At 39.2% G+C, this 133,478-nt stretch overlaps 9 protein-coding genes, 1 long non-coding RNA gene and 1 other non-coding gene across 16 annotated transcripts; 3 read left to right on the top strand and 8 right to left on the bottom strand.

Moving 5' to 3' along the window:
• The first annotated feature begins 9,035 nt into the window (after positions 1–9,035).
• On the top strand, positions 9,036–13,177 carry LOC104424694. 2 transcript variants are annotated; one of them, XM_010037183.3, is made up of 9 exons: positions 9,038–9,444; positions 10,072–10,131; positions 10,444–10,518; positions 10,637–10,722; positions 10,855–11,020; positions 11,227–11,283; positions 11,398–11,466; positions 12,089–12,189; positions 12,932–13,177. In XM_010037183.3, the coding sequence occupies exons 1-9, from the start codon at positions 9,145–9,147 to the stop codon at positions 13,005–13,007; spliced, it is 990 nt and encodes a 329-aa protein (XP_010035485.2). In that variant the 5' UTR covers positions 9,038–9,144; the 3' UTR covers positions 13,008–13,177. The 2 variants fall into 2 exon arrangements, with proteins under 2 accessions (XP_039160484.1, XP_010035485.2); XM_039304550.1 differs by lacking the exon at positions 10,444–10,518 and having other exon boundaries at positions 9,036–9,444.
• Positions 13,178–15,569: 2,392 nt separating this feature from the next.
• On the top strand, positions 15,570–22,891 carry LOC104424687 (transcription initiation factor TFIID subunit 6). Its single transcript, XM_010037176.3, has 12 exons — positions 15,570–15,887; positions 17,067–17,153; positions 17,590–17,691; positions 17,779–17,887; positions 18,183–18,286; positions 18,560–18,697; positions 18,770–18,865; positions 20,309–20,433; positions 21,109–21,241; positions 21,403–21,528; positions 21,616–21,727; positions 22,215–22,891. The coding sequence occupies exons 1-12, from the start codon at positions 15,762–15,764 to the stop codon at positions 22,592–22,594; spliced, it is 1,638 nt and encodes a 545-aa protein (XP_010035478.1). The 5' UTR covers positions 15,570–15,761; the 3' UTR covers positions 22,595–22,891.
• A 1,366-nt stretch (positions 22,892–24,257) lies between these two features.
• LOC104424686 lies at positions 24,258–24,975 on the bottom strand. Its single transcript, XM_010037175.3, has one exon. It carries the CDS (start codon positions 24,842–24,844, stop codon positions 24,431–24,433), a length of 414 nt encoding a protein of 137 aa, XP_010035477.1. The 5' UTR covers positions 24,845–24,975; the 3' UTR covers positions 24,258–24,430.
• Positions 24,976–27,445: 2,470 nt separating this feature from the next.
• On the bottom strand, positions 27,446–28,056 carry LOC104424692. Its single transcript, XR_005547380.1, has one exon. It is a non-coding gene; the product is annotated as an uncharacterized LOC104424692 (transcript).
• Positions 28,057–33,669: 5,613 nt separating this feature from the next.
• Positions 33,670–34,366, bottom strand: LOC104424693. The gene has a single exon (XM_039304151.1). The coding sequence runs from the start codon at positions 34,256–34,258 to the stop codon at positions 33,845–33,847; it is 414 nt and encodes a 137-aa protein (XP_039160085.1). The 5' UTR covers positions 34,259–34,366; the 3' UTR covers positions 33,670–33,844.
• Positions 34,367–50,652: 16,286 nt separating this feature from the next.
• Positions 50,653–55,090, top strand: LOC104424684 (BTB/POZ domain-containing protein At2g04740). Its single transcript, XM_010037173.3, is given in 6 exon segments — positions 50,653–51,410; positions 52,023–52,782; positions 53,040–53,076; positions 53,152–53,285; positions 54,545–54,654; positions 54,657–55,090. Coding segments are annotated over 6 exon segments (1,752 nt in total). The 5' UTR covers positions 50,653–50,938; the 3' UTR covers positions 54,896–55,090.
• Positions 55,091–55,619: 529 nt separating this feature from the next.
• LOC104424683 (fimbrin-5) lies at positions 55,620–62,951 on the bottom strand. Of its 2 annotated transcripts, none has more exons than XM_010037170.3 (15): positions 62,627–62,951; positions 62,017–62,135; positions 61,713–61,883; positions 61,255–61,493; positions 61,000–61,171; positions 60,865–60,903; positions 60,687–60,755; positions 60,477–60,593; positions 59,898–60,109; positions 58,560–58,715; positions 58,288–58,487; positions 57,393–57,550; positions 57,208–57,304; positions 56,909–57,000; positions 55,620–56,315 (listed from the first exon to the last, which is right to left on the bottom strand). In XM_010037170.3, the coding sequence occupies exons 2-15, from the start codon at positions 62,101–62,103 to the stop codon at positions 55,959–55,961; spliced, it is 2,166 nt and encodes a 721-aa protein (XP_010035472.2). In that variant the 5' UTR covers positions 62,104–62,135; positions 62,627–62,951; the 3' UTR covers positions 55,620–55,958. The 2 variants fall into 2 exon arrangements, with proteins under 2 accessions (XP_010035472.2, XP_010035473.2); XM_010037171.3 differs by having other exon boundaries at positions 62,017–62,129.
• Positions 62,952–64,263: 1,312 nt separating this feature from the next.
• LOC104424682 (fasciclin-like arabinogalactan protein 7) lies at positions 64,264–66,437 on the bottom strand. The gene is made up of 2 exons (XM_010037169.3): positions 66,198–66,437; positions 64,264–65,276 (listed from the first exon to the last, which is right to left on the bottom strand). Exon 2 carries the CDS (start codon positions 65,249–65,251, stop codon positions 64,466–64,468), a length of 786 nt encoding a protein of 261 aa, XP_010035471.2. The 5' UTR covers positions 65,252–65,276; positions 66,198–66,437; the 3' UTR covers positions 64,264–64,465.
• Positions 66,438–74,252: 7,815 nt separating this feature from the next.
• LOC104431062 (protein ACCELERATED CELL DEATH 6-like) lies at positions 74,253–83,106 on the bottom strand. Of its 2 annotated transcripts, none has more exons than XM_039304541.1 (4): positions 82,912–83,106; positions 79,804–80,623; positions 75,878–76,398; positions 74,253–75,259 (listed from the first exon to the last, which is right to left on the bottom strand). In XM_039304541.1, exons 2-4 carry the CDS (start codon positions 80,600–80,602, stop codon positions 74,450–74,452), a joined length of 2,130 nt encoding a protein of 709 aa, XP_039160475.1. In that variant the 5' UTR covers positions 80,603–80,623; positions 82,912–83,106; the 3' UTR covers positions 74,253–74,449. The 2 variants fall into 2 exon arrangements, with proteins under 2 accessions (XP_039160475.1, XP_039160476.1); XM_039304542.1 differs by having other exon boundaries at positions 79,804–80,612.
• A 23,042-nt stretch (positions 83,107–106,148) lies between these two features.
• On the bottom strand, positions 106,149–107,666 carry LOC108955899. Its single transcript, XR_001982061.2, has 3 exons — positions 107,467–107,666; positions 106,707–106,857; positions 106,149–106,477 (listed from the first exon to the last, which is right to left on the bottom strand). It is a non-coding gene; the product is annotated as an uncharacterized LOC108955899 (long non-coding RNA).
• A 2,606-nt stretch (positions 107,667–110,272) lies between these two features.
• Positions 110,273–119,710, bottom strand: LOC104427142 (protein ACCELERATED CELL DEATH 6-like). Of its 3 annotated transcripts, none has more exons than XM_039305578.1 (4): positions 119,654–119,710; positions 116,274–117,089; positions 111,694–112,213; positions 110,273–111,186 (listed from the first exon to the last, which is right to left on the bottom strand). In XM_039305578.1, the coding sequence occupies exons 3-4, from the start codon at positions 112,021–112,023 to the stop codon at positions 110,392–110,394; spliced, it is 1,125 nt and encodes a 374-aa protein (XP_039161512.1). In that variant the 5' UTR covers positions 112,024–112,213; positions 116,274–117,089; positions 119,654–119,710; the 3' UTR covers positions 110,273–110,391. The 3 variants fall into 2 exon arrangements, with proteins under 3 accessions (XP_039161514.1, XP_039161512.1, XP_039161513.1); XM_039305580.1 differs by having other exon boundaries at positions 111,690–112,213.
• Between the last annotated feature and the right edge of the window lie 13,768 nt (positions 119,711–133,478).

Here is a 133,478-nt window from a genome sequence, read left to right as displayed (position 1 = left end):
CTCACTTATGTTGTTGATCGACTTCTATGGACATTGTGAATCTTCATAGATGATTACCATATTTGACTTCGATCCAGATTACCATTAAGTTGCGATCTTGAATTGTAGTTTCTTAGATGCTCTGTATATACAAAGCATTATTTATCGGTTTACTTTAGTTGGTGCTTTTTAAATTCCATTGCTTCCCTCTTCTATAGCATGACTTCGCTCTTCGACTGCTACAGGTTAGCTTGCAAGGACATGGGCAATGCGGGAAAAGTCTAAGTTAATTGTTGCATCACTTTTGCATGCAAAGGTAAGAATTAGTGTTAGATCTCATTGAAAAATATTGCGAGTGCTTCTTGCATGTGGTAAAGTGGACCCTATTACGTGGCACCTATCCGTTAGTTTGAATTACGGATGGTTTATAAATGCTTAATCATGTCATTATCTTTTCTTTTTCTGCATCTGATGTTTATGATATAACTTGTTTTGTTGCTTTTGTTAGGGAGTGGTCATCTGGAAGTTCCTTTGAAAAAACTGGCCGTTTCTATTGTTAGAACGCTTTCCTCTTTGTCTTTGGGTGTCGTGGTTGCTTGGGTGGCCATCCCTACTTTGGATGGAAGAAATGAAACGTTAAACAATTCTATCGGATAATCTTCGTGACGACGTAATTTACATGGATGCAGCACCATGGAAATTGCATATAATCAATCTTATTTAGTGACTTTTATCCGTGGCATGTAATTTTCGTAACAAGTTGTAAAGCTTCTGGTATTCAAGGTAGATTGTTACATGTCACACCCAAAAGCGTGGATATATTCTCATAAGTTGGTTCGCAGTACTTGTTTTCTGATCTGGAATTGGGAGGTTGTGCTCCTGGATTCGATGCTTGTGCTGCTGTGGAACTGATTGAATGAGATGGGAAAAGATTAGGAAGGTAGAAATTAATGGGAGAATTCTCGTCGAAGTTTAAAATTAGAACAAGTGGTATTCAAAGGAGGATTGCCAAGATTAGGGACAGTGACTAGACTTGCTTAATGGATGGGCAAGGTAGGCATAATGAGGAATGCAAGACGATGTGTAGTGGTGGGTGTCCGTTGCGGCATGGTGGATCAATACTAGGGAATCGATTGTGGCCTGTCGGCTTGTTAGGACCGCTTGAGCTCATCGGGTCTGAAGCTAAGCAAGCAATTTCATTCTGGGGTCGCTCATCCTTAGAGCTCATCCTTAAACCTATATTCTGAGAAAAGTACTCTCTTTCATTGAGGGGCAGGCCTGTAAAATGGGTTTATTGGACTGCACAGCTTGTTCGTCAATTGCATCTCTCACGAAATCCAACTTCTAGTTAGGTTTGCTTCTAATTTAGAACAGCCCACTTCAAATGCGTGACTTTTTTAAGAAATGTGAATCAAAACACCCTAACATCAAATCCAAAATTTAAATTAAGTTTGATGAACATCAAGATACCATGTCAATCTGATTTAGTACCCATAGTATTTCTTGTTTTAATTGCCATTCCTATTTTAAACTTGTAATGTGATCTATCCTCATCTGCTTAAAACATGCCATGGTAATCTACCTATATAATTTGCCTAGATGAGATTAAGTCATTTTTCGCGAAATAAATGGTATGCTTTACTTCTCTCATAAATGCGGCTAGAATGTCCAAGGATTACAACTTCTTACTCCTCATATACAATTAAATTGCACATGAAACCTCCTCTCGGTCGTAAGGCATGGACGAGCACTTTGGCTAGAGTGCTCTCAAGCCCTTTCAGTACATTTCACCATTTTTTTAAGGCAAAAAAAAAAAAAAAAAAAAGATAAGCTTGCGACTTCGATTGTGCCATGTCAAGTGATCAATGAATTTCTTTTTATGAAATTGCTTCAACTATGGCTTCTCTCAAATGGGAACTTCTGCTTGTAATCGTAGCTTGTCACCATCTCTGGGGCAGTATAATAGAACCACTTTGTTCCAAATCATGGCAAAATACTCAACAAGGAGCAAGACTCGAAACCAAATAAAATAAAAACTATAGATACTTGAAACAAGATTTGTGAGCAAACTATTCCAACCTACACTACGCAGCAAGAATGTCTCTTGGCCTTTCAGGATAAAGAGCATAGGAAAAGACAATAAGATTTTCTTTTCTCTTTCTTTCTTTTTTTCAGTCAAAGAAAGGTCAATGAAATTGAACGATCTGTAATTTAAATTCCACAAGAGTGGCAAAATTCCACAATGTTAGATCTAGTGCCCAAAACCTCTTATCTTATCTTTTTCGTATCAAATCTTCAAACCCAATAACTGAACTCAAAATAGGAGGAAAAAGGGACAGAGGGATTATATTTATCATGTTGCTTAATGGAAGGAGAAATCGTTTATTGAAAGGATGGGCTCATGGCATGGGCTCCCCATCAACACCCCGGCTAGTGCCTTCACCTCATCACCGCATCTCTATCCCACCCAAAAGAAAAGAAAGATAAAACTTTGAAGAAATCACTGTTGAAAAATTGATAATTCAAAAATACTAGGCCTTCGGTATGTGTAACAATCATCATTGATGATAAGTCTTGCTGAGATGTGCCAAGGTAATATTGATTTAACATCATGAGCCCATGTAAGCACCAGAAGCAAAATCACAACAAAAGACGACTTATGCCAAAATTACTTCATTGGAATGGCCTAAGTTGACAAGAGGAGCAGAGTTTTCAAGAACATTTTCTTCCTCTCTTTTTTTTTCGGTGTTTTGAATGATAAAAAGAGGTTAAATGCTCCCTCCTAACTCAACAATTCAGCATTATCATCTTCTGTTCATATTAACCTCCATGTCAAAACAACCGAAAAGAAAATAACATTCTCCTCAAATCCTTGACAACTTGATAGTAATCATCAAAACAAATTTTCTAATCGTAACAATTTGATTGTAAGCAGTTATTAAAGCTATGAAACACAAAAGAAAAGGAGCAGCATAGAAATATGTATTTTTGTATGTATGTAACGTTATGGTCTTTCAGAAGAAGACGACGGATAAAAAGGGGATTAGAGGAAGACGATCTCCACTAAAAACAGAAAATGAAAAGACAATTACATCAGTATGGAAAGCGAAACCACCGAAAGTCATCAAAAGGTACCCTCACGGCCCTCAGTAGAATCAATGGAGACGATCATGTTAATATGAAAAGCAAAAACTTTCGAAAAATTGACAGCCAATGGCACGCCTTCACCTCGCCTTAACCCGGTTCGTGAATCGCCTGGCTTGGCCTGGCCACTCGTCCAACTCCACGCGGCTCACTCTCTTCTCTCTCCACTCTCTTCTTTTACTGCAAGAACCTCCTACCCACGCCTCACTTTGGTTTTAACCCCCCAAGCTACCACTTTGCCTCTCTCTACCAGCTCTGTCGCCGCCGGGCCCTCTTCCACCGCCGCGTACTACTCCTATGCTCTCGAGCCCCGTAATACCACAAAGCAAAACTATGCTTATCAGCACCTCAATTTTGTTCTCTAAAAGGATAGTTGTCGGTAACATTGCCTCTATCAACTGGAATAACATTTCTAATGAGTCAAAAGAGTACTCACCTGAGTAATGGCACCAAAACTTCCAAGAGTGATGTCGGGAACAAAGTGAGGAATGCTCAACTTAACTTTCTTTAGTAAGGCAGCAAGAAAATGCCCGACTTCCTACTCATAAACATCTCTTTCATGTATGAACAGAGCCAAGGTATGTAGTCCTGAAGTAACTATTGATCAGTTAATGACATGTCCATGATTTGATGCCTAAAACATGAAAACTGGATCCAATGAGTTTACAAATCCATAATGATGTGCATACTTTAAAAAAAATTGCTATAAAACTCCCTAATAGTCCGTAGGCTATTTTGCCCCGTCCCTCCCCCGGCCAAAAAAAAAAAAAAAAAAAGGACTTCTAATAAGAAAAGGTTGCCCTTGCCAACACTCCAAACCGACCCTGCAAACTCTGTCTACTTTCCATTATTACTTCATCTACAAAACCACATGCTCATTCCAACGCTAAACGGCACGTAAAGAGAATCAAAAATCTCCAAAGTTTTGAGTACATACGAGACAGGACATCTCCGTCGGTGGCAAAAGTGAGGAAAAACATGCAAAATATATGAGTGGGAGGGGAAGAGGGGTCCACACTCCACAGACCTTTCTTTCTCTGAGATAATTGATTCGTGATTCTTGGTTTTGGTTTTCCTTAGTTTGCACTTGGCATGTGAACTTTGGGATACTATTGATGGTACGGCTTCTCCTCCTTCTGAATGGCATTGCTGGCTAGGGTGGCATCATCGTTGTGATTGAGGACATAATCGAGTTCGGAGCGGAAAAACGATGGGCTTTTGGTGGCGATTACTTGGTTTTCGCGGCTTTGTATATGTAGCAGTGGCTTTGAGAGCGCGATTTTCTGATGGTTGACTCGCGTAGTGGAATGTGTTCATTGTCTATGTTGTTAGCAGCAGTAGGTGTTGACGGAAGACAATATCTTTTAAACTTCCTAGCCTTCAGAATTGATCAATTCGATCAATTCGGACTTGCTTTTACTGAAATGTATGCACTTATTTGATAAACTCCGCATCTTAGTCAAGTCATGTTCATAATTTTCTGTTCAGCCATAGCCATGGACTTGTGCTCCTGGTTCCGTATGGCTTTTTTCGTAGGCATATAATTCTATCAAGCGGTGTCCTGTTTTTGTGTATTTCCGAGTAACATATACCTCCATCATGCCATATCCGACATTTTAAAATGCGCTGGGTGCTCCTAGGCCACATACACTCCCTAATGCCTGAGGCGCTAGCCACCAAACCAGGCACTAGTACGTTGGCTGGCCTTCATCGAAGGCTTCTTGTTATGTTTGCATTTCAAATTTCTTTGTCAGCTCGGTTCACCAGCTTGGTATTTTGAGTTGAAACAGGTTTAAATATCCGTGTGAGGAGAGATTTCATGGTTGCATTTTCTTCTCGCCAGACTTATGCAATTATTTAGTTGAACGGGATAGGCTAGCAATTCATAGATAATTTTAGTCGATCAACATGCGAAGAACTTTAATCTCGGATTCTACGCATGTCCCCGAATGGTCCTATGTAAACAATATGAAGACATGTCGATGGTTAATGCTGGCTAGAGTTTGTATCTTTGGGGGAAGCAGATTAGTAATGTAACGGCCCAAGTGGCGGTGCGCGGGGAGGAGGGATGGCGGTGCGTCTGCGCCTCGGTCCCCGGACGTGCGTAGGGAAGGGGTCCCTCTCTTGTCCCACATCGCTTAAGGGGGAGTCCTGAGCTAGTTTATAAGACTTTGGTCCCTCTAATTTGTGTAACGCGTTTTAAAGCCATGAGAATTCAGTGTGGGCCGCTGTGCTCCCAAGACCTAAGTACACAACGCACATGGCTGACTAGCTAATTAAAGATATTGCCAGAAAACATGCTGTGTTCTTCTTTAATGATATGCAATAACGTTTTGTCTATCTAATTGTATGCTTTAATTACAGGTAGCAACTTGGAGCGGGCATGCTGCTAAGGTTTGTTTGCTGCTGTTATTTGGAGAGCACTTATTAAGTGTTGCTGTTGATGGTAATGTGTGCAAATGGGTATTCAAATAATAATCGAGAACTTTTCGCCCTTGGGACGCATCTCGTTCGATGGCAATTTTACTCCTGATTGTGTAATGCATCCCGACACTTTCTTAAATAATGTGACTATCCTCTTTACCTCGTCAACTTTCAGTTCATATTCGCTAGCGATGTTTTTTTCTTGTCCTTTTTCTCTCTCATGCACCTCTAATTAATTTGCAAAGTTTTCTCAGTTTGTTTCGGTAGTAAAGATTTGAGAAAAGTAACAGATAAGCTGGAAAAAAAGCAACCTGAGAAATTGCTTGCCGTTTGCTTTGTTTTATACCCATCTTGAAATTATCCACCATGAAAATGAAAATGAGTAGATTTCTTAATAGAGTACAATCCTTTTATCATTTACCTTTTCTATATTTTTAAAAGCTGGACATATTGTTTACTTGAGAATGTAATACTATACTGTATTTAAAGATAATATATCTGTGCATCTTTAATTAGCTCTTCATAGCAACATCCAGCCAAAGGTCACTAACTTTGGAATGTGTTATTTGAAAAAATTAAGCTGTCGAGGGAAGAAGTATCCAGGGGGCCCAGCCCTGAAGGACTATGGAGTATTCCGGTCAAAAAAATTTAACACATTTTACCCTTAGCTTCTCTAATATAGATTGATAAGAGGAGTTTGTGATGTTGAAAGCAGCTTGGTCCTCATGTAAGCAGCTCGACTTCTTGGACATGACTAGTATGTCGAGAGGTGGGAATGCGAATGCGAAATTGACGAGGACCTTTCCCTATATTCGTTCAACCTCAAAGAACTTAAGAACTTTGATGTGGATTTCATGCTATTAAAATTGTCTTGTCACGAGGTGACCTCCATGAGAGTTGAATTTAATTTTAAATTTTGAGTGTTATTTCTTGCTATGAAATGTAACACAGGCAAAACGAGAGTCCCATTTGTTTTATTACGTGAGTTCGCCCTTACTTTTGGGATTTGCTCTATTAAAACACATCCTCCTTCTTTGCTCTTGACAACCTTTTACTACATTGAATCGGCTTTATTAACCCTTATTGCCTCACTCCTGATTTAAGATTATTAGTTTCACCCTTTATTATTGGCTCACGGCACCCTTCTATTATCCCTTGCAATCCCGCTCTTAGTTTAATATTATTTCTTAAGTTTTCTTCTTCTTCTTCTTTTCATTTTTACTAAAAGAAAAGCTTATTCTTCCACACTCATTACATTTCACAGTTTTCTTCTTATTTGTCTTCTTCGGAACTTATTCTAACACTAACCATATATTAGAGTAAGGAAATATTAATTTTTCTGCAAATTGTTTACTTTTACTTTTGTATATTATCCTCACGGTCGTGAATTTGTTTACTTCGAATTTTGGCACAAATTTACGAGAATTTACTCAAAGATTGAATATTGTGGTTCATGTATGCATTATACACAATTTACTCAAAGATTATCCTCTTACTTGAGCTCAAATTACTTTTTGAATAATTGTTTCCTAATACAGACCCAAAAGAATTTAAATGTTTCCTAATATAAAAAGAAATATAAAATCATGAACAAAATAACTTTTTTTGGATTCTTGTATTTCGCATTATATCACAATCTCCATCCTATATAAGCCACATGTTGGTTTTGAATTTCACTAACTAGAATTTGACCGTGCAGTCTCGATCTCTCTATCTATTGTATCAATCGTGAAAAGCTTTATCCCATTTAAAAAAAGAAAAAGAAAAAAAGCAACCAGAGTCGCTGAGCCATGGTCATAGACTCATAGCTTGAGGTTTCAAGCTGCTCCTGCAGCTGCTCAAGCCTCGCGTGGGTGGAGCCGGTCCGGCACAGCGGGAGGCGCGCAGAAAGCGCTTTACGAGAGAGCAATAAAGCATTGTCGGTTCAAAAATCGGTTTGGTCTCTGCCGAGCACCCGTCTGTTTTTCCCAAGAGCGACGGTGCAGAGGGAGGCTATCCTCGTAAAATCTCATCAACTTCCTTGAAAGTCTCGACGGTTGCTTATTGAGAATCTTTTCTGGCTCGTTTGATCGGAGTGATTTTTGATTGATTGATGGGATCATGCTTACCGTATCGACAAGATATCACTTAAGCATCACTATGTTAAAAATTCAACATGTACTAGCCCCTTTAAGATGTCATTTGACATGTTCCTATGGTCCGTAGATTACTGTATGTCCAATACAGCATCACGACTCATCAAGAGTTACTTGTAAATAATAATATTAGCATTGGGGTTAATTTATACTTGAGGCACAAATTTTCACAATATGGATCGGCAAAAGTATTATCCCGAAAATAACTTGGAGAATTCACTAATGACATCTTGCGCTCCAATTCCTTCATATTAGCCCAAAGTATGATTTCAAAATAAATAAGCGCCATTGCAAGGAATTAATTTTTTCCGATCGAGCTATGGGGACTATTTTCCCGTATACAATTGAGGAACTTTCCGGTAGTCTTCAGTTATTGATAGAGTTGACTATTTCAATATCGTACCATTGACGAGTACCCATCCCATTTGGTTTATATCTTTCGGAATCAGGGTGAAGATACTTAATTAGAAAAATTTTGCATTCCAATGACCACACGAGAATTTATATCATTTATAAAAGCTCAAATATTGTAAACACTAATGTTGATGACGTTAAATGTGATGATGCCGAGTTTTTATTTTTATTTTTTTGCTTTGTTGAAAATGAAAAGAAAAGCAAAACGAAAAGTGCCTTATCTAAAACTCACTGCACTCTATTATAGTAACATTCATATCATTTATAATACCTCGGATATTGCTAGCACTAATGTTGGAAATATATAATGTGGTAATGCATAGTGCTATTTTTTTCCTTTATTGAAAATGAAAAGAACTTGTACCATTTGGGTTCCAATCTGAATCCATCATCACTACAATCCATCACAACACACGAACTAATTAGTTCAATTAATTCCAAATTAAGTTCGAATAGTGTATTTTAATCGGTTACATAAATTTCAAGATCATCGACCCCAATAGTAAATTCATATCTTGTATATAAAATGGAAAGAAAAGGAAAATTAGAAAATGTATGTGCCATTTGAGTTGAGATCTGAGGTCATGTCGCATGAACTAATCAGTTCTATCAATCCAATATTAGAGTTTCGATTCTTGTATATTTTCAGTTGGTTAGATAAGTACAAGTTTTATGAAACACATTAGAAAAACAGTACCTTTCTAGGGCCTAAAATTCATATTATTTATAATTGCTCCGGTGATTATGCAAGGAGTTTTCTTTTTCCTTTATAGAAAAAGTGATTGAGCCGGAGCACGCTGACGTGGAGGGGCTGGCCCACCTTATATTTCCCCCGGAGATGAATCCTCCCGCTCCGTAATCTAACGGAAGAAGGAAAGCTTGCGCTCCACGTCAAATCGTATCACCAATTGAATCCGTTAGGATTCTGTTTGTGTCCGCTGATATCGGAGCTCTCCTCCCTCCTTCCTCTCTCTCCATAAGAATCTGCTCTCATCCTCTTCACGAGTCGTCGTCGAGCTGGTCCTCGCTTCGCTAATTCATCATCGCAATGTTGCGGAAACCTTTCCATGGATGGAGGATCAAGCAAGGAATCCAGAAACTGACCGTGATTCGCGCGCCTTCACCTCGCCTTTATCCGGTTCCTGAATGGGCCGGCTCGGCCAGTCGCCCCACCCCCACCCCCACCCCACGCACCTCGCTCTCTCCTCTCCCCCCTCTCTTCTTCTCCTTCGCGATCCGGCCCCCCTCCACCGTCGCGTACTACTCTCGTGCACCCGAGCCCAACGCTGATTCCGCAGAGGACCAGCTCGACGAGCCGAACCCCAACGCGCAGAGCCAGGTCGATGAGGTGAGTGTTGTGAAGGTTGTGAGCTCTAAATTTTGGATTTGGAATGAATTCTGGGGATTGTTTGGGAGAGGAAGTGAATGTCTTCAGTGTACATTAAATGCTCTTTTGATCAGTATCATTTAGTACAAATCTAAAGGATCAATTTTGATTACATCTCCATCTGTGGGTGGTTTTTAATGGTCCATCCAACGGGTATCCTTTACGTCATGTGCACTGTGCAGGCATGTTTTTCTGCAACCTGTTTCCAATTTTGATCGCTATAACTTATGAGGTGTCTGGTTTATACCAAATCTTATGTGTAGCATTTGCTACATCCTTTTGCATCTCTTTTAACTTTTAACTTTTAACTGGACTCAACATATATCCATATATGGATCTCACTTCAGTTGTTTATTAGGATGCTAATGTGCCTGACCACTCTCCCCAACAAGAGTATTTTCATGGTCGTTTGTTCCATTGTTCTGATGGAACAAACGGCTTTATGGCTTTATCGGCTTCCATGAAAATCAATGTGAGGTGATTATCATGTAATAATTAGGAGGCCTAATCCATGCCAAGGAAATGCAGAATAATATCCTTTTAGGCTCTACATATATCCCTATGGATCTCACTTGAGTTGTTTATTAGGTTGCTAATATGCGCGAGGAAGAACAAGAACAAGAGTATGTTGGTCGTTTCCCAGTAAAGGTATTGCCTTATTTTCCCTTCCATGCATCTATTCCGTTGTTGAGTTTATGGGCTTCAACGAAATCCTCCACGCATTTATTGCCAAGGAAATGCAGAACAATATACTTTTGAGCAGCAGAGACCACTTCATCAACTCACTTACGTTGTTGCATTTTTAGTTAGGAGTATTTTTAGGAGTTGATGACTTTTATGGAGTTGCCCTAGTCGCCATCTTGAATTGCAGTTTTTGGATGGTCTAGATATACAAAGCATTATTTCTCTACTTTACTTTAGTTTGCCCTCTTTAAATTCCATTACTTCTCTCTTCTCTAGTGTTTTCCCCTGATAATGCGTTGGAAAGAGCGTTCATCTGAGGAAATTAGAGAGAGATGCAGGGTAGTAGCATTGGTAAGATTTATTGCTTTGGATCTCATTGAAAATATCTCGAGTGCTTCTTGCATGTGGTATAGTGGACCATCAGAGAGAAGTCATTACACTTCGCGAAATTCCTGGTTTTCTGCATTAGGAGATGAAATATGCTGAGGAGACATTGGACCATTTTTACCGAGAAATGAGCAAGGAAGTCGAGACAATTCTTCACGAGGGAGACCCGTGAGTATTCTCTCTATTTTGGAGGTTGCGTGGAATTGATCTGTCCTCTGTGGAGGATGACACCAGAGTCAAGACCTAGTTGCTTTCAATTTTTCATTCTGCAGTTTTGATTACTTTAACATCCGGTTGTAGGAGGCTACCCGAGGAACTCTCCAGGAGAGTGGTGGTCACATGCGTGTCCGAGGACCCTCCCTGGAGGTACTACGACCCCAGGGAGAACTGGACATACGTGTACGTGCTCCGGAGGAAACAGAGGAAACAGGGGTCTGGAGCGAGTGCTGCAAAGAGTGCTGCAAAGGTTCCAGTTCTAAAATTTGGAATTAGGAGAAGGAAAATGAAGGGAAAAGGAAATGAGACTTGGAAAATTGAGTTACTTGCATTTGGGCTTGATGATCTGTTTGGTTGCCCACAAAATGTGGCAGTGAAAGAGAATCGACCATAGTTTATTGTCAGATTATTTTTAATGTTGGTGCCCTAAATGTAATAAGATGGCTTTGGTTGCAGGAATCATGTAGAGAACTAGAAGTAGAGCTTTATATGACTTACTCGCCGGAACTGGAGGTGTTTCTCTCTTCATGCTAATTTAAGATGGATCATTTTGAGGGGTTTCGCTTGCACTGTGCATTGTTCTATGCTTCAGAACGACCTTGATTGCGGTTCCTGTTTTGAGTGCAGGTGGCATCTGCTCTTTGGCCTACTGATGACTTTCCGTTTGGAAAGGACAGGATGCTACATAAATGGAAGGTGTGTCTTATATGAATGTTGGTCTTGTTTCTTTACAAAAATTTATCTCACAAGCATTGAGTGGACCATGATGGTTTTCAATAGGTCATGTGGTGCTTGTTTTGTTTCTTGTTTTGTTTGGTCTTCACAATATCCTACCTTTTTATCCCATAGATTTTCTAGCTTAACACTCTAATTCTAATTCACATCTTGTGGGTTTTCCTGCTGAAGAAGCACCAAAATCGAGTAGAGTACTCGGGGAGAAGAGTATTTTGACATATTTTGTGGCAAATTTTTTTCATGGGAGAGGATGTCTTCAGTGTACATCACATGCTCTTTTGATCGGTATCATTTGATACAAATCTAAAGGATCAATTTTATTTCATCTCCATCCCTGGGTGATTTCTAATGGTCAATCCAACGGAGCTTGGCATGTTGTTCTGCAATCTGTTTCCAACTTTGATCGCTACAACCCATGAGGTGTCCTGTTTAAGACCAAATTTTATGTCAGCATTAGTCCCTCTGCTAGATCCTTTTGTATCCCCTTTCTTTTGTATCTCCTTTAACTGGACTGTCATTTATTAGGTTGTTAATTTGTATCTCAAGATATATCCTTTTGGATCTCACTTCTGTTATTTATTAGGTTGTTAATAAGTTTGTGCTCTCTAGCCAAGATGAAGATATATATGCTATAGCGGAAGAAGAAGCAAGGAAGTGGGCTGGCTGGTTGATTGCCCAGAACAAGTATTGCCTTCTTTTCCCTTCCTCCTTTTAAGGTGTTATGTTGCTGTTTTAAGTGATAGCTGTAGAGACCGTCTGGACCATCGGCATCAATGATTGATACTCATAAATCAATGTGAGAGATGCTTATTATTAATAGTTAGGGGTAATTCATTCTCCATACATTCATTTCCAAAGAAATGTAGAACAATGCCCCTTTTGAGCAGCACAGCATGAGCGCTTCATTTTGGTGGCCAACTACGTCGATTTCCCACACTAGAGGAAGGCCAAGAATCCGAAAGTCAATTTAACTCACACATATCTTTCTCGCTTCTGTTAATACTGTTTTTTTTCTCCTTTTTTGGGGTACTGGCTGATTGTCCCCTGCAAGTGTTGCCTTCTTTTCCCTTCCTTCCCTAAGGTGTTCTTATCTTCTAAGTGATGGCTGTTGAGAGCCTCTAAGAAATCAGTGTGAGAGGTGCTTATTATGTAATAGTTATGGGTGATTCATTCTCCATGCATATTTCTGAAGAAATCAAGGCGAAGGATGTTGATTTCCTAGGCTAGAGGAGCTAGAGGATGGCTGAGAGTCCAAAAGTCAATGTTGTTGATAGACTTCTATGGACATTGTGAATCTTCATAGATGATTACCATATTTGACTTGAATTGCAGTTTCTTAGATGCTCCGTATATACAAAGCATTATTTATAGGTTTACTTTAAATTCCATTGCTTCCCTCTATGACTTTGCTCTTCCACTGCCACAGGTTAGCCGACAAGGACATGTGCAAGGACACGGACATGGGCAAGGACACGAGCAATGCAACTCTGGGAAAAGTCTAAGTTAATTGTTGGTAAGAATTATTGCATTAGATCTCATTGAAAAATATTGCGAGTGCTTCTTGCATGTGGTATGGTAAAAAATATTCCTTTTTTTTCCGGTGTTTTGAATGATAAAGGAGGTTAAATGCTCTCTCCTAACTCAACAATTCAGCATTATCATCTTCCGTTCATATTAACCTCCATGTCAAAACATCCGAAAAAGAAAATAACATTCTCCTCAAATCCTTGACAACTTGATAGTAATCATCAGAATAAATTTTCTAATCGTAACAACTTGATTGTAAGCGGTTATTAAAGCTATGAAACACATAAGAAAAGGAGCAGCATAGAAATATGTATTTTGGTATGTATGTACCGTTATGGTCTTTCAGAAGAAGACGACGAATAAAAAGGGGATTATAGGAAGACGATCTCCACTAAAAACAGAAAATGAAAAGACAATTACATCAGTATGGAAAGCGAAACCACCGAAATTCATCAAAAGGTACCCTCACGGCCCTCAATAGAATCAATGGAGACGATCATGTTAATATGAAAAGCAAAAACTTTCGAAAAGTTGACAGCCAATGGCACGCCTTCACCTCGCCTTAACCCGGTTCGTGAATTGCCTGGCTTGGCCTGGCCACTTGTCCAACTCCACGCGGCTCACTCTCTTCACCCATGTTAAGAATCCGAACCCCAATGTGGAGAGCCCGAGAGAGAGCTCTGTTGGAGTCGATGGCGGGGAGCGAGGACGAGGGCGAGAGATTCGGTTGCAAGAGGACGCTAGCCAGAACGAGTCATGGGTGTCGGGTGAGTGTTTAGGAAAATGCTCAAAGCCCAATGGTAGTTGGGACTTGCGGGATGTGTTTGGAAAAACTTTTCCTCTAAATTTTTTTGGAGAATTTGTGACGATGCAATTGTATTTCCAAAGGCTTTTTAAGGGTTTATTTGATTTGGCTTTTAGGGAAAATCTTTGGATACGTGCGAAAGTAAATGGAGTTTTTGAAATTGATCAATTATAATTTAAAATTCATTGGAAACAATTTTGAGTTAAATAGTGTTTAGAAAAATCACAATGTAACAAACTTTTGTTAATTTTCTTTTTAAAAAAAAAATCTTAAAACTAGTGAAGGGCTTAGTAGTTGGCAACCTTGCAAACAAGACTAGTGGGTGCTAAACTACCTCGCTCCTAGCTAGATTTGGCTTTCTGAGCCGGCCTCATGCAACTATTAAGGAAGGTTCATTAGTGAAGATGTATAGTTCCTTCTATGACGCCAAAATAGAAAAACAAAAAAATTTTTTGATAAGGATGGTTTTGGGTAAAAAAATTTAATTGAAGGGGCTTTGGTCCAAAACCGCATAGAGAAGTGGTTCCAAAGAAAGTTCAAACTCATTCATAGCTAGATTGGGCTTTGATGACCAGCCTCATGCAACTGTTGAGGAAGGTTCACTAGTCAAGATGAATGGTTCCTTCTATTAGGCCAAAATAGAAAAATTTTTAAAAAAAAAAAAAATTGATGAGGATGGTTTTGGGTGAAAAATTTTAATTGAAGGGGCTTTGGCCCAAAGCCCCATAGAGAAGTGGTTCCAAATAAAGTTCTAAGGCTCAACAAGGTTGAGCATTTTCGGAATGTTAATGCATTTTTTCTTCTTTCAATTTTCCCTCGTTATTTTGGAAATTTCCTTATCTTGCCAAAAGCCAGATTTTGCTAGATTTGGCTAGATTTGGCATCAATGACCCTCACCTAGGGGTTGCTATTTGTTGATGTTAAATCTCGTTTGTCGATAGCCCAATTTGTTGTTTTGAGTTTATTTTTATTTATAAAAAGAAAAATTCCTTTAGAAAGTGTGATTTTTCCAAACACCATTTGAATCGAAGTTACATTTTACTACATTTTTTAATTACAATTTACTAAATACTTTTTGTATTTCAACAAACTTCTTTATCCTAAAATCCCTTACCTTTTCCTAAGGACTTTTCTGGAGGCCCAACTCAACATAGGCACTTAGCCTTTGATATCGTATTGGCAAACATCTCATCTTTGGCACAACACGAAAGTCTTTTTATGAATAGCGAACCAAATGCATTCTAATAAGTTTTGGTAGGTCCATGTTCAACTTACTAAAATAATTATTATTGCGATATCGCCTCTTTCCGTTTTTGGAAATGCAAAGTACTAGACATCGACCCTACTCAACACGTAATAAAAGCCAAGTCTTTATTTGGTCATGGAATAAAACCACCTATCATATTGATGAATCTCGAACAACACGCGAATGATGTCGAAAAATTGATGAACAAGTCTAATTTACTCGTGTAAGTTGTGTTGGACTTATGAACTAGAACTCGACTCAAACATTATTTTTTTAAATAAATGAATTAGAGATCGTGAAAATCACACATGACGGATTATTCCTATATTTTTGATTTTTTTTTCTTTCGAATAGGAAAAATCCCAATTAATAAAACTTGACCAGAAACTTTTTTTTTTTTTTATAGATAAATTGAGCTAGAGGGGCAAAAAGGTAATTGCGTCTTCCCCTGAACTGAAATTTGAGCTATAACCGTGCTCTGCTGCGGCTGTCTATGAAATCCGCTCCAATTCCGGAGACAGTGGACGGTGCGTACTCCGTCGCTTTCTCCGAGCTCCGTCCGTCGGGGGTTCTCGCCGCTCGATCGGGCCGAAGGATCGCCGGAATTTCCTCGCCTTCGCGTTCCTCGGTTCGCGAGAGTGTAGCATACGTACCGGTGGAGATATCGTCTTCGCGAGGATGAGCATCGTGTCGAAGGAATCGATCGAGGTGATAGCGCAGAGCATCGGCATCAGCAACCTGTCGCCCGACGCCGCGCTCGCCCTCGCGCCGGATGTCGAGTACCGCCTGCGCGAGGTCATGCAGGTACGGTTTCGGACTGACCGGTTGGGCCGCCGCGCTTCTGTGCATCGTAGTTCGGGCGGATGAGGTTGCGGGGCTGTTGAGTTCTTCGTGTATGCGTAATCTTTGATTGAATATCAATGCCCATATTTTATCCTTGTTTACGCGTCGTCGAGTAATCGCGGCGTTTCTTCGTGTAGAAATCTCGGTAAGGCATTTCCTTCGAACGATTTGTGTGGAATCCGTGTGCAGTTGCCCTAACCGTATGCGCCTTCTCTTAATTAATTATGATGTGGTGTTTGATTAACTCGGAACCGATGGATTGTCGTTTTTCTTGCGGGAACTTATCTTCGTGCGGATTGTGGCAGGCTGTAGGCATTCGAGCATAATGAATGAGTAGCTGCTATAAGTCCGAGGAATGCCTATTTTCTGTAATTTCCCTTTTCCCTCAGAGATATTCTAAAAGTGGGAGAATCGGCGCCTGTCACTTTGTTGTCTTGTTAGCAAAAGATCTGTGATTTACAATATGGCTAGAAATTTATGGACTAGAGATCTCTCTACATAAATTCATGGATAGGGTTATTGATTTCGTCTCGTATTTTATAGGTTAGCACATTCATTCCAGTTAAAATCTTTCTGGAGCGACAATCATTTCTGCAATGTTTTGCCTTAAAATTAGAGAAATGTAACGGCAGTAGAACTTTCGACAAGGAGTTGTTCCACTAAAATGATCTCCTTTTCTTTCTTCTTAGGTGATTGCTGGATTTATTTGGTACTACTAGTACAGGCATTCATATAATTAGTCTACATACTGGAGAGATTGTCTTAAGACATCTTAAGTATGGCCGGGGTCATTTTTTGCATATTTGAATGAGCTTTGCCTTTCACTCTTGGTGTTTTTCTCGGTTTTTTTTTTTTTTTTGGGGGGGGGGTTGATTCTATTTTCATTCTCTTGTTTGGAGTGACAAAATTTTGCTAGGTATACCTTTTGCAGAATCTGGCTCGAATTAGGTGAATATTTGCTTACTTGATTTTGAGTTCTTGAAGGCAATGCGTTTTTGTGCTGCACTGAAGAACCTGTGTTTTTTTCCATTCACTATGAACTTCGTTTTGGAGGTTGACTAGTCAATTTTGAAGTAATTGAAAAGCATAGAAAGGTTGGCATGTTTTGACGTGATTTGAGAAGCATCTGATGGAATGCAGGAAGCTGTCAAATGCATGCGCCACTCCAGGAGAACGGTCCTAACAGTTGATGATGTGGAGGGTGCTTTGAACTTGAAAAATGTTGAGGTACTTTTCATCAAGTTCTTGCATAAATAGTCATTACAATCAGTTCCGAATTGGTGGAACTGATATCGAGTAGTTTCTAGGGCATAAACCAGATCAATAAAGACTGCACCATCAGCTAGATTAGAACATGAACAACAATTCAAGCACTTGTGCGCAGCCCCTGGGTATAGCTTTCATGAGCCCATTTAATGTATTTCTGTCTCTGGTGTTCTTCCGGGGTACTTTATTTTATTTGTCATCTTTTAATCTGCAAAGTAGGAGAAGGTGAATCATTTTGTCATCTGTACCTTACGTACTGGCAACTACACCATGTGTTCAATGAGTATGGAGATGGTGATGCGTCAGATTTGATTATTGAAATTCCATTTGCGACAACTTTCTTATATATGCATAATCTTTTCTGAAACTTGTAACTTTGTGTCTTTATGTGCACCAGCCAATTTATGGGTCTGCCTCTGGTGGAGCTATGCAGTTCAAAAGAGCTATTGGACATAAAGATTTGTTTTACCTTGATGACAAAGATGTAGACATTAAAGATGTAAGGACTCAGGAGCAGCTATCATTTTGAATTATATTGTCAGGTAGCGTATTGGAGTTTTTGACTTAATCACCATTGGTGCTGCAGGTTATTGAAGCTCCTTTACCCAAAGCTCCTCTTGATACTGCTGTCCTTTGTCACTGGCTGGCAATTGAAGGTGTACAACCTGCTATTCCTGAGAATGCTCCCGTAGAAGGTCTGTCTTAACTTGGACTCTAAAGTGCCTTCTCTTGATAATCGCATCTATCGATTTAAATTTTCACTCAAGAAAAATCTTGGTACAAAGTTAGTGGACGAATTCATAGAACTAACATTAACATTGTGCTACCTTTAGTAGAATATATAGTTAGATGAGGGTTGCATAAGCCGCCTTCTTTTTTTTTTTCGTTTATTGGTTAGAATATAACAGTTGAGAATGCAATCAGGGATTTCTTATTCTGAATATTATGCAAGGAACTCTAATGCTAACCACTATTCATCATTTCCTTCAGTAATTACAGCTCCTTCTCGTGTCAAAAGTCAAGAACAAAAGGAGGACGCACTTCCTGTAGACATTAGGCTTCCTATCAGGCATGTGCTGTCAAGAGAGCTTCAGGTATATGATACACAGACTGCAGATTGACAATAATATAATGTTTGCTTAAGCAAAAAAAAGGAATTTATATAATTTTTGAGCATTTTCTTGTATGTACAGAAAATTTTGTGTCCAAGAGATGTGTGTTATGGTGGAATATCATCTGTGTGACAATTTTGTAGTTTCAGACTTAATGAGAATGTTTTGATTCATGTGTTTATTGGCCTCACTGTTTTTCTGCACATCAGTTTTTCTGTCTTGCTTATGCTACTAGTTATCCTTGTATCTTTGCAGATATATTTTGAAAAGATCACCGAGCTAACTATGAGAAGCCCCGATTCAGTCCTTTTCAAAGAAGCATTAGCGAGTTTGGCTACAGACTCAGGACTGCATCCACTCGTCCCGTACTTCACATGCTTTATAGCTGATGAGGTATGAATTAGATACACAGTAAGTTAGCCTAGTTTTGATGCTTTTCTAACCTATGCCTCCTTATGTTGCTAGGTATCTCGTGGCTTAAATGATTTGTCCCTTCTTTTGGCCTTGTTGCGTGTTGTTCGCAGTCTCCTTCATAATCCTCACATCAATATGGAACCTTATGTAAGTTGAACCTTTGCATACTTGTTTTTGCATGATTTTGAAGTATAGATTCCTAATCTAGCTTGATTTTTTCTATCAGTATTTATGTTTTCAGTGTGAATGCAGACTCTTTGTCAGACTTGTCAGCCCATATATTTTTTTCCCTTTCTAAAGATCTTTCCCACACAGTAGAGCCTTCTTGTATCAATTTCAGCTGTTGGTTTCTGCATGCCCATCATGTTCCTCTTTTATTGTTTAGTGATTCTCATCCAAAATAGTCATCTTTGCAGCAGAAACAAGCTAGCCGAGTATTGATTTGGGGGTGGGTGGGGTATGTATTGAAGTAACCGGCCATCTACTTTCTTGAGGCAGGGAGGATGAGGCTTGGGCTCAGCGCCTTCTCCATTTGGATGACATTTGTCTTCTTAGTAACTGGACTTGCATCCTGACTTCTTGAATTATTTTGGTATTGGGGCTTTCTGTCTGGAAATTAGAGTTTCCTTCAGAATATATTTGGGAGGCTATAGAGGAACCGGATGCCTACAAAGTCAATAAGCCCTATTCTATTGCGTTATGAATTTCCAACTTCTTTAACCAGATGATATATAGGTGGAGAGGCAAAAACCTGGTCTTGGCTCTTGTGGTAATCAAAGATTGGAGACAAGTTATCTTGTGACCTGATTTTCTCAAATGGTCCTTTATTCTCTTTTTAGAGAGCTCCTATTCTCGAAGAGAGGAACTTAGCATTATGAATTTCCAACCTCTTTAACCAGATGATATATAGGTGGAGGGGGCAAAAACCTGTTCTTGGCTGTTGTGGTAATCAAATATCAGAGACAAGTTGTCTCGTGATCTGATTTTCTCAAATGGTCCTTTATTCTCTTTTTAGAGAGCTCCTATTCTGGAAGACAGGAACTTAACATTCTCTTTACAATGGTTTGGAGCTTTGAGCTGGAAATCTCTACATGTCTGTTTCAACTTTTGTGATCGTTGTGTCCAAAACTGATTTTTGTTATTTTTGCGATTGGAAATTTCAGAAGGAAGTCAATTAAACAAGTGACCAGATAGGCAAACTTGTATGTCTGGAAAGAAACATTAGATAGGTATGCTTTTTGTATACATCTAGAGTTGCATGTGTGTTCTGATGCTAACAATGATTTAACATATTGAGTTGGTCACTGTGTTTTTGGTCTATTTGTTTCTCATCAAGGATGCTTGTCTTTAATGGGATCCCCGTGCATCTTGACTTTATATCATATATATGCTTGGGCAAATCTTGAATGATCTTTCTGTAACTGTCAAAAGCTTTATAAGTTTTCGCTTAAGTTCTTGGTTCAAGTAGTCTTTTCGCCCAGAAGTCACCATAGGAGATGGTGCAACTTAGTAGTACACATAAATTTTCAGGTCTTATAAATCATATTCCTCCCAGAAGCCTGAGAAGAACATCTTTTTTCTTATTGCCAGTTACATCAGTTGATGCCAGCTGTTGTCACATGTCTTGTAGCAAAGAGGTTGGGTAAAAGGCTTTCAGACAATCACTGGGAGCTTAGAGATTTTGCGGCAAACCTGGTTTCCTCTATATGCAAAAGGTGATACTTCTATCTGTGCCAGCAAAGGAAATCATCAAGGACTATATCTGACCCTGACCCATTGTAGTCAATTGTCTTGTTTCATTTTCCTTTTCATTTCTCCCCGTATTCTTAGTACGTGCGAAGACTATTCATTGAGATATTGCTGGATGAGCATGCAACATTGGTTTCATTCTCATGTTTTGGATAAAGGGATCGATTGACCAATTTTTAAGCCAGTTTGGACCTTAGATGAGCTTTATAAGATGTAGTATAAAAACTTCAGAACTGAGGATTTCAATCTTGAATTTTCCTTTTGCTCTTCTGTATTTTTTACATAGCTTTAGGAGGACTACTGCTATTGAAAATCCAAATTGTAAACTTTAGATATGTGTCATTGAACAAGTTCTCACTGGAAAAATAGATGAATGTGATGGCATCATCCTTCTAATAGTGTTGAATATGTTATGCTTGGTGCCATGAGCTTAATAGGAGGATGGAAAATTAGTAGACATCAATGCACTTTTTAATATAATGCTTGGTTTCTATGGCTGTTGTCTACTTCAGACTGAAAGTGCGCCGTGTTTTACTGGTATAAACCTTATATTTTTTATGATTATGGTTCTGGAGCTGTTACTTTCAGTGTCCTACAAATTTCAGCTTTTATGGAGGAGTAAAGCTTGCAGTCTCTTGTAGGTACGGCCTAGTTTATAATACTCTGCAATCGCGTCTTACGAAGCAACTGATCAATGCGTTTTTGAACCCAAAACACACATTGGCGACACACTATGGTGCAGTTCAAGGTTTAGCAGCTTTGGGACCTAATGTGGTATTTTCTTTGTCTATCCTCACTCGAACTAAGAACCGCTGCATAACTTAATGCATGCTGTAAAATGTTCCCCGATATCTATGTTACAACCCTTAAAGATAAACTCGTTTGCATTCTTTTTTCCTCTTTTGCTCATTATCTGCCTTTTTTCATGCTGATAGGTTCGCCTTCTCATACTGCCGAATCTGGAGCCATATCTGCAACTCCTTGAACCAGAGATGCTTCTTGAGACGCAGAAAAATAAAATAAAGAGGCATGAAGCTTGGCGTGTTTATGGGGCCTTGCTGGTGAGTCTATAGTGCTAACATTTGTATTTTGTGAATTGTGACAGTTTGATCCATGCTTAGCATGTCATGATGCAAAATGTTTTCCAGCATGCGTCCGGTCAAAGTCTGTATGACCGCTTCAAGATCCTCCCACCACTGCCATCCCTTCAACCAGGAGCTGTCTGGAAGACTAATGCAAGAGTTATTACTTCACTCTCGAGTAAGTTGTACTCTTGCATTTGTTTTTTACTGCTTTAACTCTATTTTCTCATACAATAATATGGCCACAGGTCATTGGACAAAGTTTTAGATGGACTTCTTGAATGAAGTACCATTGCTTTCAAGGATGGGAGACAATTCTGCTTTATTTTTTGGCTATCATTTCTTTCACGTGCTTGGCTACCTTGTTCTGCAAATAAAAAGACAGTCTAGGTTTTAACTTTTTGTCCAGTTGATAGGAGAGTGTTCTTTAGGTTGTCATTTGCTGATTATATAACGAACTAACCTTTGAAGGAGTAGGGATCCAGCTTCCAGAAATTGACTTGAGTAGGGAGAAATTAACTGATAGTCTTGATTCACAGCACTGAATTTTACAAATGAGCTTTGTGACTTGGGAGATACATTTATCTGCAACCGAAACGTGATCCATGCTATAAGTATGCGAGTCAGAGTATATTTAACGCCTTAAGCTTCTTTGGGAACATCAGAGAAACGCGGAGCAAGCACAGAGCACTTGGAGCAGCAGTCACCCCTCAAGAAAATGGCTGTTGATGGGCCAATAAATGCAATGTCCACCAACCCAACACCCACTAATGGGCAAGAAGAAGCTGCTGCCGTGACTCCTTCCAATGATTCCGATGCAGATGCCACTCCATCCGCAGCAGGGAAGGAGCCTAATGATAATGACGTGGGCACTGGAAGTGGAAGAGTCAACGGGAGCAGTCGGTCTGTGAACATGTCAGCTATGCTAAAACAAATTTGGAAGGACGACTTGAACTCGGGGCGTCTCCTAGTCTCTTTGTTTGAGCAGTATGGCGAGAGCCTCATTCCCTTCCTCCCGTCCCCTGAATTGTCAGTCTTTTTGTAATGTTAGCCCCAGCCCATTAACATTGTAATACATGGGCGTTTACAATAAGATTAGGCTTAGTTGAGCAAAAAGTGAAAAACACTCTGGCTGTCTGGCTTCTGGTCCTGTACATTCTATGCGGTCATGGGAGTCTATATCTGGTCCATCCCGAGGGGGACTGAATTCACCGGAATCGCGAATTTCTGATTCGTTATTGATAACTGTTAATAAGGGATGGTGATTTTCTAAGGTGTTGGTCATTTTCCTATGTAAGTTAGCTATCTCGTTAGTATTTTGGGATCCTGAAGTCATGGTAAATTACAAATCTTCAGAGTCTTCCTGGTACAGTTCATGTGGACTATTTAATCACCAAGAAACACGACTTCTAGCATGAGCATTACTACGCTGTAGCTTTCTGTAGCTTTACTTTCGGTGGACCATGGGAATCGGTGGGCCTCAGCTGCTGTGTTGAAACTGCGAGTGCAGTCGTTGTTTCCTGAGGTTTTTGACACCGACCATCAACAAACGGTGGAAAGTGTCAACGACTTTGATACCTTTTCTTGCCGGATTTCTCCGAAGAAACGACCGACAGCTGCTGTGTTGAAACTGCGAGTGCATTCGTTGTTTCCTGAGGTTTTTGACACCGACCATCAACAAACGAACGGTGGAAAGTGTCAACGACTTTGATACCTTTTTTTGCCGGATTTCTCCGAAGAAACAACCGACTGCGACGATACCGCGGTTCGATTAACTTAAACTAGTCAATACTCCTTGCCACTTGCAAAATAATTTGATAATGAATTTTATGAACTAGGCTTAAATGTTTAAATACATATGTCCTGATTAAGATTATTCAGCTTGCAAATACACGTTCTGTGGGAGCTCTATGTTGGTTTACCGTGGAAGAAGAAAGACTTGCGTGGATTGGGTGGATGGAAGACCGCCGTGATAATTCCCCGTGCATGTCCATAGTGAATTGAATCTAGACAAATTATTTACTTTTGACTTGAGAAATTGAATGAGAGAGCTCAAGAAATGCATAGAAATCAATGTGTCATGTAAAATTTAGGAAATCTTTATCAATGCATTCGGTTCATGTGAGTTCCTCGTATTAATATACACGAAAATATAGTGCAAAATACGACTCGCCACATGCCAAATACGTAGACAATGTCCTTTTCCGTTTACTTCGTGTAAAGTACGTCACCGACTCATAGGGCTGCCTGTTCTCGCCCAACGAGAAGGTTACGAAATTGGTGCACAGGTCAAATCGCTTTCTCCTTTCGTTCAAAAACAAGGGTCTTAGCTTTTTGACCGTATTTTGTTGTTTTCTATTCCTTCGCTAGCAGATTTCTTGCAAAGAAGTTACTAGCCATTCAAATTATTTTATTTTATTCGCAAGATGACCTCAAAATTCCAAAGCCCACAATTTACCTTGTGTGGTTCAATCCAAATGCTAAACGTGCAATTCTTTTCTAGTTCTTACCATGATCCCTCACAAAATAGAAGAAAGCAAACAACATAATTTCATCTTAAGCTTTGTCTCATTTCTTTTCAATTCTTTACATTTTCCCAGTTTTATAGACTGTTGTGGTCGAAAATGGCCCTAATAATAAACCCAATATGTCATACACTTAAATCAAGTCTGATTGAAAGCATGACGACCTTATTATCTTGACACAAATTGATAACAAATGCTAAATCCTTCATTTCCCTCTATAAATCATTCTTGGGGTACATAATTTAGTTTAGAAAACAAGGGGAGTGTAAATAAAAAGACCATAAAAATGACGAAATCTCAAATACAACCACATCTTCCCACTATGATTAATCCCTCGTAAGATAAAATCCTCCAAATTAAGCAGCCGCTTTGGTGAGCTCGCGCTCCACTGCTTTCTTCAGGAAGCTGTCCTCTTCCAACACCATCTGGACCGGCAAGAACCCCAAGTCGTCGGCCATGGCGAGCATCATCCTCCTCGTCTCCGCCTTGAACTCCTCCAGGTCCACCGACCCATTGGCGTCGTGGTCAAACTGCATGAACAGAGAGCCGTACACGCGGGCCAGCTCGTCTGGGTCCGGCCTCACGTCGACCCCGAAGTGGGTCTCGAGCACCCGCAGGCCCTGCAGATCCCGCAGCATCTCCGCATAGGAGAGGCAGCCGTCGCGGTCGATGTCGAGGCGAGAGAAGCGGTCGCCTATGAAGGCATTGAAGGCCTCCTCGTCCTCTACAAAGCCGATGATGGTGGCCGAATCCAACACTTCCACGCTCATGTTTTTTTCTGTCTTGAGGTGTCTGGTGAAAAATGAATGAATGAAATGAGTAAAGGGTCGGTGCAAGAGAGAGAGAGAGAGAGAGATGAGAAGGTTGCTTTCGGTTCTTTATGTGATGTTCGTTGTTGGTCTGTACATGTTGAAGAGGCTATTTATAAGCTCGCCGAACAGTTAAAAGAAGTGACATTTGGTTCAGCTGAGTTCGAAACGTATGCCTTCGAAGCGCCAATGGAATGTTTCGGCCCGTTGTATCACGGCCTCGGTTTGTACTTTCTTTTGAGCGGACCTTTTTAGGTCGTCCTAGAAAGAGCTCTTTGATTGTTCCCAGACGCGTGCTCACATGCACATAGCCTAACGGTAGGATTTTCCTTTTGAATTTCTCCAATTTTGTTTTGACTTTTGTATGTTACATTTGAATTTGTGATGTTGTGGGGCAAAAATAATGGACATTTCAATAGTTTCTCGAAATAAGAAATTATGTTGCATGGTCTATGAATCATGTAAACCTAACCCATCTCATCCATTGATTATACGGAGTTCAAAATAGAGAGCATTAATGGTCAAGATAATAATTGGTCTTGCAATAATATTTTTAATTGTTGTCCCTCAGTGTGTGCTGAGCAATAAAGAAGTCCCACCTTTTGAATTTCCTAGTTCTAACTGGCAACCTATGACCGGGCCTAAAACATTGTACAACTGACGCATCAAGAAAATAATACAGCATAGCTATGAGACACGGCTAAGGCCCAGCCAGGTCAAGCCAGTCTTATGTCCATGCCTTTGTTCATGCGCACCCCAAAGCGTTTTTAGGCCTTTGTGGGGTACATCGATATAAGCAAGCACACAATAGTTTTGTTGTAGATAGTTTACTTTTGATTGAATCGAAAAGATAGACTTAATCTGTTGCATGAAAACTAGACACCACAGGGAAGAGAAATGGTGTGCTAATATTATAACAACATGCCAATGGAATCTTTTAGTTTCCACGATCCATTTCATTGCTTGTCAGTAGATGCACAATAAATAATTAAAATCTCTTAAAACGGTGTGTAAATATCTATTGGGGTTGTCCAGTTTTCCCTAATTAAAGTCAAACATGCATCGCCGAGAGGCATAGACCGATCATCATGAAGTAAATAATGAGGTGTCGGTCACCAATTGTCGTTGTTGATGAATTGATGGTTTTTTGACAAGAGGGTAATTGAAATTTCTTTAATTGGTATGTAAATGAAAATAGTGAAATTGACTCGTATAGTAACAGACGAGCCGCCTTCCCACCGACATCTCATTGGCTTTGGTATGTGAACGCATTTTATTGAACGAAAATGTCACCTTATTGGCCGGAATTACTAATCTTGTGACATGTTTTCTTTATAATTACAAAAATTTATTCCGTTTGAAGAATGCACTTTTCAAAAGATATAAGAGATCATTTGTTTAAATAATAAAGCTTGACGCTCCAACAATCTCCACAGTGAGTTGTTTACTGCTTCACATGACTTTCATTATGATTTAACTACTAATCTTACAAGATGTTAATTCTTCATAACTACAATAAACTCAGGCGAGATTAATGGGCAGGGCGACCGTCTATTTGGCGTTGGAACAAGAAAGAGTTGCATAAAACGGCATGGAAGTCTGCCGTTACAACTGCACTTACGGCTGTGAGTTTTTTTTTTTTTTTGGCCTATTATGTTTTTATTCCAACTCTCGCTCTTAAATTTTTGATCTCCTTGCACAAAATAAAACTAATTTGTCCCCACCTCCTCCTTCCAACGTGACAAAGTTGATTCTTAGTCTACAAATGTTAACTCGAGGACTTGAATAAGAGCTGAAGAAATTTATAGAAATCAAGGTGAAACTTTGGGCAATCTTGTCAAATGCGTCCGTTTTGTGTGAGCTCTGTGCTCATTGGTACATGAAAGAAAAATGCGAAATACGACTTCCCACGTGTCGAATATTTAGACATAATGTCCCTTCTGGTTTACTTTGTCTGAAAAAGTCAGAAACAATTGACAAGGCACCTAGAGAAGGAATAAGACAACGTGGCTGCACAGGTCAAATCGCGTTTCTTCCTATGTTAAAAAACGCGGGTCTGGGCTTTTTGACCTTATTTTCCATTCCTTCGGTGGCAGATCTCTCACACTGAAGTAACTTGGCATTTACGTTAACTTTATTTAATTCGAAAGATGATGACCTCAAAATTTCGAATATCGCAATTTTTGGTATGTTTATATTTAGGAATCATTCAATTAATCTTTTAGCCATAATTTAATATTGATGGATCTCATCGCATAGTTTGATTTGCTATATCGAAACAGAAATAGTGCCAAGTATGAGTTGAAATAAAATCAACATCCTTTCCAAACGTGCAATTATTTTTTCTAGTTCTTACCATGATTTCTCAGCAAATGAAAGAAATTGAACAAAATAATTTCATTTCAAGAGAGAATTTGTCTCGTTTTTTTTTTTTTTAATTCTTTACATTTTCCCAGTTGACTACATTGTGATGTTTGAGAATTGCCCTAATAATAAATGAAAGTAAATATTGTACACGTAAATCAGGTCCGATTGTAAGCACGACGATCCGACAATCTTGACATGAATCAATAACAAGTGCTAAATCCATTAATTTCATCCGCAACATCATTCTCGGGTACATAACTCAGTTTAGAAAATAAGGGGTGCGTAAAATAAAAACACCATAAAAATGACAAAATCTCAAATGCAACCACATTCTTCCCACCATGACGAATCACTCTTAAGATAAAATCCTCCAAATTAAGCAGCGACTTTGGTAAGCTCACGCTCCACGGCTTTCTTCAAGAAGCTGTCCTCTTCCAACACCATCTGGACCGGCAAGAACCCCAAGTCGTCCGCCACGGCGAGCATCATCCTCCTCGTCTCCGCCTTGAACTCCTCCAGGTCCACCGACCCGTTGGCATCGTGGTCGAACTGCCCGAACAGTGAGCCATACACATGGGCCACCTCGTCGGGGTCTGGCTTCACGTCGACCCCAAAGTGGGTCTCGAGCACTCGAAGACCCTGCAGATCCCGCAGCATCTCCGCATAGGAGAGGCAGCCGTCGCGTCAACGTCGAGGGATGAGAAGCGGTCACCGATGAAGGCATTGAAGGCCTCCTCGTCCTCCACGAAGCCGACGATGGTCGCCGAATCCAACACTTCCACGCTCATTTTTTCTTTTTTTTTTTTTTTTTGGGTGGGGGAGGGGCAGGGTTTGAAGGCTTCTGGTGAATAACGAATGAGTGTAGTGAGCAAAAAGCTGGGGTGTGAGAGAAAGATGGTATCTTATGTGAAGGTGGTTTGTGGTTTGTTCATGTTGAAGAGGCTATTTATAAGCTCGATGAACAGTTAAAGAAGCGACGTTTTGTTTAGTTAATTTTGAAAATGTGCGTTTTGAAGCGCCAATAGAATGTTTTGGCCCGTTGTATTATGCCCTCGGGTTGTTCTTTCTTTTGAACCGACTTTTCCTAGAAGTATTCCCAGACGTGTGCTCACATGTAGCTGAACAGTAAGATTTTCAATTTGATTTATTTTGATACATGTTTTTGAAGATTTGCAACCTTATCGCATGACAATAAGACTTTTTGGCCGTTCCTCGAAGTAGGAAAATATATTGCATGGTCTTACATTAAAATTATTCTCATCTGGACTCGCATAATGAATATTTGAAATGATATTTGATCTTGAAATATATTTTTGGTTGTTTGTAGGTGTAGCAACAATAAAAGTAACATATATATTGTAAATTTCCTAGTCCTAATTGGCGACTCACGATGGGGCCTAAGACATTATCAGGGCCATTAGGGTTGACGCAAAAATATGATGTGTCCCAACTTGAATAATGACTAGAAATCTATATTAACGTACTTAACATGGCTTGGTGTATAGTTTCCATAACCTCTTACTGTTGGCAACTGGGAATTCTTACATTGACAAGAGTCCTAATAGTATCATTAATTATATTTGGCCATATTTCAGTAATTAATTGGAGAACAAGAATCTTGACAAAATGACAAAAATCCCATCGTGAGCAATCCTAGGCATGCTCATTCACACGTTGATCGAGAAGGTTAATGCATCCATTCATTAATCGAAAATAGATTTGGCTAAACACCTAAAGATATATATATATATATATATATAAATACATTCTCAGTTCTTACCTGCATACTTCCTATCTTATTATGTCAATCAAAATGAAAATGCACCCATTCTTCAACTCAGAGTGGAAGGGAACTGCCTGCACCGATCTGCTTGTGAGCAGCCTCTGCTAGGAGGGTTTAATGGCGGTGGCTACATCGAGCAGCGATGGCACGTTCTTGCCAACTCCATCGCGTGGCTCCTTGCTAGGAAGAGAGTCGTTTCTACAATGATTTATCTTCGAGTATGCTCTCGCCATTGGCAACAGGAAATTCTTACATTAACAAGAGTCCTCGTAATATCATTAATTATTTTTGGGCATATTTCAATGTAATTAATTGGAGAATCTAAAGTCTTGATAAAGGGTGCGTTTGGTTTGATTTGAGAGAATGTTTTTGAGAAAATGTAAAGACTTTTGAGTTAAAGGGATTTTTCAAAATACAAATAGTATTTGTTAAAGTGTATTTTGAACACACATTGGAAAGCAACTTTGACATAAATGCCGTTTTATAAAAACTATATTTTGTAAAAGATTTTTACTAATTTTTTTTTAATAAAAAAATCTCAAATTATTTGATGGTAAAATTCAGCTGGCTCACCAATGGCACATTGGCTGCACGTCAACCGCTCATTGGTTACTCACTAGAGGTTAAGGCAAAGTAAGGATTTTTGTGAACATTCATGGAATTATGAAAGTTGAGCAATGCAAAGTTGGAAGAAAAGAAATTCTAGTTGCATTTTGGAAATGCAGCATCCCAAAGTGCCTTTGGATCAATCTTGAGGTAAAGACCTTTAGAGAGTTTTGGAGATGCAATTACATTTCTCCAAAGTAATTGAAAAATTTCACCAAACAGCATTTGCATTTGCCAAAGAGCCTTAGGGCTCTAAAGGATTTTCCTACTTTTAGAATATTTCTGGGGGAATAAGGAAGTTTCGGAGAACCAATAGTTCTCTCACTTATGGCAGCTGTATTATGCTTGAATGTTGTATTACCTTCCATTTTCTAATGCTTGAATGCTAACAGACTCACAATCTTTAGGAACCGCACGATGATAAGTTCCCATAGGAAAACAACAATCTATCGGTTCCGAGTTAATCAAAACGAGAAGGCCCTTATGGTTATGGTTACTCCACGCAGAATCCTCACCATTGTTTGAAGAAAATACCTTATCAAAATTTCTACATGAAAAAATACTGCAATTACTTGATGACGCGTAAACAAGGAAAATGGGTATGGATATTCAACTAAACATTACACATACACGAATACTTAAACAGTTCCCAGCTTCTTTCGAAACCATCAAATCAACAAGGGAAAAAGCCACCAAAAACCCCAAACTTTGTTTCGAGTGACAGATTTACTCCCAAACTTTGTTTTGTGACGTGAAAAACCCCGGCTTTGCTAATCGTGACACATTTACCCCATTAAGGGTATTTCCGTCTTATTATTTCTATTTTTCTTTTCTTTTTCTTTTTTTCTTCTTCTCTTCCCTTCGCCGGCCAGCCGGCAGAGGGAAGCCGGCGTCCGCGAGGGCTGCCCTCGCCGGCGTCGGGCGAGGGAGGCCTCGATTGGATCGAACGAGGGCCTCCTCGCCCGGCAAGGGCACCCCTCGGCAGATCTAGCGAGGGGTGCCCTTGCCGGCATCGGGCAAGGGTTTCCTCGGGCGATCTGGCGAGGGAGGCCCTCGCCCGACGCTGATGAGGGCCCCGCCCGCGTCGGGCGAGGGGTGCCCCGCCGGCGTCGGGCGAGGGTGCCCTTGCCGATCCGGCAAGGGAGGCCGTTGCCGGACGCCGGCTTCCTCCGCCGACTTCGCCATGACCGGCGGAGGGAAGGAAGAAGAAGAAGAAGAAAAAAAGGAAAAAGTTTTTAAAAGTAAAAGTTTAGGGTAAATATGTCACATAAATAAAAGTTCGGGGTTTTTTGTGTCACAAATAAAAGTTTTGGGTAAATGTGTCACAGTTAGCAAACTTCGGGTTTTTCACTTCACAAAACAAAGTTCGCAAAATCTGTCTCTCGAGGCAAAGTTGAGGATTTTGGTGGCTTTTTCCCAATCAACAATGACAAAAGGCAATAGCTTCATCATCGTCTTCACGGCTGCCCTCTGCCTCGTGATTTGCAGTGCTCGAGCGAGAATAATACCAACAATTGCAAGAGCACGTGCTTATGACAGAGGGTGCTTGAAGATAAGCCATCGCGAAATGACTTTCCTCCTCCGCTCACAAGCCCTGGCAATGGGGTTGCTCCCGCCCAAAATGCCCCGCCGCTTCCTCCGTCATGGGCGAAAGTGTGCTCAAAGGTAAATCATTGCAGAAACGGCTCTCCTCCTAGGAGGGAGCCACGCGATGGAGTTAGCAAGAACGTGTCAATGCCTCGACCGACCGGAAGCTTAGTGTTGCCATCGCCGTGGAACCCTTCTAGCAGAGGCAGCTCAAAAGTAGATCCGTGCAGGCAGTTCCCTTAAACTTTGAGTTGAAGAATCGGTGCATTTTTTTTTTTTTTTATGACTTAGGGAATCCGTACAATAAACCCTGGGGTGACGCCAAGGAAACCACCACCTTGACGCCACGGGTAAGTCCACAAATGACGTCAAACTTGTCCCCGTCGTGAGGAGGACAAAGCCCGAGCCATCGCCGCCGCTACATGGGGTAGTGGTGCATTTTCATTTTGGTTCATGTAATAAGTTAGAAAGTAGTGGAGGTAAGGACTAAGGATGTATTTTTTTGTTTAATCTTTATGTCTTAGCCAAATCTGTCTTAGATTAATGCATTGATGCATTAACCTTCTTATCAACATGCGTATGAATATATCTTGGATTGCTCACAATGGGACTTTTGCGTGCCATTTTGTTAAGACTCTAGTCCTCCAATTATTTATATTGACGTATGGCAAAAAACAATTAATGATATTACTAGGACTCTTGTTAATGTAAGAATTCCCAGTTGCCAATGGTAAGAGGTAATGGAAATTATACACCAAGACAGATTAAATACGTTAATATAGATCTTTGGTCATTAATCAAATCAGGACACATTATGCTTTTGTGTCAACCCTGCTGGCCTTGATAATATTTTAGGCCCCATCGTAAGTCGCCAACTAGGACTATGACATTTACAAGAATTTTGTTACTTTTATTATTGCTACACCAACAAACAACCGAAAAGATATTTCAAGATCAATATCATCTCAAGCATTGATTATGTGAATCCCAGAGTCTCACATGATCAAAGGATGAGAAGGCATTTGGTCTACGACTATGCAATATATTTTCCTATTTTGAGGAACAACCAAAAAGTCTTATGAACTTTGTAAAGTTACAATGATGTTTTCTGGTGATTAACTAGTCCTCATAAATAGTATCAAGAAGATTCTACACAATTGTCAAAGTCAATCTTGGCTGTATCACATAGGATTACTGGCATTCATGTTAGCGATTTCCAGCAAAAATTGACCAAATTAACTTAATTGATAAAATTTGAAAATGTTTAGGACTCAATTAGCAAAATTAACCCTACCTACACCAACACCCTTGGGAGCCAAAAAGTCTTCTCTCTCCCTCTCTCTTTTCTCTCCATTGCCATCTTCAACCTTCAGCCTTGGAGAAGAATTTGAGTTAATCTCGTCCTCCCCTCCCCTTTTTTGTCAATTTTGTTTGTATTTTATAGTTCTTTTATTGCTTTTTTCTCTCTTGATTTAGATTTGGGAGCTTTCTTCTCTTGATTTAGTTTTTGACTTGAGAGTTTGAACTCTCCCAGTCTAGTTCTAGATCTAGGTGTTGTCCTCTCCCAATCTAGATTTGGGAGTTCAATGAATATACTATTGAAGATTCGATATCCCTTTGTTCTATTTGTGTGTGGGTTTTCTGCCTCCAACTCCAGTGATAATCGCAAAAGTTTATAGAAATCAAGGTGAAACTTAGGGTAATCTTATCAAATGCGTCCGTTTTGTGTGAGCTCTGTGCACATTGGTACATGAAAGAATAATGTGAAATACGACTTCCCACGCGTCGAATATGTAGACATAATGTCCCTTTTGGTTTACTTTGTCTGAAAAAGTCAGAAACAATTGACAAGGCACCTAGAAAAGGAATAACACAACATCGTTGCACAGGTCAAATCGCGTTTCTTCCTATGTTAAAAAACGCGGGTCTCGGCTTTTTGACCTTATTTTCCATTCCTTCGGTGGCAGGTCCTTGGCACTGAAGTAACTTGGCATTTAGGTTAACTTTATTTTATTCGAACGATGATGACCTCAAAATATTTGAATATCACAATTTTTGGTATGTTCATCATCTTTAGGAATCATTGAATTAATCTTTCCGACATAATTCAATATTGGTGGATCTTATCGCACGGTTTGATTTTCCTTATCGAAATGGAAATATTCCTAGTACAAGTTGAGATAAAATCAGCATCTTTCCAAATGCCAAACGTGCAATTATTTTTTCTAGTTCTTACCATGATCCCTCACAAAATAAAAGAAACTGAACAAAATAATTTCATTTCGAGAGAGAATTTGTCTCGTTTCTTTTCAATTCTTTACATTTTCTCAGTTTTTGTACATTGTGATGCTTGAGAATTGCCCTAATAATAAATGAAAGTAAATATCGTACACGTAAATCAGGTCCGATTGTAAGCACGACGATCTGACAATCTCGACATGAATCAATAACAAGTGCTAAATCCATTAATTTCATCCGCAACATCATTCTCGGGTACAAAACTCGGTTTAGAAAATAAGGGGTGCGTAAAATAAAAACACCATAAAAATGACAAAATCTCAAATGCAACCACATTCTTCCCACCATGACGAATCCCTCTTAAGATAAAATCCTCCAAATTAAGCAGCGACTTTGGTAAGCTCACGCTCCACGGCTTTCTTCAAGAAGCTGTCCTCTTCCAACACCATCTGGACCGGCAAGAACCCCAAGTCGTCCGCCACGGCGAGCATCATCCTCCTCGTCTCCGCCTTGAACTCCTCCAGGTCCACCGACCCGTTGGCATCGTGGTCGAACTGCCCGAACAGTGAGCCATACACATGGGCCACCTCGTCGGGGTCTGGCTTCACGTCGACCCCAAAGTGGGTCTCGAGCACTCGAAGACCCTGCAGATCCCGCAGCATCTCCGCATAGGAGAGGCAGCCGTCGCGGTCAACGTCGAGGGATGAGAAGCGGTCACCTATGAAGGCATTGAAAGCCTCCTCGTCCTCCACGAAGCCGACGATGGTCGCCGAATCCAACACTTCCACGCTCATTTTTTTTCTTTTTTTTTTTGGGTGGGGGGAGGGGCAGGGTTTGAAGGCTTCTGGTGAATAACGAATGAGTGTAGTGAGCAAAAAGCTGGGGTGTGAGAGAAAGATGGTATCTTATGTGAAGGTGGTTTGTGATTTGTTCATGTTGAAGAGGCTATTTATAAGCTCGATGAACAGTTAAAGAAGCGGTGTTTGGTTTAGTTAATTTTGAAAATGTGCGTTTGAAGCGCCAATAGAATGTTTTGGCCCGTTGTATTATGCCCTCGGGTTGTTCTTTCTTTTGAACCGACTTTTCCTAGAAGTTGTTCCCAGACGTGTTCTCACATGTAGCTGAACAGTAAGAATTTCAATTTGATTTATTTTGATACATGTTTTTGAAGATTTGCAACCTTATCGCACGACAATAAGACTTTTTGGCCGTTCCTCGAAGTAGGAAAATATATTGCGTGGTCTTACATTAAAAATCTTCTCATCTAAACTCGCAAAATTATATTTGAAATGATATTTGATCTTTAAATATCTTTTCGGTTGTTTGTAGGTGTAGCAACAATAAAAGTAACATATATCTTGTAAATTTCCTAGTCCTAAGGCAACTCGCAATGGGGCCTAAAACATTATCAGGCCAATAGGGTTGACGCAAAAATATGATGTGTCCCAACTTGAATAATGACTAGAGATCTACATTAATGTATTTAACATGGCTTGGTGTATAGTTTCCATAACCTCTTACCGTTGGCAACTGGGAATTCTTACATTGACAAGAGTCCTGATAGTATCATTAATTATATTTGGCCATATTTTAGTGTAATTAATTGGAGAACTAGAATCTTGACAAAAATGCTCATACACACGTTGATCGGGAAGGTTAATGCATCCATTCATTAATCGAAATTAGATTTGGCTAAGACCTATATATATATAAATACATTATCAGTTCTTACTTCCATACTTCCTAACTTATTGTCACACCCCAAAACTACAAGGAATGGGGATGACATGGCCAACCTTCCATGAATTATGTATATCTCAAGCTATATATATACACATATCAAATAACTTAACAAGTTTGTCGCAACATTAGAGTTTCTATAATCCACCAAAAAGAAATATACATTTAAAACTTAACCAATCCAACCACTAGCAAAGATTATATACACCACTTTCTTAAACCATACCCAAAATAGAACTCCCAAAAGTTTTCCAAAAGCGCTCTCGTCTTACTAGTTGCTAACCTGGGAAGATAAATGGAAACATGGAAGAGTAATGGAATAAGCTTCCAATTACTCATTTAAAACTCAGGCACGACTCATTATATCGCCAAACAAAATATGATAACTTGCAAGAACAAAATGTGTTAAATGTTACCTCAACCTAGCTATATCAAATAGCCAAATTTTCCATTCATCCATAATAACAAAACCAGCATGAACTCATCCTATCTCATATCAATGGTTCATTTCACACTCAATATCCAAAGCCCTAGAGATGACTCTCACGAAATTAAGGTGTAGCCTTAGCCAGACCACATGAAGGCCCTCCTCCCACGAAATTACGTTATCGTGTAGCACTTAGTCCTTTACTATGCATGTCAGTAGTACAAGGCCCTAGAGGTGACTCCCATGTGACTCAAGTCGCCATGTAGCACTTAGCCCTTGACTACAATGCTCTAAAGGTGACTCACACGAAATTTCGTTGTCGTGTAACACTTAGTCATTTACTACCACACATTTGATTTCCTCAACACAACACATATCATGTTTCAATAGTCATCACATAACCACATAAATCGATTATATCCAAAACAGCATACATAACCCTTCAAGAGAGATTTGTCAAATCATCTCACAATAACTCAAAATTACTGAGTACTATATCCATCAATATATAACAAATAGGTCCTCATTTCCTCACAAGTATATATTGGTTAATCTTACCTTAGTACATGAGTTACACAAAACCAAAGATGACATTAGTACTACTCCCCCCAAAATCAAATAACGTGTGTGTTATTTGATCCTTCGATCTCGCAATCCTACCAAATGAAAGAGAATCAACATTAAGTTTTGGTAGCACGCCACATCAACCACGAAATGGCTATATTATATCTAAATATTAACAAAACGATTCCTATGCGCTAATAAATCGCATACCGGGAGAATTACCAAAAAAGTCCTAAACGTATTGCAATTGTGCCAATTCAGTTCTAAACTTTTTTTTTTTGCCAATTTAGTCCTAAACCTTTATATAATTGTGCCAATTCAGTCCTTCCGGCCAAAATTGGCCGGCTGGAGCCGACGTGGACACCGGCCGAGACAGTTGGCCGGTGAACAATTTTTTAATAATTTTTTAATTTTTTTTTCGATTTTTTTAAATTTTTTCAATTTTTTTTTTCGATTTTTTTTTTTTTTACCTTCTTCTTCTTCCTCCGCCGGCCGGCGTCGGCAGGCGAGGGCCGGCGAGGCCGACCTCGCCGGCCACCGGTGAGGCTCGCCCCGCTTGCCACCGGCGAAGGCGAGCCTCGCCTGCCATGGCGAGGTCGAGCCTCGCCGGTGGCAAAAGGGGGCGAGCCGCCCGGACGGCGAGGCCGCCGTCGCCCCGCCTGGGCGAGGCTCGGCCTCGCCCAGCCATGGCGAGGTCGAGTCTCGCCGATTCCGCGACGGTGAGGCCACCGTCGCCCAGCCAAGGCGAGGCTCGCCTCGCCGGATCCGGCGACGGCGGCCTTGCCGGCCACTAGCGAGGCCGGTACCCGATCCGCGAGGCTCGCCGCGCTGGCCGGCGGGGCAAGCCTCACCAGATGTGGCGACGGCGGCCTCGCCGGCCACTAGCGAGGCCATAACCAGATCCGGCGAGGCTCGCCGCCATGGCCGGGCGAGGCTAAGCCTCGCCTTAGCCGGGCGACGGCGGCCGCCGCCGCTAGTGGCCGGTGGGGCGAGCCTCGCTAGTGGCTGCGCCGGCCGGCTGGGAAGAAGAAGAAGGTAAAAAATTTTAAAAAAAAATCTAAAAATCTAAAAATCGAAAAAAATTAAAAATTATTAAAAAATTGTTCACCGGCAACTGCCTCCTACCGGCATCCACGTCGCTCCCGGCCGGCCAATTTTGGTCGGAATGACCGAATTGGCACAATTATAAAAGGTTTTGGACTAAATTGGCAAAAAAAAAAAGTTTAGGATTGAATTGGCACAATTGCAATAAGTTTAGGACTTTTTGGTAATTCTCCCCCAAAATAACTATTCAAGCCGTTTGTAACACGACTCTTGAGTGTAAAACTTAGTTACACTATAACTTTCTCTATCGAACCCCGTTATTAACATACTTATAGTCCATAGAGAACCCTTCCATCATACTACAATAATCCCAACTTGACCATCCCAAAATCAAACCGAAAATTAACAAAATAAGGGCTCGAAACTGCTGGACGCACACTGTTCACTGTGCGCGGGAAACTTCAAAATCTTGCTTCGAGCAAACCGTAAGTTCAAATCACGATCTGTAAAACCCCACGGCTCCACAACACCCTAAAATATCATTTCTACAAAAATACGTGGCTCAACGACTCCAAAATTGGACTTCGCTGCTCTATTTTCCAAATATTTCGAATGGGAGCCCTAAACCCGCAAATTACTTCGATTGGACGAATAATGGGCCTACTCTTACCGGGTGCTGCGTTATAAAGATGAGCCAGCTTGGCGAGGTATCCATAGTATGCACGTGCCAAAAACCCTTTCTTCTTTTCCCCCTTCTTCTTCTTCTTCTTCTCTCCTTTTTGGTCGAGGGAGCTCTCTGCTGTCCTTTTTAACCGAGCCCTCCCCTCCCTTCCTTTTTACTTTTTTGACTTTTCAACTTATCTTTCTTTTTCTTCTTTTGGCCCCACCAACCAAATATTACACTTATTATGTCAATCAAAATGAAAATGCACCGATTCTTCAACTCAGAGTGGAAGGGAACTGCCTGCACCGATCTGCTTGTGAGCAGCCTCTGCTAGGAGGGTTTAATGGCTGTGGCTACATCGAGCGGCGGTGGCACGTTCTTGTCAACTCCATCGCGTGGGTCCTTGCTAGGAAGAGAGTCGTTTCTATAATGATTTATCTTCGAGTATGCTCTCGCCATTGGCAACAGGGAATTCTTACATTAACAAGAGTCCTCGTAATATCATTAATTATTTTTGGCCATAGTTCAATGTAATTAATTGGAGAACTAGAGCCTTGACAAAGGGTGTGTTTGGTTTGATTTGAGGGAATATTTTTGAGAAAATGTACAGACTTTTGAGCTAAAGGAATTTTCTAAAATATAAATAGTATTTGTTAAAGTGTAATTTGAACACACATTGGAAAGCAACTTTGACGTAAATGTGGTTTGATAAAAAAAATATTTTGTAAAAGATTTTTACTAATTTTTTTAATAAAAAATCTCAAATTATCTAATGGTAAAATTCAGCTGGCTTGCCAATGGCACATTGGCTGCATGCCAACCGCTTGTTGGTTACTCGCTAGAGGTTGAGGCAAAGTAAGGGTTTTTGTGAACATTCATGGAATTATGAAAGTTGAGCAATGCAAAGTTGGAAGAAAAGAAATTGTAATTGCATCTCAGAAATACAGCATTCCAAAGTACCTCCGCATTTATCTTGGGCTAAAGACCGTTAGAGAGTTTTGGAGATGTAATTGCATTTCTCCAAAGTACTTGAAAAATTTCACCAAACAGCATTTGCATTTGCCAATGAGCTTTAGGGCTCCAAAGGATTTCGCAAATGCTAAAACAAAGACACCCTTATGGCACAAACTTTAAATGTATATAGATTATATCCTCACAAAATAAAATTTAAAGCTTGAAGTTTCATAACGCTCACTTTAGTCCTATGTATGATCCAAGTACGTAAACTTGGCAAGTGTGGCTTCCGAACACAGACTTGCCGGCAGAAGTACAGCCCAAGTGCTATAACTTGGCACCAGGGGACACTTAAGTGCCATAACTTTAAAATGGTACACTAGAGTGCCAGTTTTGAAGTTAAATGGGATACTTAAGTGCCACTCCGGTGAAGATCCGGCCAAATGGCTTACGTGGCGACTTTCCAGTGAGTTTGGTCCAAAACGGCATCGTTTTGCACGTTAACGTGGCGGAGAAAATGCAAAAAGACACCGTTTCGTGTCTATGTGTAAATAATAATATAAAAATTAATTTTATTTAAAATATTCAAAAAAATTAAAAAATTTTAAAAATTTTTTAAAATTTTTTAAAAATTAAGAAAAAATGGGGGGAGGTCGAACGAGGCGGCCGAGGGCCGAGCCCTCGCCGCCTCCACCTCCCCGCCGTCGCCGGGAAGGGTCGGCAAAGGAGGGGGAGGGTCGGTCGGGGTCGCCGGCCCCCGGCCGATCGACGGCGAGGGCTGCGAGCCCTCACCGGACTCTTGCCCCTCGCCGGACCGCCTGCCCCTCGCCGGCAGTAACCAGCCAACTCTTTTTTTTTTTACTTTTTTTAATAACAAAAGTCTTTTGCACAGTTAATTTGTCCAAACACTATTTTGTTCAAAGATACTTCACAATTGACTTTCATAAATACAATTTACCAAACACAATTTGCATTTTGAAAAACTCCTTTAGCTCAAGAATCTTTACATTTTCTCAAGGACTTTCTCCAAAAGTCTTCCCAAACGCACCCAAAGAGGGACTAATTTTTTTTACTTGGACGTGCAACAATAAATCAGAGAAAATAATTTCCTTCTTCCCATAAGGGAAAACTATAAGAAGGAAAATTTGTTTTTTCCAATCTAAGTTTGGTGTTTTCAATCCCTGAACAACACTTTCCGTCAATCAAGTAGTTCTTTTATCATCCAAAACTGACCCATAGTTGCTAATACATTGCTTGTAGGCACATTGTTCTTAATCTCGCAGCGGTGAGCAGCGGTTTAGGGTCGACCCTGCACCGGCCCAACCCTGCTGGTCCTGATCCGGTCCCCAAGGGGACTGGGTCGGTCCTTGGTCCTGAAATTCCAAAAACCAACATGTTAACTAATCGATTACAACACTGTACGGGTTGGTCCTCGGTCCTAAGAGTTTTGGGTCAGTCCAACCCTGGACCAACCCTATATATTATATTATATTGTATTATATTATATTATTTATAATTCTTTTATATATTCAAACATAAGTAAAATGTATGTTATATTATATTATATTGAGATGTTCTATTAATAGCATTAATAGTAATTTCAATTTAAAAATTTTGTTGAGTATTAATTATATGTAGTTTGTTTTGTTTTCATGTGTTTAGAAGTTCAAGTAAATTAACAAGATGTGAAGTTATATATTCATGGTTTATATTAAGTATTTTGACTTTTTATGGTTTAATTGTACTAATGAATTTCAGTTGCACTTTGCTTTTCAATTTGTATCAAATGATAGAAGTTTTTGAAGAGTAGAGTAGTACTGCAGTAGATATAGTGATTTGCTAGTCAAGTGGTGTGAAGCTCATTTGATTATGAATATTAAAGATAGATGATTACAAGAACTTTCCATCTTGTCACATATCTCGATGAGCGATTAGTAGGTACGAATTTTTTATTATTGTGTCATCTTAGATTTGCTAAATATGTATTGATATTTATAATTTAATTGCACAATGTCGTATTATCAATGGATGTGTAATTTGAATTTGTAGGTTTGTCTTTTTAGGAAGTATAAAAAATAAGATGAAAAAAATTATCGATCGGTCCCGGGTTGACCCTGGAACCGGACCGAACCCATTGGGTCGGTCCGATCCTTGGTCCCAGACTCAATAGGGTCGGTCCTCGGTCATAAAATTTGAGGACCAACACTGTACGGGTTGGTCCTAGGGTTAGGGAGTGGCCTAGACTAACCCGGACCATGCTCACCCCCGCTCACAGCTAAGTGCCCTAACGAGATGAATACCATCATCTAGATACCCAGGCAGCGGATGCGGCAGATACCTCGTCGGTGGATATGGAGGATACCCGGGCAGTGATGGTTATCGTAGTTACGAGGGCTGTGGCGGCTATGGAGGCTATCGGGGCCGAGGCAGTCATCCGGACGTGGCGGCTGCGGAGGAGGAGGGTTACTGCCGTTTCGATGCTGCGGCTGTGGATACTACGGATGATGCGGGGCGCTGTTCCTTTGCCGGTGAGGCAATCGACAAGATGCCCGAAGCCAAGCCTCGGAACAAGTTAACAACCTCGCATCTGCGCGGATTATGGAATTAGCAACAAAAAAGATTCGGGGAGAGTTATTTATTCGCTAAAGCGTTTTGAATTTGAAAATCATGGAATTACGTGTGATGATAACTTTACTGTTTCTCTCTTTTTTCTTCTCTTTCGATTTGGTCAAATAGTGAATTAGGAATTTAGGAGAAACGAAGAGCGAGATATCGGGGACGAGGACAAGACAAATTAGGACAAAGGCAATTAGGCGACGAAACCCGAGAAAATAATTGAAGAGATTTGGTGGCGCTAATGACGTCTTGGGCATTACCTCGAAGGAGGTGTCCGCGTCTCGCCTCCTTGCGTTCCGGTCCAGCTGGGGCAATCACCTAACCTAACCCTCTCTCTCTCTCTCTCTCTCTCTAAAAAGAGCCACGATACTGTTTTGACTACGGTCCGATTCTCAAGTCAACGCTTGTTATGCAAGCATGATCGCCCCATGACGGACAAAATCAGGAAGAGCCCAAGACTCGTTTCGGCGATTGATTGGAAATTGCCCCCCACCTAATTAGTCTGACAACTTTTTGAGTCATACATTTTTACTAAATCCATCTGACTCTATTTAGGAGAATGAATTTGAATAATCCAACTAAATCGAGAAAAAAAATAACATATAATGTGAGATACATCAGTCTCTGTCATGGACATCAAAATAAATTTATAGATCTAGCGTAGGGACGCGATACACTCTTACCTAACTTGTTTAATTTTTACTCATTCTTTTTCCTTAAGAAAATTTCAATATAAACAATATTGTTTCCTTTCGCTATTCCTTTTCAAATTTGCCAATTCCATCATCTTATTAATTCATTGAGAATGTGATTCTCATATGTCGAGTTATGTTTCATGTGGAAGCACATGAAAGGTTTTCTCAATCTTTTCTCATTTACCAATCGCGATTTTCTCTTCGATAAAAATGTTTCCATCATACTTAGTAGGCATTGATTCAAATTCAAATATTCAATTTTTTGACATTATTATGTCATTATCGCCCGTCAACGAGTCTCATTCTTATAATTTCAACGTTGATTAATTGCTCATATTATTTCTAATAAGCACGTCCCAAAAAAGCACGGATGAATTGGTAATTTATTTCTAATCAAGATATGATTCGTTCCCTCATATCGAGGCATCTAGAAATGTTGCGAAAAGGTTAAACTAGTCGCAAGAAAAAAAGGGTCATTAGGGACACCGAAGGGCCCTGAAATCATGGACTCTTAGACACAGAACGACCCCAACGTGCGAAACAAGAACGGCCTGTTCTATTCTTGGCCCACACTTAGACAAAATATAATTAAATAATTTCCCTTTTGATTTAGGCTAAGAAAACAAAGATTAAATTACTCAAGACACCCTCGTGAAAGCAACATTAACAGGAAACCCTCGTCATCTTCTTGGGAACAGTCCCTCTCTCTCCCTTTATATATACCCTTTATATATACATCTTTTGTTTCTCGCTTTGATTCTCACTCTCTCCTTAGGGTGTCTTTTCGCGTGTTCTGGCTGGAAGAAGAAGAACAAGAAGAAGAAGCAGCAGCAGCAGCAGCAGCAGCGCCGAAGCTATGAAGAAGAGAAAGAAGATGTATTGCCTCGTCATCAACGCATGCTCACTTTGTACAGTATCATCACCATATGAAGTTTGATTGAGCTTGTTGTCGCTGGCTGAAAGAAGTTCAGCGTGGGATCGATTGTTTGCAGAGAAGGGACTTTGATTTTTCCGTGAAAAATTCAATGTGTTCGCAACGGCGTACATGGAAAGGCCAGGCAATTTTTCTTTTATTTTTCTCTTTTCTCTCTGCCGAATTCTCTTGAGAAACCTTGTTTCCTTTTCTCTGTATTTTTCCTTTTCCTTTTTTTTTTTGTTTGTTCCTTCCTTTACATGTTTCTTTTTGACTATCGAATAGAAGTGACGGGATTGGTGCCAACATTTGTATACAGTAAAACTACTGTTGAATAAGCTTTTAGTTAGATCTTCAAGTCATTTTGGTGGCAATGAAATAACGTTTCAATTCTCTCTCTCTCTCTCTCTCTCTCTCTCTCTCTCTCTCTCTCTCTCTCTCTCTCTCTCTCTCTCTCTCTCTCTCTCCGTATGATGATGGAAACGGAAAACCTAATTTTGTTTTGTGATAAATAAGCACAGCATGGTGATTTTTATTTTATTTTATTAATATGCCTAATCAAAAGAGTTGTTAACAAAGAGTGTTGCTAACGAGTGTTGGAGAGCCACCGATCAATTACTCTTTCTTGTCATTCGGACAGTGCTTATATTTTTGAAAGAAATTGTGCTAACATTAATTAGGCATATCTTCATTTTCGTTCCAAGAAAGAGAAATATAGATAATTTCGAGTATTTTGTGCATTTATAGGTTTCAATACCATATCAAACAAAATGCAAAAACCATGCCAACATATCGATAGCTGTCTTCAATCTTCATTTTTAGTCATATTTTTTGGGATTGTTCTAAACTTCTATGTTAGTTTGGTCTTATACAGTGCATACATGTCCTACACTGTTGGTTGGTATAGAAGCAGACAGGCTGATGAGATAAACACATAAGGAGCATTACAAAAGCAGGGGCCACTTTCATGTTCTAACCTATTTGTTGTGATTAACCACCATCACAATCAAATAACTAAACATCCACACCTACATGGAAATGAAATAACCTATATATTAATTTGGACAACACGAATAATGCAATACACTGTTTTTCTGCGCTTTTTTGTTCTTTTATTGTCCTAGTTGGTAAGCAGCACGACCCGTGAATGTATGAAAACAATGGGGAATCATAGTACAAAGCCAATAATCAAAAAAAGCCATTAATAAAATGGGTAAGCAACTTGTGTTTTTGCAATATAAATATGTTGTTCGTACCAGAACCCACATTTTATCAGTATTTTAGAAAGAAGAAAAGGAAAACGAGTGCTTTGTCATCTCATGGAGAAGAGAAAGGGGAGAAGGGAAGGCGGGTGGGGGGAGAGAGAGATACATCCAACCCTAATATTTTGAGAAAATCCCACTTTTACTATTATTATTTTTTTTTTTTTCTTTTTTCTTTTTTTTTTTTGCATGGACCCATTCAGTAAATGGCTTCAAAGTAAGTGATAGCTGTATCGAGATGAATAGTGTTTATCGCCAACTAAACGCTTATAAACGTTCACAAAAGATAGGAAAACCTCACATAAAGCAGAAAAGAGAACAAACTAGACCTAACCCTAGCCGTGTCGTGCTTCAAAGTCAATATGTTTGACTTCATGGAGCAAGGGTGACATATTTCTTGCGTTTACGGCAGTGTTTAACCTTAATTTCTTTGCCCTTTAACAAGGTTTAGGGGGTCAGTTCGCAACAACTGTAAACTATTTAACGTGATTGAATTTGTGGGTATTATTAATTTATGGAATTAGACAGAATGGAGTGAACGGATGGAGAGAGAGAGAGAAAGATAAGGATGGTGGGGTTTTGGGGAAATGTTGTTCTTTGTAGACCGTGTCCGAGAGTGAAAGCGATTTGGTTTCAAAATTACAAGGCTTGCATTGCGCTCGAGAGCAAGTTGTTCTTTGACTTTCGTTTTTCCGATTTCCTTTTTCTCTTAATCATCAATGTAGGATTGTAATATTTTGTTCCTCCTCCAACGCCGATCAAGGCTTTTATATATAGATGTTAAATCAGATTCCAGCATCTCCGCTTTGAATTCCTACTCTTTATTGTTATATAAAATAAAGAGTAACTCATACTTTAAGGAGATATCAATCTTTGTTTTTTTTTTTTTTTTTTCTAAGCATTATTACTTATTTTACATATGTTGTGTACATGGGCAAATGTGAATACACAATTATTGGAAAAAATTATTCAAAAAATTATAAACCTATTCCACTTTTGCCAATATAATCATAAACCTTTTAATTATATCAATTAAATCTTAAGCATTTTTATGTTTTACCTATTAAGTGTGTTTGGCCAATTTCAGCTGGAATTCCCTAAAATAAACGCCGACCGGCCTACGTGGCACGGTTGTTGCTTTTAATAGTATTTTAATATTTATTTATTGCTTTTTTTTTTCCTTTTTTTCCTTTTGTGGGTCTCAGCGACCATCGACAAGGCCCGATGGAGGGGGCAAAAAGAAAGAAAGTAAATAAGAAAAATAAAAGTAAAAAAAATTAAAAGAAATATTATAAATTGTTTACGTCAATGTTAGCTATGCCATATAGGATGATTGATATTTATGTTAGTAATTTCTGACAAAAATTGACCGAAGGAAATCAATTGGTAAAACATGAAAAGATATAAAATTTAATTGGCACAATTAAAAGGTTTAGGATAGAATTAGCAAAAATAGAATACTATATGATCACTCACATCTTTTACCATTAAAATTTGGATCGTACTATAAATTTCCTAAAAGGATTTCACATCTTGAAATGTTCTCTTTACCATATATGTTGATACAATTTTGTTCTTTATTGTGTATTCATATCACTAGTGAGGATATTAACAATTGTCCCCGCAGCACGAGTTGGATTAACTAAAAGTTGAAATACTTTTCAAGATATATTAAAAATGGAAGAATTATAGATTTGAATGAAACCATTTACTTCAAATAGGTAATACTTCTCGAAAGCACATTTAATTATTTTTCTTTCTTTCTGTTCTCTCCATCTAATTTTTCCAATGAGTTTCACTATTATGTTAAAAGTCACGATGGGATGCAATGCAATGACGGGAAGAAAGCTCAGATAGAGAGATATTGGGCGTAGAATTATAAATCTCATGGTCCTTGTTTCTGGACTATGGGTTCAAAACTTTAAACAATCGAGCGATATGTGAACATTTTCCTCATGAATAATACAGCAGTTCAATCGCACTACAAATTATTTCAGCGTTATCCAATACTTTCAGACTAAAAAATGAACGATGCCCCATTCTTTTTCTCCCTTTTTCGACAATTTCATCTTACTCAATGTAAAAATGTCACACAAGCGACAAATCAAATTCTAGGTTTGTTAGAAATCCGGCACCGGAGCATGATTATGGATTGTGTCGACTAGGGGTGTGCATGGTCCGGGCGGGCGGTTCCCGACCTAGAACCGGGAATCGCCGCTAAGGACCGGTTCCAAAATTAGAACCGGATCCACCCGTTTGTTACATGGATCCACTCGGGAATCGGACCGCCGGTCCGGTCCGGTTCCCGGGTGGATCCATGGAACCGATCTTGACGCGAAACAATTTTGATTTTCAACATAAAACGACTACGTGACATCAAAGCAAGCCAAAAAAAGAAAAACCAAATTTAAGTACGTGGAACAAAAATTCATTTGTTGCAACTATAAATGCAACCAATGAAGGAATGGATGTACGTAAGTTGATATAGAGGTAGAGAGATTAGTAAGTGTTTAAGAAAAATAGGTCTCTCTTAAAGCTATGAACTGGACATATCTCTCATTAGGTTCGGCAAAATATCACAAGTCTCACAAACAAATGAAAGGAGGTGAAATGAGGCACTATCCAAATATAGGAAAACAAAGGAAGTGCAACTAAACAAGACTTTATTGAATACATCACCCTCATCATTATATTAATAAATAAACTAAACAACGAAAAGCATAAGAATTCCCCAATATTTAGCTTTGTATTCATCCTGCAGCAAAAACAATTGCCACAAAACAATTGCTTTGTATTCAATTTTAGTATTTTTTTTTTTTAATATTAAAAGGGAACCGTCCGTCCGGGGTGGGCGGATCCGCCCATGGAACCGGGAACCGGACCGGTTCCCACCGGTTCCTGTGGGCAACCGGGAACCGGACTGTTCCCTCAAGAACCGCCGGTTCCGGGCGGTTCCGGTCCGGTTCCGGGCGGTCCGGGCAGTTCCCGGGTATTTTGCACACCCCTAGTGTCGACGTTCCCGAGGCCTGCCCCAAGAGCATAAAATAAGCACGATCCTTGTCTTTATTAGCGATGACGTACATCAGTGGACCAAAGCGCATCAATCTTTTCTTTTGAGAATCCCACAAACAAGCATACGCAAGTAATGTGGAAATTGAGGTATAAGCTAAAAACAACGCGCGCATCAACGTACGTATAAAATCTTAGTCTTTTGCTATTACTAAAACACATCATGCCGAGAGCAAGTAGGGGTGAGTAAAAGGAGTCACTCGGGCCGACCTGGACCTTAGGATGGCTATCATCTATACTCTCATCATCCTCATTGGACGTAAGGAGGAGTATGCCGCTCACGAAGGAGTTGCCATCAACGTACGTATAAAATCTTAGTCTTTTGCTATTACTAAAACACATCATGCCGAGAGCAAGTAGGAGTGAGTAAAAGGAATCACTCGGGCCGAACTGGACCTTAAGATGGCTATAATTTGTACTCTCATCATCCTCAAGATTAGGGTTGGACGTAAGGAGGAGTATGCCGCTCACGAAGGAGTTGCCACTATGGAAATCACGCATTGAGCCTGAGTGTGTAAAAATTCGAGCTTTAAATTTGTTAAGGTATAATCTGTGCACATTTAATATTTGTGCCATAAATGAAATGTGGTTGTAGCAAGCACGGAAAAGAGTGAAAGAAAAAAAATCAATTCATGGAAATCATCACTTTCGCTTGCATTGTGCATTTTTTTAAAGATTCATGTTCCTTCAGGAAGTTTAATAACTGTTTGAGTGCAGATAGTATTCGTGCAAAGACCGAATACATATGCTTAAAAATCCGAAAAGTGAGTTTTGTGTTGCTCGTGAGCAATCGGCAGCGAGTTACTGCTACACGATTTACCAATTCAAGTTTTTGCCTTATTTTGCCTTCCTTCCTTCTTTCCCTAAGGTGATATGTGGCTTGCTGTTCTAAGTGATGTTTGCAAGAGGTGCTTATTATGTAATGGTTAGGGTGTAATTCATTCTCCATGTATTTATTTCCAAGTAAATGCAGCACGACTTTGCTCTATAATTACCACAATTAACCAGGGAAAGGGTGCTCAGAAATTTGATGCCCCTCGGAAAGTTCAAGTTCCTTGTTTTATCACATGATAGAAATGTAAGATTTACTGGTTAGATTTCGTTCTTTTTACCTGTGGTGTTGGCCATCGGTTGATGATATTTCTGTTTTTTGCATTAGGTGGACTTTTGGGAGATGACAAAAGAAATTTCCAATCGCAAGAAAAACAATAATGCACCAAAGAGATTTGTGAGTATCCTTTCTTTTTCTTTTTATTTTTTTCAAGATTTTTTTGTGGAAAAAATCTACTGAGCATGAATCATAAATTGTTTTCAAGTACATGGCGTTTGAAACTGCAAGAAGCTGCTGATGATCGTACTTCCAGTGTTGCCATAGTAGGTAGAACGGATTAAGGCAATCTGGAGGAAGATGGACAATGATTTTGGGTAGGAAGTTGAAAATGAGATGGATCTTGTTCTTTGAGGTTTGATGTATACTCCCCGAGGACGTGGTCACTATCATTTATACTCTCATCATCCTTAGATTAGGATCGAGTGCACGGAGGAGTACGCGGTGGTGGAGAGGGGCCTAGTGGCGAAGGAACTGTCGAGACTCCTAGAAAGAGGAATGTGGGTGGCTAGTGTAAAAGGAGTGTGAGACCTGGGTGGGAACTTGTGGCAATAGAAGAAGAGAGGGCGAGATGAGAGAATGGGCTATGTGGAATGGGAAGTGAAGGCATGCGGACCGCTGTCAATTTTCGGATGATCCTTCTTCACAGCATTGTTTGATGAGAGAGCCTTTCAACTCGGGCTAATCGGCTCCGAATCAGCTCCGGCAACGAGAAATAGTGCAAAGGTAAGGTAGAGTGCTCTACATAGTCCGGCCAGAGGGGAATGGAGACCGTCTCTTATCCGTTCGTCGTAAAAAGCCCCGCTTCTTTTTTGACGACCATTTTCAACAATGCGGAATGGAGATATCTTTAGTATTAAGAGCTCATATCGTGGGTTTTCGTGCTTTTAAGAAATAGGGTTTTTGTATAGTGCCATATTGCCTAATTACATGGGATGTTATTGCTGTCGATCGTTTGCCTCTATACAGTTCACCCTTAATGTCAATACAAAAGATTTCTTTTCTTGATATGGTTGTTGCATGCGAGAGTGAGATGCAAGTGTCATGCGCCGATCATTTGGAATCGAGATTGTGCGGTGGCTCTCGACCTAGCCTTTCTTGAGACCGATAGTTCACTCGTTCACCCGAATCGTAGAAAGACAGAGTTCTAGAGAGCAAAACTGGTTGGTGGGATACAACGAGAGGAAAGGCATCCGTTCTTATATTAGTGACTTGATTACCATAATTGATCATATTTTGATTTGATGGATGGGATTGCATCTTCTAACCTACCAAATACCGCCATTTATGCTAAGAAAATTGGGTTATTACCCTAAAAAATCCAAAATTGGTATACTTGTGATAAATTTACCCCAAACTATTTTTTTTACCATGAAAAACCCCAAACTAGTATACTCGTGACAAATTTATCCCGACTGACCATAAAAATCCTAAGTCGATACATTTATAACAAATTTACCGCCAAACTAATTTATTCGACCGTCCTAAACAAATTTGTGACATATATACACTCTGCTAAATTGGATTAATACCACAAAAAAATCACAACAATTATAAATTGTGACAAACGGAGCGTAAAATTGCAAATTGATATACTAGTTAACTATCACATATTATTTAACTTAGTCAAAATTTAACGAAAATTAATAAAGAGGAAATTTGCCACAAATATACTAGTTTGGGGTAAATTTGTCAAAGATATACCAATTTGGAGTTTTTTATGGTAAAAAAAATGAAAATTTTTGTACTTTTTAAGGTATTAACTCAAGAAAATTTTACAACCTAGGGCAATTACTATATTGTCCATCCTCGAGAACAAATCCTAACACTTTTGTACTTCACCTCTCAATATGACCTAACACTTAACCCTCTGTTAAGTGGTGAATATTACCAAAATAAAAAGAAAAAGAACACACCAGCATTTTCATTAGCCCACTTGAGAACAAAATCGGACTGGTCTGATCTGGTCCCCATTCTAATCGGTCTCGAATCTAGTTCCTATCAGACACACTGCTCAGGAACCGATCACTTCTAAAAGCAAGGACCAAAACTCACCTTGAAGAAAATAGATGGGGAAAGAAGGCTCCAAATCTTACTAAAACAAGAGAAAACGACATGCCGTTGCCTCAAGTGGCTATGGCAGTTACACACCGGAACTTCACATCCCTCTTATAACCCTACCTATATAACCCCAAAAGACCAAATTCTCCCTCCCCTATCTTCTTCCTCCGCCTCCGCCGCCGCCGCCTCCTCGTACCCAAACACCGCCATTGAAATCCACCCAAGAAAAAATGAACACCTCCTCCCTCACTCCACCATGTTCGCACCACTCGATTCTCCCTGTAACTCCATAATTGAAGCCACCCCATTTCCCTCCATCATCGCTGAATTGTTGGGTCGCCTGAGTGCAAGGGAAGAATGCCTTCAAAGCGCCCTTCTTGGACGCTCGACCCCGACATGGAGGGCATCGACCTCGACCCGTCCGACTTCGGCTGCTCCGTCGCCCTCAAGAGGGTCCCCAACGGCGACATCTTCTCGGCCTCCCGCGCCGGCGACGTCGACCGCCTCCGGTACCTCATCGAGACAGGCGTCAACGTCAACGCCCGCGACCAGTGGGACTCCGTGGCCCTTTACTACGCGTGCCTGGCGGGCCACCTGGACGCCGCGAGGATGCTGCTCGAGAGCGGCGCGATTTGCTTCGAGCACACGTTCGACGGCGACCGGTGCCACTACGCGGCGCTCAACCTGAAGGTGAGGAAGCTGCTGAAGGCTTTTGAGGCCAGGCCGCCGCCGCTCGGGCCGCTGCAGGGGGAATTGAGGGAGACGTTCTTGAATTGCGAGGCGAATCGAGCGTTCTTGGAGCAATCGGGGAATCTTTTTACGGGATCAGGTACTTTGTTTAAGTGTTTGTAGTGTAATTGATATATAATTTTGGTGTAAAATAGTTGGGTCGGTGAGTTGAGATGTTCACTTGATCATCGAACTCGACTCAATTCTTATTGACTATGAATTGAGTTTTAGTGGATTCATTACCTATGTTGAAGTCTTGTCCGAGCTTAATGACGCTCGACTTGGCAATTGAAGGTTTTTAGAGTAATCTCAGGTTCTGGTCGAAGTAGCAGGCACTGTCAAGTACTTTTATTTCATTGGAACAGTAGGAATTTGGAGTTGGTCTGTTATTGGAATTTTGCAAGTAGTGGAGTTTGATGAATCGGTCATCTGTGATGTCTGTGTGCTGAAAGTGTCCTGTATAGATAGAGGTGTTGGGCTTTACTGGTGAATTTACCTAGAAAATTCCTCATTGCACAGAGAAAGTGCCATTTAATGTATTTGTACTTTATAGACTCATGGTGTAGAACCTATATGAAATCACGTTAGTTAACTATTTGAGCATGGTGGTTCTAGTTGCTCTGTACTTTAGCTGGATAATTATCAGTTTATCGTGGCTCTTAGTACCCTACAAGGAAGTAACCATCTAATGCCTGATATGGTTGTTGATTAGGTATTGGTTCTTCTGAGGCTTCAAATTATGACCATTTTCCTCCGGATGTAGTATTTTTCATACATGGTAGACCTATTGAAGCACACAGAGTCATCTTAAGTGCTCGGTCACCCTTCTTCAAGAAAAAGTTTGAATCAGATTGGAAAGATCGCAGAGAAGTCAGATTTTCCAGGGAAAAGTTGTCATATCCTGCGCTTCACAGCCTTATTCACTTTTTCTATTCAGACAGACTAGAGATCTCTGTAGAGGACATGGAAGATCTTGTTAGGATCTGCAAGGTCTGCAAATGTGCATCACTGGAAATAACTCTCGAGAAGGAATTGATCCACCAAAAGTTTGCAGAGTACAAGTCGTTGAGGGATGCAGATAACTCTCAAAAGCGATTCATCTTACAGGGTTTGTCCCTTCCTGAGGAGGATCGCCTTCCTGCTGCCATGAATCGGATTCTTAAGATTTGTCTCGCCAATTCTTTGTTGGAGCACAACATGCAGAATGGTGTCCATAACTTAGTTGCTTCTATTGGTGCATTGAAGATAAATGATTTTGTAGACGATCTTGCAGATGTTTGTGTTAGAGTTGATAAAAAGATTTTTCGTTGCCATCAGGTGGTTTTAGCATCGAGGTCAGAATATTTTAGAGCAAGATTATCCCATATGAGGGATTTACAAGATGAGAAAGATATGTCGTCTGCAGCTACACTTCCATGTCTTGAAGAACATGACTTAAGCATGGAAATTTTTAAGAAAATGATTGAATATATGTAAGTGTTGGGCAACACGTTTCAGTGGTCTCTGTTTGCATCCAGTCTGTTTTTAGATTGGGTTTATGGTAGTGGTCTCAATAGTTCTCCAAATTTTAGTCACAGTCCAATTCGGTGCACTGATAAGAGTTAGGACCCCATATTGTCTTTAGGAGTACTATGCATGAAATCTTAACTTCAACGATTTTATTCTCTCATTGATTTTCGGCTTCAAGTTTCACCATAGTGAAACTTATACATGCTCGTTGATGGTTCAGGTACACTGATAGTTTAAAGGAAGTAGATCCAGATGAGGTAATCTATGTACTAGATGATTGAAGGTACATGGTCCTATTTTGTGGTGCTGCAACTCACTGAACTAATTTGCAGGCAGAGGAAATGTTTGATGCTGCTTCTAGATACCTATTGTTCCCTCTGAGGCGTGCTGTGGCTGATGTATTGCTGCCGCACTTGGAAATGGCCTCGCCAGCTGAATTGTGCCATTGGTTGTTACTATCAGACATGTAAGTATAGCATGGATATACCTCCAGATTCTATTATTTTCTTGATCGCTTGCTCTCTATGATTTCATATATGCCAAGGCACAATTTTCTTTTGGCTGTGCTCAAGGCACAGATACTGAAGTGTACTAGTGTCAGGCATAGTGACTAAATCAATTAGTTAGTTAGATCCCTGAATATTGCTAATAAATTTGAAATTCATTAGAGTTGGGCATTTTTTTCTATTTAAACAGTGAAGTTGCTGAATAAATCTCTTTCTGGTTTTCATTGTCTGTCTAATGAAAGAGGATGTTTAGTTGTGGTCAGTTTAAACTAAACAAGAAAAGAAATGTGTCTGATGCTGGAATAGGTGGCTGAAACTATGTAGTCAGTCCTGTTTAATATGTTGAATAAGTGTTGAAAATTTATACATTCAGCACTTCAATAAAATTAAGCACATTTAACAACCATAATTGGTCTTGATTTAAAGGATTCAATTAAGTAAAAATATCACTTAATTTGCTAAGTAAGGTTGGTGTTACTTAATTACTTAGATTAAAATACACATTTTAAGGAATTAAAATCTTGCTTATGACATTGCTAAAAGTCTAAAGAGTTAATACCATGAAAAACCCTATAGTACACTTATTACAAATTTACTCTAAACTAATTTTTTGATCACCAAAAAAACTAAACCGGTACATTTATGATAAATTTACCCTTTATTAGTTTCCATTAAATTTATTGCTAAATTGCTGAATTGAATGACATGAGACAGTTGATGGGTTTGCCAATTTGGAGTTTTACTCTCCGTTTGTCATATGCGTATTAATTTGTGGTTTTCTATGGTATTAATTAAATTTTATGGCTTTTATGAAAATAAATAAATAAATTTTATGGAAATCAGCGAAGAGTAAATTTATCACAAATTAATCAATTTAGGTTTTTGGTGGTGAAAAAAATTAGTTTATGGTGAATTTTTACTTGTTTGGGGTTTTTCATGATATAAAAATTAATTTGGAATAAATTTATTACAAGTATATCGGTTTAGGGTTTTTCGTGGTATTAACCCAAGTCTAAGACCTAGCAATAATATTCATCATTCCATATGTGGTTACATAGTATTCAATACTCTGTATTAAGCTATTATCAAATAATATTCTGATTCATTTTCTGCACTTAAAATTTAATATTTAAATTTTCAGTACTTGGTTTTCAGTTTTATCAAATAGGCTTGAGTCTTGGATGAGAGTTCTCGTTTGACATTTATGCTGCACATGTAGGTACGGAGTTTTGAAGATGCGAGAGTATTGTCTAGATACAATGGCTTGTAACTTTGAGACATTTGCGGACACTCGCGAGTTCCGTGCAATGTTATTGACTTTGCCACCCCCTCTGGGGATTCTTCGCTTCGAACCACGGTTCCAAGTGCCCCTGGAGCTGTGGCAAATACTGATCAAGCCAATCTTCTAGATGACCTACGTGAGAAGTGGCTTGAAGCTGAAGCTGCTGAACTAGACAAGAGAGATGAGAGTGCATTGCTCTTTGATAAGCGCCTTGAGATACTCATGCTTGTGGCTGAACAGGAAAAGTCTGAAACTTTAAGCGACGATGATCATGGTTGTCTTGCATAATGAAGTCCTTTCTCCTCAAACATCAAACAAATAGAAAACCAAAATGTAGATTGTAATCATTTTTTTCTACAATATAAATAAAAGACATTGGGTAGAGTGGAAATTTTGTAACTGGAGTGATATTTTAGTTCACGTTTTTAATACATCTTTGACTCTTCTTAGACTACAATGTGAGAACTGCATTTCCCTTCTGAATTTCCTGAGCGAGGATTTCTTCGGACGAATTTTGACGACAAATTTGTGTATTGATTATTCCAAATAGGAACCTATTGTGCATGTAAGTGCTGGAACAGCTTTGCATGTCTCCAAATGCATAAGCATGCAAAGAGAATTGTTAAAACAATTGAATTGAGCGTGCATGCAGAGACTGAAGGAGGCATAGGCCTCTGAATTTCGAATGGTTTGTATTTCAAGTTACCAATTTACCAGTTTGGTTTTTGTGAACATCAACGTTTGTTAGTTATTTTGCTGATAAATGCGTTCACGGACGGATTTGTCCACACCACGTGGGCAAATCGGACTTCCTTGTATCGCCCTTTAATGTGTCCAATTACCTGCGTTGCTTGAAACTGCAAACTGTTGAAAGCTGTTGGAGACTTGCTTGAAAATGGAAACTGTGGAAAGCTGCAAGAATGTTTCTCCCAATCATGTTAAGTACGCCATGAAACCAGAGCAGCGTTCCATAAAGAGATAAGCTGAGCACGGATGCATCCCCAGACAGGTGGAAAGGAACTGTCAAACTGTCATATTGAGATACACAGAGAAAGCAGGAACAAATTACATTCAATTTTCTAACTGATCCGGAAGCATCAAATATGGCTTCAGTGCGATCAGAGAAGTCATGCAAAGAAAATCGTCACATGAGCAGGATACAAGCAGGACCCCTTCACCTTCTGCATTTTACAAGTATGAATGAATGAGCAATTCCTATTGTGTAAATTAAAACTCAACTGTAAATTGATTTTCTCTTTTGAAAAAAAAAAAACCAAGAAGAAGAAGAAGAAGAAGAAGAAGAAGAAGAAGAAGAAGAAGAAGAAGAAGAAAATAACAGTCACAGCTATCATCATTCTGTATCACGTCCTCCCCCTTCCACATGAGTCGAGGCCTTTTCATTTTCAGTTGAAGGGGATCCCTCAATGGTAATCCCATTTTCGCTATTTGATGATGGTCCTGTGTTTTCAACCTCTTGAGAAGATTCATCTTTTCCAAGTTGTTGGGAAGGTGTGCCATCTGAAGCAGCATCATTGATGGACAAATCTGAGATCTCACTGGCCAGAACCTTGTCATTCTCACCATTTGCAGAACCCACTGGTGATGCATCTAGATCAGTGGATTCACCGGTCTCTGAGTCACCTGCCTGTTGCTGCAGGCTCCAATACATGATGCTCGCTGTTAAAGTGAGGATCATCTTCTGGTTTACCTGTCCTCATGGAAAAGTGAAAATAACATCAAGAAATGCTAACCAGCAGTTTTTTCAACATGCAAGTCCAAAGCAGCCGTATCATATATGATGTGGGGGAAACTTAGGAAGATCAGCTGACAATTTTCAGTTTTCAGGCAAAGTGAGATCAGCCACTTTGTCTAAATGATGAAGCGAAAAACAAAGAAGCCCTTCTGTTTAATCAAAGCTCAACTAATAACAAATTGTAAACAAGCATTTTAAATGGTATCATCATGTGCCGTGGAACTTCCAAGAGTTCTAAGCACACTGTAAGAATATAAACGAGGTATTTAAAACCAGTTGCCACCAGAGACATACAAACTAACCTAATGAAGAACTAAAAGGCAAGGGGAGACAAATGATTCACCTTCACGGTAGTGTCATGTCATATGATCAACAAATCGTTTTCCAGCACAATTAAATAAAGAACCATAGCATAGCATATCAGGAGACACAGCTAAGGAGAAGAAGCAAAATTAGCACTGAACCATAACTAGTACTGAAACTGAAAAACTTTTTTCCTGGACAAGTATTGTGAGCTGCATATCTAAAGTATATCAAAGTGAAAGTACCTCTATAATGTCCTCAGGTAACAAGAAGATGGAACATCCAAGCTTTCTAGCAACACTGATTATATACGTGGCATTTAACTTCTTATCCTCATCTGCAGATAAAGTGTGAAATATCATTACCATGGTCCACAGGAAACACACTAGTGCGGTTGATGAAGGAGGATAATGTAACTCTCAAGTAATCCATTCCATTATTTTTATCACCAAGAAAATAGCAGCTTCAACCTTCAAGTTGGCAAAATACAATGTGCAAATGTAACTATATAATATCTAATTGAATGAGAATAAGAATGACCGACCAGTTTCCCCCTTCGTGACAAGACTCCAGTTGACCACCCTTGGCTCCACAGAACTAAGAAGCTCGAGAAAGAAAATCCCAGTCGAAAGGTTCTTGTCCTAATAAAGACAAAAGAGATAAGAGAATTTCAAACTTTGAGTTATGATTATTTCGATTCTAATGTGAGGTGTTGTCTGGTTTTATTACCTTAAAGCTCTCCATTTGGGATGATCTACCTGCCTTCTTAACTTTTCTGTTTGCCCAATTCAAAATGTCGGCGTCAGTTATTTCCTTACCTTGTGCGTGATATCTAAGGTTCTTCAGAAGCTGGAGCATAGTAAACCTCATCAATTGCCATAAGTATGCTGCAGATACCAAGAACAAGGAGTTGTCAATGCCTCCTAGTTTATAGGTCAAGAAACACTTCCTTTTTGAAGAAAAGATGAGAGCACTCATTAAAACTTAAGTATTCTGGTGAAGGAATACAGCTGCTTCTGCAACATAATGGGAGCATCTAGATTCAACGCAAAAAACAAGGACAAAATTTGCAAATTGGATAACAAGAACACCTGTAAAGCAATCAGGATAAAAGACATTTCCGAGAAAGTATTTTTTCCCCCTGAGGAAGAACAAATTGACTAAATAAGCCAGTTTAGCTAGGGCCAATTAGAAAAGGAAGATTCTATTTTAACTCCCGAAGAAGTTCAAAAAGGATGAAGAAATAATAAGAGTCTTCACCCACGTGATTTTATAAGTCTGATATGCTGAAGTAGTGAGGGAAGAATATTTACAAACAGAAAAATGAAGAAATATTGAAAGATGCTCCCCCTTATCCAAAATTTCACTAAGAATCTTCCTTAGGTTCACCTCGTGTTTTGTGGCTGAAAGAATTCACGAAAACAATGCATGGCCCATATATATTTCTCTCCGCTCCACCAACAACCAATCTATGTACTACTAAGGGTTATTTTACAAACACCAACCAGCAGAACATCATGTGAACTACAACCTAAAGACCAAAATGTGCCTGAAAAATACAAATGGTTATGTTGAAAAGATAATTCAGTTGATAAGAAAAAGAAAATCAAAAGTTGGAAATAACCTAGTATGAGCTTCTTATTTCCTTGCACGATATCATTGCCAGCTACATTCACTAGGGAGAAATTCAACTGCTTTCCAATCTTGATAACTTGGTTGCAGTTCTCAACTTTTCTAAAGGGCATCTTTATAGGAGGCTTGCTGGCATGCTTCCAATTAACCGATCCTGGCGAAATCTTGTCGAGCACCTCCAACAGAACCCATCTAAATGAAATTTTAGACATTACTGAAGGTTCCACATGCAGATAACTTGGAGAAGAAAATATGAAATCTCACCCATTCCTAAGGTCCTCAAAAACATTATTGACGTATGTGGCAGTACCAAGACTATTAATCCACAAGCGGAAGCATCTCTCTTCACGAGAAGTTTGAGTGTCGTCAGTCATCATCTCAGCAAAGGAAATCTTCTTGGTATCAGTAGACAAGCCATTCCTGCAAAGTTAAAAATTAATTTTGTTGTGTAGTACCATCTCAAAAGGTGAATATTCCTCTCAGTCTTAATATCAATTTTGAACTTACACACTCTCACCTATTCATATAGAATTGGCAAAATGACAAAATAAATCCCAACCTTTTAGGGATTTATAGTTTTATCCTAACCTTTAAATCCTGTATCAAAAATACTAAAGCTTTCACATTCATTTCAAATCTATCCCAGGTCTACAAGCACCACTTGTGATGGGAAATATTAAGATTATTCCTTCCCAAATTCCGATTTTGCCCCCAAAGGAAGAAGAAAGATCTAGTTTTATTATTCAAGGGAGAATATCTTACACAGAATAATTCAAATTATGAACAATTCCAGAAAGAATATTTATCAGGCTTGATATCAACCATAATCTAAATATTTCTGAAAAAATTTTATGAAAAAAAAAAGAGAAGAAAAATTAGATTTCTCTACAATAATATAGTCGTAATTGCAATGCAATAAATACTTAAGGCAGAAGAGGGCAAAAAGGTATTGACAGACAATTTTTGGATGGAGTCTAGTCTTGAGATAGAATTGATATGATTTCAAATAGTGAGGATTTATTGCAATTTGATTCGTAAGATTAACACATGGTAGAGCTGGGAAATACAAGTTTAATAATCTTTCCATAGGCAGATAAAATTCAAAGTTGGTATTTTTTTACACTCGCTATATAACCATAGTAACTCAAACTACCACAAGGCTCAGTAAGTGACACAGCAAAATCTTGGAGAAATTGGAATAGAAGATCCAGCACAGGTGGAAGTGGAGAGGGAAATGTAAACATCTAGTTGTGTTGACCACAGGGAAGCAAAGAAAGCACACGTTTACACAATGGAATCTTGGAGAAATGGAATAGAAGATCTAGTGGCAAAAAAAGCAGAAAGATAAGTAAACATTTCATTATGTTAACTAAGGGGTAGCAAAGAAAGCACAATTTTCACTTATCAAAAGGCCTCTCGTAAACCACAATCACAATATTATGTTATTCCCCAAACACTGCTTAAGACCCAATCCAATCAATTATCAAAACCTTGTCATCCCCACCAATTCCTACTCCATTATTCATAGGTTTGTGCAATCTCACCGTTTCTAAATAATTGAAAAAGAGCACAATGTATACAAGAAAGTGACATATAAGGCACCTGTGTTGGAATATTTGTGCCACAAATGCAAGATTAAGATTTGGTGAACCCTCCACAATATCAGAGGGTGTGAGATATCTTTTGCAATCCAATTTCTCCGCTTGCTCAAGTACCATGTTTGCTCTTTCCTTGGGATCCTTTGCATCCAAGGTGGAGGGGCTAGCATGTTCTGGAGCAAGAGCATTGAGCAGGTAAGCATAAGCCTCACCATCCTGAAATATTAGGGGTTCAAAGTGTCAGACAAGCATATAAACAAGACCAACTTTAAAACATGCTTTGTGAGAACCAGAAAATACAAATATGAGCCATAGCTCATTTCTGGCGGTGATCTTTTCTTGTTACCAGGTCTGCAGTCTACTTACCAGTTGTGCCAACATGAGCAGAAGAAAAAAGCTCTGAAAAGAACACTATAAGCAACTCATGGGACCTCTACTGTAGCAATTTCTAGTAAAGATGCAGAAATCCAAGATCATTTGTAATTTTAAGCTGATGAAATAATAACGTTTGTGATGATGCTCCAATCCTAGGGTTACCAGTTTCTATTCTACGCATAAAAAGTACTAGTAAACTCCTGCTTACCTTCACATCTGAGGAAAAGTTTGTAACCTGCTTATCATACCCAGCTTTCTTTAGATGAAAATTCATCCATTTCAATAAAACTTTCTCAGGTGGTAAACCCAATAGCTCCTCTACATCCTGCAACAATTTGAATGCCCCAACAAAATGATAATTTCAGAACACTGAGCTTCCTGATCGATATATTTAAAAGAAATCTTGAACTTCAATCACCTGGCTGTCATCCACCAATTCCACAAGTTGAGGAGTTTTCTTCAGGTTGAGATCAGCCAACAATTGGATCTGATATAGCCACGGAGAAAATGACCAACTTGAGAATCAATTACTTGGACTATTGATAATATATAAATTCACTTTGTGATAAATAAACAAATAACATCCAGTTAATTACCTTTATAATTTGAGAAATTAAACCAAGAACCAGATGGGGCTGGAAAATCCAGACAGAAAAAGAAGAATAAGATTTCAAAAGTAAAACAGATCTACACTACAAACAAAATTAGAATCTTCTCTAAGTTCAACTTACTCTTGCTTCAACCAGGTCCTGTGTACCAATATTTACAACTGTGCAGCCAATGGCCTTTGCCGAATTGAGACAAAGAGTATGGTTCTCATTCCTCTCCCATGGATTGAGGACACTTTTGGTGTTAATAGCTCTCTCGTCTATGGTTCCAGGGACAGCTACATTTATGAGCTTACTGCATCATGAAACTTTAGGCATCAATGAAAAGTAGATCTTCTATGTATGAATACACAGTTGGAAGGTCAAAAAAGCGTGTACCAGAGAAGAACTCCATCTTTTGCTAGATCAAACAAAGCGTTTGTCCCTGGATCCATAGGAAGATACTTCTTTAAGAACGGATCTTCTCCCAGATAGCTGTTGATATGTGCCACATAAGAAGACTTTTCTGATACATTTATTGTGTGCTGGAAAGTGGTCGTGGCTGCCTTTAGAAAAGAAGATGCATGTTTCGAACTGCCAGATTTAGCTGTTGCTCGAGCTTGCAAATTCAAAAATGCCTGCCCAAAGGATGGGAATTCCACTATCATTCGTTTGACACGACTAAAATTAATTTCTAAACAGTATGAATTTCAGATGTATGTGCTCTACTCTGCTACGCCAGTGAACTTTATAATCCCACCTTTAAGAGTGCTATAACAATCGTACTTTCAGTGTCTGCACAACTACTTACCATCACCAAAAACTATAACAGAATGTTGTGCTCTTTTCAAACTCACCCGAAGGAAAGACTCAAAATCAATCTCTTCCTCCATGTTTGTACATGATTCCCCAAGAATAACCCTAATCTCATCCACGTTGAGCATTTCACTGAAAGCTTTCAGCTTTGCAAACATGGGCGGCAAATCTCCGACAGTGACCCGGCCAGATTCATTTTTGATTGAGATATACTGAAACCAACAAAGACCATTCGATTAGCCACCAGAATGCAGCCAATTATAAAGCAAATCAAAGATAACAAACGACATAGCCAACCCAACAGGAGGAGGAAAATGTGCCCAACGGAAAAAAGAAAATGCTCACTCTGGATTTGAGGGTCCGAAGCTCGACTTGGGTGAATTGGCCCTGCAGCCATGGATCAGATACCAGAACGCCAACAAAACCAGCCATCTTAATGCCTTCCTCTGCTTCAAATCCTGAAACTAAACAACAACAATAATCGCCAGCGGAACACAAAAGCGCCAACACATCGCACCAAGGCAGTCGCGTGATAATTAACAACAAAAAGAGGAATTCTCAGATCAACATAGGATTGCGCAAAGCATGAAACCAAGCTGAGACGGCGAAAAACGTTTGCACGCCACGCAACGCGTGAATAAAACAGTGCCCTTTCTTTTTGCCCATTTCGAAAGATCAAATCAACCAAGAAATCCAAACGACCCACCCCCAAGAGCACCTCGATCGACGGCAACGCAATCTAAGCACTACCCATTACCCTCCGCGCCCCGAAAAGTTTCCACGCCACGCAGCGCGTGAATAAAACAGTGCTCTTTTCTTCGTCTCGAAGGATCAAATCAACCAAGTAATGCAAACGAGCCATCCCCAAGAGCACCTCGATCGATGGCAACGCAATCTAAGCACTACCCATTAACGTCCGCGCCCCGGAACACCAGATTCAGATTCGACAACGAACCTGGGAACGTCAAAAACAGGTGGGAAACGAGGCGCCCATGAGAGTTTCTGCGTCAAGTTCGAATCTTTCGGGCGTTGGTGGCGTCGTCCGAATGAATCACTGATCGGATTGAAGGAACGAACGAAGGAACGTGCGAATTGCGTAGGGAGACAGGGAGAGAGAGAGAGAGAGAGAGAGAGAGAGAAAAGCGTGTGGCCTTTGAGGAGCCGGGAAGAGAGACAGGAATCATCAAAACAAGGATGTCGGAATGCCTAATATTAAGCACATCATTCTGCCCTTCTTTCTTCCTTCTGTTTCGTGGGGGGAACGTTGAGATTCGATTAAAAGTTCAGCTCATGATTCCATCCAATCGACGCCATAAAATGCCATTGCTACGTAATTATGTCTGTTATTGGGGTTATTATTATCATGTGGGATTTCTTACTTGATAAAATTAAGCCTATTTAATTATTACCATAATAATTGGATTTGGGAATTTATTTTATTTTTAATTAAAAGATGGGATCTAGAGTCTGGAAGTGGAGTTTTCCTACGGCTATTCCATTTGCCCAAGTTTCCTATAGGTTTTGTATTTAAATACTCTGTTGCAAATTTATGTCTCTAAGCGTGCGCATCCAATGCGATAGTAATTTTAGAATTATAACCATGAAAATAATCACGAAGCATAACAAAACAATATTTATGAGTCAAATGCAAGCCCTGTGTCTTGCCATGTGGCAGTCGCAGGGTTAATGGAGGGCCACTTGGCGATCGCAAGAATGGCCACTATCTCGATTCCGGTTTTAATTATTTGTAATAGATAATACATATGGGGTGAATTGGATTTGGTCCCATGTTAAAGCTCAAAATTGCTTATGAATAGAGGAAGATAGATGGTCGAAATCATTCAATCTTAGGACAACTTACTTTGATTCCGAATGAATTTTGAGGTCATTAATAAAGTCATATTCAAACATCATGATGTCTCGAATCATCAATCAATTAGGCAGCTTGTCATGAGACGAATTCAAGCCCGCAAACAATCATGACATGATCATAGTCGGTACGAAGTAATTGCAGTGGCAAGAAGTGACCATCGCCATGCATTACTGCATGGGAAAATCTCCTCGACGAATCAGTGATTTCTGCGCAAGGAGTCGGTCGTTCTTGTTGGTGACAGATAACCAAACTCGTGAATAATTTATTGCGGCTCAGTGAATGGCTCATGTAAACTCCATGTCCCTTCGGAGCGTCGCAAAGCAGAACAATTTCAAAGTTTTCCCAGATTTGCTAATCTGATAGCTTCTCACTAGAGTATCCCAATCAAAAACATGCCGATCGAGGTTAACGAGTTCTTTCATGACAACCTATTTCGGCTCAATTACAAGCACGGTGCAGAGCGAAATCGACAATTTGGATTCACTGATGATTGAACCAGAAATTCTACTTCTGCTGGAGTAAAGGAGTTAGAATGACCAATTTCCCCACAAGCGGTTGACTTCTGCAGTTCTCCAAGCTTTGAAGACTCGTGAAAACATCTCTGACATTTTCCGAAACTGAGCTCAACGTTTATTCGCACTGGCCTCGCCGAAGAAGCACAGAATGGAACCCTGGTTTCTTGTGTAATCAAGAATGGAAAAGCTTTGTTGCACTTTACATCATCAAGAACAAACTAACTGAATCAACAATATGGCATTGAAAAAACGTACTGATAGAATAGCACTAGCCAAATTCACTTTCTCCTACACAACGTCAATAACATAAAATCCCCAAAAAAAATGGTTTCAAATCAAGCAATTCAATCACATCCAATTCTACTGTCTTAATCTAAACCAAGAGCTCATTAATCAAACTCCATTATCAACCCGACATCATAATCATCACGCTCGAAACAGCAACGAACAAATGGCTCCAAATTCCCAAACTGATAAGCTGCGGAGACGAATTCTGATTTTGTTCTGACGAAGATGGTGAAGATGTAGTAACATTTACTCCACTCGGAGTATCAGCAGCCGGGGGAGTGTCAGCTACAGGACTCGGTGCTGGAGCTGGCATTGGTGGTATATCAGTACCAAAGATCGCCTCTGGGAGAAGTACGTGATCCACTTGGTACACTGCTACGGGGTTGGTGGAAAGCACACTGCTACTGATCTTTGTATTGGTCCACCCGGAATTGACGTGCACATCTCCAGACAAATCAGTGAAATTCAAAGTGTATTGGCCACCAGCATATGTGCTGACGGGGCTCGATTGGCTCAGGTTCTTGAAATCGGCAAGACTGTAGTAATGCGACAGGGCGTGGAACAGGCAGAGTGACTTGAGCTGGTCTTGGGTGAGGTTGGAGAGGGATGGCTCCTTAAGCGATGAGAAGGCCTTGTCGGTTGGTGCAAATATGGTGATGCCATCCTTGGAGTTGTTGGCCTGTTCTTGGAAGGTGTCGATGACTTTGGTGGACTGGAGATATCCAAGGAAGGTGTGGTACGAGCCCGCTACGGTGAGCAGGTGAGTGAGGTTCACATAGTCAGGTGTCGGGGCTGGTGCTGGAGCCAGGCTTGGAGGGGGAGATTTGGTGGTCTGAGCTTTTGCTTCTGGAGAAGAGAGCAGCAGAATAGCTGTGGTAATCAAGAACACCGTTGTTGACTTCATTTCTTCAGAGAATTCGAGTTACTCTCTGCAGATTATAACTTCCAAAAGTCAAAGTTCACTCTTATTCTCATATATAATGGGAATGTTGACAATATGACCACTGCTGTCGATTTGTCAAAAGCAATAAAACATTTTTGTGTCTAGATTCTAGAAAGTTGCAGCTGAAATAATGAAATTTACAAACATGAAATTCCCAACTTATTTGGCAAATAAAGCCCGTTTTCAGTTTACAGATTCTTAGGATTTTCACTTTGAACATGTAGGGTTTTCTCCTTTGGGTGGACTGAAAATTGAAATTAAGGTTGCAACAAAATCCAGATGACCTGCTTTTTCGGGGCAATCAAGAATGTGGCAAGGCAGAAAAACCAGTTACAAAATGCAGGCCCAATTAGCTAATCCAACGAATTAGAAGTTCACAAAAAGAATGTTTATCAAGCAAATTGCAATTGTAAAAAGAGCATGCAATTGTGAGCAGGCAATTTGAATATTTGAAGGATCCACGAAACAGCAAATTCATAATGTTGTTTAGTAAGCAGCAAAGTCATAATGTTGGAGGACCCTCAAAACAGATCAATCCCAGAAGACGAGAAAACCATGGCCAAAACCCAGATCTGACACCTAACTTTGGGTGCTCCGAGCATCTTCTTTTCTTCCTATTAATTTTGTCTTTTCCCCCTGTTCCTGCTCAAATCAGGTACTTCCCAGCAAAAACCAGCAGAGACCGAAGTCAACACTCTCTCACACGTCCCCCAAAATGCACATAAACTAACAAAGAAGCAGATCTAGATCAGTTTATTCAAAAGTTACCCACAACGTCCAAACGACAGAACTCAAAGAAGAGCTGTGGAAGCAGCATTGTCAAACCTCAGATTTCAGATGAACCATGGTAACACACGAAGAGCATTAAAGAACAGAAGCAATGAGCCAAGAGATCGAAGAACGAAACCTGAAGGAAAAAGGAGGGCAGGACTTGAAAAGCGAAATGTGGCGTTGGGACTGGGGTGTGATGCTGCTGATGCTGATGCTCTGGAGTGGAAAGTCTGATAGTTAAGGACTTAAAAGTGGGTTTACTTGTTTCGGGGACACTGAGTGAAGTGAACACAGATGGGGTGGCTCTTTATTATCGAACTGTAAGACAGGGGAAGCTTACTCGAGGTGGGGCATAGCTGGTGAAACTCACGGTACTTTTTGACCCTTGCACAGCTGGTGAAGAAAGAGCAGGAGAGAGAGAGAGAGAGAGAGCAGGTACATAAAAATGTCACTTTGATATATAAAATATATATATTTATTATATATTATATAGATATATGTTTATATATCGACAGCCCACGATTGGTGGGCCCAAATCTCACAGTGCTGTACGGCCGAAGGCCCAAACAATTTGCCCCGAACATGCACATCATAAACCATCCAGAACACATTGACTAACGGGTCACTATTTATTAAAATATATAAACAAATTCTGATTCATCATATATAGATTTTTTTTTCAAACTTATATATTCAAGTCGACCATTACGACTCTTCAATAAGGGGTGCATGGCAGAGAAAACAAGGCCTCTGAAAAAATTTTATTAAAGGTAGAGCATGTGATGTTCGCGGAAAATCGGGCACCAATTGAGGCTAGCATCTTAAATTAACCATAATCTCAGCTTTGACTTTTTCCAGACAATTTCTGTCTTGTTATGGGAGAAGGTGCAACTCACCCTTGTCTCTCCTTTTTCTTTTTCTATTTTTTTTAAGCTCTTACCGTGGGGGATTTGTATTTTCTCGCATGGAAATTGGTTTTAATTTCATGAGGCATGCCGCAACTTGATAAGCATAGCGCTAGTCATTCATAGATTCATTCATCACATGCAAGCATTTGCTCTTACGAAAGATGATAGACTTTTTTCTATGTGTGGAAAATGTAGGTTATCAAAACCATGTGTGCTCCTAAATACTAATGTGTGGTTCTTGTCCATCATGGAACATTGTGAAAGGGGTTGAGGTTTTTTCTTGTCAAAAGGACTAAAAGTTCAAGCCCAACTCATTTCAGCTCCCCTTGGCTCAATTGTTCATCCATATAATTTAATGTGGAACTAAGCATCAAGACGTTGATAGATGATCAATATTGTATTTGTTGTACTTGTATCGCCAACTTTATAGTTGTAACATTATTAATTGGGAGATCTACTAAGTAGCATCACTTTTCATCTTAGGCCTGGGCTAGGATAAAAGGGTGAGGATGAGGGCTTGAGGTCGGCTATTGATGAGGCTTGCGATGCCTGGTAGAGGGAAAAAGGAAAAAAGGAACAAGAAAAAAAGAAGAAGAAAAAAAGTGGGAAAAAAGAAAAAGAGAAGAAGCGGAAGAAAAAAAAAAAAGGAAAAATGAAAATAAAAAATTTGGAAAAAAATTAAAATATCATTAAAAATTATCTACATTAGCGTCTGCCATATTATGTAGGATATAGAATGTCTATATTAGCAATTTATGCCAAAATTGACCATATTGATTTAATTGGTAGATCGTAAAAAGATTTAGAATTCAATTGACAAAATTAAAAAAATTACAACCGAATTGATAAAGTGCAATTGGTTTAAGATTTTTTAGCCAATTTTTTTCACTCCTATTATCATTTCCCTTATATTTATTTGACAAAGAAGGAGCTGGAATACTTTCGCTAAAAAAAAAAAATAAGAAACGAAACGAAAGAAAGAGAGCACGGGTACCGCCATAGCTTAGGGATTCCCCACATCCTGGTGCCTTAGAACCACGCATCAAACCCCAACCACTAGGATAATGATGATGCATTTTCTTTGAAACTATGCTGCGTGGATTAATCTGTAACTTAGAGGGTCTAGATGACCAATGAAACATTGACACGCGGCGTTCTCCGGTGGGCTAACCCTTTCCCTAGAATCCAGCTCGCTCATCTCCATCGCCAAGGTGCTGAGCCCTCTCTCGTAGCTTCCACTGTCCGGCGCCATCGTGCCTGGCGACGACGCCGATGAGTTCCCTCCCTCAACCTTTGTCCCCACAGCCTCCCTCTCTTTTTGTAAAGCCCTTTTGTTGTCTTTGTTTGAGCACGACATCGCCATCGAACTCGATGCATGCAGTGGAACTCGATGCGGCGTTGAGCTCCACCTCGAACTGCAACATCCATGGTCACGGAGGGCATCGAGGTTCCAAATCTAGCGCCATACTTTAGGTATGATCGTGCAGCTGGTCCATCGCCAAGAGCCTCAATGGGGAGGCCAATATTCTAGCCGCCATGGATGAGCCAACAAGATGGGCACTCACTCGACTACGTTTGTCGTCTAAATTTCTAATTAGGATATAACTAGATAAGAAATAATATGAAATCCTGCAATTTTGCCATATCTTATCCGCTGCTTGATAAATTGCAGTAATAAAGTTTGATATGTTCATATCGTATCACATATATTTTTTTTGCATAAATCAGTGTAAATAAATCTAAAAGTTCACATACAAAGATACTATAAATCTCTCATGACACTATTCCCTAATTCATTTTTATTTGCTTTTGTATTTTATTTTTCCTCTCTTTTTTAATTATTTTCTTATTTCCCCTTTCATCAATCTCTAATAAAATTTTATGAAATAGTAAACTATACTAATATACCTAAAATACAAAGATACCTAAAATATGTAATGAATATAAATATATATTTATATTTATAAATTGAATATATATTATGAGATAGAATTAAAGTCCACTATATAGATAAAATTTTGAATTTCTTTTATTAGAATTCAAATATTATTTTATTGAAATATAATTTCAATTTTGTTAATTTAATAATTTTATTATTCGAGAAAAATTGGAATAGATATCTGCTAACAATTGGAATAGATATGAGCAGCTCCATTCATTGATTCTCACAACTCTACAATCACAATATTCTAGCCAAAATGGTCATCGGCGAGCACCAGTTATGCATAAGAGAACTCTCTTCAAACCCTACTTTAGATATTTACATTAATACTTCTTGCATTTTGACTACAAACCCCAATCCAAACAGGAAGTAAATCCTACATATGCACCAAAAAGCTTCCTTCAAACCATACTAGAGGCAGGTGGTTACCTAGGGGATTGTTATGCTAGTACGTATAAAGATCTTCCAGTTATGTTCAGGAGAAAGAATAATGCTTCAAGTCATTGGTTAATCTATTTTGGGACGAGGAAAGGAAAAAATCTCAGGACTAATCTATATCAATTTCCAAAAGCTTCTGCTAAAATGCTAATTCTTAAAATGATGAACCTTATGGAGAATGACCAGAAGCCAAACATATGTGATTTGTAACATACATTCACAAATATCATGTTGCTCATAAAAGAATGTGCAGTTATGCATGATATTTTTTAGTTACACTTATCTTAAGATGTACTATTCGCTACCATAGGTACAACCCATCCTGACATTTGAGTTGCACGTTTAGCAATATCATAAGAAGAAAAAAATTCAATCTATGTTGAAGTGTTTAATTCAAAAGGTACTTTAAAATACAGTTTGCTAAACCACTTTTAGGCATTCTTAAAGATCTGATTTGAAGGTCTGCCCTTACAGCTTATCACCTATGTGCAACTTTCCAATTTCCTCAATTTGATGGGAATGCAAGAGATGCAACTAAATATCTTACAACACTTAGCAACACCAAAGTGATTGCAATTATCTAAAATAAAAATACCAATAAAAAAAAAACCCAAAAATGTCCATCACCTACACATTGAAAAAATGCACATCACAAAAGAAAATGATTGTAATAGAGTTCCAACGAGTTGGCTAACATTCCCTAATAGCAAGTTATGTCCATTTAAATAGCAACAAGGCATTGGAAACCATTTAAAAGGTTCCACTAAGGGAATTCCCACGAGATGCTTGCATAACTCTAAGGTATGGCGAATTCAAAGGACGGATTTGCTCAAATCAGAAAGTAAACTCATATTTATGGTTGGAAAATGCTACAAATCTCCCATATAGTAAAAATCTAGAGTTACCTCCTCCAAGCTTGTGGACCATAGCAACCTCTTTTTCAAAAAATTTTACTCGCTTCCTTTGGCTCTTAAGTTCTCCTCTCAAAATAGAGAGGCCATTATCTACCATTGAAAAAATGCGCATCACAAAAGAAAATGATTATAATAGGCCGTGGAAAGAAAACTCTACCATGAAGCAATGCCAAAATGGAGATGCGTATAATTTGCAAATTTCCAAAACAATAAAATTAGAGATACTGTTCAAGGAGCCCATATAAAGGCAAAACCAAAGAGGTTATCCCAGTTCCTATTGGCATCCACTTGGAGCTCATGGCCATTCGGCTCATGCAAGCTCCGACCGCCATCCATCTCTTGTTATATTGTTTTGTGTGTCCTGATTTGTCTGTCGAGAGTCTTGACTCGAGTCCCAATCCCGTTCGGGCTGGGAATTTCTTGTTTTGATAGTGCACTCTACTTATTCAGTAACATGTTTGAATGAGATCCAATTTTGTTTCATTGTTTTGAGCCAGAATCAAGTCGTTCGGGCACTATCTCGCCTAGTCGAGGCTTGACTTTTCAACATCCGAGGCATAACTAACACCACTCGACCTGCGGCCACCCTCATGGTGATCCATAGAGGCTGCGGGTCCGTTTTGTTCCAGGGCACATGCGGTGGCCCTCGTGGCCATCAAGGAGTCGCCACCAGTCGGAGAACGGTTGAGCATTAGGCTCGGCTCGGTTGAGGCGGCGCCGTTGTGCCTCGGCTGGATTGAGAAGCGTGCCACCTTGTTGCTACATCACCTCCGTCACGGCAAGTTTGTCACTAGGTAGTAGGTCGTGAGGAGGGTCGGTCATCTCTAATCCGAGGCGGGCTGATCCATGGGTCTGGCCGACCCGGGCTTGTTTGCTCTTCAAGCTGGTTGTGTCTGGGCTGAACCAAGGCCATTGGGCCGGTCTAATATTAGTTTAGGTTTTATTTTAGGTAGGCTTGTCATGGGCTTTAAGAATTGGGCTGAGTTTCAATTATAGGACCAGCAAGTGTTGGGCTTAAGTTTTAGTTGGATAAGCTAGGCTTATTTAGGTTACACAAGTGTGGGCTTAGTTTTGTGTGGGTTGGGTTTATTTTAGTGAATGGTGTAGAGAATTTGAGAGGGCCAGATGCAAGAGGCCCAATTGGTATCCAAGAGCCCAGATTTGTGTGACCAGCGATAGCCCATGATTGGACCGGGCCTTGAGGCCCGCTCGGTCCCTATTTTTGGATTAATTTTTTTAATTAAATTAAAAAAATTCAAGAAAAAAATATTTTTTTCTAAAATTAGGAAAAAGCTTAAATTTTAGTTTTTGAGTAGTTTTCATCTTAAAATGTGTGAAAATCCTTCATAAAAATTATGCTCAAAATTAAACAAGCTCTCAACGATTTACCATAGGATTTGAATATTTTTAGAGACAAATGCTAGGTTGTTATTTGCATATTTCCATTCCCTTGCTTACCTAATTGCACACTTTTAAAATGTTGATTGTTGTACCCCTTTACCTTAGTTAGGGATGGCATTTTTCTTATTTCTTAGCATTTGATTCTCACTTATCCTTGCAATTTATTTAATGCTTTTCTTGGTTATTGATTTTTTTTTAATAATTGTGTACCTAGATAATCACCTCATATGTTAGTTGATAGGTTTGAAATCAATTTAGACTATTTGAAAAAATATTTTTCTAAAATGTGTAAGATTAGGTATCAAAAGGACACTAGTTAGATAATTAGTGTAATCAAGTCTCTCACCTTGGACTTTTTTTGTTGTGTAGGAAGTAAGGTACGCACTCATACCTCACTTAGTTTCTAGTCGGTTCCAATAGTCTAGTAGTGACTCCCCATAAAAAAAGTCCTTATAGTGTCAATTTAAAGCTAAAACTGAATATTCCAACATTGCACGGGGTATGGGTTTGAAAGAGCCTATTCTTAATCGGGTGCTTTAGGTGTGCCTCTAGGCAATACCCTTAAACCTATATGTTTTTTCCCTCTGGACGAAAAAGGTAGGCCGCAAGCCATGGTTTTTCTAAAAAAGTTATCAAAAAAAGTCTTAAACCTATTGTTAAAAAATTAATTCAAATTTAAAATTTTCAATTTTATCAATTTAATCCTACAACTTTTGACAATATATCAATATAGTCCTTCTAACCATTTTTGTTAGCAATCGTTGATGTAGATGCCAAGCATCCTACATGGCTTTGTAATTTTTTCCAAACTTTTTTGAAATTTTTCCTTCTTTTTCCTTTTTCTTTCCTTTTTTTTTTTTTTTTTTTATGTATGTCCCTCTGCTGGTTTGTGGCCTTGGCGAAGGCCCACAGAGGTTGTCAGCCATAGCCGAGGGTTGTGAAGTTGTCACCATATCTAGGCCAATCCTAGCCCTTGATGATGGCTAGTGAAGGGAAATAAGAAAAAGTAAAAAGGAAATTGAAAAAGAAAAGAAAAGATAAAAATGAAAAAAAAATCAGAAAATTTAAAAGATTACAAAAATTATCTACCTCGTATTGACCGTGTCATGTAGAGTGACCAATGTCTACGTCAACAAGAAAGTGTTCATTTTTTTTTTTTTTTTTTGGGATATAAGTAGTCATTTTTAGGAAAATAATTATCATTTATTTTTGTAACGATGCAAATTATCATTTTTAAGAAAATGTTTTCTAAATTATTTATTTTTCGTGAAATAATCACGTGCCTATTCTATATGTCAACAATAACCAGCATTGAAATAAAAGAGATCAGATGAAAAAAAGTCATATATCTAGTTACTTCTCAATTTTCCCTCTTTTTGAGTTAGTTATTGCAATGCCTTTTTATCTCGCCCCTTGACTACATATCTGCGTGTCCGCTGCTCACTAAATTATATCTTGACATGAATTGAACACCGGACTCATTTGCATGAATAGAAATTGGGTGCCTATTGCCAATGTCAATTCCATGGAACACATAAAACGACCACTCTCATCACAAAATGGTAACGCAAACAAAAATCATGTTTATGCTATTCGATTTAGTGTTTCAATAGACTGCAACCAGAATCCTTTCACATCTCTCTAAGCCAGACTAAGAAGTTGATTCGACGTTCTTATACATGCACAAAAAGCTTGGCCTTTAAACTCTCGTCAAATTCATTCAAGTTCCTCTACGGGGATTTTTTTTTCCGGTTTGTTTGGAAAGGAGAGAAATAATTAAATGAAAGGCTTTTTTGAGGGGGGTGGTGGATTAATTATTATTATTATTATTATTTTTTTTTGTGAAGAGTGAAGAGAAATTTTTTTGGGTAAAACTTATAATGAAAGTGCAATCGAATATTAAAACTTATAAAAATGCAATCAAATCACAAAAGTTGTTAAATTGATGCAATCAAGTTCTTCTGTTAATTTCATTTAACTTGCTAACGAAAAATGCCGACGCTTTTTTTTTAATGTTTTCTCTCTCCTACGTGGCGATGACGTAGCTAAAATATGAAACACAAGGCTAAAACGACATTGCTCTCTCTCTCTCTCTCTCTCTCTTAAATTTAGCTTCTTAAATTTAATTTAAATAAATATTGTACTGAAATTTAGATTGAAATGATGTCATTTTAGCCACATCATCGCTGCATAGGATTGAAAAAATAATAATAAAAAAAGATGTCTGCATTTTCCATCAATCAAGCTAGACAGAGTTAAGGATTTCATTTTTGCAAATTTGAGGATTTAATTACACTTTCATAATAAGTTTTAGAACTTTTGGTACATTTATTCATTTTTTTCCCTAGTTTTCTTTGCCCAACATTCAACTCGTAGAGTAGGTGACGAAAATTTCTTTTTTACACACAGGACATGTGAGTGCCTAGGATGTTGGGATTCAAGAGGGCTGTAAATTGAACTGGTCCAAGGTAAATCATACATGGCCACTCTAGACGAGTGATTTTGTAAACCCACGAGCTTCTACTTGATCAAAACTAACAATTTGATTCCAGAGTGAAGGAACGGATGAAATGAGCCATTCATCCATTTAATTTAAACGTCATGTGCATCACTATGGAACTTTATAAAACTATAATCAATTATTCTAAAACTTAAATTATCAGACAATAGCGAGGCTTGATTCAAATACTTCAGTACAAGTACTTTAATACTCATCTTCACTCATAGACTCAGACTTTGCTCAAAGATAGAACTTATTAACAGATGAAGCAAATAAGACCAGAAATCAGTGATTTGAAGAATGTGGCGCATCCTCACATTTCGCTGTTGCCGAGTCGTCAGTCTTCAATTCACCAGCACCATCCGCAGGCCGACTAGCGAAGGTCTCGTTCACCCTTCTGTCATCTTCCGTGTCATCATAAATGTACGTCTCAACTCTCCACAATTTAATGTAAGCGAGAATAAGCCATAATGTCAGACGACGGATAGGACAGTTTTGGATCGTGATAAAGACGGGAGGGTGCTCTAACAATATAGCACCTGAGATAATGAGGAGGAAAGGGAGTCCCAAATAAAATATGGTGTTGGCAAGCCAAGAGAGTTTGCCAACGGTCAAGGTCACACCAGTTAAGAAAGCAGTGGATATCGCCAAGAGTGCAATTTTTAGCGGCAGTGTTGTGTGCTGGAATGCAGTTACCGCAATTTCGACGTCGACTAGCCGTGCCCAGATGAGGTTGACGACCACAGTCATTGAGCAGAACATCGCGATGGTGTTGCAAATCACGAAAGCCTGGAACATTCTCTTGTCCAGCATCGTAGCCATGCCCAAGTCATTTTCGGGGGTTTTGTCCGAGCCGTTAAATCCTCCAGGAACTGCAAAACCAGCTCCGAAAGTCACTGTGGCCACAAGCATTGCCACCAGCAGACGGCACTTGATGTAATCCTTGACCATGTCACTGTCCGGCTTGTTTCCGCGTGAGCGGACTAATGATGAAAACTCTTTATCTCGATCTTCCGGCCTAACTATGGGTAACTCTGTGCTTACAGGTGGAACTTTTCCCGCAACCGAGCAAGCCAATGCTAGGAGTACCAATTGCTGGGATCGGAAGCATGTAAAAAGGGAAAAAGAATAAACTCATACCATATTGATAACGGGAATGAACTCTGGAAACTTTTACTTCTAAAAATGCAGTTTCTGCTCTTTTTGAAGAATTAACACGAAAGTACCAAGCTCATTTTAGACGAGAAAAGAGGTATGGATAAAATGTATGTGGCCAATCATTTCACAGGTCAACATAATAATAATGACACGAGACTGTAATACATTTGGAGCGGTCAAATTTGCCACATTGACCCCTGGCTTTTTATGGAAAACAGAATGCAACCTTGACAACCTTGACCGTATTAATAGGCTCAATTAAAAGAAATATATAAATTGTTATCTCTGTATTATCAAAGACACTTTACTTATTTCTAACTGCAGAGAAGCATGATCGCAAACTTTAAGTACCTCCTATTAAGACTAGATTATAGACCTGTAAAACATTTATCCGAGAGGAGTCTCGGCTGTTAAAGAAATTTGATCAATACTTCAAATGTCCAATTGGCTGGGAGACATAATGATTTGAATACAAGATCTGCCTTAAATAATGTTTTAGTCTACGAAATCTCTAGTAAGTTGATAAATAAAATAGTGATTGTTCGTGTTACCTACCTGTCGTTTCGTATGCTCCATTGCCATGTGTCTTCGAGCAATGTCAAAAGCAGTCAAGCATTCGTTGTTGCAAACTCTGAGTTCAATTTCTTCACTCCACACAAGATGAATCAAAGCAGCGGGTTGTGAATGCACTGCAGTCAAGTGCAAAGCTGTATTTCCAGCATCATCTGGTGTATTTAACTCCCTCCCCAGTTTTGGATCTCTGAGTATATATCTCACTACAGAGGCTCTCCCGTATTTTGCGGCGACATGAAGAATGGTTTGCCCTTGCTTATTTAGCCTCGTTGATACTGGTTTTAGCTTCTCGATTAGGTGAACATGACCCATCTTGCTCGCAATATGAATGGGAAGATCTCCATTCTTGTCCCATTCTCGGGCCAAATATTCAGTTTCTGGTCGTAAGAATTCGAATACCCAGGCCCGATTTAGGAAAGCTGCTGTATGGAATACATTGCTGCCTCCAGAGTCGGTCATTGCAAATAGCTTCATGTTTTTCTCGAGTATCAACTCAACTAAATCTGAGAGCAGGAGCTTCAAATTAGGGTGGTTGGGGATCGGTTTATCTCAATATATTTAAACGCTTCCCTTCTTGGAATAAGGACATCTTCAACGTAATCTTAATCACTACTAGAATTGATAGTCGACAATGACAGTTTAGATTGCAATGATGAAATTAGTTAATGACATCAACATGTACTTAAGATTTTATTATAAAAATCTTACTAAATGACATAGCAATTTATGTGGCATTTCCACGCCATGAAGTATCTATAGAGTCGGCAGATATAATGCAAGCTAGGGCAAGATCAAGAAAAGGAAAATGATCTTTTCATATTATGTTCGTCGAATTCTAGCAAGTATCAAGCAAACTTATTCTATTGTCAAGAAAATTGCAATAGCCTCCACGCCACCGTCACGAAATCCCCCTTAAAATTGTTCCACCCTCTTCAGACTGAACGTCATCTTCTTCGTAAACGTATACGGCACTTTTTCAGCTCAATTAAGAAATCATCTACATACCGTACCAAAACTTTTGAGTAAAATCTAAGTCAAATTTGTGACCAGAATCTCTTTCTAAGATAGTAGAGCTTATAAATGACAAATTACAGAAAGGAAAAGGCTCTACCCAAAAAAAAAAAAAAAAAAAAAAAGAAAAGTTGGCCCCAAATATAAAAATCTGGAGGTGCTGCTAAAGAGGTTCGATAATATGGAATGGACAAAATATATTTTGTGAAATTTTAGTAATCCTGGGAAAGATATTTTTACTCAATAAATCACATAATTTCTTCTATCTTGTGTGTATATTACATGTAATCATTTATCCTAGTTATAACGACCACATATTTGAGCTGTGATGACACAACACAACAAAATGAGTCTCATTTCACCGTCAGAAAAATTACATCCATAATACTAAAAGTTCAGTGACTTTTGCAAATTAATCAAGATAGTTGTAACATTTATATAAATAAATAAATAATTTTTTTCTTTAAGAATTGTCTCTAAAAGTGATGTATAGGACTCTAATTTGTAAGGGAATGATTATTTTCCTTACAAATAGTGTTTTTCTTCCACTTTCCGTTTATTTTGCTTCAACTTAGGACTTATGTTTGCCTCATATACCATGACTTTTGTTCAACAAAAGTGACTTTAGTTTTATTGAAATTAGTTCTAATGAGTTTCAAAACTGCAAATGAGCAGTTATTGAAAATTCTACATTTTCTATAATACTTCCTATAAAATATACGCTAATAATATTGTTAAGTACATACACAAATTCTATGTGTCATACAGCCAAGATAATTAAGAATTTTCTAGCTGTTATCGAGTCCCCTATACTTTACATTAATATATAACATGAATTAAGAATTTCGCATTTATTCTATTCAAAAGACGTAATTTGATATGAAATAGAATACTGTTTGACCACTTATTTATTATAAAAACGCATTTCAATTTTACACAAAAAAAAAAAAAAAAAAAAAAAAAAAAAAGTGCTCGCATGACAGATGCCATCATTCTTGAAATTGACGGAGCAAAATTGGACACAAATTTCAATTAAGCAATATGGGCAACCGGTTGATTCCGGATACAATAGTGAAAGAATCTCACTAGATTTAAAGAAATAACCTTACCTTATTTAATTGATATGAACCTTAAAAAAAAAAAAAACTAACATGAGTACCTAATTAAAGTACCTATCTATAGAAGCACATGCTACCGGCATGTTTAACCGGTAACCCTAGTTCTAGACACTGTGCACAATGCTCAATTCATTCCATAATACTATCTATTGTACAACAGTTAATTCAGTTAAAAACCTTTCAATCATACTAATTTAGTTCTAAACGTTTTGACAACTTGCCAATTTAGTTATGAATATTTTAATTGTGCTAATTTAGTCTTAAGCATTTTGATAATATACTAATTTAGTCTTAAAACTTTTAACGATTTGTCAATTTAGTCATTTCAATTAATTTTTACTGGATATCACTAATGTGATGGTCTCGTTAGTGCCGATCATCCTATGTGGCACAACCAATGCTGACGTGGATAATTTTTACATTTTTAAAATTTTTTGAGTTTTTTTCATGTTGTTATTTTTTTTTTCATTTTCTATTTTTTGTTTTCCTTTTTCCCTCCACCCACCATCAAAGGTTGATGCCCGGCGGAGGTCGAGCAAGGGCAAGGGTTACCCTCATCAATTCGATGAGGGTGAGGGCCACCTTTATTAGATCTAGTGAGGGCTACTCTCACCTAAAGTAGACAAAAGGAAAGAGGGAAAAACAAAAAGAAAAGAAAAAGACAAAAAAAAAGAAGAATAAAAAATTGAGAAAATTTAGAAAATCTTATAAAAATTAGCCATGTCAACGCCAATAGTGTTGCGTAGGATGGCGGAAGCGGACTAGACCATCACGTCAATGATTTCCAGTAAAAATTAGTCGGAATAACTATATTAACAGATCTTTAAAAGGTTTATGATTAAATTGGTAAATTATCGAAATGTTTATATTCAAATTGACACAATTGAATAGTTTAGAACTAAATTGGCAGTCGTACAATAAGTTCAAGACTTTTTGGACAATTCTCCCTATTTGATATGACTATAACACCTAAATGCAATCCACCAATCTAATGATAGTGAACCTTACAAGTTGTAAACTTGGGATCCATGGCTTTGGCAGCCAAAAAATTCCACATAATTGATTATTGCGTGTCTGATGAATTTCATCTCAATATTATTAATGGTCAAGGTAATTTACGCTGACCGACCAAAAAAAAAAAAGTAATTTACGCTAGATTACGGTGTTGGCATTTTTTTTTTTGCAAATATTATGATAACTGTATTTATTTAAATAAATAAGTAACTTTCTTTCTTTATTTAGATCCACTTTTTCTTAATTTCTTAAATACCTAATGACTGTTTGTCAGAAACAAAATAACGGTCTACGATGTTCCATCACTTTGCTGAGAGTGACAGAACCTCCACCTCCTCTTTTTCCATTGAGAAAAATCACACCCGCGCGACCTACAGGTTTGCTACTAGTTTATAATTCATGCCCTAAACTTTCAGTTGTTCATTTTGGTTCATGGCTCATTCGCTTCAAATATAGCGTCATTGTTAGATTCTAGATTTTCATGGTCGTTAGTCTTAAATATTTGCACTTTATAGTTTTTCTAATCAAAGGTAAACAGCACACAGGTTTTTATGTACTTGTAATATTTAAGCTGATCTATTATGTTCTAATGTTAATAATTTGTTTATCATGTGGCTAACCGATGGGTATCCAACTGCGGGGTAGGAAATTTTCAGTAAAAACCGGCAACGGGTTCGAGTAAGCGCTAGAAGTTATTGCACAGATTTGGAACGAGTTAGTCTACACAGATAGATAATTTTCACATAAATAGAATTAAGTACATACCGCAGTTGGAAAACGCAATGGCACCATGAATGGGCGGCAAGCCTTCTATCTTTGATGGTTTCAACGAGGGCGAAAATAAAACGTCATGCATTTTGGAGTCGTTGGTGTTGACGGCTAGGTACAAGGGAGATTTCTGAGCCGCGTTCTGCCAGTACACGGGCTCCAAATCTTCGCTCAACAAATAGCGCACCACGTTGGTGTGACGATTGAGCACGGCCTCGTGCAAAGCGCTATTTCCACGTTTGTTCTTCATCCTCAGGATGTTCTTGTCCCGGCGAATCAACATCTCAGCAGCTCTAGTAGATCCCCCCGAAATAGCGACGAAGTGGAGTGGGGTATTTTCCCTATCATCTTTGGCGGCTATGAGGTGGTCACCAACAGAATCAATCAAGAGCCTTAGAATATCGTCCTTGCGGTTGATTGCTGCCCTGTGGAGCAGTGAAAGGTTCCATTCCCATCGGGTTTTTAAAACGGCCAACAGATCGATTTGACCAGCAAAACTTTCGATCTTGGAGAGGAACTCGTCAACATCGCCGTGTTTGACGCCGTTGACGACACTCACCAGTTTTCCAGCAAAAGCGTAAACTTCTGCTGGATCTTGTCCTGACATGGTTCGCGAATCCGCCAATGCTTTATCCATTTTCTGCTGTCGACTCCTCCAGATTTCTTCTTCCTTCGAAGAAATTATTTCATCCCCTGACACTTCATTGAAAGATCCTCTTTCATCCCTCTCGACCTCCTCTGCGGTCGGCCTGCTCATTCCTCCGTCCGCCACTTGTATAGATATCTCAACGTCCATTGAGCACAAACTGTGCAGGTACTGTAGTTTATTAATTAAGTGTTAAATAATGCATTCGTCTAATTATTTAAACTCTTATAATAGCTAATAGTGCTCCTTCATAATTTCATATGGCATAAAAACAGAGTTTTGAGTTTTTGTATAATGGGATGAACAAAGAAAAACAAAGGCTACATCTCATATGCAACTCCCGGACTCCTAACACCCACTTTTATCTTCCAAAAAAACACAAATTGAAGCCCCGTAGATAAACTTAAGGGAATAACAAAATCTGGTCTCTGAAAGAATGCTGCATTGGCTTATCAATCGTCACACATTTAGCCTTCACGGGCTGAGTTGGGTTTTCACCACTTAATCTGGCCTCAACGTTTCAATAATCTCGCCAACTAGTGGATCAACTGCTGTCCTAGCATCAGTCTCTAGGATGATTCTTCAGATTTTGATAACTCATCAATGGAAGAAAAGCATGATGCTTTCTTCCAGTGGTGGTGCTAAAAGAGTTTCTCCGTGGAGGCGACGAGAGAAGGAAAGTTTTTTTTAACACCACGAAACTTCATTCACGGTCCTAAAGTTTGATGTTTGCTGCAGTTATGCTATTTATCTATTGAAATTTACTGTTTGCACCACAAATCTAATGTCATTCAGTCGGTCCACAACTCCTATTTGTGTCAATTATCGACCAAAACATTTTACATGTACGAGAAAAGTACCAAAAAAGTCCTAAACATATGGCATTTGTTCAATTTTAAACTTTTTAATTGAATCAATTTAGTCATAAACATTTTTATATTGATACAAATTCAGTCATTTTGGCTAATTTTGCTCGGTTGGCATTGACATGGACACCGGCCAGTCAATAAACACTAACATGGCAATTTTTAAATAATTTATCACTTTTTCCTTTTTTGTTTTGTTTTGTTTTGTTTTCTCCCTTCTTTTTTTTTTTTTTTCCTTTTCCTCTTCTTCCTCTTGACCTTCTTCTCTTACAATGGCCAGCAAGCCTCCAACGGCTCGCTGACAGTGGGCAAGGGCTGTGACCCTCGCCAGCAATCGGTTAGGCCCTCGCCCAGTGATTGGCGAGCCTCCTAAGACTTGCCGGCCACTGCAAGAGAAGAAGGCTATGAGGAAGAAGAGGAAAAGCAAAAATAAGGAAAAAAAAGGGAAAAAAAAAGAAAATTCAAAAAAATTCAAAAAAAAAATTAAAAAATTAAAAATTGCAATGTTAGTGTTTGATAGTCAGCTGATGTCCACGTCAATGTACACTGGCCAGCCAATGTCACATCAGTGCTGGTAGACAAAAAGTGGCTGGAATGACTAAATTGGTATTAATGTGAAAAGATTTATGATTATATTGGTTCAGTTAAAAAGTTTAGTATTGAATTGGTACCAATACCATGGGTTTATGACTTTTTTTGTACTTTTCCTTGAGTTAATTTACAACTTATTTATAGTCACATAATTGACAAGCCAAAACTGTCATGTAACATGAGTTTGAATCTTAGTTTGATGAGTATGGCATGGAGCACAATTTTTTCCGTGCCTTACGCATAGCAATAAAATGGTGTTGTTGACAAGAAAAATAGGACGTTGCAAGAGATGGAATGCATCTTATTGGTAGAAAGCAAAATTTCTAAGCCTTTTTTGCAAAGACCATAGACACCTCATTAAGAAACGTGTTCTCTTGCGACCTATATTGGGCAAGATTGTCTTTGAGATTTACGAAGGTAGGAAGCCCAATGTTTCTTACAGTCATAATTTTGGTTGGGCTTGCTCTGTCCTTGAGAACGCTAGTGATCATGTGGGAAATTTTGACTCTAAGTCGGATAAAGGTATTTTTCTTGGATACTCTTCTACTAGCGAAGCATATAGGGTATTTCGTGAAAGAACCAAAACGATTGAAGAGTCTATTCTTGTCATATTGGATGATCCCCTGTTTCAGATTACGTTGTTGTGGAAGCAGGTTATGGAGAAGCAGAATCTAGAGAAACTGGTCCTGAAATGCAGGCTATGCAGAAGCCGACTCTACAGAAGCCGGCCATCCTACTAGTTTTACACCAAGTGCTTCTAAAACACCAGCAGCCCAAGTCAACGCTAATTCACATATCCCCCAAAATGCGCATCAACTAGCAAAGAAACAGCTTTAGATCAGCTCATCCAAAAGTTACCCGAACTGTCAAAACAACAGAACTCAGTAAAAAAAAAAAGCAGTGGAAGCAGCATTGTAAAACCGCAGATTTCAGATGAATATGGTAGCACATGAAGAACACTAAAGAACGGAAGCAATGAGTCCAGATATCAGAGAACAAAACCTGAAGAAAAAAGAAGGGCAGAACTTGAGAAGAAAAATATGGTGGTGGAACTGGAGGATGATGCTGATGCTGATACTCTGGAGTGGAAAGCCTGGTGGCGAAGGACTTAAAGTGATTTCACTTGTTTCGGAATGGGTGATGTACACAAAGATGGGTTGGTCTTTATAATGAAGCTGTAAGATGGAAGCTACCTGATGTGGGTAATAACCGGTGAAGTAAACCAACTTGGCTCGTTCTTTAATTTGCGAAGACTGAACGACCAAAGGTGACTTTTTAAGTCAACATAGTAGGTCAACTTGATCTATTCGATTTCGCACACGTAAAATATCATAATAATGTTAGATCTTAATTCAGGTGCAATAAATTATGCTAGACATCAATTTTGTTAGCTTCCACGAGAATGCGAAGAAACATTTGATTGCTATTGGAATACACGGGAGTCCTTTAGCCGATAAATATGATGTAGTTCCTTTTATCACAAGAGATCATTTTTTTAATCCTTCGTGATCAAAAAGGTGTTTACTGATGGAGGTTTATAGGGGTTTGATTATTTGTGGCTTTTGCCCTTCAATATACGACTCATATCTATCACCATTGATCGGGTTGTCATGGTCTAAAAATTAACTAATTATCCATCTCGACGGTGGTATATATGAATTGCTCAATAGAGAGTACACAAATTACGTATTAAACTTTTTTCAAAACCACAATGACCAATTAAACAGCGAGGGAGGGAGAGAAGGGGAGCTACGAGGAGGAATCTGCTCCGTTGGAGTGCAGAATCGCACCTTTTAAGACTTTTCTCTCGGTCGGCCCAACTTGGTAGACCTGGCCAAGAATATCCACTGATGTTTTCTCGTGCTTTGACGTTGACGTTGACGTTGACGTGGAATAGTGAAGTAGGACAAGCAAATGAACAATGGTTTTCTGTTTGTTTGATAAGTGAGAGATCATGATGATGGTGGGGTTGCTCTCTTTCTTCCATATATTTTCACTGTGCCGTCTTCTTCATTTGAGCTGGAGCTGGTTTAGCCTGTAGCTTGATGACCCAGCGACTTTAGGTGCAATTGCTGGTGAAACTCAATAATTTTTTTTTGGCCTTTTTTACAGCCGGTGAAGAAAGAGCAGCAGCAGCAGCAGCAGCAGCAGAGAGAGAGAGAGAGAGAGAGAGAGAGGAGAGACAGAGAAAACACGTTAATAAAAATGTCGCTTGGATGCGTTTATGTAGTGAAAATTAATCACTGAAAATATTTTCAAAAATTTAATTCCAGATAAAGTAAATAAATTTCTGGTGTTTGTTCATGCAAAAACATGTTGAAGAAAAATTAATTTTATAATTTTGATAGCAAGTGAATCCACTAAAATGCGTTAGTAAAGTCTAATTTAGGCTAATTTAATCAGTAAGAAAAAAATTAGAAAAATGATATCTTACCATAAACAGAATTTTTTTCCAAATATAAATTTATTTTTTAAATCCAGAGAAAATATTTTCGATAAATTGACTAATTTTCTGTCATCTAAATACTGAAAAATGGAAAACTTTTTCATAAACCGTTTTCCATCAAATAAATGGGCAATTGATCCATCTCTAAAAATTTGTGATTGTTTGTTTCTTAAAAAACAAAAGGCAAAGAAGTTTGCTTGACAGCTAATTGTACGATGTTGGAAAGATTCTGCCACGTAATTTTCCATCAAATTGTTTAACTTAGATGCTGTCTTTTTCGTCTACCCCTGTCATATATCAATGAGCTAAGGTGGATGTCATGTTCTGATCTTTAAAGGGCAACATCAACAATAATTTTGGATCGGAGAGATGAATTGACAAAAATATAATAAATATAATTACACTTCACACACACATAATATATGTAGCCAATACAAAGATGTTATTAAATAAGATTGAACTCATGGGATACCGATTCCATAGTATGTGCTTCCAATTCATGCCATAAGTGTTGATTTCTCATTTTGGGATCAAATCCAATGTTGATGACTTCATGTCAACGAGGAAGATGGGATTAATGGGAGATGGAAAGTGGAGATTGAAGAATAGGAGAGAGGCTCAAGAAGCCGAGACACAGACCAGGGTCCGCGCGCACCTGGGATTAGGCCTGGCACATGCGGGAGTGGCCAGAACCTTTTCTAGTTTCTATTATTAGCCACAAAATTGTCTATCCTAAAGTTTGAACTTTCTCTATATCCCAAGTAGCTCTTAACCAAGGTTTTTCACCACTTCAGTCCAAAAATCATCGTGATCAATTCAGTTTTTGGCCTGGGTGCTTTATTAAACGACAATTTTGAGATTGTCTTGTTAACATATGGTTTAAAAGAATTCCAGTTGGGAGCAATTCATTCATCAAAAGCAACTCCAGCAAGGTGGTTAACTTTATAGAGATCTTCGTTTGACCCGTTCCGATCGATAATACTCCTGATGACCCTTCCAAAACCTGACTTATTGAACCTTTGCTAAGTAAACTTTAGGGTGTCAAGTACCAAGGGTTATCGCACAATTGGCCTTCGAAGGGATTTTTATCTAGGAAGAGTGAACGGCCAAAAATGCGTTTGTCTGAGTTGATATATTGGTTTGATCTGTTAGACCTAAAATACATCCGCATATGCAAAAGATCATAATACATTAGATCTTAGTTCATCGATTGCACAATAATTTATTTTTATCAAAAGAGCAAACGAGATTGTATGGTCTTGTCCACCATAAAATATATACAAATTGTCACACCCGAACCCCGAGTATGCAAAACATCCCACAACGGTCATTAGCTGCGACATCCCAAGACACGCACTAACCCATTCTTTTTATTTTTCAATTAAACGCAAGCGAAAGCATTTAATATAAACATCACCTAGTCAATCATAACAAATTGGGATAGTATAAAGCAAACATTTTGAGAAGTAGCACTTTCTTTTATAAACTGTTAACCCTAGGAAGTTTAATGAGTATACATTTCTATGGCCACTTCCTACCGACCATCTCAAAAACCTATAGGGTTAGATTTAACCTAACTTCTCTAATGCAGAGACCAACCAAAAGTGGTGCCACACGCACCCACGTCTTGGTCCAACGAGGCCCCAAAGCATACGTGACGGTTCTCCATACTATGGGCCTAAAAATATTTAAACAATGACGGAGTGGGATATAAATCTCAATGAGTTAATAGCCTAAGCCTGGATTATGACACAAATTCATCTTAGAAGCAGCCTAAACATACAACAGCATACAATCTTACCTCACCTTGGTACACTCCTGCATATTAAAACATCACATATGCCAACACCGATGCAACAAGCATAATTAATAATCAGAACACATAACTCTCATGCACCAAGCATCTACACGGGTCCAAATTATAAGGCAAAACCCATTTTGACCTGTTTCATATTGTGCCTCATAGTTTTATCATGTGCAATGCATTGTAATCATTCACACGTATTCCAATTATTACAACCTCTCAGGCCATAGCCAACACACGAGTCGGTGGCCTTTCGACATGACTTGGCATCTTCTTGCTTTATCGGGTACGGCATCATCTAGAACCCCCGTTTATATAGCATTCCATAAGGAGCATTGGTCCGGTCTCAACCGCGATTTGGCATCCGGACCCCACCGGGCATCTAATAAACATCGAGCATCGTCTCCAAACTCCCGTTAGGTGATGGGTTCAATTAAGTGATCACATAAGCATGCCAATACTCAAGCCAATTTTTATCTACTGTCAATTAGCCTAGTGTAAAAAAGTTCATGCTTAAATAACGAATCTCCAAAAAATTTTACATTTACAATTCCGATAAAATAATTGCATGTGATCACATGCTTAAAATCAGCATGTCAAATTTTGTACACTTTCATTTTAAAATCCTGTTTCCCATTTAGTACATAAAATACAGCATTCAAACATGACAACTCAAAGTTTGCCATCTTCTTTTTAAATAAACCTTCTTTGAAAATTGCGTTTAAACTCATGATTTGGGTAATTAATAACATGGCATTACAAGCTCTAGACAATTATAATTATGCATAATTTCACACAATAAATCAAGCATAAAATTAAATTTTCACGGCTAATATGTTATTAATTCCCACTAATTGCGATTAATTAGCGCTAAACGTGATTAATTAAGCCCACATCGATTAATTAAAATAACTATGATTAATTAAGACTAATCACAATTAATTAATCTAACTACGATTAATTAAACTAACTATGATTAATTAAACTAATTGCATTTAATTAATTAATTAAGATTACTTAAGTAATTACGATTAATTAACCTAACCAAGGTTACTTAAAGTAACTACAGTTAATTAACCTAACCATGGTTACTTTAAACTAACTATGGTTACTTAGGCCTTGTTTAGTAACTGGCCAAATAGTAAAAATTTATATTCTTTTGTTCTTGGGAGTAATTTTGGACCAAAATCGTGTTTGATAAAATCTTTGTTCGTGGGAAAAAATTAATGTGGGTTTCACGCAATCGATCGGATCATATAGATATCCCTTCAACACAACATAGGTCATCGAAAGGATTCTACCTTTTTGTTCTTGGAAGTAAATTTGGAACAGAATCAAGAATAACAAAGAAGTTGATTTTTGTTCTCGGGAATAATTCTAGAATCAAGCCCATATTTTCTCCTTTTATTTTATTGTTTTCTTGTTCTTCTTCCCTTTTCTTCTTTTTCATTTACTACCACCGCCGCAGTTGCCGTTCACCATTGTTTGCTGTCTACCGTCCACCGCCCACCATCGCTGGTTGCCAGCAATCGGTTCAGCGAGCTTGCCGAAGGCAAGCCTAGCCACCGGCTAGGCGGGCCTCACCTAGCCCTGCCGAGGCTCGGTCGAGCCTCACCCACTGTTGATGAGGCTTGGCCAACAAGGGCCGACCTACGCTTCGGTGAGGTCGTTAGCCCTCGTCTAGTCGATCGCCGATCATCCCAAGGTTGACAGTCGGCCACTTGAAGAAGAAGAATAGGAGAAAGAAAGGAAAAAAAAAAAAGAAAAAAAGAAGGAAAAAAGTAATAAAATTATTTTAAAATTAAGAGAAAATGATTTGGAGTAGAAATTTTGAGCACGGTATCAAACACGATTCTATTCCGGGAATTGAAATTTTGAACAGCTTACCAAATGGCTTAAAATGCTTTTAGAAATTATTTTAGGAACAAAATAAAAAGAATCATATCGATTAGAAATTGTTCTGAATAGAAGCGTTACCAAATGCACTCTTAAAATAATCGTCCTTATTTAAGACAAATCTCACTTAGCCATAATCTAATGCTACCCCTAAACGCAATTAACTTCCTAGTCAAGGATTATGAGTTAACTTATCATTTTTACGGTGACAATGAGCTCACGGCGACAACGCGTGATGTCATTGAGGATATGGTGTTCCCAACTCTAATGGGGACACGAATGGCAACGGTTTGGCTCTTGATGCCCACGGCCACCAAGGGTGGTTCGGGGGTGGCTTGCGGCGTGGAGACGGCATGATGAATGGCGAACATGGTGTGGATAGACGACAAGTGAGGAACAGCCAAAGGTGGGCGAAAATGGAGGAAATGGAGATGAAGAAGAAGAAAATAGGGGAGGGGCTACAGTCACTTGAGGAGAAAAACGAGGGGAAAAGAGAGAGAGAGAGATTTCAATATATATATATATATATATATATATATTTTTATTTATTTATTTATTTATGATGACCCAAGAACCGCCGAAAGGCGACAGCTGGCGATGCAAACTTGGGGCGATGCTAGTGCATGACTCACCACCACGACACCGCACTTAAGACCACTAGCGACCACATTGGGATTCAAACTCCTCCCTTTTCGTGAGAGGGAGGGAGTTTGAGCCAACACGGCCACCACATGGTGGTGAGATTTCAAGATTTTCATCATTAGAAAATCTACAAAATCCCCTAAAACCCTCTCCTCATTTCCTTTACTTCATTTGTCCTCTAGCCCATAAATGTAAGGGCATTTTGGACATTTTACACACTTTTTGTCCAAACTTTTCAATTTTACTAATGTGACTATTTGCTTGAATTGGGCTTAGTGGCTTGGTTTGGCTCAGTTGGACCTCCTTGGCCGGTCCACTTGGGTGTGAGGCCCAACGGCCCTCATTTGGCCTAGCTTCTCTTCCCGACATTCAATTCTCAATTGATTAACCATTTTTCGAAACTTTTATGCTTGCCGATAAATTAATGGACGAATGAGGTGATGTCCAATAATTAATCTTGACATCCTCAAAATTTCGACACCCAAAATTGATTATAATTTTGTGGTTAAAATCAACTAAATGTGACTTTAGTACGAACTAAACTATTGGGTGGTTTTTAGGGATTTTCGCTCGATTGACCTGTGGTTAATAATTTTCGATTCACATTTGTACATATTTGAATCATGAACGACCCTTGGTTGTCATGTGAGAGTTTAATTACATACCTTGAGTATAAGATCAATAGAAAATCGGTTTATCATCATTCGACACGAGTATCGTAATCGTGCAGATCACCTATGAACCGATTACGTATTTCCGTCGAATCAATTTATATCTATTCACTAATTGACTTATAACTATATAATATTGACCATTGTTGATCCTTATGGTCGAGCAATCGATCTTTGATCGAATTATTGGTCTTTCGCGTTTTAACCATTTATGGCCTCGCCCAGTAGATTAGGCTTTCGAGTTTTAACCATTTACGGTCTCGCCCAGTAGATTAATTAACTCATGATGATTAGTTCATAGTAAATTAACTGTCAGTACATTGACGAGATAATCATTTTATATATTCTGAACGAGACCAAATTTCAGGATATCACACAAATTTTGTCGATCATAACATATTAGCTTATGAGACACAAGGGTGGTGTATCTCTCTCTTGGACTGATTAAATTAATTGAATCATGTGTTAAATGAAGAATTTTTCATCCAAGGAAAACCATTAAAACAAGGTTTGCAAAAATTGGTAGATCTCTACCCTACTAAATGATTTTCATTCTTATAAGCATGCACTCTCATCTTAGGATCATCTCGATGTATTGTGTAGCTCTTTATAATCTGATGGGCCAAAAAAAAACATTGTGTTCCTCTCAATTTCATATAATTACCAATGTAAATTTATATATAAACTCTCTCTCTCCCCCCCTCCCCCTCCCTCCATGCCTATGTCATTTATCATGTAAATACCCACCCCTATAGAAAGGTAGGAAGATCCTAGCTAGGATTAATTTATATAGGTACCCCTTAATGCTTTCCTAGACGGTAGTCCATAGGCAATTCGATATTGATCTGAATGTTAGTGTGCTTTCAGTTTATGTGAGATCCACATATGACTCTCGTGGTACTTAAATACATGGTTGCCTAGTAATGTAGTTTGATATTCCCAAAAAAAAAAACAAATCACACATATTTTTTGGATGTGGCTATAACATTGATGTACTTTTTTAGGTCGGGCATTTTCGATGAGCATGTATAGATTTCGCCAAATAAGATTCCAAGTAAATTCACAAAATCATAAAGCTAATGTCCAAAGCTAGAAGAGGTAGGCAAAAGGAGCTATTTTAGCCTATCTTTAGGTTGATTATTTAATCCAAGTCCTATTCATCACTAAAAGAAGATACTATAGGTTGACGTCCATGTCGATAAATAATACCAATACTCAATTCCAAATTTATTTTACTAAAAAATCTAGCTTTTCACATTTGTTTATTATGTGTTAGGCCATATCATTAGTTGAGTACTCTTGTGTGACTTTCGATAATAAGATATAATAAGTGATTGAAAGACTACATCTAATACATTCAAGATGATATATTCCAATGAATCTAGAAAAGGAACACGTCACCAAAACAAAAAATAAGACGTCATAAAAAGAAGAAGACAAGATCTTACCTTGAAAGATCTTGCCCTAATCAGAGATAATTGGTGATGTGGACAAATTTGTCCCATCAAAAAAGCCATATTGCTTTAAGCATGTCACTACATATAACATATAGACAAATTTCAATTGATTCATATGTGTAACATCAAAGGATAACTTCAACGGTGGAGGCGTGGTGGAGAAATAAGACCAACAATAATTCAATTAAAGTTAGAACACTTGATGTTCGTTGAATTTTTTATTTTGTATACAATTTTTGTCGCATCATGGGAGAAGGTGCAACCACCTTTGTCCCTCCTTTTATTCTTTTCTTTTTTCTTTTTGCCTATTGTAGTTTGAGATTTGTATTTCAACTTGCTTTCATTTCACAAGATATGTTGAAATTATACCAGGCTATTCAGAGATTTATTGATGAGAACTAGTAAAAAACTTGACTATTTTACTCCGAGGCCAACCATCTTAGTCATATGAAAAAGGTAAGTCACCAATATCATATATGGTCTTGTCCATCATAAATCATGGTAAAATTGGTTGAAACTAAAAATTTCGCACCCCACTCATTTTAGCTCACCTCGACTCAATAATTTAACAAGGTATATTTTTTCTAGTTTTCTTCACCATATGCTTGACTTGGAGGATGATTGATGATAATTATTTTCTTTATGTGGGGGACTTGTGGGTGAGTGCTTGGGATGTCATGACTCGATAGTTTAGCAGATTGGATTGGTTTGGGGAAATCTTCAATGGTCGGTCTAGATGAGCGATTTCTCAAAATTGCAAGCTTCTACAAGCTCAAAGCTAACGATTTGATTCTAGAACGGTGAAACAAATGAAATGCGCCACTCATCCACTCAAGTTGGCAAGGGAATTTTGATACTAGAAATTTGGGTATGAGTCGAGATAGTTTTATACATGTTTAAAATTATATTTTTCTGGTTTAATCGAGTTATAAGTGTATATAAACTTTTGATGGATTGTAGAAACCCTAATCCTTTAAAGTTCTTGATTTATGTTGGAAATTGTGTCATTTGGATGAAAAAAAGCCCTGTCATCCCCTTATTCTAGTTGAAGTTGGGATGTGACAAGAGCTAAGAGATTTTCTCAGCAGGGCAACAAGAATAGGAAAATTACTTTTCAACATGGATAAATATGACCCTAAAGTTTGACATATACTTTTTACATCAAATCCATAGTTACGTTGTTTCAGTCCATAACTCCTGTTTGTGTGAAATATCGACTTTTCACTTAGTTAATACATAGCAAAAAATGTTCACGGATAGAGTGTGTTTAAAAGTTATATCCTTCAGTGAAAGGAGGTTGTGTCATCCCCCTATTCTAGTCTCTATTCTTGAAAATTGACCTTAGTTGGATGGAACTCTTTTTAATCATATCTCTAATTAGTAGGTCACATAACCACAAACATCATCATGATCTAATTTTAGTTAGGATATGCATGTTGGTGATTCCCATACCTTGTGGCGTATGGGTTATAAGTTACATTGGAGAAAATTATTACCAGTTGACGATATTGGCTCATAAAATGTGCTTAAATAGGTACTCATATTTCGAATAGCATAGCTATTAATTAAATCCATGATATTTCTATTCCTGATCAAGCATCAGCCCTGAATATGGGCATCTTTTCCTCCATTAGTGGATGGAAAAACCTTTTGCTGCGATCAATCTTTTACCTGGCGGATTACAAACATATAGCTGATTGTATTGGGTTTCTTCTTCCCTCTGAAACCCTAAATTTTCTCCTCTCATTTATTTATTTCTTGAGTAATCTTTAACTTAAACAACGAGGGGAAAATCCCATGGGCTTTTTGTGATTTCTTTTAAGCCTTGGCCCACCGCTCGCTATAAGCTGTTGACCACACATATTTCTGCTTTGGTAGAGTCAACTTCAAGATAAACGCACTAATGTATTTATGATTGTATGTATATATAAATTTCTCATATTGCATCTCTTTTGCGCAACCTAATCTTCATCTTGTTCTTATTTATATAATTAGTAGCTAATTCTCTTTCACATTTTCATTCAGGTAAATTGTTGTCACAATTTCAGTAATTCAAACTCCATTCAATCAAATTTGTGTGTATCTAGTATTCAATATAATCAAATTCCTCAAGATAATATAGTCAATTGTATACTAAACCTCATGACATACATAATTAGCAAAAAGGCTAGAAAAAAGTTCCTTAGCTAATTTAATGGCCCTTGTTGAATTATAAGGACGTGACATCCTTGAAAGAAGGATCAGAAGCTAAGTTTAATTACCACATTTTAGCATAATTAACACATTAAGTAATCAGTAAGTCTTTCTTAATCCGTTGTTTTTTAGCTGACTGCGAGCACAATTTGATGGTCACACTATCTGACAAATGGCCAAGTACTATGCAGTCAAAACTTTGGATTTCTAATAGTAGAAAGACTTTTCCTAATGAATAGGGTAGCCTCCATTTTGCCCACCTTTGAATTAGGACAAACTTCAAAAATAGAGACTCCTTCATATGATTATTTTCTTTCTTTTAATTATAGCAGTGGCAGCACATTATGAATCATGTTATGATTTGTTAACATCGATTTTTCAATTTGCCGATGTTCTCACTAAACCTATCGATAGCATTGGTGTTTGGGATCCCTTTGGTTTAAAAAGAAAAAAAATACGAAAATAAAGAAAGAAAGCAATCGTTCTACCATGGTTGGGGGATTCCTCATGACTTGGCACCTTAGAACCACACAACAAACCCTAAACACTAGGATAATGATACATTTTCTTTAAATATCCAGTGTGGATTTATCTATAATTTATTGGGGCTGGACAGCCAATGAAGTATCGACACATGGCATTCTCTGGTGGGCGCTAAAGGGATTTTCTCTTTAATATCCTACATCAATAAATTGAAAGATTATGAAGTCAACTTTCTTTCAATTAGCTTGTCGATTATGGAAATCATGTTGCAATGACCACATTGCCACTATTTTTGCATTGAAATTACAGTTTTGCTTGTAATGGGACGCCATTTCTTTAATGCATTCAAAATGTGGATTTCATTTGCCACTTCATCAGCTATTCAAAGCGCGTGCTTTTGGATTTAAGCAAAATTGATCATATTAAGCCTGCTTTAGAGAATATGACTCAATATTCAAAGCGCTAAATCCAGATATGTTACTAGAGAAACTAGTACTTGAAAAAGCCATAAATTTTTCAATAGGTCATCTCGCTATTCTTAGCCCTCACTTGTGAATTCAACCAAAATGCTAAATACTAATTAATCACTATTTACCCCCATGATAAGAAGCACCGAAACTCTCTAGAAGCTTTCGTGTTGTTTCAGACAATTCGGCACATGTCCGATACTCTCCGACACTCTCTAATACTCTTCGATATTTGACCAACACGTGTCAAAAAATCTGACACTTGATTGACTTTTTCAATACTCTCCGACACTCGAGTTCAGAATCCCGGCTCAGAATCCCGGCATATAAGTTTGGAATTCTTACACATGATTCCGATATGCATGGGTCAATGTTTAAAATTTTCAATAAATGAATGGTCAAAATATAAATATGTAAAATCCTTTACCAAAAATATATATGTGTAAAAAATAATAAAAATAATAAAAGAGAAAAAATTAATACTTTTTCTCTCCGACTCTCATTTCTATGACACACAATTTACCCCAAGTTTATTTGTTTGTTTGTTTGTTTGTTTTTTGTTTTTTTATAGTTTTTTGTTTTATCTTTTCTTCAAACATGCTTCAACCAACAAGTCCAGAACATGTATTGTTTATTTTTCTTCTCTTCAAGTTTTATGGATTATTAGAATAGAGTTGAATATGTTAAATTGAAATAATAAATTATATTAACAAATGGTTGATTAACGTTTTTAGCGTAAATTCATTCTAAACTCTCTTTTTTTATTATCTATTTATTTGTGAATTTGAATCAAATTATTGTGATTAAAATAATTATAAAAATGATAATTTATCATGTATATATATAAAATTATACATTTAATATAAAACGTGTCACAACATGTTGTGTCACATGTCACGTGATCGGTATCGGTGCGACTTAGCTCTCATGCTGGGAGATGTTTTGGTTCATATTTTATATGAATGTTGTCTCAAACGAGGAATGAGATACGCCACGCAATGCTTGAGCAAGGTGTGCCATGTCCTTTTATCCATGATGTTATTTCGATTGTACAATTTGTGTGATGATCTCTCAAACTGTGAAGGGCAGACTGGAGTTGAAATCAGTGTCGAGTGAGGTTGCTAGGATATCATGTACCTGGATGACCCGCTTTTGACGGACTCTTAATGTCAGCTTCCTCGGTCACCAACATTTCGGTTTGGGACGATACTCGGCACGGTCCACTCCGATCCGATGGGCCAACGGCCACCAATTATATTGGTCGGGCGGTCCGAAAAGACTTTTAATTGAGAGACCATTTTAGATCCAATCAAAGCCCAGGCATAGCCCAAATTTTGGTGGGTCTCTCGGCAACCTCACGTGTCATTAATACTGCACGGTCCAAATTTGTATTGTCCCATGGGCCTAGGACAGGCCCAAGTCTCCATTCTCAACCTAAAAGCATTTTTTTCTTTTTTTGAGCTAATGAACTGGGAAATTTAAAAGGCATTCGTCAATGCAATTCGTTATATTTGAATTCAATGCATATGAAGTCCGCTTGTATAAAAAAAAATTTAACATTTTTGGAAAATATTTCCAAAAAATATATTCTAAGTAATCATTATTCATGGGAATGGTAATATTTTCAATATCCATTTGAAATTTAAAAGATGAACTAGAAATTATTTTTTGTTGCTTAAAAATAAAAACTTGATTCCTAGTCGTTGGGGATCTTGATTGTAGGAGCCGGGGCTTCTTGAGCCTAGTGTCACGGGCCGATTGATCAACTCTCGATTCACCCGTGCGGCCTTAAGGTTTTACCCCTAAGCAGCCTTTCACACTCGACTCACAACGAACTTCTAGAGAGAGAAACACTTGATGAGAGAGAAGTTCTGGATTTTCATATATGTTGTGAATGAGAATACAATGAGGGAGGACACCCTTTTATATACAAATATAAAGCAAACCCCAGCCGTAGATCTCCCTTAGATCTAATGGTGGAGATTGCACCTCCCCATCTACCAACCACCGGCATTTATAGCCAACTACCAGCTACTCGCATTTATATCGTATGCGTACAAATACAGTACCACCCACCCCTAGGAGAATACTTTACATCTCGGGAACATAGGTCGAGGTTCGTCACGTATCACGCCCGTGCCATGGAACCCTCTTGGACATGCTAACTTTCGGGCCGTGACATTCTCCCCCACCTAATCGGGCGACGCCCTCGTCGCGTCTTCGGCATGAAAGGCTTCGATTTCTTTCTTGAACTGCCAAAGATTCTCCTCGGGCTCCCAACTGGCCTCGCTCTCCGGAAGACCCTTCCATCGGATCATATACTCACGCTTGGGCGCACAATACCGTTTCCGTATGACTCGATCCGCCAAGATGCTCTCGACTTCTCGATCATATGAGGTTTTGGCCCCGAGCGGTGCCCGTTGTGACTCCCCTCGATCCGGGTCTTCCTCATCAACTTGGAAAGGTTTGAGCATACTTACATGGAAAACCGGATGTACCTTCAGCTTTGGTGGTAGCTCCAGCTTGTATGCGACCTTTCCGACCCGTTGTAGCACTCGAAATGGCCCATCGTAGCGACGGATCAACCCTTTGTGTACGTCCTTGTATCGAAGAACCACGTGCAGCTTGGCCAACACTTGGTCTCCAACTTGGAACTCCACGTGCCGTCGCTTCTTGTCTGCCCATTTCTTCATGCCTTTGGAGGCTTTATGTAGACACGCTCGAAACAAGTCCGCCTCTTCTTGCATGTTCTTAGCGAACTTGTACGCGGGCGGGCTACTCCCCCGGTAACTCGAAGCAATTGTGCTCGGGGTGTTCGGTTGTTGCCCCGTTGCAACCTCGAACGGACTATGGCCGGTGGATTCACTCCGCTGCAAGTTGTAGGAGAACTGGGCTACGCCAATTAGCTTTGCCCAATTCGGTTGCGTCGTGCTCACGTAGTGCCGGAGGTAGATCTCAAAGAGTGCATTGACCCGCTCCGTATGACCGTCGGTTTGGGGATGCAGACTCGTTGACATGTTCAGCTCCGACCCCAGCAACTTGAACAACTCGGACTAGAAACGTCCCGTGAAGCGGGGATCCCGATCACTCACGATCATCCTTGGCACTCCCCAGTACTTCACCACATGCTTCATGAACAGCTTGGCCGCCTCCTCGGCCGGGCAATCCTTTGTTGCAGGCACAAAGGTTGCATACTTTGAAAACCGGTCAACCACCACCATCAACGTCCGACACCCTTCGGACTTTGGTAGGTTGACCCGATGAAGTCCATGGAAATGCTTTCCCATGGACGAGTTGGGACGGGAAGTGGCTCCAAAGAAACTCCGGCGACAAATCGTTGCTCCAACTTGTCTTGTTGGCAAACCGTGACAAGTCTTCACATATGCCTCCACGTCGTCGCGCATTTGTGGCCAAAAGTACCGATCTTCGATGAGGGCCAGCGTGCAGTGGATCCCTAGATGACTCGCCCACTTTGAGTCGTGGCACTCGCGCAAGATCTCTTTTCTTAGCTTTCCATAGAAAGGCACATACAACCGCCTTCCCTTAGTGTAGAGGAGCTCGTCCTCATACCAAAACTGTCGGGTCTTACCTTCCTTAGCGTACCCGATGAGAACTTGGGCTCTTGGATCATGCTCCAGCCCTTCTTTGATGCGGTCGACCCAAGGGCAGCTTGGTCAACTCATCGTGTGGCTCATCAGCTCTGTCCTTCAACTCAACGCGTCTGCCACAGAGTTAGCCTTCCCCGGCTTGTACTCCAGCGCGTAGTCGAACTCCGTTAGGAAGTCTTGCCATCGGGCTTGTTTCGGACTCAACTTCTTTTGGGTCTGAAAGTAGCTCGTGGCCACGTTGTCCGTCTTCACGACGAACTTTGACCCCAGGAGATAGTGTCTCCACGTCCGGAGGCAATGGACCACCGCGGTCATCTCCTTCTCTTGAACGGTATACCGTCGTTCGGTATCGTTCAGCTTTCGAGACTCGAACGCCACCGAATGGCCATCTTGCATGAGGACACCTCCTATGGCATGGTCCGATGCGTCGGTCTCCACCTCATACGGCTTGGTGTGGTCGGGCAATGCCAACACTGGCTCCTCGGTCATGGCGGTCTTCAGTCAGTCGAAGGCTCTTTGGCATCGATCCGTCCACTCCCACGCCCTCTCTTTCTTTAATAGGTCCGTGAGTGGTACAGTGATGCTCGAGTAGCTCCGGATGAACCGTCGGTAGTAGTTGGTGAGGCCCAAGAACGACTTCAACCCTGGCACTTTTGTCGGCGGCTCCCATTCAACGATCAACTGAATCTTGGCCTTGTCCATGCGCACACGTCCACCTCTGACGATGTGCCCCAGGAACGGAACTTCCTTTTGGGCGAAGGCACACTTCTCGCGCTTGACGAATAGCTCGTTCTCGCGCAAGACTTGGAAGACTTGCCTTAGATGTTCGACATGCTCTCCCAACGTTCGGCTATAAATCACAATATCGTCTAGGTAAACCACTACAAACCTATCTAGGAAAGGGTGGAGTACCTTGTTCATCATTGTGCAGAAGGTGGCCGGAGCGTTGGTCAAGCCGAATGGCATTACCGGGAACTCGTAGGATCCATACCGCGTCACGCAGGCGGTCTTTGGCTCGTCCCCTTCAGCGATCCGAACTTGGTAGTAGCCCGATCGAAGATCTAGCTTGGTGAACCACTGAGCTCCCCCAAGTTGATCAAAGAGATCCGCAATGAGCGGGATCGGATACTTGTTCTTCACGGTCAGCTTGTTCAACGCTCGGTAGTCAATGCACATCCGGAGTGACCCATCGTGCTTCTTTTGGAACAGGACCGGCGCACCGAATGGAGCTTTGGACAGCCGTATATAACCCGCATCGAGCAGCTCCTTGAGTTGCCTCCTCAGCTCTTCCAACTCGAGTGGCGCCATACGGTAAGGCGCCATGGCAGGCGGTCGAGCGTCAGGCACAAGCTCGATCCGGTGATCTACCTCCCTCTTGGGTGGCAGCTTCTTCGGCAGCTCCGAAGGCATGACATCCTTGAACGAGTTGAGGACATGGGTTGCTTCCGCCGAGACCTCATTCCCTTCACCCTTGTCGCCCTCAATCTTCAAGGCTGCCAGGAAGGTCACCTCTCCTTTCCTTGCTCCTTTGGTGAGTCGTATGGCCGAGATCATCTTCCGATCACGATGAACCGGAATTACGCATTGACTACTCTTGTCCAACACGCATATACACTCCGCAAAGGGAACTACAACAGCATGGATCATATCTAGAAATTTAATTCTAATGACAATATCGTAGTCGTCAAGTGGAATTACCTCTAGAGTCTCCTTGCCTCTCCATGACCCGAGTCGTAGCTCCACGTCCCTTGCAACCCCGATCACAGGGACTTCCTTTGAGTCCGTGGTCTTGAGCCAACTGGCTCCCTTCTCAACCCGTAGGGTAAGTTTCTTCGCGGCCTCCTCCGAGATGAAGATGTCGGATGCTCCCGTGTCCACGAGCGCACTCATCGTGGTCACTCCGATCTTCACGTTCTCGAACATCAAGCCCTTAGGCTCTTTCGCCTTCTTAGCCTTGATCGTGCTAAGGAGTCGCAGCGATCCCAACCGCGTTTCCTCCCTAGGCTCGTCCTCTTTGCAAAGAGCAGCCAGCTTGGCCTTGTTCGGGCAATCCCGCGCCATGTGCAGACCATCGCAAAAGAAATAGCTATACGAGCGTACCTTCCTTTGTCCACCTCCGTTTTGTCCCATATTAGCCCGGTGAGGGTGAGGACCATTCGGTGGTCTAGCTCCAGTCGGGCGATTATTGAATCTACCCCGATCTCCCCCACCAATGCCTTTGTCCCTTGGATGGGTGTCCGGTCAGGAAGTGGAAAGCGACGCCTTGTACTCCACGAGCGACTCGGCTACGGTCATGGCCGTAGTGAGATCTCCCACATTGTACCGCTTTAACTCCTGCTTCGTCCATGGCTTGAGACCGCCCATGAACTGGTGAAACGCTTCGACTTCATTCATCGAGGGGATTTGGAGTAGCAACTCCGAGAACCGCTTAATGTAGTCGCGCACATCGCCCTTCTGCTCGAGACGCTTCAGCTCGTCACGAGCTTCCTCCTCCGCATAAGCGGGAAAGTAGTTCCGTCGGAACTCTTCAACGAAGCCTACCCAGGTCGCGATAGGATTCCCGCACCTATCATCCGACCGACGACGCCACCACAACAAGCACTATCCGCTAAGTACATAAATGCAGTGTTTACCCGTGTTTGGTTGTCGTTGATTCCCATGGCTTGGAAGTACCGCTCCATGTACCACAGAAAGTTGTCCACGTCTTTGGCCACCCGCGAGCCTCGGAATTCCTTTGGCTTCGGCGTGTCCACCCGTGGACCTTGCACCGTGATGACACCGTTCACGCGTGCAGCTTGTGCTTCAGCAAGCTTACCTGTAAGCTCCACTATCTCCGCGCGCATGGCCGCCATTGCAGCCTCCAAGGGTTCGTACCGTTGTGTTAGTTCTTCCTGTAGGGTCCCCAGCAACTCATGGCAGAGTTCTCCCATGCCGATCTTGAGCTCTTGCACTTCCGCAACCAGCTCCTCTCTTCTGGCGTCAACTCCGTCCACGGTCTGGGTCAGGTCATCGACCGATCCTTGGACATCGGAGACGAACAACTCTAGCTTCGCCATCTGTTGTGCAAGATCTCACATAGGCTCTTTTGAACCACCACGGGTCTTCTTCCCTCGGACACCGCCCTTCTCGGCGTTTCGCCCACGATCAGTGCCGTCATCACCCAGGACCAACGCCTCATCAGATCGTGGATCAGCCATTGCACTTGCGCTTGGATCGCAAATCAGCTCTGATACCACTTGTCACGGGCCGATCGATCAACTCCCGTGCGGCCTTAAGGTTTTACCCCTAAGCAGCCTTTCACACTCGACTCACAACGAACTTCTAGAGAGAGAAACACTTGATGAGAGAGAAGCTCTGAATTTTCATATATGTTGTGAATGAGAATACAATGAGGGAGGACACCCCTTTATATACAAGTATAAGGCAAACTCCAGCCGTAGATCTCCCTTAGATCTAACGGTGGAGATTGCACCTCCCCATCTACCAACCACCGGCATTTATAGCCAACTACCAGCTACTTGCATTTATATCGTATGCGTACAAATACAGTACCACCCGCCCCTAGGAGAATACTTTACATCTCGGGAACATAGGTCGAGGTTTGTCACGTGTCACGCCCGTGCCATGGAACCCTCTTGGACATGCTAACTTTCGGGCCGTGACACTAGCCACCGAGAACTCAAGCACAGTGTTGAAGACCCAGGCCCGAGCATCACTGACTTGGGCAAGAGAGCTAGGAGTGCCAGCAAGGGGACTGGTACGGACTTAACCCAGCCTTTGTGGACCCAAGCCGGAGCTCCAGTGGCTTAGGGGTGGGAGACGAATACTCCTGTAAAATCACAAAGTAAATCCTTCTCCTCTCTCTATCTCACTCTTCAACCCTCTCCCCAAAATCCTGCTCTTTCGTCTGCATCACGATTCTCAACCTCTGTCTTAGCTAACACTATCGAGATCCGTCGCCTCTCCGTCATGCCCATCGATGAGTTCCCTCCCTCCACATTTGTCCCCACAGGGCCCCCGTCTCTCTATATCCCTCTCTCTCTTTCTCCATATGAAACCCTCTGTTGTCTTTGCTTGAGCACATCGCCGTCGAGCTCGTTGCATGCAGCGGAACTCTGTGAGGCGTTGAGCTCTACCTCTACCTGCAATGCCACTGGTCTAGATTTGGAGGTGTGCCTTTAGATTAATAAGCTCGACAACATCCATGGTCATGGAGAGCGTTGAGCTTCCAAATCTAGCGCCATGCTTTAGGTATGACAGTGTGGCTAGTCCATCGCCATGAGGCTCAATGATGAGGTCGATATTCCAACTGCCATGGACGTGCCACCAAGATGGGCGACCACTGGGAGCTCGAAAAACAAAAAAGCAAAGCAAAGGCATAGTGGTTGGGCTCGGCTTGGACGCATGGAAATACATATCATACTAAAGGGACGATAGACAGTGGCACATCTTGGATGGCATGTCTTGGATGCATAGCAGTGGTCGGCCTGGACACGGTATCGGCAACTCTGCTGGTGCGTACGATTGGCGCAGGCATGTTTGGTCGGCTTCAAGGTGTCTGTGAATGCAGAGGAGGAAGATAGAGAAAAAAGAAAAGAGGGCTAGGTGCTCTGCTAGGGTTTGGTGGTATTTACATTAAGTGTAGTGAGGACTGGAATTGAATGGGCGTGTGGTGATCTAAAGATAGAGAAGACAGGTGGAATCCACCGTATGGATAACCACAGTATGGATAACTGATTTGCATCCGTGGAACGGAGCCCGGCCGTGTTCCTCATTGCAATGGGGAGCAGGCAATGCCACTGCAGGTCGATGACATTATTATCTTAAGGACGAAGGAAGGAATGTAAATCAGACATTTTTTGCACATGACATATACCGATATTTCACTACGTTTACTGTTGAATACATCAGACAAAAAGAACATTAAAGTTCCATTCTACGTGTTGATCCCAGGCGACATTAAAATAAAAGCAGAGGTTAGAGGAGAAAAATCACATATCTTGTTACGTTTCCACAATTTCCCCATTCCCTGAGTTAGGTATTATAATCCTTTCTATCTCACCCTCTAATTAGATTTCAGCGTCTGCTGCTCACTAGCTCATGCCGTTTGATTTAGTGTTTCGATATATAGTGAGCAAAATACTCACATCGCTCCACAGCCAGATTAAGAAGTCAATTTGCGGTTCGTATGTTTGCACAAAAACACTCGTCAAGGTCATTGAAGTTCCACCATGCAGAAGTTCCTCGTGGTTTGTTTGGGAAGGAGAGAAGTGGGGAAATGAAAGGGTGTGAAGAGTGGGCTAAAGAATTGAGTTTCTGTGAGTGAAGAGAAATTTTCACTTTAAAGATTTCTGGTTTTCTTTGCCAAAAGCTCCACTTAGAGGAATAGTTTCTGAGGATCATTTTATTTACATGCAGGGCATGTGAATGAGTCGCTGCTACATGCTCAATTGGTTTGATTCCATAGTAGGAAAATAGATTAAATGTGCCACTCATCCATTTAGTTGACATAGCATGTTGCAGTACGCATTTATCACCATGAAATTTCAAAGAAAGTCTAAGAACTTCAATTATTAGATGAAGGTGTTATTTAACTCAAAATACTTTGATACTCATTTTCAAGTGTAGGTTAGACTTTGCTCTAAAACTAAAGTGGGAGAATATATAACCGAGGAGGCAAATAAGGTCTTGGAAGATTTGGAATTAGAAGTTTTTGTTCTAATATAATGTGAAATTTGGTGGGACTCCATCCAAGTAGAAAAAGTTTAAGCTATTTGAGAAAGACAGGGTTTTATTTAGATAACTTGACAATCACCATTAAAATAAGCAACAAGAAAGCAATTGTAGAATGAACGAAATACACCAAGGCGAATCTATGATTATTTATTGCAATCATAAATAATATCAAATAATATCAAATAATCAACTGAAATTAGTTACTGGAGGATGTGTCGCGTCCTCACATTTTGCTGTCGTCGAGTCGTCAGTCATTTGATCTCCAACACCATTTGGAGGCTGAATAGCTGAGGTCCCACTCACCTTTCCATCGTCTTCCAAGTCATCCAATAGGTGCATCCCAACTCCCCACAAATAAATGTAAGCGAGAATAAGCCAGAATGTCAAACGACGGATAGGACGAAGATGACTTTGAAGGAAGGGAGAGTACAACATCACTGTAGCACCTGAGACAATTAGGAAAAAAACGAGCCCAGATAAAATATGGTGTTAGCAAGCCAAGAGAGTTTGCCAATGGTCAAGATGACGCCAGTTAAGAAAGCGATCGACATTGCCAGGAGTGCAATTGTTAACAGTAGCCTTGAGTGCCGCAATGCAGCCAACGCAGCTTTGAAGTCGTGTCCCTCCACATAGATGAGGTTGATGACCATGGTCATTGAGCAGAACATCACGATGGTGTTGCAAATTGCGAAGGCCTGCAACAATCTCTTGTCCAGCATGGTAGCCCTGCCCTGGCCATCTTTCGAGGCCATGTCCGAGCCATTAAATTCTCCAGGAACTGCGAATCCAGCTGTGCAAGTCTCAGTGGACACAAGCATCGCCACCAGCAGATGGGTATTAACCACATCCTTCAGGTCATTTATGGTGTATGAAAACGCCTCATCTCAAGCTTCTGGCCTAAGTAAGTCTCCACCTACAGCTGCAGTTTTATCAATTGTGGAAGATAGCAACACCACATCTTTGTGATCGGGACCATATAGGAAGGAAAAAAAAAAACAAATTGTTACCACGTCGATAACGGGAAAGAATTTTGGAGTACTCATTTAAGGGGAAACTTATACTTCTTAAGATTCAGTGTCCACTCCTTTTAAAGAATTAACACTAGAGCGCAAATTCTTTTTAGATAAAAGAAAAATGCAAGAATTAAATGTATATTGTTTGTCGTGTCATAGGTTGACTTTGTGATACATAGATTATGACATATATAGAGTGGTCAAAATTTGCCACATTGACCCTTGGATTTTTGAGAAAATATCAAGATATATAATTTATCTATGCATTTGTCGGAGATATTTAACTTGTTTCCACCTGCGGACATATTCATGCCCACAAGTTTTAACTAGCTCCTAGAAAGACTATAGTGGACATTTGCAGAACATTAATCCTATAAGAGTCTCGGCCATCCTCGAAAATCGATCAATGCTTCAACAATGCTATTAACTGAGGGACATAATGATTTGAATATGAGATCTGTGCTTAATCAAGGTATTAGTCTATGGAAATTTCCAGCACGTCAATAAATAAAGTAGTGACTATTCATGTTACCTATCTTCCGAGCAATGGTAAGAGCACTCAAGCTTTCGTGATCGACACGGGCGGGATTAATTCTTTTATCCAGCACAAGAGGAATCAAAGCAGCAGGTTGTGAATACTTCGCTGCCACGAAAGCTCGATATCGTGTATCGAAAGACCAATTTTTGTGGGTTTGTGGGCCCCAATCATGAGAATATATATTATGTGTCAATCATACAACCAACGTAGCTAGATAACTAATCAAATTGCTTGCTTAATATGTGCGCTCTATTCGGCTTTTAAATTTAAATTTCAAAACTCTCCCTCTTTATTGGTTCATTGCACCATGCGTTATTGTCGTGTGGGACAATCTCCTTCCCGTGCGGTTGGTGTGGGGCTAGCCGTGGCATCATCCAATCGGCAAGCAGTCACTGCGTGACCCGATTGAAGCCCTTCTTTCTTCTCTTCGATAAGAAGTAAAATGAAGAAATCGAGCCAAAATAATTAAAATTAAGATAGGAATAGGGGAAATCACAAATGGGACAAAAGACAATGAACATGAATTTCATAGGGAATGACTCCCGTCCTCGAATGTTCAAGCATGAGCAGGATGATCTTGGGAATATAAGGACAGAAATTTTAATAACTTCAAGACAAACAGGAATAATCCACCTGCATATGTATCATCATTTGCCTCCAGAAAACCACATACTTTGGAAAAAAAAAGACTTGCACCTATTATCAAGTTGAGGATAATCAAGATCAAGATATTATTGATTTTTTTCTTAAAAGAAATTGTTTGATTCATGGAAAAAAATTAGTTTTTTCATCGCATGATTCGATGAATAATTTGGAACCTATGTCGAATTGGTTAGATTGATTCAATTGCGATAAAGTAATCTACTATCACTATTATGACTCTCATCTTTCAGCTTCATACTTCTATCTATTCTATCATTAATTAACTCATGAAGTGTCAGTTGATCAATAGTGACTTAATTTGAGAACTCGAATTTTGTGCTTAAAAGATACACCTCATCTTAGTGAAAGGAACTTTTGCCTCAGCTACTAATTTGGAGAGAACCTTTATTTAATGCATGAGGACGAACTAATTCAATTACATCCGATGAAATTAATCAACTCAGGTATTGGAACACCTCACAGTATAATATAAGATTTGCCATTAATTTCCATTCAAATAATCATCATTCTTTTCTAATCTCTATCGATTGCCTACAGTTCTATAGTCTTTTCAGCTTGTCAAATTTTTAGATTGATTGATGATGATACATATCTTAAAACAGGGAAAAAATCAATTGTCTACTTTGCATTTCAGATAACGTCTTACTTTTGATTTTCCGCTTTTACGTTTATTTTTCTAATTTTGCAAATTTGAAAATACATAAGTATGGGCTGCTTTCACAACTTTTACATTGTTCAAGGGACTATAATAATTCTCAGAGCGTGGAATCGAATAGTGCAGTACGAGCCCGCTAGAGTGAGCAGGTGCGTGGGGTTCGCGTGGGAGCCAGGCTTCGAAGGGGAGAGTTGGTGGTTTGAGCTTTCGCTTCTGAAGAAGAGAGCAGCGGAATTGCTGGGGTAATCAAGAGCATCGTGGGTGACTTCATTTCTTCGGAGAATTCGAGTTACTCTCTGCAGATTATAACTTCCAAAAATCAATGTTCGCTCTTATTCTCATATATATAATGGGAATGTTGACAATTGACAGTGGGTTTATTAAAACCAACCACTGTCGATTTGTCAAAAGCAACAACACATCTTTGTGAACAAGGGCGCTGTATAAATCCATAATTTATTACAATGTCTAGATTCTAGAAAGTGCAGACGAAATAATGAAATTTACCAACGTGAAATTACCAACCCGTTCGGCAAATAAAGCTTGTGTCTTCAGTTGACAGATTCTTACAATTTTCACTGTGAACATGCAAGGTTTTCTCTTTTGGGTGGACTTAGAATTCAAATTAAGTCGCAACAAAATCCAGATGACCGGCATTTTCAGGGCAATCAAGAAGCTGTGGCAAAGCAGAAAAAGCAGTTACAAAATGCAGGCCCAATTAGCTAATCCAACGAATTAGAAGTGCACGAAAAGAACATTTATCAAGCTAAACGCACTTGCAAAAAATAGTATGTGATTGCGAGCAGGCAATTTGAATATTCGAAGGATCCACAAAACAGCAAAGTTATAATGTTGTTTAGTAAGCAGCAAAGTCATAATGCTGGAGGATCCTCAAAACAGATCAATCCCAGGAGACGAGAAAACCATGGCCAAAACCCAGATCTAACACCTACTTATGGGTGCTCCGGAAATTCCGAATATCTTCCTTTCTTCCTATTAATTTTGTCTTTTTCCCTGTTCCTGCTCAAATCAGGAGCTTCCCAGCAAAACCAGCAGAGATCCAAGTCAACACCCTCTCACGCATCCCCCCAAAATGCACATCAACTAGCGAAGAAGCAGATCTAGACCAGCTCATTCAAAAGTTACCCACAACGTCCAAACGACAGAACTCAAAGAAAAGCTGTGGAAGCAGCACAGTCAAACCGCAGATTTCGGATGAACCATGGTAACACACGAAGAGCATCAAAGAACAGAAGCAATGAATCAAGAGATCAAAGAACGAAACCTGAAGGAAAAAGCAGGGCAGGACTTGAAAAGCAAAATGTGGCGTTGGGACTGGAGTGTGACGCTGCTGATGCTGATGCTCTGGAGTGGAAGGTCTGATAGTTAAAGGACTTAAAATGGGTTTACTTGTGCCGGGGACACCGAGTGGAGTGAAGTAAACAAAGATGGGGTGTCTCTTTATCATCAAACTGTGAGATGGGGAAAGCTCAACTCACGTACTTTTTGGCCTAAGAAAGAGCAGGAGAGAGAGAGAGCAGGTACATAAAAATGTCACTTTGATATATAAAATATAGATTTATTATATATTATATAAATATATATTTATATATCGACAGCCCACGACTGGTGGGCCCAAATCTCACTGTGCTGTACGGCCGAAGGCCCAAACAATTTGCCCCGAACATGCACATCATAAACCATCCAGGCCACATTGACTAACGGGTCACTATTTATTAAAAGATATAAACAAATTAAGGCAGAGAAAACATGGCCTCTGAAAATAATTTTATTAAAGGTGAAGCATGTGATGTTCGCTGAAAACCGGGCACCAATTAAGGCTAGCATCTTAAATTAACCATAATCTCAGCTTTGACTTTTTCCAGACAATTTCTGTCTTGTTATGGGAGAAGGTGCAACTCACCCTTGTCTCTCCTTTTTCTTTTTCTATTTTTTTTTTTAGCTCTTAGCATTGGGGATTTGTATTTTCTCACATGAAAATTGGTTTTAATTTCATGAGGCATGCCACAACTTGACAACCGTAGCGCTAGTCATTCATAGATTCATTCATCACGTGAATCAAGCATGTGCTCTTACGAAAGACTATAAACTTTTTTTCTATGTGTGGAAAATGTAGGTTATCAAAACCATATGTGCTCCTAAATACTAATATGTGGTTCTTGTCCATCATGGAACATTGTGAAAGGGGTTGAGGTTTTTTCTTGTGAAATGGACTAAAAGTTCAAGCCCCACTCGTTTTAGGTCCCCTCGGCTCAATTTTTCCTCCATATAATTTAATGTGGAACTAAGCATCAAGACATTGATAGATGATCAATCTTATATTTGTCGTACTTGTATCGCCAACTTTATAGTTGTAACATTATTAATTGGGAGATCTACTAAGTAGCATCACTTTTCATCCTAGGCCTAGGCTGGGATGAAAGGGTGAGGGCGAGGGCTTGAGGTTGGCTATCATGAGGCCTAGCGATGCTTGGTAGAGGAAAAAGGAAAAAGAAAGAAAAAAGAAAAAAAGAAAAGAAAAGTGGGAAAAAAACAAGAAGAGAAGAAGCGAAAGAAAAAAAATAGGAAAAAATGAAAAGAAAAAAAAATTGAAAAAAAAATTAAAATATTATTAAAAATTATCTACATCAGCGTCGGCCATATTATATAGGATAAAGAATGTCTATATTAGCAATTTTAGGCCAAACTTGACCAGATTGACTTAATTGTATGAAAAGATTTAGAATTCAATTGACAAAATTAAAAAAATTATGACCGAATTGAAAAATGTTCAATCGGTTTAAGATTTTTTAGCCAATTTTTTCCCTCCTATTGTCATTTCCCTTATATTTATTTGACAAAGAAGGAGCTGGAATACTTTCGTTAAAATAAAAAATAAGAAACGAAACGAAAGAAAGAGAGCACAAGTACCACCATAGCTTAAGGATTCTCCACATCCTGGCGCCTTAGAACCACACATCAAACCCCAACCACTAGGATAATGATGATGCATTTTCTTTGAAACTATGCTGCGTGGATTAATCTGTAACTTAGAGTGTCTGGATGACCAATGAAACATTGACACATGGCGTTCTCCGGTGGGCTAACCCTCTCCCCGGAATCCAGCTCGCTCATCTCTATCGCCCAAGGTGCTGAGTCCTCTATCTTAGCTTCCACTGTCTGGCGCCATCCGTGCCCGGTGACGACGCCGATGAGTTCCCTCCCTCAACCTTTGTCCCCACGGCCTCCCGTCTCCCTATATCCCTCCCTTTTCTCTTTGTTAAACCCTTTTGTTGTCTTTGTTTGAGCACGACGTCGCTGTCAAGCTTGTTGCGCGGCGGAACTCGATGCGGCATTGAGCTCTACCTCGGACTGCAATGCCGCTGGTCTAGATTTGGAAATGTGCCTTTAGATTAAGAGGCTCGTCAACATCCGTGGTCACGGAGGGCATCAAGCTTCCAAATCTAGCGCCATGCTTTAAGTATGATAGTGAGGCTGGTCCACTGCCAGGAGCCTCATAAGCAACAACACATCTTTGTGAACAAGTATGCTGTATAAATCTGTTATTTATTAATATGTTTAGATTTTAGTAGGGCCAGCAAAATGGGTTCCAGCCTATTTTGCGACTTGGATTTAATGAGCTAAACACTTCGTTTGGGTTTGCTTCTGCTCAATGCTTCGTCAATAATTTCAGTGAGGAGTCGAGCGTCAAGAAATTGATAGATGATTAATTTTGGAGGAAAATTATTAAAAAAAGTCTCAAATCTATTATATTTGTGCCAATTCAATCATAAACATTTTGCATATGTTTTGATTTAGTCCTATTGTCTATAAAAGTCTAATATGGGATACTTAGTCAGCATTAGCCGTTTTACGTGGCATAACCAGCACTGACGTGATCTGACGTGATCGTAGACTCGACTTTGCTCTAATATTAAAATACGAGAACATATGATAGATGAGGCATATACGACATGAGAAAGTTTGAAACCAGAACAGTTGCTCTAATAACGTATGAAGTTCGGTGGCATTATAACAAAATATTCTAAGAAGTTACGTTATCAAAGGAAAACGGTCTTTAATTCGTATAATTGAATAATCACCTTTGATCTGACATAACAGGAAAGCAACCGTAGAATGATCCATATGCACCAAGGAAAATATATAGTATTTAATACAGATCACAGATAATATGGAATGATCAATTGAATCAGTGACTTGGAGGATGTGGCGCGTCCCCACATTTTGCTGTCGCCGAGTCATCGGTCTTCGACTGACCAGCACCATCCGTCGGCCGACTAGCGGAGGTCTCGCTCGTCGTGCCGTCCTCTTCCGCATCATCATCAATGGACGCGTCAACAGACCGCATAAAAAAATAAGCGAGAGCAAGCAAGACCGTCCGACGACAAGTAGGAATAGACAAGACTAGAGAAGTAGCACTGGCAGTTAACATTCTAGAAACTGAGAAAAACAAGAAAAGGAATCCTATTAATGTTATGATGTTCACAAGCCACGGGAGTTTGCTAACGGTCGAGGCGACACCAGTATAGAAAGCGACGGACATCGTCACGATTGCCCATTGTAGCGGTTGCGTTGTGGCCTTAAATGCGGATACCGAACTGTCCACTTCATCTAGCCGCTCCCAGATGAGGATGGAAAGTGCGGCAATTGAGCTGAACATCGCAAAGGTGTTGAAAATCACGAAAACCTGGAACTGACGATTGTCCAGCATGGTAGCCATGCCCCGGTCATCTTTGGAGGCTGCGTCCGAGCCATTAAATCCTCCAGGAACAGCGAAACCAGCCGCGAAAGTCACAGTGGCCACAAGTGTTGCCACCACCATACGGGAATTGATGAGATCTCTGACGATGTCCCTGCTCTTTATGTTTCTGCCCGAGCAGACAAACCTTTTATCAAGAGCTTTCGGCCTATGTATGAGTGAGTCTCCGTCAAGAGTTCGACCTTTCTGAATGGGATGGCCTTGCAACAGCCAGTATACCGAGTCCTGAGATCAAAAGCATATAAAATGGAAAAAAAGAACAAACTTAATCCACATTGATAACTGGAATGAAACTCTTGAACCTCTTACTTCTAAAGATGCAGTGTCTGCTCTTCTTGAAGAATTAACACAAAAGCACCAAGTTCATTTTAGATGAGAAAAGAGGCATGAATGAAATGTATGTGGACAATCGTTTCATAGGTCGACACAATGACAATGTTATGAGATTGTGCTACATTTATAGTGGTCGAATCTGCCACACTAACCCCTGGCTTTTCATGAAAAACGGAATGCAACCTTGACAGCCCCTACCCTTTATACATGACCGTATTCATAGGCTCTATTAATCGAGATATATAAATTGTTATCTCCACATTGTTAAAGATATGTCACTAAATAAGAGACTCATAGAACATTAATTCGAGAGGAGTCTCGGCTATTCTAGAATATTAATTAGTATATGAAATCTGTAGTGAGTTGATAGATAAAGTAGTGACTGTTCATGTTACCTACATTCCGAAATGCGTGCTTCCTTGTGATGCATTCTCGAGCAATGTCGAGAGCGGTCAGGCATTTGTTGTTGGTAACGGTGACTTGAATTCTATTATCCAGCAAAAGAAGAGTCAAAGCTCTGGGTTGTGAATGCATCGCAGCCAAGTGCAGAGGTGTATTTCCAGCATGATCTACTGCATTTATGTGCTTCCCCACTTCTAGATGTCTGAGTATATATCTCACTGCTGAAAATTTCCCATATTTTGCTGCAACATGAAGAACGGTTCTTCCTCGTCCGTCGGGCAACTGTGATACCAGATGTAGCTTTTTGATTTGTTCAACATGTCCCATCTTGGCCGCTATATGAATGGGAAGATCCCCAATATTGTCCCGTTCTCGGGCCAGATATTCAAATTCTGGTAGTAAGATATCAATACTTGGGACCGCTTGAAGTAAGCAGCTATATGGAATACATTGTGCTTTTCACAATCAGTCATTGCAAATAGCTTCTTGTTCCATTGGAGTATATTGGCGACTAATCCTGAGATCAGGAGCTCCAAATTAGGGCCACATCCACGTAAACACTAGATGGGTTTGAAGGTCGCCCATGTTAGAATAAATTGCAATGCTGAAACTAGTTATAATTTTCACTGAACAGGAAAAACTTGATCTTGCTCAATTCATGGCTTTTTCTCCATTTTAATTTTAATTGCACCATTCTGACTTAATCCACGCATAATTAATGACATGACAGATGCCGTATCATTTAGTAAGGCTTTTTGAAGGAGACCTTAGTACATGTAGCGTTACTCATTCATTTATACACACAATATACACGACCTCTGAGACTATTTTGTATCATGAAAAGAGGCATTTCTCTCACTTCTGTATTTCTTAAATTATCCTTGCGTTGCGCACATAACAACCCATGGGTGTGTGCCACTACATAATTTGTTTTGTCTTGAATATGCTGTGCGCATAATCATATAAATCCAAGTTATAACAACCAGAGTGTTGATTTCTGATGACATAAACACAACATTCAATACCACGATGTTGTGACCAACCTTTTTCGTCCAAGAGGGGAAAATGCATAAATTTAGGGGTATTGCCTAAAATATGGACCTGTAACCCTCGATTAAGCATGGGCTCTCTCAAGCTCTTATCTCGCATGACATTATAATATTCAATCTTAGTCTAAATTGGCCTTATGAAAATTTGAAGTGACTCACTATTAACTTATTGAAATCGGTTAGAAACCATGTGAGATATGAGAAAATACCTCACTTCCTATGCAATCAGAAAATTTAAGATTCGGGACTTGGCTACACTAATTATCCAATTAATGCCATTTTGATACTTAACCTTGTTCGATCATCAACTAACATGTTCAAGCAGCCTTGATTTCAATCATGATCCTAAAGGCAATTGTCTACTAAGTGAGGATGCAAATGTTTCTTGTAGGTCTCATTTTCATTAAAGTCTAAATTAACTCCAACCTATTCTAGAAAAGGTAATTAACAAACGATTTGTTCAAAAGCAGTGTGTTAATAAAACAACAAATATCCTAATTACGGTAAAATTTAGTACGTTCAACTAAACATTCGCAAACTTAAGGCCTAATTACACTAAAAAGGCAAGACATGACAATTCCTAACAAGATTCTCGCATTTTTTAATTTCCAAATTTTTTAAATTTTTTTTAATTTTTTTTAACATTAAAAATAATATAATACAATAAACTACCTAGGTCGCATCTCCGTCAGCCGACCTGGGTCGGAACCGATCGGTCCACTACAAGACTGGGCTCATCAAATGAGCCCAGTCCGGCAACCCTCAAAAACAAAAAAGCCTGGCCCAAAAAAATCTAACCCAAACCACCAAGCCTAGACCCAAATTTCGGCAAGCCCAGCCCGGCCCGGCCAGAGAAGCAAATGGAACCAGACCAGCTCTCTTCGCCCGACTCGGCGCCCTCACCTCTCGTAGCCCCCCGACGGAGACGGCCGAAACGAGCGACACCGCTTGTCTCGGCCTGGTCGCACGCGCACCCCGGCGCTGCCTCAGCCTCCGCCTGGCCAGCCATCTCCGCCGGCCGAGACTAGGCTCGGCCTCCTCAGGCCCACGGCTCGGCCAAGACTCGACTCAACCACAATCGGCCAAACTCGACCCCACGCCCGGCCTCGACACACCTCTCGACACGCATCTAGGCCGCCACTCGCCGGCCGAACTCCACTCCGCCCGCCGATCTCTACACCGTCAGCCAGGCACCAAACAAAGGAGAATAGGGGGAGGGCCGAGGTGAAACAAAATCGCGGGCGGCCCCGAACAAACGGCAAACACAGAAATCACAACAAAGCGGGGAAGGCGAGCGTTATGCGGGAACATCGATTTGACGACGAACAAGGAACACACAAAACGAATCTAACTCAGGCATTTCATCGAGCATTTGGAGTACATTATGGCTAAAAAAGAAATGAAAAGAAACGAACCGACCCAGGCAAGATTCACGTCGGGACTCACGGCAATCAACAAGCAACGACTCAAAAACCGCAGAACACATACGGACGGGACCGGAATTCGTGCAAACCGGACAACGGCAACCCCCCGTCCGGCGAGCGCGAAACAGGGCAAAGCAAGGCACAAGAAAGGACAAAACAGGGGGCGGTCGGTGGCGGTGAGTGGGGCGAGCTCGATAGATCAGACTGCGCCCGCTCGCCTCGTGCGCCTCCGAGCCGGGATCCCCGGGAAATCCACACGACCCGAAAAAAAAAATGAAAATATACATGTTATATTATATTATATATCGCAACAAGACATGCCGTGGGGAAAAGGACGCGTCGGCGAGGGCTGTCGACCAAGGTCCAAGCACGGTGGCTACTGGAGGAAGCCTCTCACTATCGGCCTCGCTTTCTGCTCTTTGTTTCTCGCTCTCTCCCTCTCCCGACCACACTCTCTGCTCTTTATAATAATAATAATAATAATAATAATAATAATAATAATAACGATAATAATAACGATACTAATAATATTGATAAATTTTGTTACCATTAATGCAAATCCTCTTAATGTCTATTGTTGCGCAATTTAATTATACCATTTTTGTTTAGGGGTTAAAGCTTAATCCCTAATTTTCTATGTAATTTATCATTAAATTTTTAGCAAAACTTTAGGTGTCAACACATGACTTTTTGTTGAAAAAAGAAAATCATTACTCTTAATTAGACTAGTTCTAACGAGTTGAATGAGCAATCATTAAAATTCTAATGTTTTCTTTAATGCTTCCCATAAAGTATACTCTAATATTTGTTAAGTACACATATATTTCCCCGCTGTCATATAATAATGATAATTAAGAATTTTCTAACTGTTATTGAGTCCCCTACATTTTACATCAATACATAACATTCACATTTACTATTATTCAAAATAAATGCAAATATAAAAACAGTTAATAGTACAAAAAATAAAATAAAATCTGATAACATGTACACCACATGGACAACAACATACACACCACATGGATGCCAACATAGCACATGAACGTCACATGCACACCACATGGACGCCAACATAACAAATCTAATAACAAGTTAATAGAACTTACGGTCACACAAGCTAATGATATTAGAATTTTTTTAACGGGAGGATTACATTAAATGAATTTTTAAAAGTTCAATGGCTAAATTGAATTAAAAAAAAATTTAGCCATCATATTCAATATTGAAGAAAAGTTCAGGGATCATTCATATTATTATCCCAATAACTAATAGAAATTATTTTATTTATTTTGTCATTTAGATGACTATAAATGAATAAAGAATCAACTAACGTTCTTTCAATAGCCAATTTAGTTTATTTAGTCTCTTTTATATTGTGCTATATCCAAATTGACAAATTACATCAATTGATGTTGGAAAATTCCTCAATTACATTTTTTACAGACTAAGTGGAAAAATTATGTATATTATGATTATACTTAATCCAACGTATCATAATTATTTTAAAGATAAAGAAGTCGGGGTGCAATGGACGATCGGCACAACCCCCCCTATGCCCAATTCCATTGGGGAAATGGGACAGATTTAGGGTCAAATGCTTAAAATCCTATAATGAAATCCGATATCCAAAACTCTACTAGGATTTGAGATGGTTTTGAGATTAATCCAACTAGTAAATATGAAACCAGAAGGTGATAAATCAAACTAAAAGTTTAATTTAGTGAACCCTCAAACAAGATCAATTGCAATCTAATCATCAACAATAATCGTTGCAAGTGTATCTTTTTCAATCTGTCGTTGTTAGTTGCTAGATTTTTATGATTGCTGATCTTAATTTTTGTACTTTGTACTTTTTCTAATCAAAGATCGACAACAAATGAGTTTTAGCCAATTAGTTCTAATTGTCAATTTAAGTATGTTCAAATCTGAGATAGTTTACTAATTAAATGAATCATATGGCTGGTTGGATATATCCAACTAAATGGGGTTTGGAATTTTTTATAAAAACCCATAACGGGTTTGGTATGTGGAGAAAGTTGCTGCACAGATTTGAGACGATATCATTTTTTACATACATAGATAGTTCTTACAAGTAGGTACGTACCATAGTTGTCACGTACAACAGCACCATGAATGGGTGGCATGCCTTCTATCCTCGATGGTTTGAGTGAGCGTGAAAATAAAACCTCATGTATAGCGGAGTTGTCGGTGTCAAGGGCCAGGTGAAGGGGAGATTTCCCAGCCAGATTCTTCCAGTACACAGGCTCCAAATCTTCTCTTAACAAAAGGCGCACCATGTCGAAGTGACCATTGAGCACGGCCTCGTGCAAGGCAGTGTTTCCATGTTTGTTCTTCATCCTCAGGAACCAAATATTGCCCGCAACATTGGCCGAGTCTCTTGCCCGGCGAATCAACATCATGGCGGCTCTAGATCCCCCGGCCTTAGCGGCCATGTGGAGTGGGGTATCTTCCCATTCATTTTGGGCAGCTATGAGGTGGTCACTGACATGATCAAGCAGAAGCCTTAGGAAGTCGTCCTTGTTGGCGGCTGCTGCAACGTGGAGCAGTGAACCACTCCATAGCCCCGAGAAATTGAAAATAGCAGACAGATCGGTTTGATTGGCTAGCCTTTCGATCTCGGAAATGAACTCTTCGACGTCAGCGCCTTCGATGACATCAGCCAGTTTTCGAGCATCTGCATACGCTTTTGCTGGATCCTGTCCCTCTGCGGCTTGCGCAGCTGCCAATGCATTATTCATTCTCTCACGTCTACTCTTCCAAATTCCTTCTTCCAAAGAATCCATTTTGTTCTCCAACAATTCCGTGGAAGCTCCTCCTTCATCCTTCTGGATCTCCTCCTTGATCGACTTGTTCATGTCGACGTCCTCCCCACCTATAGATAGCTTTACGTCCATCGAGCCTAAGCCATTCAAGTGATGTGGTTATTGCAACTATAGTTTATTTTATATATACTTCAACATATTATCTTGTAATGATCCAACTAATTTTACATCTTCAAGATAAACATACTGAAAAAGTATATATAATGCATATAACGATCTTATATTGCATCTGCGTACGCACAACCTGATCTTCATGTTGTTCTTGTTAATATAATTAGTAACTAACTATCTTTTACATAGTGACTTAATTGTTGTCACTATTTCAATCTTTCAAACTCTAATCAGTCAAGGTTGAGTGCATCGAGTATTCAATGGGAAAAAAAGATTAAAATTTATTGGTTAAGTCAATGGCCCCTATTGAGATATACGGATGTGTCATCTTTAAAGTAAGGATTTGAAAAAGTGCAATTGCAACATTGTCAAGCAATCAGTAAGCCTTATTTACTAATTGTTTTTCAGTTGAATGTGAGCATAGTTTGAGAGTCACACTGTCTTACAATTGGCCAAGTATTCAACTGCCAAAACTTTGGATTTCTAATAAAAGATTTAAGCCTAAACAATGACTTTTACTATTTAACAGGGATGGCTTCCATTCCGAGGAGCACTGAACTAGGTCAAGGTTCAAGAAGAGACTCTTTCATATGATTCTTTTTTTTTTTTTCTTTTTAATTATGGTGACCACAGCACATCATGAATTAATGAAAAAGATTTGTTAGCACTGATTTGCAATTCGCTCATATTCTGAATAAACCTCTTGATAACAATAGGTTTCTATTTTGATGGGTGAAATCGGTGTTCGTGATCCTTTTGGTTAATATTCACTTTCCTTTATGTTTATTTTTCCGGAATATGCTTTGTAGAGCACTCTTGTAAATAAAAAAAAATGGATGCTTTTGATCTTATGGTTTTCATCCTCCAGGTATATGATGATATTGCTTTTTGATGAAACAAAAAGGGGGAGAAGCACATACTCAGGGGGAGGATTACACTATGTGTAGTGTACTTATAGAGGGAAGTTTACTATGTTCTGCAGACATATTTTATATGGTCTATTAAAATGTCACATGTAGAAGCATGTATGAATCATCTCTGGTTTTACAGTTAGAAAATTCTGCAGAATTTGCATGCTTATGTGCATAACTCACTCTTATTGAATGAATGGCATAGGTTTGTCATATTCGAAAAAGGAGAAACTGTTTGGAAAATATACTAAAAGGATTATGACAATATCAAAATTCAACCCAAGTATTTAAAGAATTCATTTAAGTGTGCAAAGGTTCATGTTTAAACCATACAGAAGCTAGGTTCAGATTCTACAAGAATATGAGTAAGATTTTACAAAGTGAGGAAAATTGCTGAAGGAAAGTTGTAGAACCAAACCAGGTTCAGCAAATCAGTCAGATTTTGTTAACAGCCACTTTCCATGGATAGATTTAATGACTATTGGAGTTCCTAAATCAAAGCCCCAACTCATAGCAATAAAATTTAATATTCCAAGGTTAGTTATACAAAAATTGATGGACTAATTCACTCAGAAGATTGGCAAAACGATATGATCAAAACCTGCATTAATAGAAGATCAGATTGACGGCCTAGATTGAAACAGGGTTTTGTATGTGTTTTTCAAGGAATTTTGCCAAGATTTCTCTGTTACAGAAGATTAGATGGATATAACTCCTACAGGAGAATTTAAGTATTGTTGGGAGACATATGAGTTTGTCTCTTTTGTAAGCTTGTAAAGTCCATTTTAGTGTTGTTCCTAAGTATTAGCAAGAGTGACAACCCCATTTGTAAACATATGAAAAATGTGGTTGTATTGTGTCTACAAGGTGTGAGAACAGGATTTTTTTCTTTTTGCCGACTCAAACTAAAAATCCAACAAGGATATATTGTTACTTCGTATGTTCGGTCAGCCAAAAGTCCAATGAAGACTTTCCTAAATTATATCACATAACAGGACTTCGCATTTTTAGCATAGCCTTTACTTCCTCCTATTTATTTACTCTAATCCTACTCTAACACTTACTTTCAGACTTTTGTCATGTCTTCTTGCAGAGCGTGAGAGTCGAAACTCACTCCTAAAATGAAATCATCCCCACCCCAATCCCTCCTGAGGATGTGGGAATTTAAATCCTCCACCTCCCCTTTCCAAGTTGGAAGGGTGGCCACCAGTGGTTACTTCCTCCTATTTCGTTGGGCCAGAGATCGGTCGCTCCGTGCATCTATCGTTGCTCACGGGCGATGTTGTGCAAAGTGCAAATTCAAATCAGCCCGATCAACCAGTGGGGCTGCGGAAGCCAAAAGGAGCGAAAAGAAAGGACACTTTGAGCTTACCGGAGAAAGAAGGGTAGTCTTAAATTTAATGCAGTAGGAAGCGAAAACTATTATATTGATATGTTAGTAACATTATTGATTAAAAAAATGAACCAATTAAGAAAGAATACAATGAAAAGTGTGTAATCCAGCATCAAGATCGAAGACGATTAACATTAAAAAGAAGAAGGAAATATTAGACAATAGCAAAAGAAAGAGGAAAGGAAATTTTAATCATTTAAAAAAAAAAAAAAAAAAACTAGATCACCTTCCAATATGAAAACTTACTTCTCCAACTATCAAAAGGCGATGTCGAGAGTGGTCAAGCTAATTGCAATACCTCGCAACTCATTTATTCAACGGTTGAACCAAAGCATTTTTTTTTTTTTTTTTTTCGCGGTTGCCATTTTATAATACATTAAAGGGCTCAACTTCGTGGTGAATAAATTCTCGCACATAATTCCTTTTAGCGTTGAGTCACTTCAACTGATCTTATTCTTTGCGTAGCTTAAATGCAAATAAGCAAAATGGAGTCACGTGCCAGAAATTTATATAGCCCTTATGTACCAAAAGTTTAGTAGCTATGGATGAATCATTCGACATTTCAATTTAGGAAAGTGACACTTATAGTTCTCATACTTTGGCTCAATGTGCAATATTGTTATTGGACTTTTAAATTCATTTAATATGGTACTTAAACTATTCATAAATGTTTAATGTAGTCCCTAAGCTTTAATTTTGTTCACTACAAACCCTCCATTTTTCACAGAAAATCACATCAATCTTTGTTTCGATAGTTCTATTTATGTATAATTAGCTTATGGTTTTGATTTAGTAAAAGTAGTAACCTCATTTACAGTTGTATCAAGTTGATATTCCTACTATATAAAAGTAAGTATTTTCATATGGACATTAAAAAATGATAAAAAAATTTATTTATAGAAATATGTACTTATAATCTAAATCTTGTTCCTATTTAGATAGATAAACCTTTCAAGCTGTTGTGTTTCTTACTTTGTTAATTAAATTTGTAAATCAGGAAAACAAACACGATAATCAACATTTACAACTTGAAACAAGTTTCTATTTTTAATAAAAAAAGATATTAGAAATGTCGTAAATTTTGTGTAACATTCATTTCAATATCGAAACTTTTCGAGCAATCATTTGAGTGCCGTATCAATAGAAAAATAACCAATTAAGTGCACCCAATAATAAATTATGGCAATTCATCTTAGGTGACTTTTTTTCAAATAAAATTTGTATTCTTATGTAGCTTTTCGTATGATAAAAAAAGGAGTTTGACGTGGCGATGATTTGGCTCTTTTTGACAAAACGACGCCTCTTGTAAATGAAGAATTCTCTCTCTCTCTCTCTCTCTCTCTCTCTCTCTCTCTCCACACTGCAGACATTGTGAATGGCACGGGAAAAGGCCAGAGCTTTTAGGGAAATTTTTTTATTCGGTGCTAGAAGGACAATTGCAGATAAAAGCACAAAATGAATAACATTAGCTCCACACGAACTGCTTTCATCCTGGCTACTAATTCGCAAAAATTATGAATTGCTCTTTGTAGCGTTGTTGTCATGAAAACCTATCTCTTCTTCCCACGTAAAAGAATAGATTCCGACACGATATGAAGATTGAGCATCACAAATTTATAAGATACCCACAAAAATAGAAAGCAGAATATAACTTTTCAAAAGAAATCATCAAATAGCAATGAGAAAATCGAATGACGTGAGGAAAAAGCGGAAAAATCTAAAAGTGAGTACGAAAGGTTGAAGCATAAAAGTGGGTATCCACAGTTGAACTGTTGTCTATACTTTGACTTTTAAGCCCACAATTGCAATAATATTCACCTTCATCTTTAGTTGGTTGACACTGTCTTGAGTTGCTTTTCCTGTTCTTGCTTTCCATTGCAAGTTTCATATGGCAATTTTGCTCCAAATTCTTGGATATGAGTTAAGGTTTAGAAGAAGAGACTTATTGTATTCCCAATTTGTTAATTTGGGACAAACATGATTTGGACAACATCATCTAGGTCAAATAATGTTGAGTTCACTTAGCTAGTGAGTCATGTTAGACTATTTATATTAACAAAATTACCTTGTCTAAATTTTCGGCTATTCAAATCAGCAATGGCATTGAAGTAATTTTTTTTTTAAATGACATTTAAGCGATTGCTCGAAAAAGTTTGGCACTCAAGAGATCATTATAACAAAGTTATGACACTTTAGTATCCTGCTCCACACGAACTGCTTTCATCCTAGCTACTAATTCGCAAAACTTATGAATTGCTTTTTGTAGTTTTGTTGTCATGAAAACCTATCTCTTCTTCCCACATGAAAGAATCGATCCTGACACAATCTGAAGATTAAGCATCACAAATTTATAAGATACCCACAAAATTAGAAAGCAGAATATAACTTTTCAAAAGAAATCATCAAATAGCAATGAGAAAATCGAATGGCGTGAGGAAAAAACGGAAAAATCTAAAAGTGAGTACGGAAGGTTGAAGCATAAAAGTGGGTATCCACAGTTGAACTGTTGTCTATACTTTGACTTTTAAGCCCACAATTGCAATAATATTCACCTTCATCTTCAGTTGGTTGACACTATCTTGAGTTGTTTTTCCTGTTCTTGCTTTCCATTGCAAGTTTCATATGGCAATTTTGCTCCAAATTCTTGGATATGAGTTAAGGTTTAGAAGAAGAGACTTATTGTATTCCCAATTTGTTAATTTGGGACAAACATGATTTGGACAACATCATCTAGGTCAAATAATGTTGAGTTCACTTAGCTAGTGAGTCATGTTAGACTATTTATATTAACAAAATTACCTTGTCTAAATTTTCGGCTATTCAAATCGGCAATGGCATTGAAGTAATTTTTTTTTGAAGTGACATTTAAGTGATTGCTCGAAAAATTTTGGCACTCAAGAGATTATTATATCAAAGTTATGACACTTTAGTATCCTGCTCCACACGAACTGCTTTCATCCTGGCTACTAATTCGCAAAACTTATGAATTGCTTTTTGTAGTTTTGTTGTCATGAAAACCTATCTCTTCTTCCCACGTGAAAGAATCGATTCCGACACAATCTGAAGATTGAGCATCACAAATTTATAAGATACCCACAAAATTAGAAAGCAGAATATAACTTTTTAAAAGAAATCATCAAATAGCAATGAGAAAATTAAATGACGTGAGGAAAAAGCGGAAAAATTTAAAAGTGAGTATGAAAGGTTGAAGCATAAAAGTGGAGGTACGGACACCTGGAGTGCCAAAACTTAGCACGAAAGGACAATTAAGTGCCAAAACTTAGCACGAAAGGACACTTAAGTGCCAAAACTTTGAAAATGTATACTTAAGTGCCAAAATCAGAGTAAAATTGATCACTTAAATGCCACTCCAGCCAAAATCTAGCCAAATTGCTGACGTGGTAATTTTCCAGCGAGGTGAATGCAAATTGGTGTCGTTTGCACGTTGACGTGGCGAGAGAATGCAAAAACAGCGTCTTTTTGTCTTTGATGTGTAAATAATTAATATAAAAATAAATTAAATTAAATTTAAAACTAAATTTATTTAAAATATTCTAAAAAACAAAAAAAAAACTTAAAATTTATAAAGGGGGTGCGGGGCGGCATTCGAAGGGAGGCGGTTGAGAGGCGAGACCTCGTTGTCGCCGCCGCCTCCCCGCCCCCCGGGAAGGCCTCGTGATGGAGGGGGGTTGGCCAAAGTGGCTGACCCTTGGGCGGGGCGGCGAGGTTCACGGCCCTCACCGGATCTAGGCAAGGGCTGCGACCCTTGCCGGTTTGGGCGAGGGCTTGCGGGCCCTCGCCACCTCCTCGTCGTTGCCGGGAAGGGCCGAATGATGGTGGGGAGCATCGGCCGGGATCGCCGGCCCTAGCCGGGTCGGCAATGCCGGTCAATGCGGAAAGGGCCTATGAGCCCTCACGGCCCTGGCGGGACCGGCCACGAGGGCTCACGAGCTCTTGCCGGATGCGGCGAGGCTCGTGGGACCTTGCCAAAGGTCAGATGGCATCGTCGGCTGATGCTCCCCCCACCGTTGTCGGCCCTTCTCGGTGACGGTGGGGAGGCGGCGAGGGCCCGCAAGCCCTCGCCCATTTGGTGAGGGCTGCGTTCCTAGTCGCCGGTTGGCCAAGGGTTGGCCACCGCGGCCGACCCCCCCTCGTCGCCAACCTTTCTTGGTGGCGGCGGTAGGGCTCAACCCTCAGGCTGCCTCCCTTCGGCACCACCCGCACTCTTTTTTTTAAAATTTTTTAGAATATTTTAAAGAAATTTAAGTTTAATTTAATTTAATTACTTTTTATATTAATCATTTACATCAAAGACAAAACGACGTTGTTTTGCATTTTCTCGCCACGTCGGCATGCAAAACGACGCTGTTTGTACTCACCTCGCCGAAAAAATTTCCACGTCAACAATTTGGTCGGATTTTGACTGAAATGGCATTTAAGTGATCAATTTTACTCCGATTTTGGCATTTTAGTGTACCTTTTCAAAGTTTTGGCACTTAGGTGTCCCTCTGTCTAAGTTTTGGCACTTGGGTTGTACCTACGCCCATGAAAGTGGGTATCCATAGTTAAAGTGTTGTCTATACTTTGACTTTTAAGCCCACAGTTGCAATAATATTCACCTTCATCTTCGGTTGGTTGATGCAGTCTTGAGTTGCTTTTCCTGTTCTTGCTTTCCATTTCAAGTTTCATATGGCAATTTTGCTCCAAATTCTTTAGTTTAGGTTTAGAAGAAGAGACTTATTTTATTCCCAATTTGTTAATTTGGGACAAACATGATTTAGACAACATCATCTAGGTCAAATAATGTTGAGTTCACTTAGCTAGTGACTCATGTTAGACTATTTATATTAACAAAATTACCCCGTCTAAATTTTCGACTATTCAAATCGGCAATGGCATTGAAGTAATTTTTTTTTTAAGTGACATTTAAGTGATTGCTTGAAAAATTTTGGCACTTAAGAGATTATTATATCAAAGTTATTACACTTTAGTATCCTGCTCCACATGAATTGCTTTCATCCTAGCTACTAATTCACAAAACTTATGAATTGCTCTTTGTAGTTTTGTTGTCATGAAAACCTATCTCTTCTTCCCATGTAAAAGAATCGATTCCGACACAATTTGAAGATTGAGCATCACGAATGTATAAAATACCCACAAAATTAGAAATTATATTTCAATATAAATAATATTTGATTTCTAAAATAAGATATTCAAAATAACAAAAAATAACTAATTAGTTTTTTATTTGTATTTGTATTTGTATTTATATATTTGAATTTAATTCTATTTTATAACATAAGTTCAATATATAAAAATAATATATATTTATTACATATTTTAGGTATTTTAGTATTTTAAGTATATCAATATAGTAAGATTTCATTAGAGAATGATAGAAGGAGAAGAAAGAAATAAAAAAGAAATTAATTTAAAAAGAGAGGAAAATAAAATAAAATAATAAAAATAAAGTTGGCAAAAGTTTTGTGAGAGATTTTTACCATCTCAATTTATAATTTTGGTTCATTGATACTAATATACTATTCATACCAAATAATATACATAATATGATGTAAATATATTTGACTTTATTATTGCAATCACTAAACAATGTATATGACACAGCAAAATCCTTGGATTTAATATTTTATCATATTCAGTTCATATTCAGTTCTATCTTGGTTAGAAATCTAAATGACCAAATGTAACCTTAGGGTTAGATGAAGAGACTTAATTTGTTCCCAATTTGTTAATTTTGGGCAACATGAGTAAGACCACGTCGTTTAGGTCAAATAATGTTGAGTTCACTAAACTAATGAGCCACTTTAGATTATTTATATTAAAAAGACCTTGTCTGAATTTTCACGGTGATGGTATTGAAGTAATTTTTTTTTTCCAAAGTGATATTTAAGTGATAACTCGAAAAGTTTTGATACTGAAAAAGGTGCTATATGAAAGTTGTGCTACTTTTAATGCCATTTTCATGCTAATTTTACTATTATAGAGAGATAAGCTAAAAACACAGTTAATAAATATTTATAAAGACCAAAAGTGTAAATAACTAATGAAATAGATAGCATGTTTTTGTTGATTTATGAAATTGATTGAAATTAAAAATATTCTAAAATCTAGGTAATAGTGTAATTATGTAAACTTGTGAATACTTTGGAATGGCTAATTAGACTTTGACATGGAAATTGTTGAGATTAGATGGAACAAATTTAAATTTTATGGGTTATATCGAACATTTATTAATAGTTCAAAATTACATTAAACAAGTCCAATGTTAAAAAACGGTATTGCAAATCTGACCAAAGTGTAAGAACTATTTATGTTATTTTCCCTTTAATTTATGTGTCGTTAGAATGCTGCTTGGCTTCATCTAAGGCTCGATAGTGTGCATCCAAAGATTAGTTTTTACGGGTCTCTAAGCCCTAATCACGAGAAACTATGTTATGTAACGATCACACTATCAACGCGGTTAACCAACCAATCAAATTGCTGGTATAATATGCATTTTCTATTCCATTTTTTTCAAAATTCTGTAACTCTCCCTCGTTATCGGCTGATTACATTATACATTATAGTCCTGGGGCACAAACTGCCTCCTTCTCCCCAATCACATGAAGAATGAGGATAAGGAAACGTCTCCTTTCTGTGCGGCCCCGCGTGGCGCTAGCCACCTGGTATCGTTCAATTGGCATGCAATTACTGTGGGAACAGGCTGATTTTTCACCGTCCAGCCTAATTGCCTAACCCGAGTGAACGGACAACGTTAGACGTAACCGTAGGCAATATTTTCTCGACCCGAATGAACCCCTTCTTTCTTCTCTTCCATAAAACTCAAAATGTAGACATTTGAGCCAAAGAAATCAACATTAAAGTAAGCGTAGGGGAAATCACAAATGGGACAAAACACGATTAACTTGAATTTCATAGCTGATGACTCACTCCCAAACACGAATATTCAAAGCATGGACAGACACGAGAGGTGCCTTCAAGCGCACGAACCTCTTCAATTGGCACGTGCTTTTGGGAACACACAGATTGAAATTTTCAACACTTCAAGAGCAGTAGGAATAATTCATTGAACAGATATCATCACTTACATCCTTAAAAAACCATATATTTTGGAAAGAAGGTCGTACCCATTTTGAAATCTGTGGAGGGGGGTCAATCAAGAAGCAATCGAGATTTTTCTGTAAGTATTTGTTTAGTTCGGGAAACGAATTTAATCTTCAACGCGTGATTAGATGAGATATTTGGGATCCACGTTAAATCGGTAGATAATCTCAATTGATTGTATTTTGTCATAAGAGAAGTAGAATTTTCTCTTTTTCTCTTATATAAGATCACAATTGGTTATAAAAGAGGATAGAGGCCAAGGGGCCTTACTTTACCTGACGGTGAGTCATCCTCTTCCAAATTAGCCACGCTAACGGAACACGAACGGTTTTCAGATATGGACCTAGTAAAAAAAGCTTTGATTAGATTGATTGAATTGCGATTGTGTGATCTACTATTACTTTTATGACTATCATCTCCATAGAACAAGTTCACACTTCCATCTGCTCTACCATTAATTAACCATAAGATGCTACATATTTAATTGTCAAATACTAAATTAAACTGCAAGCAAAATTCTTTCACATCCTCCTAAGCTAAATTAAGAAGTCGGATCATCAGTCGTATATATGCATAGATTGCTTATTCTTTAAACACTCATCAAGTTCATTCAAGATACACTATGCAAAACTCCTTATGGTTTGAGAGAAGTGGGCGAAATGAAAGGGCTGCGACGAGTTGGGCTAGAATTCGAATTTTTGTGAGGACTGAAGAGAAATTTTGAAAATTTTTTATGGTCTTCCTCGCCAAATTTTGGACTAAGAGAATAGGGGATGAGAATTATTTTCTTTACACATGAGACATGTGAGTGAGTGCTCATGACTCGAGAGTGCCACGAATCAAACTGGTCCAAGGTAAATCGTTCTTGGTTGCTCTAGACGAGCAAATTCACAAAATCATAAGTTTTCAAATGTTCAAAATTAATAATCTTATTCCAGAGCAGTGAACAGCTGAAGTGAGCCCCTCAGCCATTCAATTTACACAGCATTTTGCATCAGGCATATATCTTGGTGAAATTTGGTGTCAGCCACACAACCAACATGGCTAACCAACTAATCACGCTGCTATGATACGCGTTCTCTATTTGACTTTAATTTTTTTTCAAAATTCTCCCTCTTTATTGGGTCATTCCATCATGTATTATTGTCACGTGGGACAAACGTCTCTTTCCCGTGCGGTCGGCGTGGGGCTAGCCACGTGGCATCATCCAATCGGCAAGGAGTCACCGCGTGAGCAAGCTCATGTGGGCTCTGGCATGATTATGGTGGTAGCCCATGGGCCTTTTTCGCTGCCCATCTTAATTGCCTCACCTGGTTGAGCCACTTCTTTCTTCTCTTCCATAAGTAAAATGTAGAAATCGAGCCAAAATGATTAATATCAAAATAGGGATAGGGGAAATCACAAATGGGACAGAGACAATGAACATGAATTTCATAGCTGATGACTCGTGTCCATGAATGTTCAAGCATGAGCAGAGATGATCTTGGGAATATTAGGATAGAAACTTTAATGCCTCAAGAGCAAAACAAATAATCCATCATCATTTACATCCACAAAACTGCCATCTTTTTAAAAAAAAACTTGCACCTATTTTCAAATTGAGGATGATTGAGATAAAAAAAGTTCTTGTTTGATTTGGGGGAAAATTTAGCTTTTTCATCATATGATTTGATAAATGGTTTGGAATCTATATCAAATTTGTAGATACTTTTGATCAAACGAATTTCCTCAGAAGATATTATAGTTTCTTTATTTTCTCTTGTATAAGACCTTGATTGTTAATACAAAAGCATATCTAACTCATCCTATTTGAGTTTAACTATGCTAATAGAACATGAAAATGGACCTGGGAAAAAAAAGCTTTGGTTAGATTCATTCAACCGCAAGAAAGTAATCGACTATCACTTTTATGGCTCTCATCTCACGGCTTCATACTTCCATCTACTCTACCATAAGTCGACTCATAAATCATTAGTTGATTAGTCGTGAGTTAGTCTAAGAACACAAATTTGGTGCTTGAAAAAGACACCTAGATTAGTGAAAGAAACTCTCGAATATTGATTTGGTTACAAAGAAAGACAAATGATTGTTAGTAATTGCTTATAAAGTTAGATAGAAAGATATGCTCGCATGAAGAAAAGAAACTTTTATGAGTCGAGAAAAAATAAAATGAACTGATCTTTTAAAGGAAGTTAACTGTTCATCAACGATTTGATCATGAAAAACTAATGTCGTTATCAGCCTTAATTTCTTTTATTTTAGTTTTAAAAAATGAAATAATTTTGTAAGAAAAAATTAATTCGATCAAGACAAATCAATTCTACCAGAGTAAGAGCATATCGACAAAATAATATTTAGAATTTATAACTTCATATATACGTGAATAACATTATTAGTAGGGTTTTGACCAATAAACTGCATCTTCTCTATACACCACAATAATGTAATGCATATCAAATAAGATAGAAGTTTTTTAAAATAAGATAAAGATTATTGGTACTAATTGTATCATTTGACAATAATATCATAAAGTTCAAGTTTCCATCCTAAATTTGATTTTCACACAATATAATAAATCATTTAAATTTGGCTTTCATGAAGTAATAATCTCAAAAATATATATAATCAAATAAAAAATAAAAAAAATACATTAATTGTTTGATTTGAAATATAAAAGATCCAAAGTACAATTTGGAGCTTAAAAGATAAGTAGAGAAACGAAAGATAATTCTATAAAATCTGATATTTGTTTGGGATAAATGGAACTTGAATATTCTTTTTAAAAAAGAAGAAAACAATAGTGCTGCCATGGAGTTTGATCTTGAGGCATTTCTTCTGAAGGTGAGTCCTGAGCATTCCCCTTTTTGCCATGGTATAGGAAATTGAATTCCAACTTGGCTTTTTGGTTTGTTTTGTAGGTTGGAAAACCGCAGCAACAATTACTCAAGAAAGAGACAAGGGGAATTTTGAGATTGCAGAAGCTAGGTCTGAATGACAGAAATTAGAGAAATGGAAGAAAATGGAGATCATTTGGGAGAAATTGTAATCTATATTTTTCGTATATTCATTACACAGGTATAACCGTTCTATATATATTACAAGAGAAAAACAGGAAAGAGAATATACACAATTATATCACGATTACATTCCCGCTTCACCAAGCTAATCACAGATTAACTGAATCAATTAATTGGAAACATAATCGATATGAAATCGATATCTCCCATCATATTTCCAACAAAGTCGTCAGTCATTCAATCACCAGAATCATTCGGAGGCCGGCTAGCGGAGGTCTCGCTTGTCGTTATGTCATCTTCCAGGTCATCCAAAAGGTACGTCTGAACTCCCCGGAAATAAATGTAAGGAAGAATAAGTCAGTATATCAGACCACGGATGGGATGATGATGACTCCGAAGTAAGGAGGCTACTCTATCAATGTAGCACCTGAGATAATTAGGAGGAAAACGAGTCCCAAATAAAATAAGGTGTTAGCAAGCCAAGGAAGTTTGCCAACGGTCAAGGTGACACCAGTTAAGAAAGCGACGAACATTGCCGGGAGGGCAATTATTAGTGGCAGTGCCGAGTGCCGATCTACAGATATCGCAACTTCAACGTCATGTTGCTGCGCATAGTTGACGTTAATGACCATTGTCATTGAGGAGAACATCGTGATGGTGTTGCAAATTGCGAAGGCCTCGAACAATTTCTTGTCCAAAATAGTAGCCATGCCCCGATCATCGTTAGAGGCCGTGTCGGAGCCGTTAAATCCTCTAGGGACTGCAAAACCAGCTGCGAAGGCCGCAAGAGGCCGCAAGCGTTGCCACCAGCAAACGGGTATCGATCCCATCCTGCACGTGTTCCAGGTTTACCTTCTTTTTACGAAAGGATAATATTGAAAACGCTTCATCTCGAGCTTCCGGCCTAAATACGAGTCAGGATCCGGTTACGGCTGGACCTTTCCCAAGTGTCGAAGATGACAACACCATTAATGTCAATCGCTGAGATAGGGCGCATATAAGAAGATAATACAGAACAAATCGCTGAGATAGTGAGAATTTTGATTGAATAGGAAAGCCTTGATCTTGCTCAATTTATGGCTTTTCTCCGTTTTAATTTTCACTGCATTATTCTTACTTGATCTACACAGTCTTGATGACATGACATATAGAATATTATTTAGTACGATTTTCTGAGTAAAACTTTAAAATGTATAGCATTACTCCCTCAATTATACACATACACATACATGGCTTGTGAGCTTGTATTTCTAAAATTATCCTTGTATTACGCCTACAACTACCCACTTACCACTATCATTATACATAGCCATCTAAGTAAACGCATCTTTAATGGAGATTTAGGAAAGATTAATTCAAATGCTAAAAGTCCTATATGGTTTGGGCCGTATATGATGTTTGTAATTGCAAATCCGATATTTGAACCTAATATGTATTTGTCGCGACCTACCCTCGGGAGGAGAGAACAGATTTAGGGGTATTGCCTAAAGACGGACCTAAGGCCCATTGTCACGCCCCGATCCTTGGGCACGCACCCATCTCTCACCTAGTCGATTAATAGCAACGTCCTAGAACGCATCGCCGACCCTTTCATTTTAATACACATGCGAAATCATATAAAATCCCCAAACAATAAAACAATTGGATAGGAAAGTAGGACCAATTTTTTTCACAAAAGACCTTTTATAAACACACAAGTTTAACCACCGCCCGCGGTGGCTGCGCTGGTTTCGAGCTTAGTACCCTATCCGCAAGGGGAGGGGTTCAAAACTCGGTGTAGCTGATGCTTCAATGCATAAGCTGCGTGATTCACCTGTGGCTGGGTTAGTGGTGGGAGCCCAGTTCACCCCAGGGTTTATTACGCTGCAAGCGGCGCACAGAGGTTCCTTGGGTCACAAAAAAAAAAAAAAAACAAGTTTATCGTTTTACCAAAAAAACACACAAGTTTATCGTTACCAAAAAAAAAAAAAGCACACACACACACACACGCACAAACAAGTTTATACATAGAAGCTTACAAAAAGGAATTTGCTTTCAACAAAAGAGAAATGTCCTAGAACTAACTAGTTGGACATGCTCATTGATTCTCTAGGCTTCACCTTCTAAATTTCGGGCCTCAGGTCCTTCACCACGGTCAACTAGGGACCTGAAAATGGTTATACAATAACCAATGAGACAATGTCTCAGCATATTCTATCCTACTAAGACCCGATTAGAAAGCCAATATGCCATAAGGGTTGCCTATGCACAACATGGGTCGGATGACTTATCTTGGTCTCAGATTCCACCTACAATTCAATACAGTTTAATAGGCACCCAATCATTCACTACAGATTGAAATATCGATCAATCGACCTAGTCGATTACATGTCAATTAGACCATTCCCTGGTCATTTCATTCAATACTATCTATGAATCTGATCAACATCTAGGATTCCTTAATTAATAGTGAAATATAGATAGTACTATCCTATCTCCATATGACATATAGAGCCATCGAGCGGTATGCATAACGTTCTATCTCCGAGACGACATATAAAGCCATCGAGCCGTTATAACATACCTATGCATAACGTTATATCTCCAAGATGACATATAGAGTCATCAAGCCGTTATAACACACCGTTGGGTCATACCGTCCTATCTCCAAGATGACATATAGAGTTACTGAGCCGGTATACAAACAATTCATTCTCAAGATGACATGAAAGTCATCGAGTTGTCAAATCAACCGTCATATCTCCAAAATGACATATAGAGTCACCGAACCGGTATACAAACAATTCTTTCTCAAGATGACAGGAGAGTCATTGAGCTATAATAGTATAACGTCAATTCTCTAGATGACATATGAATCAGCGAGCCGCTATAGTATTTTTGTTCCGAAAACACAATCAATTTTACCATTTTTATCATACTTGACAAAAATATACGTATGTGGATATACGGTCGGTCTTAACCAAAATACAATAATTTTACTTTTATTCCTCCCACTTCTTTCAGCATTCCAAAACTAGATTTTTGGTGCTGTAAACCGACGCCGGGTAATTTTCCACTTAATTATCAAATTTAATTAGTATATGAATAAAATCCTAAAATCACAATTAAATCAATTCAACACAAATTAGAGCTCAAATAAATAAATAGATTGCACCACAATAACCAGCATAAAATTCTAGTTGTCGGCTATCCCAGCCTAATTTCCAGAAAATTAGTAATTAATTAAATAATTACGAAAAATATTAAATAAATGCAATTAATCCAACTTAAGCCCATAACGCCTAATTCGACGCCGAAACGGACCCAGATAAAATTCCAAGGTTCGTTCAATAAATAATAGCACGAGTCTACTTGCTAATGTCACTAACTAACTACCTAATATGCATCGGCTGATACTAATCTAATCTAATCTATTCACCTAAACCATCTTAGTCTAAACTAATTAATCCCTAAACATAATTAACCTACTAAGCGAGGATTAATGAGTGAAACTCTCTTGTTTAATGTGAAGACCAGAACATCGCGATAACGACGCGACGGTAGCTAAAATCCGAATTTTCGGTGGCGTCGACGGACACTCGGACCGGGCCAAGAAACCTTGCAAGCCCATAGAAATTTCTAGGCTTAGACTTGGGCTTGGGCCTACTGAAAATGGACTGAACTAAGCGGGCTTCGCTGAACTGGGCTGCTGTAATTTTCGCGGGCTTCAAATAGCCCAACTGCTCGATTGAAATGCAACTGAACTGGGCTGAGAACTTGGGCTGCTGCAAGGCTTGGATCCAACTGGAAATGGGCTGAGCTTGATGGAGATACTGGGCCAAAATTGCTGGCTTCACTAGGTTGCACAAGAAAGCCCAAAGATGGGCTTTGCTGGGTCCAAAGTTCGCTGGCTTGGGCCAACTTGCAGCT

This window comes from Eucalyptus grandis, chromosome 11, assembly GCF_016545825.1.
Source record: "Eucalyptus grandis isolate ANBG69807.140 chromosome 11, ASM1654582v1, whole genome shotgun sequence".
Classification (NCBI taxonomy): Eukaryota; Viridiplantae; Streptophyta; class Magnoliopsida; order Myrtales; family Myrtaceae; genus Eucalyptus; species Eucalyptus grandis.
This window is presented reverse-complemented; position numbering and strand designations above follow the sequence as displayed.

Bases quoted from the DNA above. Each gene is read 5' to 3' on its own strand.
- LOC104424694 (XM_010037183.3), top strand. From the start codon at position 9,145: ATGTTGCGGAAACCTTTCCATGGATGGAGGATCAAGCAAGGAATCCAG. The intron at 10,132-10,443 runs GTATTGCCTTAT...TCTCTTCTCTAG, and splicing joins TTGGTCGTTTCCCAGTAAAG to TGTTTTCCCCTGATAATGCG. The intron at 11,021-11,226 runs GTTCCAGTTCTA...CTTTGGTTGCAG, and splicing joins CTGCAAAGAGTGCTGCAAAG to GAATCATGTAGAGAACTAGA.
- LOC104424687 (XM_010037176.3), top strand. From the start codon at position 15,762: ATGAGCATCGTGTCGAAGGAATCGATCGAGGTGATAGCGCAGAGCATC. The intron at 15,888-17,066 runs GTACGGTTTCGG...GATGGAATGCAG, and splicing joins GCCTGCGCGAGGTCATGCAG to GAAGCTGTCAAATGCATGCG. The intron at 17,154-17,589 runs GTACTTTTCATC...TATGTGCACCAG, and splicing joins TGAACTTGAAAAATGTTGAG to CCAATTTATGGGTCTGCCTC.
- LOC104424686 (XM_010037175.3), bottom strand. From the start codon at position 24,844: ATGAGCGTGGAAGTGTTGGATTCGGCCACCATCATCGGCTTTGTAGAG.
- LOC104424693 (XM_039304151.1), bottom strand. From the start codon at position 34,258: ATGAGCGTGGAAGTGTTGGATTCGGCGACCATCGTCGGCTTCGTGGAG.
- LOC104424683 (XM_010037170.3), bottom strand. From the start codon at position 62,103: ATGGCTGGTTTTGTTGGCGTTCTGGTATCTGATCCATGGCTGCAGGGC. The intron at 60,904-60,999 runs GTAAGTTGAACT...TGGATTTTCCAG, and splicing joins AGGACCTGGTTGAAGCAAGA to CCCCATCTGGTTCTTGGTTT. The intron at 60,594-60,686 runs GTGATTGAAGTT...AAATTGTTGCAG, and splicing joins AATTGGTGGATGACAGCCAG to GATGTAGAGGAGCTATTGGG.
- LOC104424682 (XM_010037169.3), bottom strand. From the start codon at position 65,251: ATGAAGTCAACAACGGTGTTCTTGATTACCACAGCTATTCTGCTGCTC.
- LOC104431062 (XM_039304541.1), bottom strand. From the start codon at position 80,602: ATGGACGTTGAGATATCTATACAAGTGGCGGACGGAGGAATGAGCAGG. The intron at 76,399-79,803 runs GTATGTACTTAA...TCCTGCTCTCAG, and splicing joins CATTGCGTTTTCCAACTGCG to ATTTAGTTGAGTTGATACTC. The intron at 75,260-75,877 runs GTAGGTAACACG...TTCCGATCCCAG, and splicing joins TGGAGCATACGAAACGACAG to CAATTGGTACTCCTAGCATT.
- LOC104427142 (XM_039305578.1), bottom strand. From the start codon at position 112,023: ATGGGACATGTTGAACAAATCAAAAAGCTACATCTGGTATCACAGTTG. The intron at 111,187-111,693 runs GTAGGTAACATG...TTTTGATCTCAG, and splicing joins GGAAGCACGCATTTCGGAAT to GACTCGGTATACTGGCTGTT.